At 50.6% G+C, this 112,953-nt stretch overlaps 5 protein-coding genes and 2 long non-coding RNA genes across 11 annotated transcripts; 4 read left to right on the forward strand and 3 right to left on the reverse strand.

Annotated features, from left to right (window-relative positions):
• Positions 1 to 10,248: 10,248 nt before the first annotated feature.
• Positions 10,249 to 17,172, forward strand: LOC116792352. 2 transcript variants are annotated; one of them, XR_004359090.1, is made up of 4 exons: positions 10,249 to 10,946; positions 11,575 to 11,835; positions 13,815 to 13,965; positions 14,649 to 17,172. It is a non-coding gene; the product is annotated as an uncharacterized LOC116792352 (long non-coding RNA). The 2 variants fall into 2 exon arrangements; XR_004359089.1 differs by having other exon boundaries at positions 10,250 to 11,835.
• GLYCTK (glycerate kinase) lies at positions 12,296 to 27,601 on the reverse strand. Of its 3 annotated transcripts, XM_032699252.1 has the most exons (6): positions 27,458 to 27,601; positions 21,002 to 21,115; positions 18,687 to 19,081; positions 18,193 to 18,344; positions 16,196 to 16,371; positions 12,296 to 15,563 (listed from the first exon to the last, which is right to left on the reverse strand). In XM_032699252.1, the coding sequence occupies exons 3-6, from the start codon at positions 18,971 to 18,973 to the stop codon at positions 14,658 to 14,660; spliced, it is 1,521 nt and encodes a 506-aa protein (XP_032555143.1). In that variant the 5' UTR covers positions 18,974 to 19,081; positions 21,002 to 21,115; positions 27,458 to 27,601; the 3' UTR covers positions 12,296 to 14,657. The 3 variants fall into 3 exon arrangements, with proteins under 3 accessions (XP_032555143.1, XP_032555142.1, XP_032555144.1); XM_032699251.1 differs by lacking the exon at positions 27,458 to 27,601 and having other exon boundaries at positions 21,002 to 21,424; XM_032699253.1 differs by lacking the exons at positions 21,002 to 21,115; positions 27,458 to 27,601 and adding an exon at positions 20,085 to 20,267.
• A 259-nt stretch (positions 27,602 to 27,860) lies between these two features.
• Positions 27,861 to 45,022, forward strand: WDR82 (WD repeat domain 82). The gene is made up of 9 exons (XM_032698976.1): positions 27,861 to 28,114; positions 33,002 to 33,099; positions 36,208 to 36,274; positions 36,471 to 36,570; positions 37,907 to 38,023; positions 38,779 to 38,934; positions 39,058 to 39,127; positions 40,917 to 41,059; positions 41,538 to 45,022. Exons 1-9 carry the CDS (start codon positions 27,954 to 27,956, stop codon positions 41,565 to 41,567), a joined length of 942 nt encoding a protein of 313 aa, XP_032554867.1. The 5' UTR covers positions 27,861 to 27,953; the 3' UTR covers positions 41,568 to 45,022.
• A 1,073-nt stretch (positions 45,023 to 46,095) lies between these two features.
• On the reverse strand, positions 46,096 to 53,740 carry PPM1M (protein phosphatase, Mg2+/Mn2+ dependent 1M). Of its 2 annotated transcripts, none has more exons than XM_032698974.1 (10): positions 53,520 to 53,740; positions 52,405 to 52,528; positions 51,508 to 51,762; positions 50,908 to 51,020; positions 49,784 to 49,868; positions 49,341 to 49,459; positions 48,854 to 48,917; positions 47,835 to 47,942; positions 47,393 to 47,541; positions 46,096 to 47,113 (listed from the first exon to the last, which is right to left on the reverse strand). In XM_032698974.1, exons 1-10 carry the CDS (start codon positions 53,738 to 53,740, stop codon positions 46,969 to 46,971), a joined length of 1,383 nt encoding a protein of 460 aa, XP_032554865.1. In that variant the 3' UTR covers positions 46,096 to 46,968. The 2 variants fall into 2 exon arrangements, with proteins under 2 accessions (XP_032554865.1, XP_032554866.1); XM_032698975.1 differs by lacking the exon at positions 53,520 to 53,740 and adding an exon at positions 51,081 to 51,115 and having other exon boundaries at positions 50,908 to 51,039; positions 52,405 to 52,513.
• A 65-nt stretch (positions 53,741 to 53,805) lies between these two features.
• Positions 53,806 to 77,881, forward strand: TWF2 (twinfilin actin binding protein 2). Its single transcript, XM_032698985.1, has 9 exons — positions 53,806 to 53,942; positions 63,545 to 63,622; positions 67,744 to 67,922; positions 69,409 to 69,504; positions 70,301 to 70,405; positions 75,473 to 75,598; positions 75,693 to 75,843; positions 76,171 to 76,292; positions 76,470 to 77,881. Exons 1-9 carry the CDS (start codon positions 53,918 to 53,920, stop codon positions 76,635 to 76,637), a joined length of 1,050 nt encoding a protein of 349 aa, XP_032554876.1. The 5' UTR covers positions 53,806 to 53,917; the 3' UTR covers positions 76,638 to 77,881.
• A 5,774-nt stretch (positions 77,882 to 83,655) lies between these two features.
• Positions 83,656 to 90,892, reverse strand: ALAS1 (5'-aminolevulinate synthase 1). The gene is made up of 10 exons (XM_032698984.1): positions 90,552 to 90,892; positions 89,635 to 89,841; positions 88,570 to 88,725; positions 88,262 to 88,484; positions 87,628 to 87,812; positions 86,887 to 87,066; positions 86,554 to 86,718; positions 85,190 to 85,458; positions 84,547 to 84,709; positions 83,656 to 83,941 (listed from the first exon to the last, which is right to left on the reverse strand). Exons 1-10 carry the CDS (start codon positions 90,748 to 90,750, stop codon positions 83,781 to 83,783), a joined length of 1,908 nt encoding a protein of 635 aa, XP_032554875.1. The 5' UTR covers positions 90,751 to 90,892; the 3' UTR covers positions 83,656 to 83,780.
• A 32-nt stretch (positions 90,893 to 90,924) lies between these two features.
• LOC116792121 lies at positions 90,925 to 110,711 on the forward strand. The gene is made up of 3 exons (XR_004359006.1): positions 90,925 to 94,087; positions 95,612 to 95,751; positions 110,474 to 110,711. It is a non-coding gene; the product is annotated as an uncharacterized LOC116792121 (long non-coding RNA).
• The last annotated feature ends 2,242 nt before the right edge of the window (positions 110,712 to 112,953 follow it).

The following is a 112,953-nucleotide window of genomic DNA, read 5'->3' on the forward strand; positions in this document are numbered from 1 at the left end:
CCCGCTCCGGCTTTTCTCCTGGGAAACCCAGCTCATCTATCGCGCTGTTTTTCTTTGTGGGCCTGTCCTCGGTCTGCATGGGGCTCCAGAAGCGACCTGGGGTGGAATTGCCTGTATTCAGCACTGGCCCTGGCATTAACTTATCTTCTGCCTCCTTTTGAACCTGCTTATCACTGTGATCTGAATTGCGGCACTTCCAGCTTGCTGGCAAAGTGGCATTTCTGAGCCATCTCTCCAATCTATTAATTAATGGCTTTATTAATGCTAGAGAAATGGCATGGGTAGTGCCTGGGGCTGTGGGCACTAGAGGCAGGGAAGCCTGGGTGAACCCAGGGTGGGAAGGTGTGAAGTCGGGCTGCGGGATTGACGCTGGTAACACACAGCTGCCACACGCTCCAGTCCCTATCCTCTTCCAGGGCAAGCTCCAGGGCTACTTCTGCCATCAAGGCTCAAAGCCTGGCACCTGTGCCATGCTCCAGCCAGCAGCACCATGGGGCTGGTAGTGAGCAGCACACCATGAACAGGACCAAGCCTGGGTGCCATCTGTGACCCTGATTTTTCCGTCACCTTGGGCTCAGTCGTCAGAGATGAAGGGGGAGGCAAATCGGTTGTGAGGCATCAAAGGGGGAGGTGTGTATGTGGATGGGGTGCAACACCAGCCCCAGTGTCCTTTCTGAGTTGGCATCACCTGGAAGGGTGGCAAACAGCCACCTTGCCTGGGAGCATCCAGCAGAGGTGGCAGTACCCAGCTGGGAGACATGGAGGGGAGTTCAGATGAGTGTGGTTTGGGGGACGTGAGTGCACCCCAGCGCCCAGGGCTGCCTCACCAGTGCGGGATGCATCTGCAGCACTCCTCTGCCATGTGTGTGGGGACAGTCGCAGCCCCCTCCCTGGCCCTGCCACTGCTCAGCTGGCAGTGAGCAGGAAAGAGGCTGGTGACGATGCCCCATCCTGGCTGAGATGCTTTGGTCCGTCTCCCAGGGCGGGCATCCCTGTCCCAGGCTGTGCTCCCCCTGTGTCCCTCCACACCGGGCTGTGCCCCCATCCCGGGCTGGGCTCCCCCTGTGCCTAGAGCAGCCTCGGGAGTGAGGGGTTCCGGGGGGGATGTCGGACTGTGCGGAGGGGGCGAGGGGGCCGGAGGGAGGCTGCGGAGGGGGCGGAGAGCCCCGGCCGGGCTGGGGGCCGGTGCCGGGCAGGGCCGGGGGCGGGGAGGGGGCGCTCGCCCCCCCCTTCCCGCTGCCCGCCCCCGCGGCAGCGCGAGTCGGCGGCGGCTGCAGACGGGGACGGCGGCGCCGCGCAGGTAGGACCGACACCGGCAGCGCGGCCGGTCGATGGGAGCTCGGTGTGGGGCAGGAGCGGGCGCCGGGGCGGGCGCGCCCGGCTCGGCTCGGCTGGACCGGCGCGGAGCGGGGCCGGGTCCTGCCCGGTTACCGGCCCCGGGGATGGGAGCGGCGGAGCCCGGCGCGGAGGTGGCCCCGCTCCCCGCCGCTGGCCGGTGGCGCTGGGCCGGAGCCGGGGTTGGATCCTGCCAGGAGTAGCGGGGAGAGAGGAGGCTGCCTGGCCGGCCCGGGTGGAATGGCTCCGAGATGGAGGATCGGTGGTCCTGGGGACGGCTCGGGGTGACGGGGTTTCTCGGGTGCCCCCGGAGAGCGAGGTCGGGGGATGCCGGGGGCTGGCGTGGGCGTGGGTCGGGCGCCGGGTGCCTGGCGGCAGGTGGATCCTGGGGAGCGAAACCTTGGGGGTCGCCTCGGCCGCTCGCTGTGGCCCCCCACGTCCCCAGCGATCACTGCTCTGGCCACCGTGATGGGGACGAGGGGACCTGGGGGAGATCCCACTCGAGTGGGAGACACCCTGGGAGGCAGGAGTCATGTCCTGGGGGACCGAGTCCTTGTCTTCCCTACACGCCCCTGTCCCCACACAGCCCCGGCCCACAAGAGATTGACTCTCTGTGGGGTCACTGCATCGTCCCGGGTGGCCTCGGAGGGCTGTCGGGGTGGCCGGTGGCTCCCCGGGGGTGCGATACATGTGACACGGCTGAGCTCCCCACTCCGCTCCCGGCTGCCGCCTCTTCCCTCTGCAATTTTTCACCCTCCCATCTCCACGTCTACCTCTGCAGCCTCCGGTTTCTTTTTTATCCTTCCCTCTTGTTTCAAGATCCGTGGGTTTGTGTGGGCTTTTTTTTCCAGCCCACTCTCCCCCCGCCCCCCCTCGCCTGTTTTCTCATCCGTGCTCTTGCTCGCTCGAGCCCTCGTCTTTGTTTCAGCTGGGAAAAAAAAAAAAAAAAAAAAAAAAAGAAAGAAATAATTGCTTCCCTTGTAAAGTTGGCCCTGGCAGAGCGAGCCCCTGGAGAGCGATGCTGCCCGGGTGGCGCGGGAGCCAATGGCAGCCCCAGCCGCCCTCCAGCCGCTGTCCCCAGCGCGGGGGGACAGCCGCGAGCCCCAATAAATACCTGTCACCTCCCAGGCAGGGCGGTGTTGGGATGGCCACGGTTGGGGTGCACTGGCGGTCTGGCACAGGTACCTCCCCGGCGCTGCTTTCCCCAGGGTGGGTTTTTCTCCTGGCACGGTTTTCATCACGGGCCCCGTGTCTCGGTTTGGGCATCTCTGTCACTCAAGTCTGTGCATGGCGCTGGTCCCCGGGGGTCCCATGGGGCCGGAGGGCCCTCAGCTGGCCTGGGGTCTCAGGGGGCTTGTGTTTCACGTGTGCACTGCTATGCCCAGGTTTGCCTTTGTTTGCAGCAGGGACGGGGACGAGGGACGGGGGGGGGGGGGGGGTCGGTCTTTTATTTTCCCTTTTGCATGTGCCTTTGATACTGGCCCCAGGAGGGGATCCCATTTCCCCGAGCCGCCTTTGCTCCGCGTCGCTCCTCCTGCGCTGCCGGGGTTCACACCGGCCCCAGGTAAAAGGAGAAGCCGGGGCTGATCTGTGCTCCCCGCTCCCCGTACCGCGGGCAGGCTGCCGGATCCCGGTGGCGATCGGAGCTGCTTTGTGGCTGCGTTTGGCCTCGCTGGCTCGGGTATCGCCTGCCGGATGCTGGCGGCAGAATCTGGCCCCTTGTTTATGAGCGAGGGAGTAGTTTTGTCCTTATCTCCATCTGCTACGGAGGCCGGAGCTAGAATTTCAGTGGGATGCTGTGGATCACCCCAGGCGGCAGCCGGCGTGGGTGCTGCCCCCAGGGGATGGGGTGCCCAGGGGAAGGTGTGGGCACCCCGGGGGTGGCAAAGCAGTGATGGGGTCTGCCGAGCCCAGAGCTGGGCTGTCGAGGACCATGGGTTTGGCCATGGATTTATTGTCTGGTGTCTCCATCTCCACTTTGCTCTGCCTGGTTCCTTCTCCATCTCTAGGTTGGCTCTAAAAGGCAGGACAGAGGTGATGCTCGGGGTGAGCGGCACGCAGAGGGCACACAGAGTGTTTTGGGAGGTGTGCACACACCGGGGTTTACAAAACACCCACACAGATGCCTTGTCCCCAGGAAGTTTTTTTTAGAGGATGCTGTTGTGGCTTCGAGCACCTGATGGTTTTGATCAACTAAACAAACCCGGGAGGAGCGGGAGCAGAATGTGAGGGCACCGAGCCCCCTGGGGTGCGCTGGCCGGGCCCCCCGGCTCACCGGCGTTGGCACCGGCGCGCCAGATCCATGGGCTGTGTTTGGAGGAATGACGTGTGCGGTGACGGGAGGGAGGGAGGGCGAGCAGGGGACCATCAGGAGCCAGAGCCTGGCCGCATCCTGGGGCTGGCGTGGGCATCCACAGCAGCGACAGAGCCGGGGAGGGGGATGCACAAGGGATGGCGTCCTCCTCTGCTCTGCCCTCCGCCTGCCTCTGCGCTGCTGAGCGTCAGCACAAGTGCTGCGAGCCCCTGCCTGCCCCTGCCTGCCCTCTCGAAGCTGTTTGAACTCGGCCACGGGGAAAGAAGGCCGAGCATAGGGTTTCCTCCCACCTCCCCTTTTCGTGTGTGTGTGTGTGTGTGTGTGTGTGTGTGTGTGTGTGTGTGTGTGTGTGTGTGTGTGTGTGTGTGTGATTTTAGACATACAGCATTCCCAAGCGGATATTCGTTGCCAGGCCTGGGACGCCTCCTGCTAGAAAAAACTCATGGGAAATGGGGGAATTGGTTTGGGATTTTTCCTCCCATGTCTTGACCCTGTGAGTTATTGAAAAGCCAGCTGCAGCTCAGCCCTGCACAGTGTTTCCACGTGTTTCCAGCCAGTCATTTCAGGTTTGTAGGTGGCTTGCAAAGAATTCATCGTGAGTACGGGAGCAGCAGCTCGCACCGTTGTGGTTACTGTGGTGGGTTACATGGTTTTGTCTCTATTTCCTCCCCTCCCTGCATCAGATGTGTAATTACCAGAATACTCAAAGTGTAAATTATCAAGCAAAAAGCTGGCATGATAGTCATCACTCTGCCCTCAGTGAGGTCAGCCTTTGGAGCTGGGAGGCAGAGAGGGAGCACTCTGCTACCATCCCATCTCCTGGCCACCATCCCATCACTGGCCTGTCCAGTGGCAGGGGAAGGAGAGGTGTAGTTAGGCAGGCAGGGACAGGGTGACCTTGTGAGGTCCCCTTTGTCCTGCTCTGCTCCACCACCTCTCGTTTTTGTCCAGGCACTCACTGTAGACATCTCTGAAAGCTGTAATCTGCAAAGCCCTGGGGGGCTCCACACTGCGCTGGCTGCTATTATCCCCGAGACAAAGAGGGACAGGCAGGCAGATTACCTTGGCCTTTATTTTTTCAGCTGGGAGCAAAGAAAAGCCTTAAATGAGCTTGCTGTGGGGAGGGATTGACTGGGCAGAGCCCCAAACGCCCTGTGCTCCTTCCCTTCCCCAGGAGCCACCGGACCCGCTCCTCACCCCTTGTGCTGCCCCGTCATTCCCTGCCCTGCTGCAAAGCCCTAGAGAGAGACAATGTTTTGCTTCGGGGCTGGATCTTCACCGGAGCTCCCCTGCAGCACCCTCACCTTCTCAGGACATATAGCACCTGGGGCTGGAGTGGCCAGGAACAACGTGACACTCGTACCCACCCTGTACCCATCACCTCTGTGCCTGGCAGTTACGTTTCCAGGCTGGAGTGGTGATGGGTTCGCATGGCCCCATCCCGCATGGCTCAGGGGCTCCTCTACATGCCAAGGGCTGCTTCTTCGTCCAGACTGGCCCCATGCCGAGACGGCACCGCTACAGCGAGGGGCAAGTCCCCTCCATATGGTGCTCCTGGCCGGCTCCCAGCGCCAGGGCAGGTGCTCTTGTCTGGTCTACACAAAACCCTATTGTCGGCACCCGCAGGATTTCCCTCCCTCGGCACGGACCCGCTCCAGCCCCCACCGCCCTCCTTGCTCCGGCACCACCGGGAAAATGGCTTAGCCCGGCTGGACATGGCCGCATCCTCCTCAGAGTGCAGGATGCTTTCCATGCAGCCGGTGTCCCCCCGCGGTCCCCTCCACCTCGAGCCCTCCCGCTGCTGACAGCCACACTGGGTGGGGTTTGTCACCTGGCCGCTAAAGCGCTGACGGTTTTATGCCCGGCACTTAATTATTTCCCCGATTGCCACCGCCGTGTGCTGGCGAGTGGCGCTGGCTGTGACCCCGCCGAGCCCGACGCCGCCGCTGCAGCCCGGGGAGCTGATGGCAGAAGCACGCCCCACGTGGAGTTTAATTATTGGCTTTCTTCCTTAACAGAGTACATTGGCTGACCTTAATGCAATTAATTAGGGCTTAATCAACTTCTGGTGGCTCAGCACAGCACACAGTGACTCCTGCCTTTCCAGGAGGGTTTATAAGAGGTTAAAGCGTCTAAGGGGAGGGTGTGGTGTGTAGTTTGTATGTTTGGTGGGTAAAGCTCAGTTAGTCAAGCATTAGGGGAAGACTTGCGTTGTCCTAGGCTGGGCATGTTGCTGGAGATGCTGGTAAAGGCAGGTGGGAAGTGAGCTGTACTCAAGAGCTGTGCCCCAGGTGATACCTCTGCACAGAATTGCTGGTGTTCCTTGGTTTTGGTATCACCCTGAGCTCTGACTTTCCACAGGGCTTTTCTTGTAGCTGTGCTGGGCCAGGGTTTTCCTGCTCTTTGTGTGCTCTCTGCTAGTGATGGGCTGTGTCTGGGTTGTGCATCCAGCAGCTGCTGGGCTCTGAGGGTGCTGGAGGTGATGTCTGGGGAGCCCCTTCACCCCCTTGAGCAGGCATTAGCCTTGGAGACAAGAAGTTGTTGGTCACTGGCTGTTCCTGGACAAGAGGGAAGCTCCTTCCCCTCTCTGCCTAGCAGCGTTTAATAACTAATAGTACTCACTAATACTGCAGAAAGTCCTCAGCACCCCTGACATGGAGCCCTGGCTCTGCACCTCTGTGGCTCCTCTGGGCTTGACTGCTGGGTGTAAGGGCTTATTTACACACCTTGTGTCTCCAGCTGCTGGATTTTAGGTCTTTAAGCCAGCAGACACCTGTTGGCGTAGCTGGTGATGCAGTGCCCCATCCCTGGGCTGCAGAGCATGAAGTGACTCAGCCTTGGCCTTGCAGACAGCCCTGGAGAGGTGAGTGGCCCTGTGCCGGTGGTGGCATCTCCTGGTGTCAGCTGTGGTGATGGTGACCAGAACTGTGACATGTCCTGCTGTGTGCCCTCACATCCTGGATGCTTTGCATCCTCCCAATGCCATTGTCCCTAGGCAGTTTCTGTCACCACCCCTCCTACCCCATTTCTTTGGGTCCCTGTGTCCCTGGCTGTTCCCCGCCCCAGGGGCTGTGCCACCAAGCCCCCTTGTGTGGATAGCCCGGTGCCAGGACTGGGAGGTGGCAGCAGGAGCTGTGCCAGCCACTGTTGCTGGCTTGTTTGCTTCAGTGCCAATTCATTAATATCAAAAAGCTAATTAGGATTCCACAGCCCTTCCCACCTGGCCCTCTCCTTTGGAGGCTGGAGGATACTTGTCTGCAAGATTTCCATGCAGCCCTGTCTTAAAAGGACTCAGCTCTGGTCTGTCCCAGCCCCGTGGTTTGTGTCCCTCTCTCTGCTCCCAGCTAATTCACGTGGCTAAAGCCCCTCGAAGCCTGGCAAATGGGAAGTGATATTTGCCAATAATCCCTCTGTTCTCCCAGGCAGGCTTCTCATATTACAGGTTATTAAAAAAACCAAAACCCAGGCAGCAATAACTGTGGCCCCTGGGAGAACCCGAGCACAGATTGTTCCTGGTCAAACCCCACCCAACAGGAGAGCCCCAGGTAGAGGCAGCACAGCCAGGCCCAGCTGGACCTCATGGAGCATCTCTAGGCAGAGCCCAGCCCCTCTTGCAAGCAGAAAAGGGACGAGCCATAACACTCTTTCCCCCCTGGGGAACAAGTGGGATTCCCACGAGTCACAGACTAAATCCAATTTCTCCCCACAGAGGCTGTGGAATAAACCCTGCTATTGCTCACCAGGGCTCCCCACCCTGATGCCAGCACCCCTTGGCCTCAGCATCTTCCTCACCACTGGGCTGGGCAGGAGCAGCTCCTGTGTTGGCATCTTGCAGGGACAGGACAGAGCCAGCACCACCTGGTAGGACAAACCCAGCCTCTACAGACAATTTTTTGCTTTGCGAGGCTTTTGAGAAAACTTGCCCAGAACTGGGGATGATGTTTCCTCTGAAACAGGGCAGTGATGCTGCTCCATCCTTTTCCTTGAGAGTGGATTTGTCCCATGGGCTATTCAATCCACTAAATATGTGTAGTTGTATTTTTCTTTCTGCAAAAAATACCGATTTCCCTGCAAGGAGTTTCACTGCAGCTTGAAACATTTCATTGCATGGTTTGGGGGTTTCCTTCTGGTTTTAAGTCAACATTTCCCCTTAAAATGTCACTCAGGGAATGATGCTTTTTTTTACAGCAAAAGTCTGTGATGACATTTTAAGTGGAGAAGAAAATTGCTCCTTAGTTTCAAAATGTCAACTTTGAGTGGGGTGGGTTTAGAGTATTTTTTTTTATTCCAGTGTTTCCCAGGAGAAAAGCGAAATGGTTTCATTAGACTCAAGTAATTCTTGCCCCCATGACCCCCAAAATAAATCTTTATTTTTTTTTTTTTAACCTCTTTGCATTTTTGTGGCAGGGAAACTTTTACCAAGAGAAGTCATGCTCTAGTGGGATGCTGCCTTGGGAAGGGACAACCCTGTCTCAGCCAAACCTGAGCCTTCTGGGGCAAATCCTCTGGCACCAAACTCCAGCGGGGACCTGTGGGAGAGACTCCATTGCTGCCAGCTGGTTTTGGTTGCCATGGGAGGGATTAACAGCAGGTTGAAACCAGGTTTTGTAGCTCTCCTCTTCCTGCTTTCCCTCTGCCTCTTGCTCCTGGTTTTCCTTCGCACAGCTCTCCTCGAAAATCGCTTGTTCTAGATTAGGCTACAGACTGGAGTTATCTTCCTTTTATTTATTAGGGTAATTATACCTAATGATTCACATGCTCGGGGAGAGTAATTGCTCCCAAATACAGCACCAGCAGTGTTCTTACCCAGCCGGGGTGCAGTGATTCACAAACGCATCTTTTCGTACCATTTATCAAGTGATGATCCTGTAATTGCTGACTTGATTTGGAGGCAGTTAAGGAGCGATTGAGGACCCGGCAGCACTGGCATTGTGTCCTTTTCCCTCTGGTGTGGTGGTCACTTGTGTGTGTCTCCTCCCTGCCACGCTGACAGTTGTCACCACTCGCCTCCTGTGTGGGTTTTGCTGGGGGTTTTGGTTGGGTTGAGCCCCTCGAGCTGCAGGGTTTGTGCTTTGTGAAGAGCCGTGGTGCCTGGTCTGGCAAATTCTGCGGCGTGGCCTCGCTGAGGGAGAGCCAGGGCTGTCCCCCTCCAGGGTGGGGAGGACCCCTCCATTCTCCCAAAATGTGGCATTTATATGGCTTGGCCCTCGCCTCTTCAGAGCTCTTGAAGCAGATGGGTGAGAGCTTGTGCTGCCCCAGCGAGGGGACATCTGGGGACCTTTCCCTGAGGACTCCTGCCCATCTACCATGCAGGGTGGGCAGGAACATCCCATGAGGGATGGATGATGTGCAGAGTACACCCTGCTGAGCTGCTCCAGCCCTGGGAGAAAGCTGGATGTTGGGGATGGAAGGTTTCTGGGAGTATTTTGAAGAGTGTTGATGTTCCCAGTGCTGCCATGAGGCTTGGAAAGGCAGCCTGAGGCTTGAAATTCCTCCTTGAAATTCTTAAGGGGAGCCCAGGGTGATGGCTCTGGAGTGACTTAGTCCCTCTGATGCTGCCCAAGACAACACTGTGGTGCTTGGCTGGAGGCTGCTGGTCAGCTGTGCTCTGCTGGGCCAGCAAAAACAGTTTTTTTGGTACTGGGTGGAGAGCAGAGAGTGTATTGCTACTTTGCTTTTTTCTCTTTTTTTTTTTTTTAAGCTTCCCTTCTCAGTGTGTGTCTGGGCTGTATTGCATGAGCTTACACCCACCACCCATCTCCTCCTGCCCCAAGTGCTGCTCCAGGTCTCCCATCCCGTGGATGCCAGAATTGCCGCTGGGATGTGTGCGGAAAGGCAGGAGGAGAGGAGGTGGCACAAACGGCCCTTTCTGCTGGCCACCACTTGGCTTTATCCCCAGCACTGCTTGGGTGGGCTCCTGAGGGAGCCTGCCCTGGTTGTCCCCCACCCCCCAAAATGTGGGGCTGTGCCAGTGCCTTTCAGTAGGTGTTCACTGGAGTAATAGCTCCCTGGTTTCATTCCACCCACATCCACCTCCTTAGTGGAGGATCTGGCCCCCTGTCAAGAGCTCCTGCAGGCAGCCAGGAGCTGCTCCTAATGGGCTGCCAGGGGATTTGGACTCTGACAGCTGGGTGCTGACAGCTCCCTGCAACTGCTCGCTTTACCCGCTGGGCTCTCCTCTCCACAGTCAGATGGAGAAGGATGCTCCAACCTCTGTGGGGAGGAGGCTGGCTCCTCTTTCTCCCCTCCCCGGGTGTTTGTGATGGTGCTGGAGGTTTGTGGTACCCATTGCCTTGGTGGGGATGATGGTGGTGCAAGCAGAAGGTCCCCAGGCTGGAGGAGTCCCTGCAGGGTGATGTTCCAGGTTGGGGACTGGGAGAGGGGAGGAGGTCTGGATATACCACAGGGCAAGTCTTGTCACAGCTCCCAGCAGGGAGTTGGGGTGGCAGGCCTTTGCTAGCTGGGAGCAAGTGCTGACACCTCCTGGGGCTGCCTCTCCAGCAGCTCTGGGACCTCCCATGCTTTCCCCTGGCTGACACATCGCCTCTCTTCTCTGTTTGATGCAGGGCTCCTCTGTGTCCCCACAGACCCTGTGCAGGGGCTGGTGGCTGCTTCTGGGGGCTCCCCAGGGCCCAGCTCCATTCCAGCGGGGGCCGTGGCAGCTACCGCAGAGGGACTGTCCCATCACCCTGCCAGCACGGAGCAACTCACAGCCTGCTGTCTTGTATGGCTTTTTATTCCTATGTGATTATACATCCCACTTCATATAGGGATTGAAGCCGTGCAATACGCCGGGGTCCTACGGCGGAGAGCAGCTCCTGTGCCGTGGGAGCCAGACTCGAAGGAGCCTCCAGAGCTGTCCCCTGGGGTGCTGGAGGAAGACTGCTGGCCTCAGCCTGGACTCTGTCCTTCTTCCCAGGCTACCCAACCCTCTTGGGCTGCAGGTGAGGGGTGCCAAGATGCTTGGGGTGAGGCCAGCACAAGCCCACTCCTCCTTGCACTGCACCCTCTTGCAAAGGTGGGCCTGGTTCTGCACCACGTGTGCTGTGGAGAGACCTGGTAACTGTCCTGATGGGCTCATCTCTGGGGAACCTGCTTCTTTGGTTTTGGCCCCCAGTATCCCAGGAGATGGGTGACAACCTCTGGGTGCAGCACTCAAGGAGGCACTGCTGGCAGGACAGGGGAGGAGGAAGAGGAAGAAGAGGAAAAATGAGCTGAGGAATGGCCACCAGAGAAGGGCTGCCCCAAGCACAACTCTCTTCAAAGTTTCTCATGAGGCTTCAGCCACTCTTTCAAGGTTTGCGTTAAATCTGTCACATTAGCGAAAATAGTGAAAATTGTGGCTTGTAGAGGAGATGAAAGGCAGCCCCTTCCCATGCCTCCATAAAGGAAGGGCCCCATTAACACCTAGTGAAATATTAGCCATTAATCAGGCTCTGTGCAAAATAAAACCATCCACATTTATCATTATTGGATCCCTAATGAAGTGATAATGGAAATGCTGGGGAGCTGTGATATTAATGTCTTCTAAGAGGCAAGAGCAGAGCCAAGGGCGGCAGCCAAGATTTTTAATTTACTGCCAAAAGCTCGTGCTGTTAATAACGCAGTTACTTCTCCTGGCCATTAGCACTGTTTGGCTACGAGCTGCCAGCTTAGGGGAGCAAATCGACCCTGAACGTACCTGGGCTTTGCTCACTCACTCCCCAGCCAGCATCTGGGGATGCTTCTCCCAGTGACTGTCCTAGTGTCCCCTGCCCATGTCCAGGGACATGGCCCAGGAGCTGTTGGCCATCTCCACCCAGATCTCTCCTGGAGGCTGGCTGGTATAGAAAGTTTTGCTTTTCTGATAGAAAAGAAAGGGACTGGGAGCATCAAACCCAAGTGGCTCTTACTGTCCTCATTCTCTCTGTGACTTGTTGCCTTAGGCAGAAGCACCCTGGAGCCAGGATGGCATGGAGCTGTTCCCAGCACAGCCTGCACACTGGGATCATGGGCTGTGACCATGGCTGGACTCTGGGTTTCTTCACTTGCCTGGGTTCACTCCCATGATGCCAATATCCCATCCAGGACAGCATGGGCAAGCTGCAAAGCCCTGCTCAGCTGTGGTGACTCACTCAAGCTCCCAATGGGAAAGTCATCGTTCCTGGCAGGCCCTGACAGCCCAGAGGCAAATCATTACTAGGCAGGTAAGCGATGCTCTTGTGTCTCAAGATGCAATTGTTAACTCACAAATCCTTCTAAACCCGACCACTGTGGCCCAAATGTATGCTGGCTTATGCGTGGGGCCTTTTGCTGTCTGTGAAGGGACTGCAGGTCAGAGAGAGCTGGCTTTGGGCTGGAGCAGGAACAGACAATTCCCTGCTGAGCACTGTCCAGAGGAATAAAATACTATTTTTTCTGTGAGGGGTGCCCAAACTCCAATGCTCCTTTTGTCCCTAGGTAGAAGGTCCACCCAAGCAACACTTTGGAAACACAGCTTTGAGCTGTCCAGGTAGAAGCATCAGAAAACTATTTCTGTAGCCTGGGTGTCCTTAGTGAACCTCTCCCTATCCTGTTATCTCTTCACTAGGAAAGAAAGGACAAGAACAAAACCCATATATGGTGGCCAAGCAAAGGCAGATGTGAAGTGTACTTCAAACAGCTCCATCCTTTCAACAAATCTTTTATTAGCCTTTTCTCCTCTCCAACACACATTCTTTAATTGCTAGTGAAAAGCCACTATTCAGAAAGCAAGGACACTGCTCAGGGTATCTGGGGTAGGCATTTCCCAGGAGAAGCCAGTCAGCACTAGCCCAAGGTCTTCTGAACTTGGCTGCAGCTCTAAGGGCCAGCGTGGTGCTCAGCAGTGTGGCAGACCTGTGAGCAGGGGGTTATTGTGGGCCTGTGGCACACTGGACCTGCTGCTGAAGGTGCCAGTGACCCTTCTGCCAGGCACCCCAGCCTGAAACCAGAGTCACTCTGCATTCCACTGGAGCAGAACTGGCCAGGAAGCATTCCCAGCACTGTGGAGCCAGCTTTAGCCAGTTATCCTGGCTGCAGCCCATACTTGTGGCTGTATCTCCGTGCGTTGGTGCCCCTGTGGAGCTGGCCTGCTGGGCATGGAGCAGGCGACCTGCCAGCGACCTCCGGAGGAAAGCACACGGCACAAAGCAGCTTCTCCTGCACAACCACCCCCTGACATTACAGGGGCACAGGGAGCTTTATAACGCTTGGCAGACTTCCCCCAGCAGATCTTGGAGCTGTTTGCCAGTGTGAGCAAGTTCAGGCATGTTACGGAAGACTTTCAGACTCTGAGGACAAGTGAGATGCGTGGATGGGTTTAAACCATCCCAGGCAAGACCAAGGTTTTGAAATCCCCAGGCTTGTGCCTTACACTGTGCCTGGGCTGTAGCCCAGACAGTCCAGCTGCCAGCCTGGCATCACTACTGGGCCCCGTGATGGTCCTGCTTGATATCCCTACTTGTTAGTTGTTGGCTTCAAAACCAAAATAGGAGGTGTTGTATCCTCCTCAAAAATCCACTCTCCGATCCAGGTGGGTGCAGGACTGCTCAGTGAGATACACCACGACTCACAGTGTTGGCACAACAGTGTGTTTATGTCACGAGATGAGATCAGCCACACGGAGTAGGTCGGTCTGTCTGGAAAGAGTCTGAGTCAAGCGTGTCCTATTACATTATAGCTGGATTTTCAAAGGAGCTCAGCTCCCACTTAGGCTCTGTAACAAACAGCCGGATATTCAAAAGGAGTCGGACGTGCTGGGTCATACTGGCTGCTGAGCTGAAGTCCTTTGAATATCCAGCCAAAACCATCAACGTGCCTGTTGCTACAGGCAAAGCCCTTCTGAAATCCAGCCTCACTGTGGGCTGCACATCCTGGGAAACCCGGCTCATCTCTGCTCTCCCGCATATCGCACTGCAGTAGGTGACAAAACCAAGATAAACCACTGTGTCCTTGTACATGTGGGGGAGCAGCTCCCTGTCAGAGCACAGCTCTGGCAGCTTTGCCCTTTGATCAGCTCAGCAGCATGGGTCAGGAGAGCTGAGCGTGAAGGTTTCCTTGCCTTTTGTTCTGTGGAATTAGCAGAGTTAATCAGAGTGACAGCGACTTCTGCCTCAGCGCAGAAGAAAGGTCAGTGGCTCAGGCTGGATGCATGACTGTTTTCTAGGCAGTTGGAAAACAACACCACGAAAGCTCATAGCGTACATGCTGCTGGCACGGAGGCTCTCCCATCAGGGATCAGCAGGGAAGATGTTCCTGTGGAGGGAAGGAGGCTGGAGGAGCCACTGCACTTTGTTCATCCCCTTCCTTAAGTGAAGGTATGGAACCCTCTATGTCACTGTGCACTGCCTGTGTCACCCGTCCAGTATCTCTGCCAATGTGCTCCTTAGCCACAGTCCCGGGTTTGCATCATGCTGGACTTGTGGTCTCTGTGTCACCTCATACACTGCTGTGGGAGGAACTGCAGGGCACTGTGCTGGTGCGTGGAGTGGGTGCTGGGTATTCCCACCATATCCCTCCAGCACCTTCACGCTTCAGGTGAGCAGGCCTTGCTGTCACTGCTTTTACATCCTTCAGTCACTGTAATGCACTTCTGTGAACCTGCAAAAGCTCCCTCCTGAGCTGCTCTTGAGCTGGGTTCACTGGAGGTGCAACAGTGCAGTGAGGGTTCTCCCTGGCAGCCCTGCCATGGCCTCAAGTTCCCCATATCTTTTAACTGTAGTTGCAGCATGTTAAGTCTTCAACTTCACTTGAAGTCACAAGCATGTTAAATCCAGCTTCCTTTTCTGCAATGTGACCTCTTACCTTTCTCTGATCCCCCCAGTTACAAGTGCTTGCTTTTGCTGTGGACATCCACTCATGTCTCTAATTAGTGGATTCTTTCTGTAAAGATACCACCACCCTCGACAGTGAGTCCTAATTTAAGTAGCTTGCATTTGTCTGCAGTATTGATGCTTTCATTTACTCCTGGTTCTAATTAAGTGCATCTGGATATCTGCAGAGGGACCTCTCATGATCTCTCCAAGGCTCTAATTAAAATGGCCTGGATGTCCATGACATTGGTGCCCGTCAAGCCTGTAACCAGGAGGTGATGCCCACCTTGGAACTGGCTGAAGAAGGTGTAGGAGTCGTTGTTCCTGAGAAAAGCCTCCACATCCAGGCCCTCCTGAAGCGCCTCAGCCACTAGCCCTGGGCTGCAGAAGGCTCCTGCTGCCTCCGTTGGCCCATCCTGCCCATCTGTTCCCCCGCTGAAGAAGATGATCTCACACCTCCCTTGGGGGCTGCTGCCTTCCATGGCCTGTGCCCTGTGCAGCCCCAGCCCCACGCGCAGGGCCAGCTCCTGGTTCCTCCCTCCCTTGCCGCTCCCTTGAAGCTGGACTGTGGTTTCTCCACCAGCCAGGATGCAGACTGGCCTTTCAGGCCCTAATCCTCGCAGAGCCTGTAGAAACTTGGCAAGGTCCAAACCTGGGATCTCCAGCTCTGCCGCCAGCTGCAGGACATTGCCCCTCACCTCATCACCGAGGGGTTCTTCTGTGCGGCCGGCGAGGCCCAGGCAGACCAGCCGGATCAGCTGGCAGTACAGCGTGGAGACAATGCCAACCTCCCCACGGATTGCTGCACTCAGAACCAGAGCTGCGTAGCCCAGGCTCTCAGCGTGGTGTTTGGCCTCGTCTAAAGCCAGAGTATTTGACCCAATGATGATGTTGGAAACGTGGGAGTAGTTTTCTGGAGCGGTGGGCTTGGTGGGAGAGCTGGAGAGAACCGTTTCCACTGACTTGGGCAGGTTGTGCAGCAGGTTGTATTTGGCAAGTACCTGAAGGCAGTCTTGGACACTGTGGGAGTTTGCAGCAGTGGGCCCACTTGCTATAATATCCAGGGGGTCACCAATCACATCAGACAGGATGAGACTCACCACCTACGGAAAGAAATGCTCATAGATTATTGCAGGAGGCAGAGACAGGTGACTACACAAGAGCCCTGGCATAAGTATTGCTCTGAGTTACACTTGCAGTACCCCCACATCAAAGCAGATGGAAACAGGGCAGGGAAATTTTGTTTTATGGTCCTGTGAGCGTCACCTTGCCCTTCTTGAACCCACAGATCTACAGTCTTCTTTGATGCTGGACCATCACTTTGGAAGATGTAACCTGTGACACTGCACTTGTCAGGCTCAGCATAGTGTGGGTTCAGTGATGGCACATGCTGAGAACAGCCCCCAGGGGAGCCAAGGGTCAGAGCAAGACTTGAAAGTGCTGTGGTGAAGCACCAGAACTTGGAGATGCCTGCAAAGTGTGGGCTGGGGTGTGCTGAGAGTGGTGTGATGATGGCTGATGATTGCCAAGCCTGAATTCCCCCTGTTCCACCTCTGTCTCCCTGAGAGTTTGGGTCCTCAGTGAAATCTCAGCTACAGAGTCCCAAAACAGCGTCCAATGGTTGTTCACTTAGTAAGGAAAAAACCCTGCAAGCATGCTTAGGTAAGTTGACTGAACCTCTGCTTTGGGGGTAGGTGGGTGATCTGTGGGCAAGCAGGGCCTTCCCCGTGGTTACCTGTGCGGGATACGCGAGCTGGGCCAGCCCTCCTCCCTTCAGCACGGACAGAGTCTTCCGGACAATGTTCAGCTCCTGTATGGCAGCTCCTCGGGAAGCCAGAATCTTTGTGAGCTTCTCCTTCTCTTCAAGGAGGATGGGAGGGATGGGAGCAGGCAGCAGGGCTGATCCACCCCCTAGGATGCAGAAGAGATGGCAAGGACATCAGGATAGTGGGAAAAGGAGGACAGAAGAGAGCAAGGCTTGAGCTTTTCCTCTTCCCTCACTAGTGTGTGGAGGGAAGGCAATTGGGGACCTAAGCTAACATCTCTGGAGAATTCAGTCTTCACCAATGGGTTTTAATAACTGTTGTCCTGCAGTCTCTGCAGTCTGCTATGCTTCATCTGGCAGTGTAAACCATGCCAGACTGGGATACCACATGCCTTCAATGTTGTGGGGATGACAGAAAAGGGACAGCAACTACTATCACCACTACTCTGGGCTACCAATGTGTCCTCACACTGATATTCACCTGGAGGCGTGAGCAGGGAGCACAGCATCCATAGCTCACACAGCAGTCTGTGCTATGCACATGGAGACACTGCCTGCTTTGGTGGCTCCATTTATTCAGGACACTGAGTAAAAAAAAACAAACAAAAACCCCCTATCAACTATGGATGCAGCAAGACTGGAAACCCCTGAACTGTGCTCATCTTGGTCTGGGAGGAAAGGAAGGGGAAGACAGTAATGCAAAGGACAAAGCACACCCTGAGTCCAGGGGTCCAGCCTCAACAATGGAAATCCTGTCTGATACAAGCAGGCATTGGAAACATGGAAAAGAAGGCAAGGTTCTAATGGAAAAGTGGATGGAAAATACAGAGGAGAAAAGAGCAAGATCTCAGCAGAGAGAACACGCACAGAAGTACAGCTGAAAGATACTGTCAAAAGGCAAAGCCTGCTCAGAGGTTTGAGACAAATCAGCATCAATAAAACATGATGAGCAAGAAAAACAAATGCAAATGCCTGTGTTTCAGTCAATAGCCAGGGATCTAGCTGAGAGGTAGGAGCAGTTGGGGACCGGCTGCTGTGTGGGAGTGCACATGCAAAGGGAGTCACAGCCACGGGGAGATCCTGCACAGGCTCCCTGAAGGGCTGAGGAGTCTCTTGGAGATCCCCATAGCCAAAAGACAGGAGGAAGCCCAGGGGAATCCCCAGCAAGCACAGCTAGATTCCAGTCACTTGGGTGTCTGCCTAATGGCATTACTGTCTCTGCACCAGATCAGGCTTCAGCATCCACAGAGGAATAAACACTGAGCAGAGGAGACCGAGGGGTTTCTGCAGAGCCCCTGTGTGCTTTTGTCCTTTGACACCCACAGCCAGCTGAGCTCAGGCTGGGGCAATGGCAGTGCATCCCTCTGATGCCCCATATACACTCTTCTCACACAGCCCTGGGTCTGGGGACAGCCTGGGGCCCCAGCAGCCAAGGCCTGGAGGTGTGCAGGACTGACCCCTGCAAGGCACTGTGGTGGTACCTGGAGGCTGCATTTCCACTGGCTGGGAAGCAGCCAAGCCCTGGGAAGGGTCAGTCATGAATCTCAGCTTACTGACTCCCACCCCTGCAAAAATTTAGAGTGTGCCAGTCCACTAAGTGCTTGCATCTCCAAGTCTGCATCCCCAAATGTAAGGAGGGGGCAGGAAGAAAGTGTCTCCTTGCCAAGAGGTGAGAACAGAGCCCAGGCTGTGCTCAGAGGTGCCATCTTACAGTGGTGGCACAACCACAGGACCCAGCCTGTGCAGCTCAGGCATCCACAGTGCTGGGAGGCAGCGTGTCCACCGCAGCAGTGGGAAGCCCCGTGCTCTCCCTTGCTGCATCCCTGGAGAAAGGATGGTGGAAGGGAGAGGAAAAATCACAGAGGTGCAAGGGTCCATGCTGAAAGGCCTGGCACAGCACAGCGTTCCCTTGCTTCATGGCCATGGATGGCCTCAGGATACCCCATTCTCTGGGGGCCCCACACTACCTGAGATAAGCACAAGGAGCAGGTCATCTGCAGTCAGACCCTCAGCCAGCTGCTGTATGGCAACAGCTCCCTTCAGAGCCTCTGCATCTGGGAGGTTGTTCTTGGCACCCTCGATGACCTGGATTTTGCTGTGTGGCTTCAGCAGCATCTCCCTGGTGAGATGAGAGAGGCAGTCACACCACTGACCTGTGCACCTACACAGGTAGCCAGGCTGTCACTCTGCCAGTGCCTGCTGCACCAGAGGCATACAGTGACTAGGACAGGGAGATGGCCTTTGCTGGAGAGGCAGCACATCCAGCACAAGAGGTGGGGTCTGTTACTGGTGCCACTGAGACATGATGGTGGTTGAAGATGAGAGCAGTGCGTTGGATGGGATGGGCAACAGAGCGAGGGCAGCTGGAAGGGACAGAAGGGGTTCACAGCAACATCCCACAGAGGACAAATCTGGTAGCCTACCCCCCCCCCTTAAACTGTCCAGAAACAGTCCTCCTTACTGCATTCCTGCTCGCTGCAGGCTCTCCTGGATGCCGAGTGGCACACTGATGACACCACGGACGAGGTGGTCTCCCAGGATCTCTTCTGCTGCTGCAGCCATCCCCAGCACAGCTTTTCCAAAACCCACCAGGTACAGGTCCCTCTTCACTGGAAAGGCCTGGCCCTTCACCAGCAGCTGAGGGCACCTATCCCCCTGGAGTTTCAGAGCCCTCTTCATCATCGGGGCCGGGCGGACGGTGCCCACCGCGCTGCGGAAGAGGGACAGCGCATGCTCTCGTAGGGACATTCTGCACAGGGTGGCCAGGCTGAGCCAGTCTGTGTTGTGGGGTGGGCTTGTACACACTCTGCCAGCACTGGCAAGGCCTCCAGAGCTGGGACAGCTGAAGCCTCCAACCTGCAAGGGAAAGTGAATATTTTTGCTAGCAGAAGAGACAGGGCTGTCACAGAGGGAGCAGGGAGGTCAAAACATGAACCGTGAAGCTCTAGCTCCTGTTTCCTCTAGATTAAGGTGCCATATGAACAGCATTTTCAAACTTCTCACCAGGCAGGAAGGAGGGAAGGACAGTGTCACATTCAAACTACCTGTCAGCTTGTGATTCCTCTGCAATCCCATCACCTCCCGCAGGGAAGGTGAGCTCTGCCAGCCAGCTTCTCCATCACTGTCGCTTTGCCACTGGCAAGCCATCATTTCTATTTGCTCAGCGTTTGACACCTTTCCAAACTGTGGAAGCTGCTCTCTGTCCTAGAGAGAGCAGGGCATCTGGGTGGAACAGCTTTTCACTACATTAACTCCCTTCCTTGTGCTGGCCAAATGCTGATCTCATTCTCTGGCTGTGCATTGCCCCATGTGTCCCTGCAGCATAAGACATGGACTCAGGAGAAACAACAGGCTTGCTGGCTGCCTGATCCCTTGCTGCTGGTGGCCACAGAGAGACCAGTAATGAGGTTTCCTCCCCAAACAGCAAATTAACACAAAGCTTCATTTGCCTTTATGTTTTAGTCCTCTCATTATCCATTAAAATCACATTTAGAGCCCAAATAATACTTCAGATCCAGGCGAAGTTGCCAGCCGTGTCTGTGAAAGCCCATTTGAGCTGGTCTCCACTGAGCATTAGCATTATATGCAACAGATTTGTGCATGGACCGAAAGATCTCAGCTGCTCAAGGGCAGATACTTGTCTTGACAGAGGAAAGGCAGCCCCTGCCAGCACACAGGCATCTATTCCCTCCCAGCGCTTCTCCTTCCTTCTGTTAACTGGCAGCAAGTTCACTGCCGGTTTCTCAGGATCAAAGATCCCTGTGATCTGCATCCCTCCCGCTCACGGCAATCAAGGCAAGGTGCCAGGAGGCTCAAGCAGCCCAGGCAACACACTCAATCACAGACTCAATCAAATTACCTGAGAGAGTTAATCCTCTCTCTGGTAAGTGGAGTGTTTCAGTGCAAGTGGCTGGATTCTTCTGTAAAAGCTCAGGAGTCCAGAGGTCTCTTTGTCCTGACACTCCCATAGCATTGCAAGGTGTTAATGATTAAGCCACACAAGCTTTTCAATAGCTCCTCTAGGCCTAACTCTGCCTTATTTTGCTGTAGGGACCCAAAGGCTCTACACAAAAAACCCTCTACACAAGCACCTTCTCAGGCACACTCTGAAATCTATTGGACAAGGGACTTGTAGGTAAAGGTATATGGAGAATCAAAGGTTTGTCAGGGAAAGAAACCTAAGAATCACTGATTTTGGAAAAGACCCTTAAGATCGAGCCTAACCATAAATTATTTAATACTTAGGAGAACAGATCTTAAAGCAAAAGCCAAGGCAGATTAACTACCTATCTGTATTCTCTTCAGATATTGGTCAGGACTGGCTTTTCAACCATGAGAGAGGAGAATAAAAGACAGGGCGTCCTGACCACTTTGTTACTAGACTCTTAAACTTCACGGCAGCTGATGCTGCGAGCAGCACAAACCACTGACCCCTCTTCAGTGAGAGCCACAGTGACTGTGCTGCTCGCAGTGAAGTCAGCTGTGCACCTCTCAGGAACTGAGATTAGCATCTCTGTTCCCAGCAGGTCTCTGATTCACCTGGCAGCACAGTGCAATCAGAAGAAGGTGTTACAAAGCAGAGGTGTATCATGCCCCAGATCAACTCCCCTAAGCTGCGACACAGGGTTTGCAGAAGTGGCTGGAGAAAAAGGCTTAAATGGAGCCAGGGGAATTGCAGAAAATAAAGCCCCAGAGTTTTTGAGAGGCTCTGTCTCTACCTTGATGTTTCTGTGCACGGCTGACCCTGAAGACTGGGGGAATTGAGCACAAGCAGACCTGCAACAGTGGCTCCTGTCACACGTGCCCTCCTGGCGGCTCCGTTCAGCTCCAGCTCCAGACACGACACAGCAGGCATGAGTTGTTTAAGAGAAATCCTCTCCTACACTGGAGCTGGAAAATAAATGCCAGTTTAATTCATCTGGCACTTGTGTACATACTGCTAATGCTTGCTCTGGAAAGCATTTCACTACAATAGCAGGCATGTAATCTGTTTTCTGCACTCTGAACTCAGATTATATTTTAACCATCAAGGCCTGATCCGGAGTCTGGTGAAGTCAGCAAGTGTCTTTGCTTCTCAGGATTTTAGGGCACACTGCCTGACACTGATCTCAGAGCCCAGGTATAAATGCAGAGTAAACATGGTGTGAAAACCCCCTTGCAATCAGAGGTTATCCAACTTCATACCAAAGCAACAGAGAGCTGAATTTGGCACAGATCCATTAGCTTTGGATGTCTCAGTGTGTAACTCTGCTCCTTGTCAGCTCTGATTAGACACACAGGCTCACTGGAGGCTCCCCTTGGAATGGGGGTGCTGCTAATGATGCCACAAATCCATTTTTATGTAATTTATTTATACAGTCTCAGGCACTGGGTACTAAATGTCATCAGGAAATAGCTATAAATTAAAAGTGCTATGAAATACAATACAGATATTAACAAAAAAAAAATAAAACTCCTACTCATTTTTCTGGGGATTTAAAAACAAGATCAAGAGGACTGAACATCACCCAAAACACAGGCAGTCATGGAAAGAAAAATAACCCAAATGGCAGCTTTTAGACTCCCTCCAGAGATGGTGGGTTTAGAAATGATGTAACTGCCCGTCAGCTGCTGCATATTGCATGTGGGGAAATTACACCCTCACATCCCTGCATTTCCTTCTTCCCACTGCTGGCTGGGAGGAATCTGGGCTGGGAGAAGGGGCTGATGATGTGACTCATATTGCTTCATGCACTGATCTTTGTTTCCTACTTTCTCAGGGAAATCACATAGGGATGAATGAGCCCTCTTCTATATGGATATAAGGTGATCTGTTATAGGATGAGTGGGGATCAGGTTTCACACCTTCCCTTTGTCCCTCTTTGGGATAATTTGGAGTTGGGATAGACTTTTGAAAAGTTTTCTAGAAAAGTTTTCTAGAAGTTTGCACTAAGCTTAGGAAGAAAATTATGCTAAGAATTACCTGTTCCAAAGACAGCTGGAGGATTGTAAGGGGTTTAGATTAATCCCCTTTAAATGAAAACTTCCTCAGCTTTCATTGATGAATAATCTACACACTTATAATAAATCTACACACACCATTAAAAGCTCTTTCTTCACAGGGCTCCTCCTAAGCCTGCAGAAATTTCCACTGTTAGCTCTCACACCGAAAAGCAGCAAAACCCCAGCTTCTTATTTTCACCTTCTCTGGGAAAGAGGGAGGGAGGGGAGCTGGACTGTGATAAAATACAGGCAAAACACTCGTTTGCATTACCTTTTATTAACTTTTTAATTAAGGCAATTCTGCAGGCAAGGAGCCAAAGTCAGAGGGAGACAGAAACAATCCAGCAGTAGGGGCAGAAATGTAGTAAAGCTGCCAAGTAAATTGGATGGTGGCAGGAGACCAAAAGCATGGACATAGCGGGGCAGAGCCTCAGCCATAAACTTGGAGTCACACTGGGGAGGAAAACAGTGAACAAATGAGCTGGCCATGCCCATGCAGCGAGAAAAATGAGCCAGCACCTCACTCCATGGCAGCTGCTTGAAAGCCAGAAAAATATTCCTTTCTAGGGGCCAGTCTGCCATCGCTGGGCAGAGCTGAGCTATTCCAGGTGCCGTGGCTGGGGGTTTGTTCAAGGATTTGCATCATGGGCTTGTGGTTTTCTTGAAGTTGGGGTAATTGAGCTTGTTGCAGGCCAACCCAACCACAGATGCATCCTGAGCATTTCAGGTGCTGAGAGATCAGAGGATGCTGTATATTCATGCACCAGAATGTCTAATTCAGCTGAGAGATTCGGGGGCCTAAGTTAGGTTAGTTCTAATGTCATTGGGATGTCTCTGGATTTCCCCCGGTGTGGCAGGGATTGGTGGCTGGCCCACCGTGTACGGGGCCAACTCCAAAATCCCTGAGGGGCTTGGAAAACATCTGAGGCGGCACTGGATCAACCCCCAATTGCCTGAGGATAATTTTGAGCTCAAGCTCTAAAAGACAGATTATAGCAGTAAACTCCCAGACACAGCAAGTTTTAGCAGCGTCTCTTGCTCCTCGTTTTTCTTGCTGCATGACTTTCTTCTGGCCCCTCGGTACGTAAATTAACATTACACTCACTGAGCCTCAGTGCTCCCATTTCTCCTGCATCACCAGGGGAGTTCACCTACGAAGTACAACAGAGCTGGGATTTTACTGCCTCAAACTCCCCTGCTCCCACTTACTGACACATCTCTTTTATCGTTTGATATATCAACTTTAATTTGCCTGGTGAGCCCCGCTTGAAACTCAAACTCGCTGCTCCACATGGTCCCAAAAGCATTACGAGAAAATTTTTCCAGGAGATGCACTGAACCCAGGAGGGAAACAAAGCGGGGAAGGCTTGTTCCAAGTGTCTATTCTGGGAGGATTAGATGGGGGATTTTTCAAGACTAATCTCTTTAAATGAAAATTTCAGAATTTGATTAATTTTTTAATCTGCACATGGATTTGCATAAAATTACTGCACTGCCTCATTCACATTTGGTAAGAGAGGAAACGTCTGCAGGAAGGATGGGCAGCTGTGAAGGGTCCAGTGCACAAGTGGGTGTGCAGGGACAGGGTGAAAGGCCCTGTGCCCCCACTCACTGCAGTGCTCCTGGGAAAAGCACTGGGAAAGAGGATGAAGGTGGACAGAAGCAGCATGATGAGACCAGAGGGCTTGCCAGGCAGGCAAGGGAGAAAGCAGGATGGAGCCTGAATACCTTTGTTTCAAGAATATGCTGAGCTCTGGAAAACCCAGGAGTCCCAGTTTCAGATACATGGCTTTCTATATGTTTGTTGGAGAAGAAATATGTTGCTCTCATGACTGATTTACTCACCAGGAAAGTGTCAGCAGGGTCTCTTTGCCTTTGATGGAGAACGTGGCTTAAGGCCAAGCACAGGGAAGATAAGTGTTCAGCATTTTATATATATAGATCAGTAAGATTAGTAAAAAAAATTAACTGGATTTGACACATGCATCTTACTAGTTTTTCTAGGTCACACTCCCTTCACTCCCTATATACCTTTTGGAAATGATTTTCCCATGCACTGGGGATTGCAAGGAAGAAAAAATTTTTCGCTAAAAATCCTTCTGTAGCTCAACACAGAACACTACTACCCTGGAGCCAAATCCATGCCAAGTCTACTTCCTTTCATGCTGTAATTTCTCAAACTCCCTATTCTGAGTCAACTTGCCATCAAAGTTGAGAGTCATTTAAAATACAGGGAAGGATCATAGTATTCTAGAGAAGATGAAAAGCTGCCAGCCTTGAGGACTGGAATAGTAGAAAGGGGTTGAAATTCAGTGCTGCGAAATACAAGGTCACGCTCTTTGGGATTAATAGCAGAAAATTATGAGCTCCTCAGTTGGAAATAACATAAGAGGAGAAAGAGCCAGGAATCTTAATCAGTCACAGGATGACAATTACAGCTGCCCTCTGGGCTGAGACAAGAGGCTGTGGGGAACGTGGAAAGCAGCAGATGTGAACTGCCTGTGAGGTTTTTGACATCACTCCTGTGAGCACACTGGAGTGAGGGCTGGGCAAACACAGTCAGACCCGCTGGAAACCAGCCTGACCACTGAGCTCAGAGGGTAGAAACAAGTGGCCTGGGGTCCAGCTGACAGCTGGTAATCAACAGGGAATCTGTTGGGGTTCATGTCACCCCATGGCTTCATTAGTGACCTGGAGGGTAGCACAAAGTGCTTAATTTGGGGAAGTGCTGATGGAGGCACCTTCCAGAGGAACCGTGATAAACTCAAGGTCAGGACCCACAGAAACCTCGGGACACTCAGCAAGGAGAAGTGTGAATTTTTGCTGCTGAGCAAGCACAGGTCCCTGTACTGTGCAGGTTCCAGTGGTATGGAACACAGAAATACACAGGTAGAATAACTGCATGTGATCGATATCACTCAAGCAGCAATTAAACATTTTTTCCATTAACTAATTTTGCAGGGTCATTATCCATGATTCCTACTTAATATGACATTGTGCTAGGAGATCCAATTATCCTGCCAGCTAAATTCCAGCTTGGTATAAACTGACAAACTAAGTTCCAACGATTAGGAAGGAACGGCAGGAGAATAAAAAGGAAGTGACAAAATATCAAATCAACAACCCACGGTGTTATACAACTCTAAAACTTAGCTAAGTACCGTAGGTGTTTTGAAGTAAATTGTCTTATGATGGTATTGGTGAGTCACCTCCGGGGCCCACAGGAGATAATCCAGGCTTTGATCCTGCAATTTACAGTGTGCAGGGCACGGCACCCCGAGCCTCTCTGAAACCTCTCATCACACGGAAATAAGTGGCAGGTTTTGAACTGAGCTGAACAAAGGGGCAGCTGAACCTGAGAGGCTCTGGAGTGATGAACACATTTTGTTGAGTCTCCCTGGACTCCAGTGTGAAAACCTTGTCTCTGGTTCAAAGGAAAAACAGGTGAATCATTCGGAGGAGCCAATCCCACCGCGGCGTGAGAGGAATGAGCGGGGTGAGATCTCTCATCCTGTGTTAAGGGTGAGCTCCAGCAAACAAACAGCGAGGGGAAAGAATCTGGGGAAAGACTTTTGTTTCACTAAATCCACAAGAAATAATTCAGCCTGTTTGAAGGGCGTGCAGACAGAGCTTTAAGAACAGCTCCCGGACTTGGTGAGGTTTGACCACAGGAGGGCAACAGGATACAAACGCAAAATCAAACCCTGTTCTGGGGACTGTGAAAGGAAAATGCAATTAACGTTTAGGAAAGTGTCTATGGCTTGGTGTTTTTTTTTTTTTCTTTTGATTCTGAGTTTCTGGGGGACTGAAATGCCAAGAAGATCTGGTGGTGTTCTGAATTTAAAATAGCAGGAATCTTTGAGGTGTGCGGGGGAGAATCTCATAGCTACTGTTATACTCCAGAAATAACTTTTTAAGGTAAGAAATATACAAAAAACACGAACACAGAGCCTGACATCAGGATTCACGACAGAAGAAGGTAGTTCCAAGGTGTGTGCATTGGAGCAGCAGCCTCAAAAGCTTTCTCCAAGGCTTGAATGTGTCCTGCACACCTTTACCCGATGTCTAATGTGGTTCAGGATCATGCTACTATAGATGTGGTGTTCCTGTAGTACTGCTTGGAAGTTTTTAGAGGAATAAAAGAATACTGGGAAATGAAAATGTGCATTAACTGGACTGAAAGTACCACAGGGGAAGGGTAAGAAAGTAATCAAGGTGTATTTCAAAGGAGGGTATGGACACAGGAGGTGCTCCCTGGCCAGTGAGGAAGGAGTCCAGCCCCAGGCTGTGCAAAGGTGGTTCCTGTCGGGCCCCATTGATGATTTCACAGAACCATAGAATTAGGTTGGAAAAGACCCTCAAGATCATCCAGTCCACCTATGACCTCATGTCAACTAGACCTTGGCACTGAGTGTCACATCCAGCCTTTTCTTAAACACCTCCAGGGACAGTGACTCCACTACCTCCCTGGGCAGCCCATACCAAATCACCCCTTCTATGAAGAAATTCTTCCTAATGTCCAACCTAAACCTCCCCTGGTGCAGCTTAAGATTGTGTCCTCTTGTCCTGTCGCTGGTTGCCTGGAGAAGAGTCCGACCCCCATCTGCCTCCCGCCTCCTCTCAGGGAGTTGTAGAGAGCAAGAAGGCCCCCTGTGAGCCTCCCTTTTCCCAGGCTCAGCCCCCCCAGCTCCCTCAGCTGCTCCCGGTCAGACTTGTGCTCCAGACCCTTCCCCATCTCTGCTGCCCTTCTCTGCACCCGCTCCAGCTCCTCAGTGTGTGTCTTGTCCTGAGGGGCCCTGAACTGGACACAGCCCTCGAGGTGCGGCCTCGCCAGCGCCCAGCGCAGAGAAACAGTCACTGCCCTGGTCCCGCTGGCCACACTATTGCTGATACAGGCCAGGATGCCACTGGCCTTCTTGGCCACACTGCTGGCTCACGCTCAGCCGCTGCAGAGCAGCACATTTCTTCCTAATTCCCACGGGAAACGCGGGAAAACATGATAACCCCAAGCGCGGATGTCCCGGCGGGGCGGGACTACCCCGGGCCCCTCACGGCCCCGCCCAGCGCCGGAAGTGACGCACCTCGCCGGCGCGAATCCATTGCCCGCTGTACGGGATGACGTCATGCCCTCACCCCGGCCCCCCAACCCCGCTGCCGGGCACGGCCGGGCGGGTGGGTCCTGAAAACCGCGGTGGTGAACTCCGGCTCCGCCACAGCCGCCCGGCCCCGCCCTGCGCCGCCCGTTCCCACCTGGTGCCCCGGGCGGGGCGGGGGCGCTGACAGACGCTGACAGTCCCCGCGGGCCGGGGAAACGCACAGGGCCTTCCCGCCGTTTCCCGCCACACTCAACATGGGGGCCGGGCCGGGACTCTCCCCCCGCCATTCCCCCGTCCCGGCGGGCCCCGCGCGCTCTCCCCCGCCCCTCCCCGTTCCCGGCGTGCCCCGCGCGGCCCCGCCGGAGCCGCAAGATGGCGGACACAATGAGGGGGAGCCGCCTCTCCGCGGCCTGAGCGCGCCGCGCCCGCCGCCCCTTACGGCCTCTCGCCGCCCCTCACGGCCCTCCGCCGCTCCCCGCCGTCCCTCACGGCCTCTCGCTGCTTCCCGCCGCCCCTCGGTGCCCCCCCGCCGCCTCTCACCGCCCCACCGGGCCCAGCCCGGCCCGCGCGCCCCCGCCGCCGCCCCGGCGCCCCGCCCGGCTCTCCCCTGAGCGCCGCCGCCCTCGGCGCGGCGCGGCCCGGCGGCCGGGATGAAGCTGACGGACAACGTGCTGCGGAGCTTCCGCGTGGCCAAGGTCTTCCGCGAGAACTCGGACAAGATCAACTGCTTCGACTTCAGCCCCAACGGCGAGACCGTCATCTCCAGCAGCGACGATGACTCCATCGTGCTCTACGACTGCCAGGAGGGCAAGTGAGTGCCGGGCCCGGCCGGGGGCGGGGGGTGCAGCCTTCGGGCTGGGGCTGGAGCAGTGCCCGGGGCCGGCGGGGCTGCCCGTGTGGCCTTCGGGGACAAGCTGTACCCAGCCCCGCAGGTCTAGCAGGTGAACTTTAGTTTTAGCTTCAGCTTGGGCTTCTCTCGGTTTTTTAGCGTAGGTTCGTGACAGAATCCCAACGGCACAAATAGGAGCAGCGTGGTTTTGTCTGCACCGCGGGTGTCCGCGCTTGTTATCTCGCTAGATAGGAGGCAGCGGTGGTAATTTGCCAAGTATGACAGAGGGTTCACTTCTGCGAGGGCTAAACTCAAGCTTAAGGGGCTGAGTCTGGCCATGTTTCCAGGCGTCGGGATTGTTGCAGATACGAAACTGACTTTTCGAGTGTCTCTGCGCTTCAGTGTCGCTAATTAAAGGAGAAACGATGGCTGTGAGCAATGTACGGCTTAAAACTACCGCTTTAAACTACCTCATTCGAGTGCAACTTCTTGGACATGTGTATTGCTGTAACTTCTAAAAAAACCTGATGGTGTTTTTCCTTAAAACCCAGTTCCCACGTGGTGCTTGGGAATGTCGAAGGTAGAGTGGTCCTTCGTGCTTTAAATCCTTTTCTCTGGTCGGGTTCTTACCTGTAAAGCACAGTTAAAATACATGTGTGATTTACACGTGCCTTCAAACCTTGTCTTAATTTACATTTAATCAATCAAGGATTTATTGCCTTCTGTTGCTTAAAAGCAATGAGTTAAGGGATGTGTGTTTCTCACTTCGTTGATCACATGATGCTTGTCCCGTTTTTTTGGGTAAACTCCCAGAAATTTGCAGGGCATTTGGGGTCTTGTGCTCCTGTTCAGAGGATGGAAACCTGCAAATGGTGACGCTGCAGTTGATGGCTTGGAAGGTACACTGAGGGCATTTGTATTCTGTGAGAGTTGGAACAAATTGAGCCAAATGGTGTCATTACTCCATTAAATTCTTCCTCAGTTGTCACGAGTGTGGGTCTGGCTGCTTTAAATTCTTTTGTATTTGAAGTTTTAACTTATGTTTGCTTCCTGGTGTAGAGGTGTAGTTCTGAGGTGATTTTTTTGTTGTTTTTTTTTTTTTTGTAAAGTCCAGGTGAGGGAGCATCACATCCACACAGAAAACGAAAGGAAAACAAGTATGTGTATTGTAGAAGAGGGTATAAAAAGGACAGGGTAAGGCAGGAATGAAGAAGAAATGGCTTGGGAGTATCAGGATGTAGATGTGTCAGTATTGTGTATATTTTCTAGTGAACCAAGTGTTCCTAATCCTCCTACTTCTCCAAGCAGGCCAAGACATCATACTTGCAGGGATTAAAGATTACATTCTGCAGATTCTCTTAATTTTATGGGCCACTTATGTTATTTTAGACTTATATTTGCTTACTTTACACATTAAAGTTGTTGGTGTTGCCCATCTGATAGAGTGAAGTCTTCTATGAAATTATTTAATTTTTATTTATGTAAGAACAGGTAACTCTATACATGTGGAGCCTGCCATGGATTGTATCCTAGATCCTAATGATATACAACAGTGGCAGGGCTGAGTGATGTTAATGCAGATGGTATTGATTGCTCTTCCCCTTCCAAACTTGTAAAGAATAGTTTGATGGGTTAGGAAGCATTTGGTCCTTTCATTCTGATCTACATCTAGTCCTGATGTGTGTTTTATAGTCAGAGGGTTGGCTTTAATTAAGTTAAATGTAGATCGATGGTCATCTGCTGCAGGGCAATGAAAGTAGTGTCATCAAGGTAACCCCCGTGCCAGGATGCAGTTCTCGAGTGTTATAAAACTATAAAAATCAATTTGAAAGTTTCTCATGTGCTATCAATTGAGTTAAAAGTGTAGCTGGGATTTTTAGAGGTACCCAGGGATGCAGGACATGCTGCTTCTCTCACCTGGAAAGGTTTAGCTGTGAATTACTTTGTCACCGGAGATTCACATGAAGATGAAACTTCAAATCTGTGAATGATTGTTGGTGTGGCAGTTTCAGGCCTAGATGTTTATATTTTCTCCTCCAAACCACCATTTCCAGGGCCCAGAACTCTCACCTGCTTGTGTATGTCATTGCTGATGGATATAACGACCAGGAGGACATGAAATGTCCTGCTTGCTGGGTTTCAGTGCAGGATACCTTGCTTCATCAAATGGCCTGAAAGTTAACACCTTTTTCCATGTAAAAGTGAGAAATTTGTGGTCCCCCATTAATGAGCAATTCTGCTGAGAGAATTAAAATGCAGCTGTTTGGTTATACTTTAGGTACGGCCTCACCTGGTTTGCTTTGTTTTGCAATGCTAAAATGAGCTGTACAGCTCTGAGAGTATAACCAACCCCATCTCTGTGAACTTCACTTTCTGACAGGGCAGTTGAAATGGTGCTGTGTAGCCAAGGGCTGACAGGACAAGATTGTCTCCTTATCATGTATGTCCTGGGCTAAAGCAACTGCTTATTCATGAGCATCCAATAATTTTGGTCCCGAGACACCACTTCTATTTCAAAATGTGAAAACAAGTAAATTGTTGTTACTATTTTTTTAGCCCATCCCTCCAAGAGGCTCACCTGTGTGCGTTTGGGCTTAAGGAGGGACTCTGAAAACTTGTAGGGCAGTTGTATGTTGTGATGTACAGCAGTCCCTGAGGCTGGGAACAGCCTGGCTGCACATTCATCACCCTGATTTGATAGATGGTGCTCTAGCAAAGGTTTAGCTTGTATTTTAATTTAAGCTTGTATATCAGTTGTGTATTATTTATGCAGATAAAGTGATGGATCTGGCTCCTGCTTGGCTGTGGTGTTTGCTTGGCATATCCATGATCCTGGTTGTGGAGGATGTTTTACCCACGGCAGCAGTGATTCAGACCAAGGCACAGATGATATTACAAACCTCACCTGTGTTCTGTTTCATCTTTGTAGCAGATTTGACTGAGATTATTGTAAAGTGTTTTTCTTTGGCAATACTGCTTAGTTTGCAGGTGGGCTGTGTATATTAACCTTGACCTTGGAATTAAGTTTAGTGATTGTGATTTGATTAAAAAGATACTCAGTTTCCTTGTTTGTGTTTAAAATAGTGGATTGGCAACAGGTGGTTGGTGTGTGCAGTGACACACTTCTGCTTGTCTCAGCTTACATGAAAACTTCACCTTTCCTAAAGCACAGAAGTCCTTTTTCCCTTCTTTTTGGTAAATATGCTTTTGCCCATCTGTTGATCTTTGTTGTCTCTGTGTGTATTCACTGATTCTGAATGGAGCAGCTTCTAAGCTTTAAATTTGTGATAGAAAAGGATGAGCCAAATTACGCGAGTCTTAATGTTTTGAGATTAGCTTTTTTTGCCATTGTTAGTTTGTTGTTGGGGGTTTTTTTCCCCAGTTTGGTCATAGGTGAGGTAACCAATGGTTACCTAGGTGGCAGCCTGAGTGAGGTAACTGCAGAAAGCGGTATGGGGAAGTATGTCAGGCGTAATGTTACAGAGTGTCAAAATTTAAATTTGGCGTGTTGATTTCAGTGTGTAGCGTGTTTGCATCTAAAAATTGATTTGAAAATCTACTGCAGTAACTGGGGAAGAATCATTTGAGATTTGGTCTGTGGTACAGGTGGTGTGTGGGTTTTCATTACACTTTCTGTATTGCCTTCCACTTAGTGGAAGCTTGTCCCCAGCAAGTTCATTTGAAGGTAAAGCCCCGTGGCTTCTGCTATTTAAAATTAATCTGTAAGAATGAATGTCTGTTTTCCTTCTGATATGAAAAGTGTCCCATTTGTGCTCTTGTTTGGTGTGTCAGTCTGAGGTGAATGAAAAGAAGGAAAAAGTCCAGCATATTAGAAATACCTTGTCTGAGGGTATAGTCTGATAAACCTTTCCCTTGGCAGCAGTATTGGTTTCGACCACTCCTGCTGTTTGTTTCCATTCTTGTGTTGTCCTCTTTGGTTGTGGTGGTAAAATACTTTGTGGGCCCGTGTAATAACCAGAGTTACGAATTTCTGGATTAAAAATAACTCCCAGAAGAGGTGATATTTCTGGTGTTGATCAGTACCCGCATTGGTTGGCTGCCCAGAAACCTCTGTGCTACCTCAGTTGAGGGTGAAAGGGGAAGGAGGGTGGTAGGGACCTTGTGCTGCTCAGACAGGCACTGGTGCTCTGAGATCCTCCAACTGCTTCTAGATTTACTCTGCACTTTAAATTTCTAGTAGTGCAGTGCATCACCTGCTTACCAGACCCCTAGAAATGCAGTGCTGTAGGTTGTGTCCACTCTCACTAGAATGTCTTTCATTCTGTTGCAAAATGTTTAATTTGAGTTTCATGCTTTAAGATTGGATTCAAATATAATTCTGCAGTCCTTTGGAAAAGTCCTTTGGAAAAGTGTTACCATGTCTTCTATAGATTATTGGTATATATGCATGTTTAGGTTAATGTCACAGGAATGAGACACCTTGTTCTAGGTTCTGAAGTAACAGAGGACAAAAAGACAAATTATTCTCAATCTAAAATAAGCAGCAGATGAATTGGAGATATGGATGGGCAAGGGCACAGTGAGGCAGTGCTGCTTGCTGTGCTTGTTATGTTAGCTCTTCCTTTTCTTTTTGCAGTAGACATCATGGGAAAAGGAATTTTTGGAGGAGACAAGTGCATTTTGCAGGTGTTACAGGGAACTCCTCAAGCCTAGGGTTGGTTGTGGAGAAACATCGAGGTCCTTTTTTGCAAATCAAATACAAAAGCTTTTGTTTCTTTGTATAAAAACATCGTACTGCTTGAAACCATGATGTAATAATACCTGAATGGAGAGAGGCCTTGTTAGTGTGAGTTTCGTTTTGAGCTTTTTGTTGCAGTGAGTGCAATTATTTCTGCTTCCTCCCGACAGACCAAAGAGAACGTTGTACAGTAAGAAGTATGGAGTGGACCTCATCAGGTACACACATGCTGCCAACACTGTCGTGTACAGCTCCAACAAAATAGATGGTAAGTGAGCCACTGGAGTGGAGCATATTGAATCTCTTTGCACTACATGTCTGGATAATTAGCTCTGAAGATCTGGGAAAAAGTTACAGCAACTCTGCAGTGGTGAGCACTCTGCCAGGGACAGAGGAATTACTGTCCAACACTAATGCACAACTTGGTGATAGTCCCTCGAGCATGCTGATGTGAGATTTGTTCTTTGCTGCCATAACTAAGGGATTGAACATTGTTAGTGAAATAAAAGTTGGGTTCTTAGTTCTGCTGTTCACTTGGTTTTTGGTACCAGTGCTGTCAATCAGCCTCTGCACCTTAACTTCCTACATGTGAACGAGGTGGAAGGAGCAGGTGGGCTGAATGCCGTAGCTCTGTCTGGTACACACACAGCTCAGCTGCACAGGAGGGCAGGGTGGGAGGTTCAGGTAACTCAGCAGATCACCAGCCAAGCCTGGAGGAGGTCACAGAGCTCTTCAGAGATGAGCTTTGCTTCTCATTGCCTGTTTCTGTCCATATACTAGACAGAAGACCCATTTTTATGCTGTTTCTCCACAGTCTGTGATAGCTACACTCTAAATCACTGACACTGAAGGGCTTCTAGGTCTTTGTGACAGGCTCTCTATTAATTGAGTTTGATTTAAAATTCAAATGTAACAACTGGCACAGATAGGTACCTTAATGCTTCCTGAGGTTGGAAACAGCTCATGTTTATTTCAAAATATGTTTCAGTTTTGTTTGCTGTAGTCAGTGTCTGAGAGTTTTGCAGTGAACAAGTGTCTTAGCACAGCACTTTATAAATGGGTTTTAACATTATATTTGTAAACTCATAATCATTTCTGGAATAGAGGTTTTCGTTGGGTTTTCCCTTTGCAGAGATGGAGCTTGACAGTAGATCTACTGGTGCCTTGTGATGTGTGCTAGATTACTAAAGGAATTTCAAAGACTGGGAATTTAGAGCAGGTGGAAGTTAAGAGTTAGGAAGTCAGGTTAAGGCCTGAAACCAGAGGAACAAGGAGGTATTCAATGGAATTGGATTTAATAGTGTAAAAGGATTAAAAGTGTGACAGGAAGCACTTGCCTTTTTAGTCTGTTTCAGAGCCTACTTAATTTTTTGATTATGTTGTTACTTTGTCACATTTTTTTATTTGCCTTTTATTTAATTTACAATAATTAATAACTAACAATTTAATGAAGCACTTTTAATGCCATTTTGAATTGTGAGTTTATAAGCACTGGTAAGCCTTAAGATTAAAGAGTCTTCATCCTGCAGGCTAGCATTATGATAAATACTTAATTAGAAGAAAAAAGACCCATAGAATGTGAGAATGTTTATTGCTGTTATGATCTGTAAGCCTAATAAAACTGACAGTGTGTTCTGTAGGAGTCCAGATACTCTCTAGTCCCTGCTGAATGTGGTCTTGGGCAAGGTGCATTGTATTTAACCCGTTATGCAGGTATCAGGAGGTAAAATTAACTCAGAAACATGCTATAGGAATGCTGGTGCTTGTTTCCAAGCATTTTCTCTGTTGGAGTTGCTACCCATGTACTTGTGAAGATTTCCTGAAGATCCCTGGACCTGGTCCCTCTTGCCTGATGCCAGGCTGAGGTAGTAGTTTGTACAGTTTGAGGGTCTATGATACCACCCGGTACAGGAGATAACTGTACAGGCCACTGCCTTGCCTGGGACAGAGCACTGCCAGCAACCAGGATCACAAGGGAGCACAGTCCCACAGTGCTTCCTCTTTAGCAAAGAAGATGGGATTCTGCATGGATACTTTGGGAATCAGGTAACGACAGTTCTTGCAGGAAATGATGTGTCTTAACAGAACGTCTGAAGCGTGTTCCCAGGGTGGGATGTGACGCCAGCAGTGGGGATTTATGTTTTGGATAATCACCTCAGGTCACTTAGAGCCTTTCAGAGTGGTGTGTCACCCACAGCACGTTTCCAGCTTGGTCAGTCTGCAATGTGCTGTTCAGTTTTCTGGTCAAATACTGGAGGGTGGTGTCTCAGCTTGGTGAGAAATCTTAGGCAAAAATTGGAACTTGATAATTTTATCACAGATACGAAATTTTTCTGAATGAGCCTTTCAAAACACCCTGAACACAGTAGACCTTCTGAATGTTAAAACACCCAGTGCTTGTTGCCTCCTCTTGGCTCTCGTTCTTCCGAGTCAAAAGTAAAAATGCCCTTTTCCCTCATTTTCTCTTTGGAGCCTCACCAGGACTTGTTCCAGCACTACAGAGTCTGCACATAAAGATTAAAAACTGGCTTATGTGCTTTAGTAATGGTTTCCTCTTACAAGGATTTCTTGTAATTTTGGAAGAAAGTCTCAACAGCATCTTCCAAAAGTGTTGGCCACTCTTGGTATATTAATCTGTACTCAGGATAATATTGGCACTTGAGAAATGTTGTGGTGCTGCTCTTATTTATTCCATTTATTTTTAATGTTACATTACGTGGACTAAGCTTTAGATTACTCCTCTGTCCTCTTCTTAAAGCGTAGCTGCTCTAAGTGCAGGGAAAGTGTGAGGCTGTTCATTGTCAGATTAAACAAAAATCAGAGAGATTTGCTAGTTTTTAATGGTCTTGTCCTGGCTTTCATGTTTTTATCTTTAGCCGAATGGCAGAATTTGCACATTTCCTGTATGTACTGCTTAGCTGGAGATTTGTTTACTGAATTTCTGTGCAGGAAAGACAGCAAGATTTGTGCTGCAAAGCAATAAAAAGCAGTAGCATCACCTTTATAAATTTGATATTCTTCATTTTGTGAGAATGATGGAATAAAACCTGCTGCTACTTAAATTTTAGTGCCTTTGAAATTATCTTGCATAAATCACATGACACTTTGTCTTTAAGATGTAATGTGACTTCAGACTGCGGGAAGTACCTTTTCCTGTTGCCTGATTTTCACTTCTACCTTGAGAAGAACCGAGTTGCTTTATGTCTGTTTCTAATTTGATTCTTTTTGAAAGGGTGACTTGAAATCAAATGACCAGACTTACCCACTTTGGTGAGATTGCTGCTGCTTTGGGGAGCACGTTACTGTGTGATCAGTAACTTTTAGATACCGTTGGGTTCATGGTATAATAAAGCTTATGGTTTGTTTATGTTTTCAGATACAATCCGATACCTCTCCCTGCATGACAACAAATACATTCGGTATTTCCCGGGGCACACAAAAAGGTAAGGTGTGGCCTGGAGACAGGACAGCAGAAGTTGAAACAACAGTTGTAATGAGCCTGAGTTCTGTTACACTTGGTTCACGCTGTTTTTCGCTCTGTTCTTGGCAATTTTGAGGTTGGGCACAGCTGTTGGGGTGGGTGTTGCTCTGTTCACTTCTTTTATGTATCTCTGATGCATGTGGGCTTCTGTGTTGCAGGGTGGTTGCTCTTTCAATGTCTCCAGTGGATGATACTTTTATTTCTGGATCCCTCGATAAAACCATTCGACTTTGGGATCTCCGCTCTCCCAATTGCCAGGTAGATCATAAAATTCACGCTCACAGAGTGAGCATGAAAAATGGATGCGTGTGTGTTACAAAGCAAAAGTACTGCCAGAAGCATGTGCTGCTGATTTATTGTTGGTCCCTTCCTGGAATGCTGAAGCAGCCTGGATGAGGAATCTCTGTGCAGTTTGTGTGTCACATCGTGTGACACCACTCGCTCTCACCTGTGTCTCTGCTGGAGAGGCACTGCGGAGGGCAAGAAAGAACACCCACAGCTGATGAAACAAGAGAAGGGCTGGGTGTCATCAGCTTGTTCATCAGGCTGCTACTCTCTTAGCTGGCATCCCTCCTGGGCTGGAAATGCATCTTATCTGAGTGTTTGTAGTGTGTGTCTAAAATTGGTGCCTCGGTGCAATTAAATTTGATGAAGAAACTGATGATCTAAAGTAACACGGCAGCCATATGGTCCTGCCATCGCCTTGCATCACCTCTGTGGTTCATCAGAACCGTTTGTAAGCAGATTTAACTTTCTAGCAAGGCAGAACCCTGTTTGTTTTTATTTATTCTGCTGGAATGCTTCACTTTTTTTTAGTGGAAGCAGGCTTGTGTGGGCTGGGAAAAGTACCAGAGCTGGCAGCAGTGGCAGGAATGAAAGACTGGGAGTAGAATCTCCACCTTTAGTGGTGGTGAGCTGTTTTATCCCTATATCTGGACACATAGTATTGTGCTCTTATATTTTCCCGTCTCATTTGGACTATTTTGCTTATGAGAAAGGGCTGTTTGCTTATTCCAGATGATGTATCTGTAAATACAAAAGGAAGACAAAGTTACATTTCTTGCTAAATGGTTCTATCTGTCTTAAAACTGAACTTTTTCTGACAAGAAGTCTTTATTTTGCCTTTCTATGGAAGTGTGCCTTTAATGCCAGCCTGTAAGTTTCCCTTGGGATGAATCTCAGTCTCTGAGTTGCTACAGATGAGATGGGGTTGTAAATTCAGCAGCGGTTCTGCGATTTATCCTAATGCTTGAAGTTGTAAGAATGGTAAAACTAGGACTTGTAACGGGACTCTGCATCCTGCCAAGTTTGGGAAACAGGTTGAGGAAGTGTTACTTGTAGTTTTCAGTTGGCCCATGAGATGGCAGCCACATTGCCTGGAACACTCCCAGGAAACCAGAGCTGGCCCACTCACCAGCCCCTGAGCATTGGCTTGCTCACTGAGTTCTGAACCTTTGTAAAACCTCAGTATTTACAATTGAAATGTTGTTGTTCCACCCCGGTCTGCTGTCCTGCTCACAGTGGGCTCAAAAGGTGATGGTAGAAAAGCGAGCATCAGTTTTGCAAAATAACGTTGACTATTTCTATTTTCTAGGGCTTAATGCATCTCCAGGGGAAACCTGTGTGTTCTTTTGACCCAGAAGGGTTGATTTTTGCTGCTGGAGTCAACTCTGAAATGGTGAAGCTCTATGACCTCCGTTCTTTTGACAAGGTGATCTACCTTAGAGTTTTTAGCTTGCAAGAAATAGTCTAAACTCAGTGCTCAGAGGCTGGATTTCTGTGCTCCAGCTTACTGTCTGGGGTGCCTCCTTGGCATCCAGGGAGTTCTCAGTAAGCACACACATCACAGACAGAAAGAGATCCGTGCTGTCACCGAATCCTGAAGTACGCTCTTGAACCAATGTTCTGCTAACACTTTAACCTGTTCCAAACCCCCATTTCGGCTTTTTGTTAGGGAATTTTTGGTTTGGTTTTTTTTCCCTTGCTGCTGATTCTGGAAGAAGACTGGCAAAGATGGAACCAGGACTGTCAGAAAGGATGGAAATTTCAAAGGAAACTATAATTGGATGGACAGCTGAACTAAACACTGAGAGTAGTGATTTCCGTGGTTTCCAAAAATCATATGATGGTTACACTGGCTCAAACTCTTAACTTCATTTAGCAGCCTTGTTTCAAAACTTCATCCTATCTTAAATTAATTTCTGCTGTCGAATGTGGTGGAGTATGAAACTATTGGATTGAAACACCTCACTTTGGGTCTCTTTTGTTTTGGAAGCTGTGGATTCAATATGTTGAAACGTGCAAATGCAGTGACATGTTTGCCATGACGCTCTTGGTATCTTAGGGCTAAGGATTTCCCTTTAAAAAAAAAAATCTTATTTTTCCTCAGCTGAGGTTAAAACCAGACTCTTGTTAGCAGCAATGCACAAAGAGTCTGCATCCTGTTTCCCATTTCTCTCTCTGCAGGGGCCGTTTGCCACGTTTAAGATGCAATATGAGCGGACGTGCGAGTGGACAGGCCTGAAGTTCAGCAATGACGGGAAACTCATCCTCATATCGACCAACGGCGGGTTCATCCGGCTCATCGACGCCTTCAAAGGGGCTGTCCTGCACACCTTTGGGGTGAGCCTGCTGCCTCTGATCCTTGCTTGGAGCTTGGTGTTAGTTTTGGGAGCAGGTGCCCTTTGGCTGTGAGATTGCTGTGGACACACTCTCTACTATGTGTTCTCCTGTTTTGTGCCATAGGGTTATAACAATAGTAAGGCTGTCACGCTGGAGGCATCATTCACACCAGACTCTCAGTTCATCATGATAGGTAAGATAATTCTTGGAAAGAATTCCAGTGCTCTGAAATTAGGTGTGTTATGTAGGGCTAAAGCTGTGTCTGTTGGGAAGCAGAATGTATTTAAATAATACAATGCAGCTGTAAGCTTTCTTTGCACTGACAGTGTTCTGTTAGATTACTCAGCGTTGTCTAGACTGAAATGTAAACAAACCTGCATGAAGACTTTTTTCCTTTAAATATGAGTGCTGTTTCAATATAGAGAAGAAACCAGCAAAGTGTTGTAATGTGGGAAGGCCTGTCACATAGATTATGTCAGTGTTTCTCACCCAGTGGCTAGGGTGCTCCCACAGGCCACCTCAAAGCATGTTGGGGCTGTGTTGGGACCTGTCCCCCATTGCTTATTGCCAAGACACCTGTCTGTGCCTGGCAGTTGGTCTTGTAGCCTGGTGTGTTTGTGCACCTCTGAGGATGTTCCTGCACTGGTGACATGCTGGGGCAGCTGCATTTTGTTCATGTGGCTCTTGTAAACCCCCATGTCTCTGGAACAAGCTCTGCTTATCCCTTAATAGAGGTTGTAGTCATCAGCCTGATGGCTCTCAGCATGTGATTCCCTTGGCCCAGGTCCTTTTTCTCACCCTCTGTGGGATGGACTCCTGAGGGAAGCAGATGGCAAAAGGCAGTTTGCAACTCCTGTACAGCCTGGTGCTGCAGGTTGGGCATCTCAAGATAAGCACTTCAGTCACTCTGCTGCCTGTGGACACAAGTCAGACGAGTCTGTATGGTGCTGCCCCTCCCAGCACTTTTTCTTTTTGTTCCCGTTTATTTGGCTGGTACCAAATATGTTTAACTTTGTGGTAATTGGTATCTGGATCCTCATTTTTCCTGGATGAGTGACGGTCTTGGCAAAGCTGCTTTTCTTGGGTTCTGGCTGAGAACTTCCTGATTGCAGAGAAGAGGGGTGGGGCTCTTTGTTTAGTCTGTCTCTGGAGAGCACTTTATTGCACATATTTACCTTCCTGTTGTGACCTTCCACATGAAAGTTGTAGTACAAGTAGTTCTAAACACCTTACTTCTGTTTGGTTTTTACATATGGTTAAGTTGCAACTTTTGCTTCTTAATTTTTCTGTCCTGAAAGGTTATAGGCATAAATACAGAAGCAGAAGAAAATTCCTTGCATTTTTGTTAGGAATTGTATTTAAAACGAGATTAAAGCAGAACAGAATTATAAAAATTTAGAGTTCTCAACCTCAGAGTCTGAAAAATGCCATTTTAAAGTGCAAAACCTGTTCCGTTGTAGCCATGTGGAGAGTTGACATCTCCGGGGAAGCTTCTGATATTTGGCATAGTGCACTGAAATCTGGTGCCTCCCATGGTAAAGCTTTGGTTTGATTCTCTGCTCACCAAGTGAAATATTTATCTGTGTCTGAACTGAGAACTTGTGTGAACAATGACTCTTTCCCCAGTGCTTGGCCTCTCTCATGTTGGTGCAGGTTGGCCGTGGTCTCTCCTCATGGCTGGAGGGTGTCAGCTCTCCTTTTCTCCTGGGTGACAGTAGTTGCTAACATCTTTACCTGAATAGTGTTGCACCCTGTTTGTGTAGTTGAGTCTCTGCAGTACAAAGGTACAAACCTGCTGTCTGGGTGCAGGTGTGCAAACGGTAGAGATGTTTTATAAGTGCCCTTTGAGAACTCTTAAAGTTAGACTGTGAAGTCGAGACCTGCCTGTTCTACAGTTCTGACAGGAAAGATTATGTTCTTCTTTTTCTCTGCTGACTTCTCCAGTGTATCTTGCATATCTTGTTTTCCACTCCTGCCTGCAGGCTCAGAGGATGGGAAGATCCATGTTTGGAATGGAGAAAGTGGGATGAAGGTGGCTGTCCTGGATGGGAAACACACAGGTCCCATAACCTGTCTGCAGTTCAATCCAAAATTCATGACTTTTGCCAGCGCATGTTCCAATATGGTGAGGAAATGCTTTTATGTTCCTCTGAGCTCTGTGAGGTGCTGACCCTTCTGGAGATGAATCTGAGAAGGCTCAGTGCTTCTGCTGGGTATTGCCTCAGGCTTTGGTGAGAGCCAGGCCTGTCTGTTACACCCTGACTGTGCCATACCTGGCAGGTAGATGTGTGGGGCAGCACACCTGGCCAGCCAGCATGTGAACATGCACATGAGAGCAGAGCAGTGAGTGAGTGTGCACACAGGAGGAGTTCTTTAGATCCCTGCACGCTGCTGGTATTTTCAGTTTGTGTAAGCCTGGCTTGCTCTGGAGAACGTGCAGTGCAAGCCAAAGCAAGGATTGTAACCTTAAACTGCTGAGAGGGTGTTACTGCCTCTTTGGTAGTCTCTGCCTAACAGAAAGTAGCAATGATCAGCTCCTGCAGTGTGTTGTAGGAGAAATTTGTGTTCTGCTCTGAGTAGATGTTTTCCTTCCTCCTCTTTAGGCCTTCTGGTTGCCAACTATTGACGACTAATTCCTCTGCTGCAGCTGCTGTCGGATGACTTCCACACTGTAACAGCAGCACATCATTGCGAGCATAGCATTGGAATTGCCTACGTCTCCTAGACTGTGTTCCTGTTCCTGCATATTTTCCATGTCTTACCTTTGTTTGCAGCATTCCTTTGTGAGGACTGCTCCACACGTTCAGAAGCAGCATGCTACATGTTCTTAACCTTCCAGTCGGTGTCCAGCACGGCTTCAGCCCAAGTTGGAACTGACACAGTATTATTTCTAAGGGCGGTGAAGTCTGTTTTATTTACAAAATGTTTGTGGGATTTTTTTAAAGCTGTAATTGTGTGTTTTCCTGCTGTAAGTGCACAAGGCTATTGATGTTCCAAGGTGGAACATGCAGTTCCTTCCCATAAGTGCATGTTTTTAACATCTGGGATCTCTCTGGTTTCACTGCGGTCCACAAATGCAAATTCTTCTGTGCCAAACGTGAACACTGACAGTTTTCAACTTCAGCAGCAGATGCTGAATTCTCTTGCACTGGAACTTGCAGGAGAAGCGTGGGTGACTGTGAATGTACCTGATATATCTCGTCATCCTTTTTTTGGAGATTTAGAGTGCAACTGTACAGGTTTTGTCTGCTGCCAGAGGTTGCCAAAGCCTCCCTGCTGTTTGCTGTGCCAGCATCCTGGAGGCACAGACAGCACTGGTGAGGTCCAGCCAGTGTCCCAAGCAATAAAGGAGTCTGTCAGCAGGAAGACGGAGAAACCAAACTGAGACTGAAAGCACAGTCTGCCTGTGTATCTTCCTTATGTACCATCTTGGCTGATCTTACTTGTAAATATCGTGGGGTGGGTGGGCAGTGGGAATGGGCCATATTTTTTTACTTTTAGATATAAAAGAATATGATGTGGGCCAGTATTGTGGAGTGTCTAGGCTGTTTACCTTCACTGATGCAGTTTTTCACCCCATGGTTTGTAAATATGCTCCCTGAAACTCTTCTCACGTCAGGCTTAGACCTGTATCCCTTTGTTGGTAAAACTGACATGCAGTTAGTCCATCATGCAGTTTGTTACAGGTCTGCAGGTTTCTGGTGGTAGCCCCTCAAGAATGATGCATCCTTTGTCAGATGGTGTCTTCAAGAAATTAATTTTAAAAATCTTAGGCATGATTGTGCTGACCCTGGCTTTGCTGTGGTCTTGCTCCAAGGAATGTCTCTGCAAAGAGATGGGAGGAACCTGCTCTCTGCCTCAGAGGAGCTTGTGGGTGAGTGGCACAGAAAGGCTGGCAAGCTGGTGTTAGGTTGGTTCCGGTGTCTTTTTCCTGAAATGCTGCAATGGTGGAATGCATCCGCAAGCAGTCTGGGACAGGCTTGGCAAAAATGTGGTGTTCACTGTATTCTTGCCTTTCCAAACACACTTGGTTTTATGTGCTGGATCACAGCTTGGGAAGTCAGTTCTTCTCCTTGCCTGGTCAGTGTGCAGCCCTGCTCATAAATATGAAATGCTGGCAAGGTGGCCAGACAGTAATGGGTGTGTTCTCTCTGCTCTCGAGTGCTGGTCCATGCTGTGAACTGTGCTCTAGTGTTTTCCTTAGGTCAGTTGTCCTCATGTTCCCCCGTTACAGCAAAGTTCGTTGTTTCGGCTGTGGGGCCCTGTCTGTCATTCACATCATGTCTCCCTGGAAAAGTAAATCTGCTTGTGTTTTGCATTTTCTTGCCTTTTGTCCTTGTCAGTGCTAAGAGCTGGCGATGGGCACTGAGCATTTCTGCACTGCTGGTTCTGTTCACGGAGCAGCAGTTTGTGCAGAGCCTGTGACAGTGGCAGGAGCAGCCCCTCAGGAGGCTCAGAACGTGGGGCTTGGATCCCTGCTGTGGCTGAACCTTCTCTGTGGCGCTGTGGCTTGTCCCTCCTGATGCTGCCACAGGAGGCATTTCTAACCACAAATCTGTGATGTGAGTTTGATGTCCTCTGGCAAACTGATGGATGCTTTCCCTCTTGCCCCACAGGCCTGCTGCTGGAGGTGCAGACAAGAGGTTCATGCTGTCCCTCTTCCCATACTGTCCCTCTGCTGCCTATAAATGCAACTGCCCAGTGCAAAGGGAGATGGTTGTCTCAGGCTTCAGCCACTCCAACTCAGTAGTAATGCATTTCAGGCTGCTTGGTGCTGTTTTACCTTTGTTGGTATTTTGCAGTGGTTTGTAATATGCAGGTATTTGGGGTTTGTAGTGCATCTTAACAGTTAAACTTCATTGTTCAGTAGTAAATGATCTTGGAGGATTTTATCAAGTGTGTTGCCTGAGGAAGTGAACAGATAGCCTCCAGCCATATTCCTTGTTCCTTTTCACAGGGAAGCTTTTGAAAGTCTTTTATTTTACAAATGTTCTTTGCTAAGGTGGTTTGAGCATTTGTCTAAAGCCTGTTGTTCAGCTCTCTTCTGCTTGCAATGTTGTGAAAGATAGTGAGTGGTGGCATGAAATGTTTAAGGAAAAGGGGACCAGAGGAGTGGTTTAGGAGAACATACAAGCACATCAGTGGTTTTCTGGAGTGAAGAGAGGGATGTACAGGCTTGTGGACAACAGCACTAGTGCTCAGTTCAGGATTACAGCTGAGCCTTCCCAGGACCCATTGCCACCCACACAGGCAGAGACATCTCTGTTGATGTAGCACCGAGTGTTTTCCATCTGCCTTTAAAAATAGGAAATGTGCCAAGTATTGTCAAGGAACTTAGGATTATGTGTTTCTAGACGGTTAGACAGGAAAGGTGAATAAAGCTTTTAGCTTCCAGCTTCTATGTGCTTCTCTAGGAGTCTCAGGGCTGCAATTCCTGTGTCCCTCAGGGCTACCAGCTAATGAGAAATAGACCTCAAGAAAAACAGCCCTTCCAGGTCTAATGGAGTGGCCAACTAAGACAAGCAGGAAACAGCATTCCCCCTCCCAGTTTGACATTTAAAAGGTGAATGCCTCCTTATTTCTTTGGGATGAAATAAAGACCTTTCTTCAAAACAAGGGGGAAGTGATACTCAACAGCCCACCTCTGAATAAGCAGTGGTGGTGGCTGAGCACGTTTGCCTTTGGGAGATTTCACATGTAATTCTCCAAGTCAGTCTTGAGAGATTTTTATGATTTTTATTGAAGCGCCCAGGTCCTTGGTTAATGTCCCAACACCTGCTCTGGGGAACACAGGAGTGATTCAGTGACAAATTTGGAAACAGCAGCATATCTTTTCCAATGCCTCTTGACTGTATTAGCACTTTAAGAGACTTCACCTTGGTTTTGGGTCAGGGGCTGGGAACCTGGTGAGCCTTTTGGAAACTTGGTCTCTGTGGTCGTGAGCTGCTATGGGGAGTTGGACTCCTCAGTGGTATCTCCCAGATGAGTGTAAATACATAAAGTCAAATTATGCTTTGTCACAAAATACTACATACATGGAGAATTCGGTGTTGTGGCTGTGACCAATAAATATTTTGTAGAGACATCACTTGAGTGCTGTAAATTCTGCATTTGTCCAGTGTGATACAACTTGCTGGTTTCTTAGAGGGGGATTGGGAAAATCGTCTATTGTTTGAAAAGCCCCTTTGTTTTGTAAAGTCAAAAACTCTGCAGTGGAAATTGTGATTCTCTGAAGTTATCCTTACATAAATTGCTCGTTTAAAGAGGTTTTTCTTGCCTAGGAACGTATCAGGATAGGGAAGCAGCCTTGTGACAGCTACTTCTGGAGGTATGGTGCCCTAGGGAGAGGGATGCTTGCAGCAACCTGTGGTCTGGATGGAAGAGCTGAGCCTTTCTCAGCACGAAGGTGAAAAAATAACTTGTTGGATTTGAGTAACAGGAATCTTGGATCGTTACAGTCAGTGCATGTTAATGTAGCATTACAGCTGCTGAAGGGAGGACAGCAGCCAATGTCATTAACGTGGGCAAACCCCCATGTGCATTATTGTCAGGTTAAACTTAAGAGGGTGGGGGGAAAGTGAAGCCGGAGAGAAATGTTTTTTGTCCTTGCTTAAGCCATGAGCAGGTAGCTGAGAAGGCTGTCCCTTTCCTGGGGGGAATTTCCTCCCACTGCAGGAAATCATCTTTTGGCACCAAGCCCTTGGGTCAGTACTGGTAAGGGATAGCCCCTAGTGACAAACTGCTTCTTGGCAAAGAGAAATAAATACAAAGCAAAAACTCCCCTGTGATTTTCTAAGGCTGTGTTTCTCCAGCCCAGGTCTGTGTAAAACCCCCAACAGGAATAACACCACAGTTAAGATGCGTGGGAAAAAAAAAAAAAACAAAGTACTTTTATTTGGACTTTAATCACTGTGGAACTTAAACACACACTGGGGTTTGGCTGGTGCTCCAGGGAATCTTGGAACCTGTGTAATGAATAATGGAAACTAAAGTGGGGAGTCGCGGAGATGGGGAAGCTTGTCCAGACCTGAATTTGCCTGGCTAATGAATGGGTTGAGAAGCAGATCCTCTGAGTTTAAGGCACAACTCTGGCATGTCTGCTGTGCTGCAGCTCCTGTTGGAATGAGTGTTAGGTGCTTGAGATTGAGCACTGCAGACAAATTGCAACAAACCGGTTTTATTTTACTTGGAGCTCTTTTACTAAATCACCTGATATACGTAGACACTATAGTTCTCATCAGTGCTCCTGCTACAAAACCAGCTTTGCTGTCAGAAATGACCTGAATAGAAAAAGTGTCAACAATGTGGACTAAGATTTGTTAGAAATCTGTACATGGTGTTACCAATACAATATTCCTCAATAACAGTAAGGCACGTATGTCTCTTTGCACAGGAGGCTCCTGTACACCAGTGTGTAGCTTCACCAGCCAACATTGTCTGGTTTGAGGTGGTGCTGCCTTACAAATGGCAACTGTCTCCAGGTCTGGGCTCCTGCTCCAGTGTTCCCATGTCACAGGCACTGCTGTGCCCAGTGCTGGCTTGGCAGCAGCTCCCGGGTTTTTAGCACATCTCACATTACAGCAAATGCATATGAGAGATGCTTTAGCTTATGCATCCAGTTCAAGTCTGATTAAAAGCCAGCTTTTCGCACTGGGTGGATCTCAACTGATCCTTACTGTTCAGTATTTAAAAGGGAGAGGGTTCAGTAGAAATATGGATTTGAGTGTTGCCGTACCGCAGAGATATTGGAAATAGTACCCTTCAGCTTGCATGGCCCCCTTTGCAATTTATCCTTGGCCCAACAACGAGAAAGGGGAATGATTTGTTGCCCAGTGTTGCTCTCTTGCAGGTTTTTAAGGAGCTAATCTTCTTGTTCATCCTCTGCTAAGTGCTGGCTGTGCATTTTCAGGTTCCACTGCAAATGGTTTTGCTGGAACAGAGTGTACACACACAGCAGAAATCCCTCAGTCTCAGTTTGATGCTGAATGGCACCACAGTGGGGGAACACAGAGGTTCTGCATGTCATTCTAACAGTCAGTCCTCCTCCTTGTTGTGTAGTGGAATGACAAATACAGAGATGTCATCATAGGATGCCTCATGGCTGTCATCCAGCATCCACTGGTGGCCTCTCTTCATTCCCCTTGCTCTGCACACCAAATATTTGGCCAGTTCTGAAAATCTGAGGGTGGAAAAATGCAGGGTTTGGGTTAACATGGTGCTATTCCCCTTAAGAACAATGTTGAGATGTGGCTTTATGTTGTCAAAATAGCAGGGTTTTTTAAGACACTACCTTTATCATTGTTTCTTTGGGATGGGGAAAGATTAGGAGGCAGTTTTCAGAGTCACAGAAAAGAGTGATTGGTCGTGCCAGAGCTGACTGGGAAGTAGAGTGACCTCAGCCTGCTTTAGGTCTGACCAAGCTCTTTGGAAGGGAAAACAATGACAAAGCTGGTGTTACCTTTGAGGATCTGTCCTGTTTTCTGCAAGGAAGCTCCTGACCACGTGGGCCACCTCGCTGTTGCACAGAACATCCCAAAGGCCATCAGTTGCCATGATGAGGACATCATCTTCCTTAATGTCATGCAGAGCAAAGTCAAACACATTTACCTGGAAAACAGGAGTGAATCTGTGACAATTCCTGCAATGTACCACAGGGGTTAGGGAGATGAGACTTCTCCTGAGGGATGACACAGTGGGACCGGGGTGCTTTGAATCTTTTATGTCCCCTTGCTGCTGTGCTTCTAGATTCCTCTGTCTTGGGGATTCTCTGGGCAGCATGGCCAGAGAGAAGCAGGATGGAGAAAGGATACAGCTAAGACCTGCCAAGTCTGTAAAAGGTGCTACAGAGGAGGAGCACCATTTTTAATTCCATCCTACGATTACCATGTGCTGCAACTGACCTTGGGAATGCAGGAGAGGAAAGGTTTGACTTCAATGTTGGTGTCGATGACTTTGAGCTGATGATCCCCCAGGCCTCGAGAGACAGCCAGAGTCCCCAGCAAGCGAGCCTGGCCCCAAACAAAGCAAAACAGGATTGAAACATAAGGATGTGGCACCTTTAAAGGCTGATGTGTGGTTTGTCCTGATTGATCTATGTGCTGCCTTTAAGACCTTTCTCCAAGCATCACCCAAAACAGCCTTTGGAGACTTTGGAGATGGAGGAGTGACCAGAAGCAATGGCATGATGTGAGTGTGGAGACAGCCTGCATATGTGGATGGCTCCTGCTGGCCCATGGTGCTCTGGAGTTAGTACATGTGCTCTGGGCAATGCTACAGACCTCACGAAGCCCATAGTGGCATCTGCTCTTGATCTGAGGTGGCAAGGAAGAAAACTGGGTTGGTTTGGAGCAGGGGAGGGGTGTCCCTTTCTCCTGGCAAAGGAGGTTCTGCACTGACTCTGCATAGGGGGTGGCATGTGGCTTGTCTTGCTGGGGAGGTGATGGGGCTTTCTGCTTGTGCCCAGCAGGCAGACACTGGGATGTGTGCAGTTATTGCTTCTCCTGCCTCCTTCCCTCTCCAGGCTCCTTTTCTCAGCCTCTCCTTGAGGAAGACAGTTTGTGGGAAATGCACTAGTTAGAGCTAGAGGAGACAATCCCAAGTGGGAGCTGATGAAGTAAGTTCTCATCTGAAATATGTTCTTGTGTGCAAAGGAAGAAGAGGAAAGGGCAGGCTGGCTCAGGGCTGCTGTCTGCTCTGGAGGAGGGTGCAGACTCCGCTCCAGAGGGCTCTGGTTTACACCAACCAGGCAGCAAAGGGAGCTGCTGTATTGGGGCTGTACCATGCTGGAGAGCCCCAGAGTGCTGGGTGCTTTGCAGCCCATCTGCCATAGTGCCCTGGAGTGTGACCGTGAGTGACAGGGACACTGAGGGCCCCCAGCAGACTCGCCTCTGCCTTCCCAGTGTGTAAAGCATTAAGCTACCTGCTTCCCATGACCATGGACAAGAGGATACTTGAGATCAGCTTTCTCCACCGTCTTGTATCCCCTGGAACAGAGAATTCACTGTTAATTTGTTTGACTTGATGGTACAACCCAGCCAGAGCATTTCAACCCTTGTGGCATCCCCATGCACAGGCAGCTCACTGAGGTAGGGGCAGTGTGACTTGCTGCAGCAGATGCAGTGAAGGTGACCTCTTGCTGAATGCCCAGGTGTTTTTCACTCTGCCCTATCTCCCCAATCTGCACCAGCCCCACCTCAGTGGATCCCAGAAGGACCATCTCAACTGTTTTCTCACCACCCTGCCAAGGCCCTGGTCCTTCAGTTGGAGGGAGCTGCTCACAGTGTCCTTCACCATCAAGCCCAGCTCTCAGCAGGAGGAGACACCCCTTCTCCCTTCACCTCCCCACTCCTGTGAGCAGGTAAAGGTGCCCTGAGGCACAGCCTTATGCTCAGGCAGAAAGGACTCACCAGCCCTCCATGAAGTAATCCCGGTACAGGACTTTCTGGCCCACGTCATCTCCCTTCAACCTCCGTGGAAACTCGAAGCGTGTGAACTCTCCATCCAGGAGCTTTGGGAAAAGAAAAGCCTGGAGGAGGGAAAGAAGGTGTGAGGATGGACAGATTCTGCTTCAGCACAGTAGGGCACCAAAGCTGCTTCTGCCTCGGAGCTGGCACTCCCAGCAGCAGAATAGAGAACAGAATTGGGAAAGCACATTCCAATGAGGGCATAAGCATCTCCCATACTGAAGACTGTTGGCTGAATCTCACCCCCAGCCCTCTGGCTAGTGCCAGCTGACATTCTGGCCACACAGTGGCCTTCAAGGAAAGCTGGTGATCCTCTTGCCACAAGTACCTCCTGTTACCCAGTGGGTTGCTTGCTGGATTGTCTGAGGCATGGAAGGGTCACTCACCAAGTGCTGGATTCGCTGCCTCTCTGTCTCAGGTGTGAACTCGCTGCTCATGGGCACAACATTGTCTTTCAGGACAAGAATGGCCCTACGAGGGGAGAAAAGGCAAAGCTGAGTTGGGCCAGAGAATAGCTCTGCACCCAAAACTCATTTTAAAAATACCACTATTTTAATTAACTCCATTGCAATTGCACTGTTGCAGCAGAGAACTGTGCTTGCCTGGTTTGACAGCGGTCGAGCTCACTGCTAGAGGAACAGGGGGCCAAGGCCAGGTGAGGAAGCTCTTGGGGATACCCTGAAATCACCTTACACTTTTAAACACCTGACAGACTGAGCGTACTGCTGCACTACCACCCCAGTGCTGCCCTGTGGCTGGGCAGACTCAGTCTCTTAAAATCCTGAAACCATTCCAGAAGGTATGAAATTGCTTTTCTTCCAACAGGTCCTGTGCCAGGCAGGAGGGAAATGGCTGGGCTGCCACATTTACTGTCTGCTGGATTAAATAAGTGTCATGGTTTAACCCAGCAGGCAGCTAAACACTACACAGCTGCTTGCTCACTCCCCCCACAGTGGGATAGGGGAGACAATTTGAGAGGAAAAAAAAAAAAAGTAAAATCTGTGGGTTAAGATAAAGGCAGTTTAATAGAACAGAAATGAAAGGGAAAGTAATAATAAAAGAATTAGAATATACAAAACAATTGATGCGCAGTGCAGTTGCTCAGTACCCACTGACTGATGCCAGTTCCCAAGCAGTGGCCCCATCCAGCTTTCCCACAGTTCATACATTGAGCATGGTGCCACATGGTCTGGAATATCCCTTGAGCTATTTGGGGTCAGTTGTCCTGGCTGTGACCTCTCCCAGTTTTTTGTGCCCCTAAACCTCCTCACTGGTGGGGTGAGGAGCTGAAAAGTCCCTGACTCTGCAAGCAACAACTCTCAGCAACAACTGAAACATCAGTGGGTTATCAATGCTGTTCTCATCCTAAATCCAAAACACAGCACTGTACCAGCTACTAGGAAGGAAATTAACACTATCCCAGCTGAAAGCAGGACGGTAAGATGCTGGAAACCTTGCTCATGTCCCAGGTCCTGCCCTGCAGCAACTTCCCCCTTTTATTATGACTCACCTGCTGTCCCCAGCATTAGCCACATACAGCTTTCCTTGGAAATAAAAAGCAGCCAGAGCAGTGCAGCCTCCTGTCTGGTTCATAGCTTCCATCTCCTGGCCGATGACTTCATCCTGTTGGTTTAAAGTTTGAAGACTGACGTGATCTGAGCTGCTGCTTTCCACACTCTGCCTCGTGTCTCCCAGCAGAAATCCAGAACCAAAACTGACTGTGGATAGGCCACAGGAAACCAGCAAGGTGACCGACGACATTGCTTTGGTACAGCCACCACAGCTGTTGCCACTGGACTACAGCCTGCTTTAGGAGGGTGAGGGGGAGATCTCAAACTTGTACTCACTGTATGAGTGTCACAATAGCCCTAAAAATAGTAAAGAGATGCTGTAGCTTTCCTCTGGGTCAGCACTGCCAACGTGCAATAAATCTGAGGTAGGTTTTGGGGTCTGAACCAGCCTGATCTCAGCACCCTTACATGTTTGGATGAATATTCCTGCCTGCTCCATGAGCTGCAGAACTGCATACCCTGCCCTTCAGGGTGGTGAGGGGGGACAGACTGACTGCCTGGGACAGCAGGACTGGTGCCCTGCACAGGGGGGTACTCACACATTCCTGGAAGGCATTTTCCAGCGCTCCCACCACCAGGTCTGCTGCGTGGATGTGCTTCTCCTCCACGAACTGGGGGTCACTGTCGCAAACGCAGCGCCCGCTGAGGTGCATGGGGGGCTGGGCCTCTGTGATGCCTCCCACCACCTCTTCCAGCTTCTGCTTGATGCAGTAGTGCAGGTAGTTGGAGGCAATGATGGCAGCGTCGGGGCCACCGTGGCCATCAAACAGCGCCCAGTAGTAACCGGTTAGAAACTGCCGTGAGGAAGAGGGACAAGACAGCAAGGGAGGGAGAAGACAAGGGCTGAAGAGGTCGTACAGGTGGCAGGCTCACAGCCAGAATATCACAGAGTGTGTTTTGCCTGGCTTTTCCACCCCGACTACCCTTCCCTGCCACCAGTTAATCTCCTGTGCAACTCAAACTCGTGATGCCCACGTGCTGCTCTGGCAGACCCGTCATCTCAGTGTCTGGATTTGCACCACCCACCCTCATGTGCTGTTCCTCTGTGTTTTAGGGGAGATGGGGCCATTTCACAAGAGGTAAGGCAGGGTCTGCTCCCAGGTGAAGGCATCTTGGTGCCTGGTTCATGCTGCTGTCCCCAGGTGATGACCACACACACTGGCCCTTGGAAGCAGAGCGAGGACAGTAAAGGAAAGTTGATGGCACCGAGTGAGACTTCAAATGCTGCAAGTCCCATGGAAGTAGAAATGGCATTTACAGGCAGAGCTGGGTGTTTGTTGCCCATAAGGTACACAGGTCCCCCTAACAAGTCCAAGGAAGGGTTTCAGTGCGTGGGTATGTAGGACTGATGGAGTAATCGTATTTCCTGACCCTGGGCCCTTGAGTGGCAGCAAAAGGCCGGCAGCAGGGTGAGCACAGCCTGCCTGGGGCCATACCTGCATGGAGCACAGGATCAGCCATTCCTCGTCCTCCTCCAGGCCTGGCTCTCTCCTCCGGACAGAGATCTGACAGCAGGCTGCCTGGTCCTCATTGAACTCCGACTTCTCAGCATTGATAACCCTGGGGGTGCAAATGCTACGGGTAAGGTGTGGTCACACATTGCACCTCTCCTGCTCTCAGCCAGCTGTGCGACCACAGTGAACAGCTGCACCTTGCCACTTCCTTCCAGCCCCATGGTCCCTGCTCCCTTTTCAAACTCGAGGATCTCTTTGCTGGTGACCGAAACAATAAGCCCTTTATGTACAGCAGGGAAAAGCCTGGCCAGGGACACAGGGACAAATGAGTAGTTTTGGAGCACCCTGGCCTCAGTAAGCCCTTGTCAGCAACCCACACTATGCTATTTCCTTGTTGACACAGTGAATTGCAAAACCACCACCACTGCTTTTCCCTCCAGCCTTGCTAATGGTTTGTCCCTGGATGGGAGTTTGCTCTCCTTGCATTTCACACTGTGCCATCCCACAGCCGCGGGGCCATGACAAGGTCTGGCCACGATGTGGGGACAGCTCCTTGCTGGAGTTGTTCTGCCTGATCCATCCCCTCTGCCCTTTAAAACAGCAAAACAAGAGATTTCTAAAAATGTGATCTTCCCCTTCGTTTTACAAGACACTTAGTTAAGAGCAAGGGGACAGACACCCGGTGGTGCTCTCGGGGCTGCCCCGGCCACTTCTCACTGCACTGGTACCTGTCCTGCGGCTGGCAGGGGGTGGGCAGGGGTGTCCCCAGCAGGGATAGAGAGGGGTTGGGGGACACGCTGCCACGTCAAACCTCTTCTGGAGCAGGAAGCCGCTCCCTCTTCGCCCGCAAACGGGGTGGGAGGGCGAGCTCTGCCCGTGGGCAGGCGGCTCCGAGCAGTGGGGGGGCTGCACCCGCGGGGCGCGGGGCGGAGTGCGATCACCCCCCGGCACCTGCCCAGGAGTGCCCTTCGCCCCCCAAGCACCCTCTACACCCCCAAGAGCCCCCAAACCTGCGCTACTCCCCTCCCCAAACCCTCTCAGCAGCCCGGGACAGACCCCCTAACCCCGCCGCCCCGAGGCTCTCCCGCCGCACTCACTCGGCGTATCCCGCGCCCCAGGGCAGGCGCCGCTCGCTGCCGGCGCCCCGCACGACCCGCCCGCCCCGCGGGCTCTCCTCGGCCCCGCCGGGCACGAACTTGGGCCGGCGGTAGCGGAGGGCGGGGGGCGGCGGCCCCGGCCCCGGCCCCGCTGCCGGGTCTGGGCCGGGGCGCTCCGCGGGGCCGCCCCGCCGCCAGCGCCGCAGCCACTCTGCCGACATGGCGGGGCAGCGGCGGCTCCTCCGGCGGCTCCTCCCGGGGCCGGCCCCGGTCCCGCCCCGGGGCGGTGCGGAGCGGAGCGGCCCCGCGCTCCGGAACGGGCGGTGCTGCCTTGCCCAGCCGTTTCCTGCCCGGGACGCGGCGGAGCGGAGCCGAGCGGAGCGGAGCCGAGCGGAGCCATGACTCACCAGACCGGCATCCACGGTGAGCGGCGCCCGCCGAGCGCGGGTCCCCCCCCGGCCCTTCCCGCGGGACCCCCGCAGCACCCGGACCCCCCCCGGGCCGGGCTGCGCCCCCCGCGGGAGGCACCGCCGGGGCCGCGCCCCGCACATCCCCGGCCCCGCCGCGGGCGGGATGCGGGCGGTGTCGCGACAGCGGGGGTGATGGGGGCGATAAGATGAAGCTTCCCGAAGGAACCGGCAGGTTTCCTGCGAGTAGCGGGGGAGGGGGACACTGAGTCAGGCTCGGAGCGTTTGGGTACCGGGAGGAGCTGCGGGAGGGGGGTCTGGCTCCGGGGTGCCGCGGGTGCGGGGCTCTCCCGCATCCTTTGTCTGGGCTGATGCTCAACAGCCGCTGTAACACGCTCGGGCAGAAGTGTCACGCACATCTGCCTGGCCGCAGCCCCGGCCACCCCGCCCCTCCCGGCGCGGATGCTTGTCCCCGGCTGCCCCCAGCCCAGGGGAGGTGCGGAGAGCCCGAGTGTTTTCCTGCTCCCCGGCTTCTCCGCCCGCTCCCCCCAGGACTCAGCCAGCGCCCCGAGACGACGGCTTTTGCATTTGTGGGTGCGCTTGGTGCATGACTGACTGTGTGTCCTCACGGTATTTCCCTCCTGCCCCCCACCTCCCAGCTCAATTAGCAATATTAATCAGGTGTAGAGGTGCTGCATAATTTATGTAACCGAATCAATATGCGAGCAGGGATGTGAGAGCAGCCACCCCTGGAGCCCTGCTCCGCGTGGTCGGGTGTGAATCCAGCCCCGCAGCGTGTCCCGGGAGGAGAGCAGGGACATTGTCACAGTTCCCTTCCTCAGGGCTGGCACCTGTGCACCAGGGTGCGAGTTCGTGCCTGCTCTTCCTTCGTGCCATGACCATCCTTGTTCCTTGAGCATGGCCAAAAGCATCCTTCCCCTCCAGATGCTCCCAAGGGGGGCTGTAGCTCAGAAGTGGCCAGCGATGGTGCTTGGATGTTTCCCCTGCTTTGCCCAGGAGAGCAGGTGGTTGACAGCGTTTGGGTTCAGATTTCTTTGTTTCTGGTTTAAACTTAGATCCTAGAGTTCAGGCTCTAATTAAATGATCCCTGTGTTGTAAAAATGTAATAATAATTAAAAAAGAAAAAAGAAAAAAATCGGCAGGATGGACCCCAGCGCCCACCTGAACTCTGAGTGTGCCGGTCCCGCTCTGCAGAGCTCCCTGTGGGGTTTGGGCAGGCAGGGCCTCTTGTGCTGTGTGCCCCAAGAGGCTGCTGCCTGTTGCTCACCAGCTGCGCCCGGCTGCTCCTATGCCACCAATGCCATCTTCCCTGGCTCCCTGTGGCTGTTGGGGAGAGAGATGTGCCAGGTTTGCTCCCTCTGAGAGCACTGACCTTCCCTGACCTTGGTTGCCCACCGCTTGGCAAACCCTCTGTGACCAGTGCTGGGAGTCACCCTGAGGCACCGTTGCCTGTAGGATGTGACGTGCCCAGTCAGCAGCACTCTGAGGGAAAGGGGAAGGGACTCAGACTTCCCCTGAGGAGCTGCAGCAGTGCAGGGTGGGGATTGACCCAACTGCTCTGGCCCAGCAGTAGATCCCCGAGCTGGCAGTGGCATAAAAACCTCCCCGTGGTTATGGAAAATAACTTGTGTTGGGCAGCCTTGCTGTCGCAGCATCTTGGGCGTCTCTGGGTCCTCTCTCCATCCCCTCCTCCGTGGTCCCTCTTCCGGGAAGCTTCTGTTTCCTCTCTGAGTGCAAATCTGCCCCTCCAACACCTGCAGTGCTCAAATGGGGCACTCCAGGCTCTAAAGGAATCCCCCAAGGGGGATTTGGGGTCTTTCAGTCCTCCCCACCCTGGCACGGTGATCAAATTAATCTGTTTGCTCAGCAAGGAGCAGATTCCATATCGAATGAGGAACAGCAATCCCACTGCTGCTTTCATCCCCTCTGCTGAGGCGCTGAGGTCTGTTGTTTGCTGAGGAGGAGGGATTTTCTGCATCTTCCTGTTCCTGGGGCCTTGTTATCTTTGTGTGCACCCATTGCTTTGTATTTTTTCATTGCCGTTTCTTCCCTGTTTGCAGGAAGGCATCTGCTCCCAGGGGAATTACGATCAGATCCAACGGCTGGCTTAGGGGAGGTTGTGGACAAGCTGGTGAGGGATTTTGCTCCACACTGTGCTAGATCCATGTGAGAACAGGGTGATGTGGTCATAGGGAACCCCTGGAGGAGCCCCCTGCTACAAGGCTACCATGTCATCCCAGCTTTTGGGGAGACGTAGGTGGTCCCCAGGGAGGGGAAGCAGTGGCAGTGAGAGCTGCAGGTTCAGGGTGTGTAATCAGGGCTGAGCCTTTCATACAGGGGCAAGAGGCTAATTATGATTTTTTTTGTGTATCCCTGGCAGCTCCCTTGAAGGTGCCAGCAAGAAAACCAGGCTGCCATGGAGACTGCCAGGCTGGGGAGGCGGTTGGAAGCTATCAAGGGGTGCTGCGGGCTTTTTGGGGCTGGAAACCTACTTTTTAGCTGCAGCTGGGAGGATTCATTGAGTATTTTTGCAGTCCATGTTCTGCCCTCAGCAGCGTTAGATGGGGACAGCATTCACTGCTTGAGTTTAAAACCTTAGGAAGGCAATGCTGAACTAGGGCTTTGATGCTGGTGGGAGGTCATCAGCTTTCAGTTGCTTCTGGGATCTCTTTCAAGACCTCTGGGTAGAGAAAAAAAGTCTCTTAGAGGGTATTTTTTTCATCTAGAAGGAGAAGAAATCAAATGCATGTTGTTTCTTCAACCCAAAAATAGAGTTTGGTGACTGCTCTTTCTGAGGGAGGTGGCAAGACCTGGGGATGGGGGAGGATTTTCACTCCCATCCACAGCTGAGCTACCACTTTGCCCCAGGTCTGGATCTTGCATTGGGAAAACATCTGGTAGGAATGGAGAAGCATAAGCACACAGGCAGGAATACTGTAAGATGGGAAAAAAGGAGGGAAAAGAGGGACACAGGAGCTGCTGAGTCTGCAAAGGTCTCCTTGGAAGATAGTTGGCTTCTTGGCTCTTCAGTGGGAGGAAAGAAGGACCTTCACTCCCCATCCACCACATCCTCAGCCCCTCTCTTCTTCCTGTCCTGGGAGGCAGCATTGGCTCCTGAGGCACCTGGACACCTGAATCTGGGGCAGCTTTGTGGCTGGAATGCTGGGATAACCCCCTAACCAGGGACATGTCACACCATGCCATCAGCGGAGGAGGAGAATGGATGGCTGGTTCCTGGCCCCTGCTATCCATGGGGGACAGAGGGCACCAGACTGCTGCAAGGATGGTTTTGAGGAGCCAGTCTCTGCTTGTGAGCTCCTTTCTTGGGCCAACACCCAACTCAGAGGTTGATGCCCACTTTGGGGAGTGGCCCATATCCAAGTGGATGGCACGGCAGGATGACCAGGATGGCAAGTGTGGGTGGAAGATCAGACAAACGTCCTGAGATGTCAAACCCCTTAAATTTAAACACCTAAAATGGTGGGGGAGAGGAAATCCTTTAGAAAGTGTACAGTGAGAGACTGTAAATGCAATGAGATCACTGCCAGGGTCTGTTCCTGGCTCTCTGTTCCCCTCAGTACCCAAACCAGTGCTCCCACTGGTGGCTTTACTTGGGCAGAGAAAAGCAACAGCAACCAGCCACTTCTGCAGGCACCACTGCTTTGCTCTGGGATCTGACTGATGCTGCCTGCAGGGTGGGTGCTGCCCACCCTGGAGCAAGGGAAGGGCCAAATAACTCCGGTCTGAGGTGGCAAAATGGAGACAGGACAGGTCATGGGCACCCATGTGGAAAATCGGGTGTTGAGAAGCAAATGGCTGGTGTTGGCTCAAAGTCTCTGGGCAGGATTTGCACTACAGACCAGGAGCCATCCGTGTGAAATCCTGCAGGAATACAGCCTAGCCCCACAGAAAATCGGGAGAAAAGCTTTGCTTGTCTCCTTCCTCTCTTGCCCTCTTTTTCCCCTCCCTTCCTTCTTTCTATTTTCTTCTGACATCTGTAGCTTTTTCCCCACAGAAAAGATTCCATGCAAGGACATATTTATTTTTTTTCCACGGTGAGGAATAAAATCCTCTTAGTGCCTAAACTGGCCGTGCGTGTCCGTCAGCAGCAAAGCTCCCTGCAGCAAGCGGGTTGAGCAGGCACTGCGTGACGGAGTTACACCGGGATAGACTGAAAAGAAGGAATTTTAGCAGCAGCAGAAGCTGTTCTGTGCCTGTTGCAGTTGTGTCCTTTCCTGGGCGCCCAGACAGGAGCTGGGCAGAGGCAGCTGGGCAGGGAAGGCGTGGGTAGTGCAGGTATAATGAATGTTTTATTCATCAGCATCTCGACTTCTGTCTGGCCAAGCCTCCCTGGAGCTTGGACAAGTTTTGCCCGGGTTTGTGGCTGGTTTTCTGGCAGGAGTTTCCCTGTTGCATCCCAGGCATGCTTGTGCCCTGGACAGTGAAAGGGAAGCAGCCACTTAGAGCGGCATCGTCTTGAAGATTATGTCCAGGGAATGAAAGATTGATGGCTGGGGGCTCGGGTTTCCCATCGGGGAGGACAAGGTGACTCGATGTTATTGAGAGAGGCATCTGTTTCAGGGAGCATGTATTATTGATCTGGGAGCTGGGTGCTGGCACCGGGATGAGGGGGGATTGGGAAGGGTCAAATAAGCAAAATCCTGTTGCTGCCCAGACGAGCGAACAGGATGGAGGAGGGGGAGGCGCGGGGGAGGCGGCGTGGCTGTCGCCTCCGTCCCCATCCCCGCGGTGCTTCCCTGGGGATTGCGCGGGCGGCTCCGCTGGCACCCTGGCATCCCCAGGGACAGAGTGGCCGTTGCTGTGGCTACGGCTGTCATCACTGCCGGGTGCCTCTCTCCCCCTCCGGCCTCCTCACAGCCCGGCTCTGCTCAGATAAGCTAATTGAGGCTGTAAACATCGGAAAAAGGCTCCGTTTGGGATTGGCGTTTGATGGAGTGGTACCTGCAAGCACCGTCTTTCAGCAGTTTAGGCAAGCACGATGCCTCAAGCCCAGCATTGAAATCTCCTGGGGACTGATACAAAGGGGCACATCCCCATCCCAGGGCAGGGCAGTGTCTGCTCTGGCTGCCAACAGCACGTCTGAGCAGTAGGTGCAAGGATCTGGCTGCCCTGCTGCTTCCCCAGCTCAGGGGTTCAGGCTTTGGGCTGTGCCTGCTCGGTGCTGCCAGAGGGGAGGCACCGCTGTGCCTTCCCACCACAAGCTCCAATTGTCCTCTGGCAGTTTGCCTGCAGGATCAGGGCCACTTGAAGGCCAGCACTGCCCAAACCATCACCTTCCTGCCGCGCCGTGAGCTGCCCAGCCTCGGTGCTCTGGTGCTGAGGGCTCTGCTCAACCCTCCATCCCAAATGGGTGGCAGAGGTCACTGGGTAGAGAGGTTGTGTGGTGCAAGGGGACCTGGGACACGCTGTTAGCAGGCTGCTAAGTGCAGGTGGCTCATGAGTAGGGGACAACTCATCTGCAGCCTATGAACAAGTGGGAGAGGGAGGTGCTGCACGACTCAGTGGCTGGAGGAGATTTTGGGCTGGGTGGGTGGCTGAGGAGGCAGAGGTGCTTGTGCTCACCATGTCAGCCAGGAGGGTGGACAGTAGGGCTGCCTTGTAGAAAGGCCAGAAGGTTCCCCAGATGCCACCAAAGCTCACCCTGCCTCAAAGCAGCAATATCCCAGGAGCATTTCTGGCAGTTTTTCAGGGCAGGAATGGATACTTGGTGTCTGTCTTTCCCGGGGTTTGATCACCCTCATCACGAGATTTCCCAAATGCCAAGATGGGACCTGATGTTTCTGGCTGTAAAACCAGTACAAACTGTTCATGATTTTTCTTCTCTGCTCTGGGCTGACCAGCCCCAGTTCCTTTGGTTTCTCCCACACGCTGTGCCTTCTGGCACAGGTGCTGTCTGTGCTGTGCCTTGCTCCTTGCACGATGCTGAGCCTGGATGTGCTGTTCCTGCTGTGCCTGCAGCCTTGTCAGCACCAAATAACATGGTCATGCTCTTGTTCGTGCCTTCACGAATGACTTTGCCTGCCACAACGTGAAGCAACTAACCTGAACTTGGCTTGTGACCCAGCTCTCTTCTCTGGAGCTGCTGGACCCTGCCCTGCATCATTGTAGCTGGGCCTTCCCCTAGTTACAGTTCTTGGCTTCCTGTTGAGTTTTATCCTATTTCTTTTTTTCCCAGCCCATTTCTCCAGTCTCCTGAAAGAACAGTGAATTTTTCTCCAGCGTGTGCTTGCATCTCCTCTAGCTTCCCACCTTACAGCTGCAGGAAGCACTATTGCAGCTGCCAGAAGTGTTCATGGAAATGTGGATAAACCTGGACCCACCACAGGTCCCCAGGAGACCTTGCTGGATCCAACCTCTGATACCTCCCTGAGTGAGTTATCCATGCGGTTTTGTGTCCATGCCATAGAGGTTCACCACCCCGATGTTTCCCAAGCTGGCTTGAGACATTTAGAACCAGAGCTGAGACCCCGAAGCCCACAGGTCTGTGGCTCTGCTGGAAGAAGCGTGAGGGATCTCATGCAGTTTGGTCTCAGTAGATCAACACAGGCTGTAGCCCAGCTTGGGTTTGTTTCTGGATTATTTGTTCCAGGATTTTCCAGGAACCCATGTCTAGAGGGTGAGTTGGATGTGCGGGTCCCCTCCAGTCCTCTGCTCTGTTGCACCTTCCTTTCCCTGGTTTTTATGGTTTCCCCACGTGTGGGTTTTTCAGCCCTTGAGTTGTGTCCTGGAGACTTCTGGGCAGGGAGATGCCATGTGGCAGAGGTACCATCTCCAGGGTGAAGTCTCCTCCCTGCCTTTCTTCCAGAGCCAGCTGTGGACTTCTGTATTGATATTTCAAGCACGTGAGCCATCTCGTCAAGTCTGCTGTGCCAATTAAATCATAATCTTGCCATAATGAAACACTTGCCAAGCTCATGCTCAAATCTTCGCTGGTTTATTCCTCTCCCTCCTCACTCTCTTGGATCTGCGTCATGAGAGGCAAAAGGGGACGTTGAAGACACCCTGGTGATTTTTTTTTATTTAAATGAAAATTGCTTTTTTTTTTTTTTTTTTTATTTTAGCAGATTTAAAGCTTGGAAGCCCCCTCTGAGATTTCTTTTTTTTTTTTTTTTGCTGCTGTCTCCTCTGGAAATAGTCTTCCTCCTTGGCAGACCTTGTGGTATTTCCCATGGTGCGCTGGGCTTGTCTGGCAGCATCCAAGCTTTTCCTCATCCCCTTCAACCCTTCTGTACTTACACAGGTCCCAGCTCTTGGTCATCACTTGTCAATCACTTAACTGTCAATCATTCCAGCCATTGATCCTACACTTCAGGACACTCCTAGCGTTTCCAAGTGGGCTAGCAGGTTGCATTTGCCCAGACTCCTGATTTTCCACACCCCCCAAATGCCCTTGGGTTCTGGGAAGGATGAGGTCAGGCTGGAGGGATTTGCAAGCTGGTTAGTGCTGCACAGCTTTTCCTGTTTCTTCCCCAAAGTTGATCCCAGATGGATGTTATTCTCTCCCATTTTGGCAGTTTAACAGGAATTGGTGAAACTTAATGCTTGTTAGGAGCTTTTGTCTCCAGCCCGAGGTTTCCTGGGTGTATAAATGTCTCCCTTTCTCTTCCTCTTCCGCCCCGTGTGTTTGCTGTAACCACAGATGCTGCCAGAAGGAAACAGCCACTCTCAACAGAGAAAGGGGCTAAAAATATCAGAGTATCCTTGGTTGGGCACAGCAGGAGCAGGCTGAGCTCCCAGCTGGCACTGGGAAAGGGTGAAGGTCTGCTCTAGGAACTGGGAGGACTACATGCCTTGATGCTGATGGAGGGAGAAGGGTGGTTTGCTTGTGGTGGGATTACACCAGCAAACCACCTGAGTGGCCCCTAAAATGCCATTAAGGAGTGATGTGCCTTCACTGGGGTGTCTGTGTGCTTGTTCCCACAGGGTCCTGTTGGAATGGCTTCTCTGGGTTTGTATGGTAGCACTACTGCCTGCAGGGAACCAGCCTGGAAACTCTTCCTCATGTGTGCCTCTTCTCTCCATGGGAAGGGAAGCCACCTGGTCCTCTGACCATGGCTGGCTTTGAGCTGGTGGGGCAAATGCATCACAGAAGTGTCACTTGTGGGGGACAGGCAGGAGTTTCCTGGGGGCACCCCAGAAATTCTTTCTTCCTCGTGGCTGGGACAGCTGCAGGCAGTGCCTCAGCCCAGGGTGTGGCTCCAGAGGACAGAGGGCACTGCTGTGTGACAGTACTTGGCCACCATGTCCCTTGGGTGGGTGCTGGGTAATGTCAAGGCTTCTCCTGTGGTGATGCTGGGGCTGTGCCAACCTGCTGGAGGGACTGAACCAGAATGGACTGTGCTGTGGCACGTCCTACCACTGCACCTTTCCAGCTGATGTAGGGATGGCTTCCTTTGCAAAGTGCCTTGACCAAGGATGCTCTCAGGCTCCAGGGACCCAAGCAGGGTTCCCTCCTGCTGCTGGCTGCTTTGGCACAGCCGTCAGTAATAGGCAGGTGGCACAGCAAGGCACCAGGAGCAGGGGGCTGCTGATGGGAACTGAGCACGGATCCTGGTGTGGACTGAGGGGCATCTGCCCAGGTCTCTAATCTTTGCAGTGCCACTTTCTTTAGTATTTCTAACAAGTGCAGCAGCTTTGAACTCACAGGACCCCCTTGGCTGCATGGCTGCATCCAGCAAAGGGCTTGGGTGTGTAACTGAAGGGATTTCAGGGGGAGCTGGCCTGGGAGATGTTCCTTATTGGGGGGTCGGCCCCTCCAGACCTGTGGCCTGGGCATCACCTTCACACGCAGCATGTCCTGGGTGGGATAGGGAGCTCTGTGCCAGTAATGCTTTCAGGGTGGGGAGATGAAGCCTCCCATGCTGGCTGTGGGCTGCTCCTTCAATATCCACTGCCTCCAATTGCCTCCTGGAAGGATGCTGAAGACCGGTTGCCATTGCCCGGTCTCAGGTATGGGGGATGAGCAAGAAGGTGGCTCCCCTAAATGCTTCCCAAAAGCCTTGTGCAATCAAAGCCCTGCTGGCTCTGGAGCAAAACCCTGGGGCTATTGCCTTTCCCTTCCCCAGGGCTCAGCTTCAAACCAGTGTCTCCAGTTTGGAGCCGTGCTGGTTCCCAGCCGCTCGGGAGCAGCATCCTGCCGCGTGTCACGAGCCCGGGATGTCACAGCCTGTCGGGACATCTTCCAACCACCCCTAGTATGCAAACCCCGCCGCTCTGAAAAGCGAATCAACTTGTCACTTGAGCTCTCTCTCCCTGCCTGCATTGGCCAAGCCATCGTCTAAATTTGGGTGATTATGTTCACCCAGGCCAAGTATCAGGTTCTCTGGATCACATGTGCTCCCAGCTGCTATTTAACTGTGACACCTCAGGGAGACGCAGCACTTTACTCCCAGCTTTTTGGGCTTTTTACTATTATTTTTTTATTATAATTATTTTTTGGCACCAGAGATTTAATTTTTTCACAAAAAGTTTTTAAATTTCTATCCTGCCAAGTCGATCCCCTCCCTGGTCAGTCACCGAGAGCCCAGCACCTCCTTTGATTGCGAAATCTGATCACGATGTTTCTGGTTCTTTCAGCCACCACAGAATTAAGGGACTTTTTTGCCAAAGCCCGGAACGGTTCAGTTCGGCTCATCAAGGTCATCATCGAGGATGGTAAGTCCTGTTTTTAAGTGCTTTGATTTACACCATGTCTGTTCTCTGTTTCCTCTCCTCCTCTCCTATTCACCACTGTGGTGCCAGCTTGTGTTTTTGGAAACCTCAAGGAAAATGCTGCTGGGGTTTCCTGGCACGTGGCAGCCCAGACCTGAAATACAAGCCCAAAATCTGGTGAGCAGCTATTGGAGCCCTGGGGCAGCTCCCATGGGGAGCAGCGACTTTGCCAGCAGAGCAGGACTGGTGTCCGGGATCTGTGCTGGGCTCTGGGGGGATTTTGCTGCTCTTGTGTGGAATTGTGATGGGAACCCTGTGACAAACTGCTGCAGGGACCATGGGACCTTTGTTGGGGGTGATGCACAGGCATCTTCCTCCTTGGATGTGGCATCCCACACCAGGTAAGGAGGTGTTTGGGGCAGGGGTGGGCAAGGGGGTGCTCTGTGGCACAGGGCCGCAGTTTCCTCCCACAAGGGATGCTACACTCAGAAAGCCATCCCATCTCATGCAACTGCCCCTAGCCCAGGATGCAGGTGGCACCAACCTGGCTGTGTTTGTCCCATGGGAAGGTGCCTTTGGGTGGCCTCTGCATCTGTCTCGTGAGTGGAGCAAAGCACTGATTGAACATCCCAGCGGGGAGCCACTGTGGTGTAGGTTTTCCATCACCTCAGCCTCATACAATTGCATATGAATGACTTGTTTCTCCAGCAGCAGGGACATTAATGCCCTGCCAAGCTGCTGTCACCACCTCCCTTGGTGGGCCACCAGGACCATGCCACAAATACTGAGGTGGATGTGGTTGTAAGGAGCCCACAGTGACCTTTGGAGTGGCTGCAAAACCCTGTTTGGAAGAGCAGCAAGACTTAAAATGCCACTTGAAGGGACACATCACTGGGGCAGGTTCAGCTGTGTTGGCTTTGTCCTCGGCCAGGTCCCTGTGTGGTGGGATGAGACATCCACATTGTTTCTTGGGAGCATCTTTGACAACAATTTTGTGCTCTCACCTTCTTTTGCTTTTAAAAAGTGGGAGTCAGGTTTGTGTCAGGATAACGCAATTCATGGATGTCCCCAAGCCTGATCTTAGGCTTTGGGTTGTGGCTGGTGACACCAGCGAGTGAGACGTTTTATCATCAATGGAAAATGTGTCCTACCATCTCTGCTGAGGATAAATAGGGTATATTTTTATGTCCAATGTGGCAGTGGCAGCTTCATGGACCATCCTCACCTGGCAGTGTTTTGTGCTTCACAGTCCAGCTCTCCCACTCTGCCAGCTACTTTTCCCTGGCCTGGACCAGCCATGGGCAGCTCTGGAGGCACTTGGGTGCCTGCAGAAGCTTCTGAGGTGCAGCAGAGCCTGAGGCTCCTGTGGGTAGGCAGGAGGAAGGAGAGTTGGTGGGAGCACCTCTGCCAAAGGGCTTGAACTGTTGTGGGCAAGGTGGTGGTGGTCCCACCAGCCTGACTCAGGGACACCTCTAGGCCACCACTCTTCTGTAACACAGGGAAGATCAGCCTGCTGGTACCCACTGGAGATGGACCTCTGGGCGGTAATGAGAGTCCAGGCAGATGTCACAGCCAGATAGAGGGACTCCAGCATGCTGGTCCTGAAAGGGATGTGTCCCAGGCTGGCTGGGGAGGACGTGCCAGCTGCCCTGCCTGAACAGGGGATGAGGAAGAGGAGCCTCCATCTTTGTTTGATGGCTTGCAGACACCTTGTGCCCTGCTGGGCATTTGTCTCGGTGCATTTCAGAGCAGGCAACAGCGGGTAGAAGGAGAGGAAGATGGTGCAAGGAGCCTTATGACAGATGCTCTGTGTCTAGGCATCCCCAAAGCCCCATCTATGGCTGAGCAGCCCTTTGGAGCAATTTGAGCTGATGCTGCCTTTGGAGACCTACTGGGAAAAGCTAAGGCTGGATGGAGGAGGACTGGGAGAGCAGGATGTGCACCAAGGCTCAGCAGCAGTTTGCTGGCATGAGAGCAGCTTGTGGTTCAACGTGTTTTTAGATGATACTCTGCTTCTCACTGTCAGCAGGATTCTGGACAAGGTCGACTTTGTGGACTTCCCTGTTGGGTGCCAATCTTTACACTTGAGTGCTGTTGTGCACTGAGCTTTGCAGATTGGAGCTCCTGTGCTGTCCCCCCATGGCACCCACCAGAGCTGAAGGCAGAGCTTCCTTTTTAGGCATTTCAGAGCTAGGCAGCCTGTGTGCAGTGAGAGCTGGGGGCACCTTGAGGGCCAGAAACACTCCCAGCTCTGCTTTTCTAGCAGCAGCTCCCAGCAGAAACGGTGCCTGAAAGAGCCAGTGCCGACGATGATGCTTTGCTGAAGGGCGGTTGCTTCGAGTTTCCTGACTCTTCCCAAGGAGAAAAATTTGGCCCTGAGTGGATTGAGCAGAACTGCAAAGAGCCTAGGGGAAAGTTGGAGGCTGCCAGCTCACAGCAGCACAGCCGGGGTCCGGCTTAGTCACATCCCGGGAATAGCCTGGAGTGACTCAGCACCGATTGTGAGGTGTTGGTATGTGGTGCAGACAGAGATACCCACAAGCTGCCAGTGGGTTTGTCCAGGTGAAATTCCTGCAGTCTCTTTGGGATCCCAGGCCTTTGTGATGCACAAATCGATTTGCAGAGCTTTGTGCTTATTTTAGGGGTACATGGAAGTTTTTATGCTTCTTTCTTCAAACAGGTAGTTTTGTTGAAGGTAAAGTATTTCCAGCACCTTGTTCTCTGCTGTCCTTGTTACTGAACTGGTAACTTGTGCTACCCATGCTCAAATAACTGGATTCAGTGTGTGATGGCAGATGCCAGGGTGGCGCTGGGCAGGGAAGGGCTGCACTGCTGTCTTCAGGAATGTCCTGCTTGGGGTGGGAAGGAGGGATGAGAGTAATTCCTTCAAAACCCTTTATTCCTCAACTATTTTCTTTAAAAACTTCCCTGCCATGGGATTTAGAGCTGCTGGCCTGAATGGGTTGGGAGAGGGCTGTGCCCCAGCCAAGGGGCTCCCTGGCTCCCAGTGGGCAGCAGGGCTGTGGGCAGAGGTCCAGGCAGGGCATGTGCCAGGCCAAGCATCCTCTCAAGTGCCAATTGTTCAAGGCCCTAGTTCATTTGCTTTGGCACCTCCAGATTTTCCTAGATCTTGTTCTGAGTCCCATAATCTCCCCCCAGACCTTTCTGCATCTACAAATGGAATAAAAATACAGGCTGTTTTCCAGCAACCTACACTAATCATCTCCAGTGCCAACACTTTTCCATTCAGCCATCCCAAAGCTTGGTTTGACCCTCACCAGGGGGTGGGTTTTATGTTTGTAGGATGCCTGCTCCAGTATTTAAATCTCAGCTGAGCAGTGCCCAGCTCCCAGCCCCACTGCCACTTGTATAGCAGCTGAAAAAATACCCTCCAGATACCTGAGATGCTGCCACGTGTGTGAAACACTTAGGTCACTTCCAGAGGCTGGGGCTCTCCTGGCAGAGACCCCAGGCTGGGGTCTCTGGGACACCCCTGATTTCCACAGACATAGGCTTTGGCTGTCAGCTCTCATTTCGTCCCCTCTGTGGTTAAGGGAATCTGATGTGAGCAGCTTTGGCTCATGGTAGTGGATTTTGCAATGAGACCCTTATTTTTCTCAGCACGTCAAATGCTGGTGGTTCCTCGTGTCCCTGGTGAGTTATTATAGTGCCCCTAGAGCTTCCCAGGTGGGATTGGAGAAGTCTCATGTTCCACTGTGAGCAAGAAGGGATGGTTGAGAACTACACAACTGGAGGGAGCAGAGGGGAAGGAGGCCACAGGTGATCACCAGAGAGGAGACCTCGGCAGTGAGGAACACTGGAGGGGAGGAGATGGTTGACAGGAGGCAATGGGATGCTGGCAGAAAACCAGCCCCTCCAAAGCATCTCCTGGGGGGTCACACCAGGTGTACCAGCATCTCCTCTCCACAGCCCCAGTGGCATCTCCTGGGGGGTCACACCTGGGGGTGTACACTGCTTCATGTGGCTCCAGGTCACAGTGTTTTTCTGCAAGATGGCATCGTTGGTGCTGGAGCTGCAGTGAACCCTTGGGTGAGCCACTGTCTGATCCTGTAAAGTGAGCCTTGCCTTCATCTAACACCCCCTTCCCTGTCTTTTCCTTCCAGAACAGCTTGTGCTGGGAGCCCACAAGGAGCTGTCCCGGCGCTGGGACGCTGACTACGATCCCTTCGTGCTGCCCCTGCTGGACGAGCAGCAGCCGTGCTATGTGCTGTACCGCCTGGACAGCCAGAACGCCCAGGGATACGAGTGGCTCTTCATCTCCTGGTCCCCCGACAGCTCCCCGGTGAGCTCCGTGCTGGGCTGTGACACCCCAGCAGGGGGACACGGACGTGCCCTGGCAGGTGCAGGGGGGAGGAGATGGTGGCCAAGGTGACTTTTGCTCTGGGGACGAGGAGGAGCATTCACACCCTCCATCACTGTGCCTGGGTTAAGAAGTGGAGACTGCTTTGAGGATGGGGGAGTTTTTTAAGACAGCATGAGATGCACTGGGACTGTGTCTCTGTCCTCTTTGCCTGAGGAGATGGCAGGGCTGGGATGTGGAGGGGGGAGCAATATGGACCACAGCGCCAGGATGGAGACATCCCACCATGGCTCTGGCCAAAGGCATTGCTGGGAAGAGCCGGCACTGGCACTGAGTTGCCTCCAGCCTGGCCCTGCTCTGCTGAAGGAGTGGCTGCCAGCCCTTCTCCAGGACTGGCTCCAAAATCTGGGCTGGGAGACTGGGCAAAAAAGGGCTGCTGGATGAGAGGCAGGTTTAGAGGATGTCAGCAGTATGGCTTGGAAAATGCCATCCTGTTGAGCACATCTCTGGAACGGGCTTTTGGTGGGCCTGACATTTACTACTGTGTTAACATGTGTGCTTGCCATCTGTGTACATATGTATGTGTGCATGTATATATATATATACACATATATATATACACACATATGTGCATATAATAATACACACATATATACATATATATACTTATTATATAAATTATATAATCTTTATGCTATATAGATTTACTGCCATGTTAATACATGCACTTGTCATATATATAAATATATATATATACACACAAATATATGTAATATATATTATTTTATATATTATAACATGCATATATAAAAATACCCACTGCAGTTCCTATCTAACAATTAAGTATTATTATATATGCACATGTATACGTATACACACATGTATATACAATTATAATAAAATGATATAATATCTAATTTTATATGTGTGTATATGTGTACATGTATATATACATGTGTCTATATAATAATATATATTTTAAATATATATCTTTCAACAAACCACAGAGGGTCTTATTGCAAAAGCACAGTGTGCCCAGGAGCACCTGCCAAACCTCTTCCCTGTGTGTTGCAGAACGAGGCAATAGAAGTGTCAAAGGCAAAAGTCACTTTTAAGTGGCTCTAGTGGTATTTGCACCTCCTCCAACCCAGGTGTGGGTGAGAAATGGCACACTGGAGCTCGGGGATTGGAAAGCAAAGCATGGAATAAACTGTGGGATTGTGGGCTGTGCTTGGCAAGGCTGCGCCAGGCGCCGGCAGCCCTGGAAATAGTGCTGATGGGTTTTCCCGCCCGCTCCCCGCTCAGGGATGCTGCCATTAGAAATCAGACTGAGCTGGAAACTGGGTGGTTGCTCCCAGGAGGGCTGATGTTTGTGGAGCTGATGGTGGGATGGTGGCTGTGAGCGCTGGGCACCTCCCTGGTGCCCCGTGCCCCTCTGTGACGGCGCTGCCGCCCCTCTCCCCGGCAGGTCCGGCTGAAGATGCTCTACGCTGCCACCAGAGCCACGGTGAAGAAGGAGTTTGGAGGGGGGCACATAAAGGACGAGATGTTTGGCACAGTGAAGGTATGGTGGTGGTTCCTGGTAAAGCCTTTTGGGTCCTTTTGAAACTTTTGAGTGTCAGCAGCCTACCCTGGGCTCAGTGGCTGGGTGGTGGGATGTGGGATGCTGGAACAGCACAGAGGTTGGTCTCTCACACTGCTTTAGTCTCCTGGGTGACCACTGCCACCTTCTCCTGCCTACATGGCTGTGGTCTGTGATAGAGACCGTGGAAGAGGTGGGAGGAAGGTTCCAAGATGTGGAGCTTTACACTGAGTGGGAGAAGCACCAGCTGGTGGCAGTGTCACTCCAGCAGCTGCCTGTGTGCCAGGGTTATCCCTCCTCCTTGGATGGAGGTTTCTCCTTCTCTTCTATGGGCAGAAGGAGCTGCACAGCTAGGGCCTCCTAGGCATCAGTCCTGCTGGGGCTTCTGGTGCTGGTGGGAGCCAGGGAGATCCCTACTCTGCTCCAGAAGATTCCCCCTCTGCTCTGGGGCCCCACTCTGCTGCTCCCGGGCTGTGGGCTCTTCCTTTCCTTCTCACTTCCATACTCATGAACTCCATTAATCAGCTGAAAGAGTCACACTGCCACAGCCACAGGTGCCTGGGGAAGAGCAGGGTGGTCTGAACAGGCACAAGCAGTCATGGGCACTGTTTAAAACCAAGTGTGGGATTTGCTTGGAGCCATCCAAGAGCACTACTCAGGTTGATCCTCCTGGTAAGGAGGGAGCCCAAGACCCACTGGGTTGCTCAGACTTACCTCAAGGCTAGGGGTGCATCCTGATAACCACCCCTGATGTGTCTCCCTGTCCCTGTGTCTGCAGGAGGACGTGTCCCTGAGTGGTTACCAAAAGCACGTGTCCTCCAGCTCTGCCCCGGCCCCGCTGACCGCAGCCGAGCAGGAGCTCCAGCAGATCCGCATCAACGAGGTGGGTGTCCAGCAGCCCCAGGAGAGGAACTTGAGACCCTCTGAGCATGAAGGGATGTGGGATGCAGGGAATGAGCATTCAGCTAGAAGGGATGGCTCATTTTTACTTTGCTCCCTTGTACCTCTGCTGTTTAACCCTTGCTGGGGTGACCAAGCCTCCTCCTCACAGTCAAACTGTGGTGGCATAAAGAGGAATTTACACTTTTTTTTTTCCTTGAACATGAGCTCAGGACTGCATTTTGCTGGCAGTCAGAAGATGGTTTAGGGCTAAAAACAGACAGCAGTGTCTAACCTCTGGATGTTGGGGCAAAAGCCAGCACTGAGTTTGAAGTCATGGAGGAAGCAGTAAGAATTCAGGCTTATCTTTGGGCTGCAGCAGCATCCTCTCCCATGCTCTTCCTCTATGGCTATAAATATGAGGGATACTGTCCCAAGAAATACAGATCTTAGCTTAAATTTGGGGGCGTACATGCTGGAGAGTATGTGAAAGTGTCACAGGGTGGGGCTGGGGCAGACAAGGCTGTAACACCATCGTCTCCCTGCTGACATCTCACGGCATCTGACATCTCACGGCATTCATGCCAACCTCTGGGTGGAACACTGAGGCAGGGAGGGGGGTTGGCTCACCAGGTGGGAAGACCTCCTGGAAGCAGTATTTTTTGGGGGATGAGGGGATTTCCCTTAGATGGAAAGCCTTCCTCTCTAGAGTAGCATCTGTCTCTTCCACCTGCACCGAGGCTTTGGGGCTCACAAGCGGATCAGGAAATGCCTGGGAGACACGAAGCCAATCAGCCTGATAGTACTAATTAATGGCAAAGATGAGGCAGGAGGTTTCCACCTGCCAAAGCAGGTCTGGGGGTGGTGAAGTTGAGGGATGTCTGGGAGATGCCACTAAGGAGTGGTCTCCACCATGAGTCTCAGTGGAGTTATCCCAGCTCCCAGCCTGGAGGGGTTGGGCAGGATTTGTGCTGGGGGATCCAAGGTGATTCCCATGCTTGGAGAACAGAGAAGTGCTGATGGTGGCTCTGAAGCTCATTTAGCACCTCGGGATGTCTGTGCCATCACCTTGTCTGGCCAGTGCTGCAGGATTAAGTAGTTTTGGGGGGGTGTTGAGCTGTGTCTTACAGAGTCATGTGACCCAGGTAAGTAGTGCTTGTGGTGCTCATTTTCCGGGTGACCTGCTGTTCCTGCCCTCGCCTTTGTGAGACGCAGCTCTTGGAGGGAGGTGCTGCTGCTGTTTAGTTTGTTTGGGGTTATTTTAAAGGTACATGGTCTCCTGTGTCAGACTGGACCATGGGGAGCAATCACCAACATTTAGAAAGAGATGAAGATGGATGTGTTTTTACCTGTGGATTTAAAGGTGGGAAGTGGCCGATGCTGGGTGAAGAGTCTCCGTGTTGGTGTTGCGCCCACTCGGCCCTGCATGTGGAGCAGGAGGTGGTGCGAGCTGTGGTTTGAGTGCTCGGTGCCACACTGATGTCCCCAGGATGGGGAAACCCAGGACTCTCAGTAAATGCAGCTTGGAGCAAGTTTCTGGAGCCCTGCAAAGCAGAGGGCTGTGATCGAGGGGGTTGTATGGGAGCAGCTCACAACCTGCAACCCCTGCTCGGTACAGCGATGCCTCCAGCTTTGCCTGCAGCGTGCAGGGTCCCTGCACACGTGTGCACCTTGTGCACAGGGTCCTTCCACGTGCTTCCATGTTGCAGTTGCCTTTGGGGGAGCAGATCCAGTGTGTGGGAGCGAGTGTTCAGGGCCAGCAGTGCCCTGGGACTTGGGCCCAGGGCAATCCCAGAGCTCAGCACTGACCTCACACTGTGTCTTCCCAAGCCCTGCTAGCAGTCCAGGACCCTGCACATCCCCCTGTGTTCAACCTATCTGTCAGGATTTTGGAAGCAACACAAGGGACATGGTTTCTTTAAAAGCCACCAGCTCACAAGTGCTTTGCTGTGCCCCTTGCCTGGAGCTGCTGCTGGAGGCTCTGCTCCCCTCTTCTTTTGCATTGTTGATGCACAACCTTCTGAGACACTGGACAGGTTGGCAGTCTTCACCCTGAACATGGCTGTGCTTCTCATCAGGCAGGAGCTCTCTGGGATCCTCCTCAGCCACTGGGAAAGTGCAGAGAGGGGGTGGGAGGGGAAGGTCAGCAGCAAAGCAGGAAGGGGCAGCCCATGGCTGCAGGGCAGCAGCTTCAGGACAGGCACAGCGGCCTTTGACCCTGAGCAAGGAAGGACTCAGGGTTGCACGTCCCCCAGGGAGGTGCCCAGCCTTTGGGAAAGCAGGTTTTAGGCTGGATGAGCCAACCTTTCCCTGTGGTTTGAGGGCTGCATGGACAGAGGTGATGTCGTGAAATAGTCTCTTTCTTGACAGCTGCTTGGGAGCTTAGGGAAATTTACCATTTGCTTTATATCTATATATATTTTTAAATAGCTGGAAAATGCGAGCTTTGCTGAGCTGAGAGTTGTCAGCAGACCGTGGGCTAAGAAACAGCTTTGAATTTTGCATTGAGCTTAACACCCACGAGTGGGGAGTCTTTCTAGAGGTGTAGCAGGTTCAGAAACACAGCATGGAGCCAGGCATATCCCACTGATGGGCTGGGGGAGGGGGCAGGAGAATTAAAAGGAACTAAAGGTGGGGGGGCCATCGCAGTGTGGAAGGGGGTGTCATTATTGGCTGTGTTGGAGGGTGGGTAGAGCAGAGGCTTTACCAGAGACCTCCCATGAGGATTTCACCATAAGACAGAAAAGTGCTCGTTAACCAAGGTCAGCACCGTGCTAGGAGTGAGGAAGGAGGTGGGGAAAATCTAACCTAAAGGATATAAAATGACCCCGCAGGCAAGCCTGCTGCCAGCAAGGCTGGGCAGCCAGGATGTGGCATATGCTCAGCAGTCCCATGCTTGGCTCTCAGGCTGTGCCCTGGGGAGTGTTTCAGGGAGCCAGTTTTTAGTGTTTTTGAAAAGGGAAGGAGTAGAAAATACAGAGGGGTATGGAGAAATTGGTGTTGCTAGGACAAAGTTCCATCTCGTGGTGTTTTTGGACCTCAGTGTGCTTTGTGTTGGAGCTTGAGTTCTCTCCAGTCCTGCTATAATCCTCCCAAGCTCCTTGCATTTACAGGAGAGAAAGCTGAGGGTCTGGGGGTGTTGGCAGTGGTGATGTCCTTGCGCTGCACCTCTCCACAGGGTGGGACCAGGCAAGCTTATGTGCTTCCTGAATCCCTGTGTGCTTTCCCTTCCGCCCTTGCTGGTGCCATGGCATCCCAGGGGATGGCAGGACAGCAGAGCTGGAGGTCAGCTAGACTTTCTGCCCACCTAAGCAATTATTTCCCTTTCCCAAGAGCTGTGCATTCATACTCTGCTCATCCTCCAGGATGCTTGGTGTTGATAGAGCTTTGGGCATTTTTTTCCTCCTAAACCTTTGGCATAGCCCAAAATCTATTGCTGCAAATGCTGGAACTCCTCCAAACCCTGGACTGGGGCCACCCCAGCTGGGGAGCCAGCAGGAGATGGGGCAGGGACAGGCTTTGCACAGAGACATTGGCAGAGACACTGCATGCAGGGCTGCCCAGGCTCAGAGCTGGGGGTCTCCCTCCCACTCCTCCCCAGCTCTGACGTCTCCTGTGTCATGCTTTGCTGCTCTCCCTGCCCACATTGCCAGGACTGGCCTTCCCTGGCCTCCAGCAGGGATGTGGTACAGCTTCATCCTCCCGGCATGTCCGTGTGTCCCCCACCCCTTCTTGTTTCACACGAGACACCCCCCCATCCCTGTGCAGGGTGCTGTTGACAGTGTGTCTCCTCTCCCCACGCTCGCAGGATTCCTGTTCCCAAGACTCGAGCACCGAGATGGTAGGCTGCTCTGCCTGCTTGATGCCCGGTTTTCCTTCTCCTGGCATTGTTTTTCTGCATGCTCTGCTCCGGGCACCCGAGCCCATCGTTCCCCAGGGGTGTGGGTGCCATGTGAGGCTCCTGTAACAAAGGGCAGCCCTGTAAAGAGACCCACTTCGGTGCTGCCGAGTGGTTTTGAGATGTCGGCTCAAACTCCTGCGTTTCTCTTGGCATGCTTTGACTTTTCTTCCTTCTCTCTGTCAGGGGGAGGGCAATGAAGAAAGAAAAAACCGTAAAGGTTGGACTCTCTATCCGTAATCTCCGAAACAGATCCCAAAGGAAAGGGACCCACGCTCGCTGCAGAGCAGCTGGGTTAGAGTTGCTGGGCTGTTTCCCTGGGAGGGGGTCTTGAGGTGGGAAGGGCTCCTCCGCCGTCGGGGTGACACCATCTCCCTGTATTCTGTGGCAGATGGTGGGGGGCTGTTGCTGCTGCCCATCGCTGGTAGAGTACCCCGACCCCGAGGAGGTATGGTGTGCCCGCCGCGCCCTGATCCCCCTTCCCCTCCAGTCCCCGTGAGGGACCCCCGTTGTGGCTGGATGGAGGCACCCGGGGCGATGCCGTGTCTCTGCAATCTCTTTCTCTTCCCTCTTTGAAGTGGGGTTTGATCTCCTGGACTAGGGGTTACAGGCAGCAGCCTCAGGGGTTGTGGGGAAAACAGCGTCTGGGATCTTTCCCAACTGTGGGATCTCCAGTTCCCCAGCTCCAGTGTTGGAGGGAATGCCTGTGTGCTGCAGTTAAACTCACTGAGGAGGGTGGGTTGTCCTCCCTGCTGGTGGGGACCTGTGCAACTGGTCATTTCAGCACTGTCATTTCAGGGCTCCTCCTGTCACACGGGTAGCAGTTGGAGATGATTGGAGATGGAAGTGTACCAGCACTGGTCGCAGTATCGCTGTCAGGGACTCGCTGGGAAACGTTGGTTTTGAGCTGGTCTTTGCTGGGAGTGCAGTGTGGGGTGCAGGGGTGCATGGCTGGGCCCAGGTGATCTCCCAGAGCAGTGCTACAGTGACAAGCATCACCATCCTGAGCCTGGCTGACTTTTGGCAGTTTAATGCTGTAGTCCCTGTGAGCTGGGTGTCAGGAAGCTCCTTGGATGAGAAGCTTTCAGCTGCAGCACTGGCTGGTTTTCTTTTCTCTCCCTTCCCCACCCTTTGCCACTGTGCCCTGACACTCAAGGTGGTTTCCATCCCCAGGTGAAGACGGAGATCAGTGTGGAGAGCAAGCACCAGACACTGCAGGGCCTGGCCTTCCCCCTGCAGCTGGATGCCCAGCAAGCCATCCAGGCACTCAAGCAGAAGAAAATCAACTACATTCAGCTGGTAGGTCCCTCACATGGCTCCTCTGTGCCCCACTCCCCTCCCTCTTGCTGCCATCTCTCACTCTCATCTGCTTCCCCATCCCTCTGTCCATCAGAAGCTGGATCTGGAGCGGGAGACCATCGACCTGGTGCACACAAGCCCCACAGAGATCGCTGACCTGCCCAAGAGGATCCCCCAGGACTCAGCTCGCTACCATTTCTTCCTGTACAAGCACTCACATGAGGGAGACTACCTGGAGTCTGTTGGTGAGAGCCTTGGCACTGGGGATGGCTGGTTCAAACCTGTGTGGGTCCCCATTTTCCCTGGACCATTGCTCACATGGGGAGCAAGCAAGGATGGGGATAGGGATGGGGACCTTGAGTGCTGCCACTGAGGGTTTGTGGGGGCGGTTTGGTGGCCAGTGCATGACAGGCAAACCAGGGGAGATTTGGGAGGGATGACGGATGGGACCTTCTGTCACTGAATAAACTGGGATTCTCGGGGCTGGAAGAGATGTGACCAGGGTAGGATGCAGCTGGTGTACCCTGGCCATAGGCCTGGGCAGCACCCCAAGCCCTACTCTCTTCTTGCAGTCTTTATCTACTCCATGCCCGGGTACAAGTGCAGCATCAAGGAGCGCATGCTCTACTCCAGCTGCAAGAGCCGGTTGCTGGACACTGTGGAGCAGGAATTTTGCCTGGAGATAGCCAAGAAGGTAAGTGTGAGGCCACCCAGAGATGAGGGAGCAGAGACCCGTGCTGGGCATCAGCAAGGGACTGTGCTGCAGCGTTTCTCCAGCCCCTCTGGAGGGCTTGGGGACGAGTCGTGTGCCCCAAAGGCGCGTGTCAACACCCAAGGGAGCTGCTAATTCCCTTTGCCGCTGCGGGTGCAGATCGAGATCGACGACGGAGCGGAGCTGACGGCGGAGTTCCTGTACGAGGAGGTGCACCCCAAGCAGCACGCCTTCAAGCAGGCCTTCGCCAAGCCCAAGGGGCCCGTGGGCAAGCGGGGACAGAAGCGGCTGATCAAGGGGCCGGGCGAGAACGGCGAGGACAGTTAGATCCCGCAGGGCCGGGCGGTGAACGGACAGCATCCCCGCGGCGCTGCCCACCTTCCTCTGCGCTGACCTGGGGAGCTTTCCCTCCATCTCAGCCATTTTTTTTTTTTTTCCCCCCCTCCCTTTTTTTTTTTTTCCTTATTTCATTCCTTTTTTAAACATCAGGATGGCTTGTTGCACCTGGGGGCAGAGCGATGGGGAGGGTTCAGGGCTGTCGGTGTTTCCTTTCCCCGCGTCCTCCTGCGAGCCCCGGGGCTGCCGGGGGAGGATGGGAGCAGCAGGGCCACGTCCCCAGCCTTGCCTCTGTCCCCCCTGGGGTCACAGCCGCTGCTCTCCCTGGGGAGTTCAGTCCCTGGGGGACTGAAGGGCATGCTCACCTGAAAGCTGCTCTATGCAAAGGGAAGGGGGTGGCGTTGGGGATTCCTGTTTGAAGAGAGAAAAGGCTTATTTCCCTGCTCCCCCAGACTTTGTTCCCCTGTCCTGCTCTTGGTGTGCACAGCCCCCCTGCCCCAGGCCTGGAGTGATCCTGCACCCCCTTGGGGTGTGGGCAGGACCCCTTCCTGTAGGGTGGGCTTTGCTTCCGACGGGGTGGGAGTTTCTCCCTGCAGAGAGCCAGGCAGCGGGAGGTGGAAGTTCCCCACTGAGTCCCAAGCTCAGCCTGGACCTGTAGAAAGGTCACTCTGCCTTTGGGTGATGTTTGCATCCCCTTTTTGAACCGCCCCAGTAAGGCTTTTCCCCTCAGAAGGATCTGTTACAGCCCTGACTCAGCCCCATCTCTGTTTAGGATGGGAGCTAAGGGGCTCCTGAGCCCTGGTCCCCAGCCCCCACTGTTACCCCCCGGGTTTTCAGCTGGCTCTCTGGGCTGGGGCAGCCCCATGTCTTAATAATCACATGGGCTACCCCAAATCCTTGTGTGGGGAAGCATGGCAGCCCCTGTGTGCCCCCCGCAGACGTCCCCAGCCACCAAGGACTCCACGGGCCGAGCTTGGCACTGTGATTTGGGCTGCACTGGGGGTCTGGGGGAGAGCACCTTGCTGCTGGGTTCCAGTGAGGGCTTGAGAGCCGCCTTCCTCCCTGGGAGGATGGAAAGGGGGTCGGTGAAACCTGCCCTCTGCTTTCCAGTTGTGGGGTGAACGTGCCGATGTTGCCTTGACTTCGGCCGAGTCAGGGGGTTGAAGCTGGGGGGAGCAGAGCACACTGTACTGAACGCTGTATTTTCTAAAGAATAAAGTATTTTTAAAACAGTCCGATGCTCTTTGGAAGTCCCCTGGGTTCCCCAGCTTTGGGCATTTAGTAGCAGTGGGCTCTGGAGCTGCAAAGAAAACTCCTCGGACATTGGGAACCAGCAGCTCTCACAGCCTGCCTGCCACGGCTGCATCCAGCCCTCACCACCCCCAAGGACACTGACACTTAAATGCAGGGGTCTGGGACAACTCTTCAATGTCTGGCAGGAGTTTTGATGCTCGACCACTCCAGTAATGCCCAGAGCCAGAGGTGGCTGCAGGAGGCAGCATCCCTGCTCAGCCAGCTTTCCATTTTTCATGGCCGGTGAGGATTTTGCAAGGCTGTTCTCTTGCCTGGGATAAACTCCTGCCTGGCCATAGGGAGAGAAAGCAGGAGGATGCAGAGCCAAGAGAAGAGTTGGGAGGGCAATGGGGTCTGCCCACATCCCAGGCTCCCAGCTGTCCCACTCCTCAGCCAGGGCAAGGCAGAGGTTCCCAGGCTCCTGGGAGGGGAATTGGACCCCACATCTTCCTTAGTGGCAAGCAGCCACCCTGCCAGAGATCTTCAGCATCTGAAAAAACCCAACAGCCCAAATCTTGGAACTCCAGCTGGGCTGTGTGTCCTAAATTTCTGAACAGTGGGTCCTGATGGAGAAGCAAGGAAGCATGCCCTGGTTTGTGACACAGCCTCCCCTCTCCTTGCCCAGAGGATCTCGGCTGCAATTTAGATACCTGTTTTGGTTTTTTATTTATTATGGTGTCCTGAGCAGTTCTCCCAGGGGAAAGATTCCCTGTGTGCTGTGCTGGCACAGCCCTGGCCCTGAATGTGCTCTTCAGCCAGCCTAGTGGAGTTTGCACCAGGCCAGGGCTGTGCTGTGTCTCAGCTTTACTCTCCGTGCCCAGGATGAGATGGATGATTTGAGAAGCTGGCTAGAAAACATAAAAAAAAAAAAAAAGTTTCATGCAAAAAAAAAAAAAAGAACCAACCTTACGTCATTTTCCCTTTGGCATGGAGGAGCAGAAGGAGGAGGAGGAGGAGGGAAGATGCTTCTATGCAGGGAGCAGCCTTGGTGCAGGAGAGCTCCCTCTGCATATAAACACTAATAATCCCGGGCTGACGCCACCAGAGTCGTTTGACAAGCTGATTCACCCTCCTCCTTTGGATCCTGCTCCTCTTCTGTGCTTGGTAATTTTTAAACTTGCCCAAATACTGAGGGGGAGTGAGGGCTGTCCCCCATTTCCCACCTGCCCCTCTTGCTGCCCCTGTCCCCCTACCAGTGCAGCCATCCCAGGTGACAGCCTCCCTGTGCTAAAGGATGATGGTGCATGGCCAGGGAGAGATGGCCAGGAGCAGTCCAAAGGCTGCAGATATCCATCTGAGCACCCTTCCCATCCTATCTCCTCACATCCCATCCTGTTCCATCCTGTCCCCTATCCTATCCAGCAGCCCATTCTCCATCTTCCATTCCATCCCATCCTGTCCTCTCCTGTCCCCTCACATCCTCTCTCATCATGTCACCCCAGCCCTTTCCTCATATCCCCTCCCTTCCTGCTGCCCCCCCAACCATATCCAATCACACCCTGCTGTGCATCCTCACCTGGCACAGGTGGCATCAAGCCAGACACAGGCAGGCAGGCAGCACTGTGCTGCCCACACACAGCCTGGCTCTGCAGCCCTCCTCCCCCTTGTGCCAGGAGGGTTCAAGCCCCTTCATCCTCCTGCGTGCCTGTTAGCTTTTGGAAGGCTTGCTAGGGTTCAGACCAATTCACAGCTCACCCTCTGATAATTTTGGTTAAAAATTAGTAGGATAGAATAGACAAAGTGGGACAGGAGGGGGCTGAAGCAGTGCAGGAGAAGAGGAGCTGAACAACTTGCAGGCAGAGCACCAACATCACATGTGCTGGGTTCCCTCTGGAATGTGGGTTACAAAGCCAGTGCCAGCTCCACACCAAGCAATTCCTGAGGGCAATTAAAGCACTCACAGACCTGGCTGCTGCCTCCTGCCCACGTGTCCCTACACCCAGCACACACACAGGGGTTCACATGAGCATCAGCCTCTCTTGTTTTAAGGTTTGAGTTAGAAGGTTTGCTGCATCGCAAAAGCTCTGGGGTTTGAGGTGAGGGAAATCCTCATTTGGTCAGCAGTGACTTGTGCCACTTGTGCCAGGGGACAAGGCCACCCCATGGTGGAATTTGCCTGTCTGGTCATGGAGCAGCAGGGCACAGCCAGCTTCAAAAAGAGGGGGGAGCTGCAGGGGGTTGTGGCTGAGCACCCCCACAGTGCTCAGGGTTTTTAGGGCTCACAGACCTAAATAAATGGGCTCCACAGCAAGTGAGCTGCAGAGTAAATGATAGGACCTCGATGCTTTTCTGTATGGGATTCCCAGGTGCGAAAGAAGAAAATCTCAGAGGAGATAACTCCTTTGTCTTCTGCTCCCCTGAGAGAGGAAGCAGAGGAGTTGCAAAGGAGTTACACCTGGTTGGAAGCTGAATGTGTGAACTCAAAGAGCTGACTGGCACCTGGGCCATGAAACCACAGGTGCCCAAGGGAAAGGGAGATGAGCCCTTGCCCTCTCAAGAGCTCCATGTCCTGCCCACAGTCCTTCCCATTCCTCAGGGAATGGCAGGGGGCAGGGAGGAGGGTGTAGGAGCAGCAGGGACTGCAAGGCTCTTTACATGAGGAGGTAAGTATATCTGGTATCAACCACCCCAGGGCTGTGCAAGACTGGGGGTGGGGGTGCTTAGCCTAACCTGGGAATGCTAAGAGTTTGGGATCAGCCTGGAGGGTGGCTGAGGCACAGAGCATCCTAAATAACTGGAAGCCCAGCTATGGTGGTGGTGGGCTAGCAGTTCTGGGCTGCCTTGGATTAGGCTTTTGGTGCCTTGTGCCAGCGTCTGCCCAGACTACAGTGGTTGGCAGCAAGTCCTCACATGCATCCCCCATCCCAGCCACCAACAGCAGGGCATGGGACCCATTTGCAATTCCCTCTGTAAGGAGCTCCCTGCTGCTCTTCCCTGGGGAACCACAAGTGTGGGGGGGTATTGCCCCTCTCTTCCCTCTGCACACCTCACCCTGTGCCTGTCAAGAAGTGGGATTTTCTGTGTGCTGAAGTGACCAAAACCAGGCAGCCAAGGCAGGGTCCAGCCACCAGGATGGGCTCCAAAATATCCATTACCAGGCAGGAGCTGCAGGGATCATGGAGCCCGTGGGGCTTTTAAAGCCCTGGTCTGGGGGGGCAGAGATGGGCTGGGAGAAAAACCCTGGTAAACGTGAGTGCTGCCAGACCAAGCAGGGGTTGAGGGGTGATGTGCTGCAGAACAAATGGGTGCAAGGCACCAGGGATAGTGGAGTTGCTGATTTGGTGGTGTTAATAATGCTCTGGGCTGTGGTAGGAAGAGCACCCCCCTGCTGCCTCCTCCCAGCAATGGGGAACACGTGCTCCTGTGTGCACTTGGGATGTTTTTGCTGCCCCTGTACCACCTGGGGTTTCTCCTTTGTGTAAACGGGCTGAGAAATGGAGGAGCGTTGGAGTTAAGGGCTATGCAATGTTCAACTAGATGGATTATTTATGCCCCAGACAAATATTAGCCATGGCTTTATGGCTGCATTCTTGCTTCCTCACTCTGCCGCTGCCATTGTCCGACTTTAAACATGTTTTACCGATTACTTCCTCTATTATTTTTCCAGGAACTAAACTAAAGCTTACATAACTTATGCCTACTTCTACAACCCACAATTCAAGTTTTATTTGCTGGGAAACAATACGTGTTTATTTTTTCATTCTTTGTCCTTTTCACGGGGGGGAAAATTTATCCTTTCTGCGTGTCATTAAGTTTGTCCTTCTTTTGCAGTTCGGTGATGGACTTCAGCTGGCCTCTTGCTGAGCCCTGGTTCTGCTTTCATACTCCTGCTTGCCAGCACCAGTGCCAAAGGTAACTTGTCACAGCTGATGTTAAGGGGTGTGGAGGTACCAGCTGCCATGTGCCAAGGTTAGTCGTGCTCCTGTCGTTTCAAAGGTTGCCAGCTTTGAATTCTTGGGATTCTCTCCTGTGATTAATTTGGAGTAACTTCTGAGATTTCTGGTAGTTGGTGCCTTTCTGTGTCTTATTTCTTCTCCTCGGTGGTACGAAGTGTTGAGTAGCGGTTGTAAAAACTAGGAGTTAAAACTGGGCTTATTAAGTGGTTTGTAAAATGCACTGGGCCAGTCCTGAAAGCTTCCAGTTAAGAAACTGGAAATGCAAGTCACTTGGTACTGTCAGAGCTTTATGTGAGTCAACATGTCGTGTTATCTCCAGCACACACATTGATTGCTTACAGCTGTTCACTGATTGTTGCCAGAGTTTGGAATGGCATTGTAGGCATGTTATGGTGCTGGGGACACTGTCCTAGCAGAGGTTGATGTAGAATCTGTGGCTTTTTAACTCATATCTCAAGTTAGTCTAGTAATATAACCTAATAGATAATGAGATCTGTAAGAGAGGTGCATGTTCATTGAGTCTTAGGCCACAAAATGCTCGTGACAACGCAAAGTCAGGTGGGTCACATCCTCCTTCCTCCAGAACCTGCACATGGCAGAAGCAGTAATCCCTTGGCTGGCTGGCAAAGGGCTTTTTGAACGTAGCTTGTCTGTTTGGGAAGTCAAATGTTTTATAAGAACTCTTCTGAGAACAGCAGTGTGCTTCAGTACATGCTTAAACAACTGGTGACTTCCAGTTCATAGAACTGATGATCTGCTGTAATTTGGGCTTCTCTCTCTCCACCACTTGGCTGTTTGTGATATTATAATGGATCCCTAAAGGGAGGGAGCTTCAGAGCACACCTGTGAGTGTGCCAGCAGCAGGCAGTGCCAGGTTGGCTTGTTACATCCAGAAAACAAGAATATCTGGATGGAGTAACTGGTCAGGGACTTGTGACAGCCACTGTAGCAGTTACTGGACATGCCTGTACATGAAGGAAGCAGTTTAATGCTCTGCTCTGACTTCATGCCAATATTGACCCCGAGTACATGTGTACACACAAAGAAATACTTCTTCCTGTTCAAAGCCTGCCCTTGCTACTCATGGAAGCATGAAATAGGGTGGCAATTAGGCATAACAGGCCTAAGTTTTCAGAGAGGTTGCAAAGGCAGGACTGATGTTTTCTTAAAATTACTTCTGTCAAGAGATCTGAATTATTAATTATTTGCTGGTAGTTTTTACATCAAAGTCTACCTCTGAGGGCCCTGGAGAGCAGCCCATGCAGATTTGCAGAGACACAGGAGGCCAGAGACCCACCCCACCACCTTGGTTTTGTAACTGTCAGGGTGTCAGAAAATATCACTTATTAAATCCTACCAGCATCTTTTTCTTCTTAGTAGTGGACATCAGAGGGGGAATACTTGTGCACAAAACTTCAAAGGAAGAATATGGCAGTAGAGGGAGACAGCATCTAACAGAACCCATTCTAAATGCCTGCCTGTTTCCCCAAAAATAAGGGCAAGCTGCTTATACAGCGTTTCTGAAGTGATACAGTCTTAGTTTTAGTGTGTATATAGTACTATATCTGCACGTTTTCAAAAGCCTTCGGGGCTTTCAATAGCTCATGAGGAGCTATTTTCTCTTTTCATAATAAATAAACCCATGCCAGGAAGCACTAGTGAAGTTCTTTGGGCACAGCCAGTGAAAAGGCAGTAAGTTCATTTGAGGGGCATTAAGCTGTAGAGTATTGTTTTATTCCATCAAATGCCTTCCCACCCACTGGCACTTCAGTTCCATTATGGAAGGTACACAGAGAAGCACACAAAAACACAACTGGGCATCAGGGCTCTAGAAATTTATTTTCAGAGCTTAGTGCTTCAACTACAATTAAAATAATTGAGCAATTAAAAAATGCTACTGACTTGATACTAGAACTAGACAAGAATACAACTAACACTGTTACTTTCATGCACTGACAGATACTAGTTTGCTCATGCCACTGAAGTAGGCTCTTTCCCGTTCACTCATCACTTCAAAGTGTAGGGGTCTTCTACAGAAGTTGCATTCAGCTGATGAGTGTGGTTTCAGCTCCAGACCAACATCCTTCCACGTAGCCAGCAGTTTTTCTGTTAAGAAAAGTTCACCAGAATCAAAGCTTAAAAGAGTGGATCGCTTTAGAGAAGCAGCAGAAGAGAAGTGTCAGCATACTTATTCTCCTAGCAAGTGAGGAGAGATAATAGGATTTCACTCTGACACAATTTACCTCTTGAGACAAATGGGCTGCAACTAAGTCTCAGCTATCCTCACACCACCTTGCCTGACAGGATCAAGGAGGAGCTACTTTCCCTGGACAGATCCATGTTTAAGACAAGCTAACAGCTCAGCAGAGAACAGCAGACTTCTCTGGGCTCCACATAACGTGTGAAGAATAGTTTGGACAATGCCTGAGCAGAGCCCTGGCAGGAGTGGCTGTGACAGAACCAGCTGGGTACAGGTCTGCACTGGCCTTGCACATTCTGTTCTAGGGCACAGTGCACTACCCTTCACATGTCATGCTCAATGCAGTTTAAGTTCAGAAGTACCTGCTCCTATGCTGCAGTGGAAAGACATCCAGATTTAGATGTCCAGGTGGTGACATCTAAAACTTAGGTGCTTTCCACTCTCACCTACAGTACAAAGACTGCACAGACAGGCCAGTATCTTCCCTGCACTGATGCAAGAACCCACTCACCGATAAAGTAACTCATCATCTGAGGGGTGTGGTGAGGCGTAGGGGCGATACGGAGCAGCTCCTCCCCACGGGGCACCGTCGGGTAGTTGATGGCTTGGACGTAGATGCTGTGCTGGCTCATCAGCTTGTCACAGATCTCTGTATTTTTAGCAGCATCTGCAACCTAAAGTTCAAAATTTTAAGTTACAAGATCAACCAAGAGATGCAAGGTGGCAGAGCCGTCAGACCAACTTAGGTAGCTACAAGAATCCAATAGGGCTGGTCTCCCCTTTGCTACTGTAAATAACATGTATGAGAGAGAAGGGCTAAAGTTTGTGCTGTAGAGCTCTCTGGGCATAAGCACATCACTGCAGCCCAGGCATGTAGCTGTTTATACCCCATATCTTGTTTTAACTAGCTTGTTATCGATTTCCCTGTGTTCTGTGTACTGTTAGTTTGTGGGTTTCACACACTTTCTCACTCTGCTTTACAACATTTACAGCAGGTTGAGCTCAGCTTAGGCCAGACTGCTGGCACTTCACTTTGAATAATAAGCTGAGTCTGAGCTTTGTGAAGGTAGTAACTAATACCTGAACATGCAGTGTGATCATGGAGGGCAAAATGGGTGCCACAGTCCTGTGTCAACGGTGTCCTAAGCACTCACCCTTATGGGAATGATGTGACTGGGGCAGTGCACCACGGGGAGCCCTGCATCCATCAGCATCTGTCTCATGAGCTTCACGTTCCGTTGGTGCTGGCGCCTCAGAACTTGCCCTTCTGGGCTCTTCAGGGTCCGGACAGACTCCAGGGCACCAGCCAAGAGCATGGGTGGCAGGGATGTTGTGAAAATGAAGCCAGCGGCGTACGAACGAACAGTGTCTATCAGAGAACTTGTACTGGAGATGTATCCTCCTACACATCCAAATGCTTTGCCTGAAGATTAAAAAAAAAAAGGGCAACCAAACTTATTCCTTCCATCCATTAGAATGGCTTGAAGTTTACAAGATTACAGCCTTTCACTTGAAAGAATGAGTTATTTTGACTGGGTGCAGTCACACAGTCACGGCAGGCAACAATTCCAGCCCCCTCTGCTAATCTTGTATTTACTCAGCACATGGTACAGCTTTGTTTTTAAGCCAATCTTGATAACCTGGATCTAGTTACTGCACACCAAGGACAGTTCAAGACTCTCTCAAATACTCAAATTTTGATTTTGGGAAAGACTTTATAAGTCCAGTCATCAAGCAGATACTTCAATAGTGACCCCAAGTGATCAACACTAAGTCTCTCAGCAGATTTAAAATAATCTGTTCCAGGGATGCTACAAATAGCCCATGCTCCTAAGGAGCACAGAAGGCTGTTACTGTGATTGTGTAGTTGATACCAGGCCCCCTTTCCAAATGTTCAGAGAGCAGAACACAGACAGAACTAGGGTGTCTGGTGAATGCTTCTGTTCCTATTAGGCTGTAACCCAAGTTTAAGTTCCAAAGCCATGAACTTTCCTAGTAAATTTCGTTGATGTTTTGAAAGCTGTTTAAACAACCTTCCAATTTGCAGCAGTAAACTAACTCCTGAGCCTGCATTCTACTTAGATAATAGCAGTTGCTTCTTTTCTTGCCAAACCTCTTTACATAACTTCCCATCTCAGATTTCTAGATTAGGAGTACTCCATTTCACATAAAGGAACTAAGTACTACTAAATATAGAGAAACTACTCTACTAGCATTCTCACCTGAATTTATTCTTGAGTTGTATAACATGGCACTGGAGGACTTTTTGCTAGCTTGCTTAAGATACCATTGTTTGGGGTTTTTCTTTGACTGATTTGTAAGACAGTCTAAGTAGCTTAACAGAAGCTTTTCAAACTGTGGGCCAAACTTAAATCCTTTGGGCTTTTTGAAAAAATCCAACCCCCAAGAGCCCTCAACAAGTTCATTTGAGTAGAAAGATTTTGAGTTAACCCACTTAATTTGGCTACTCAGAAGCTTTGGTGCCTCAGCTCCCGTGGAAGTGCCAGGCCATGCATACCAAGCGTTCCAGAGATGATGTCCATCTTGTGCATGACTCCATCCCGGTCTCCTATGCCACCACCTCGAGCTCCATACAGCCCCACAGCGTGCACTTCATCCACAAAAGTGATGGCCCCGTGCTCGTGGGCCACGTCACACAGCTCTTCCAGAGGACAGACTGCACCTAGGAACCAAAGCAGCAACTGGCAGTTTAGGATTCCCTGTATGCAGCTTGGATAAACACCAAAACTAGCCCTAAACAGCCCTTACAGCACTGTGCGCTTTTAGACCTAAAATACAGATGATTAGAGGACTAAATGGAAGGAGAGAGGAGGCTTTCATGTCAGCTTACCATCCATCGAGTGAACAGTTTCAAATGCAACAATTTTAGGGGTGGATGGATCAGACTTCTTCAGCAGTTCTCGAAGATGGTTGACATCGTTATGGCGAAATATATGTTTCGGCACCCTGCTGTTACGGATCCCCTGGATCATGGAGGCATGGTTTCCAGAATCAGAGTAGATCTCACAACCTGAGGAAACAGCCCAGTTACACTTCTCAGTATACAGAAAACAGTAACCAATTCCCAGCATTGTTTTATGTATGTGAAGTGTTGAGGAAACAAGGGTAGCCATGTTCTTGGAAGTAATGCTCTTGATCAAAAGAGCAAGTTACAGATCATGAAGCAAGAATAATATTTAAGGTTTATTTTAGGTGTTCAAACTAAGGCAAATTGGAGCTTAAGGAAATACAGAAGATTTTAAAGTCCTCAGTACTTTTATGTAACTCTTATAACTTCTAAATTCCCTGCTGTCTCATTTTCAGGTAGAGTTTAACTGCAAGAGCAGAAGACTCTCTGCTTGTCTAATTCCTCCAGCAGTTCCCAGCTCCTAGATCTCAATCTCAGCAGGCTGATACTATGATTTGTGTTGTACATAACTTGAACATGGTATTAGAAGTGGCGCCCAACCATACTTTGCTGATGGATTAGGATGAAGCCTCACTTTGGACAGCTATTTGTAAAATATACTCCCAACAGCTTAGGGCAAGGCTATGTCTTTTGTGGTAACAGGGGTGCAGTTTGAGATCTCACCTGGCAGCATTTTAGCCAGAGTGAAGAGAGTTGAGTCATTGGCTACAAAGCAAGATGAGAACAACAGTGCTGCATCTTTTCCATGCAGGTCAGCTAGTTCTTTTTCCAAGTCGACATGAAATTTGCTTGTTCCTGAAATGTTTCTTGTGCCTCCTGCTCCAGCACCATGTTGTTTCAGTGTATCCCTAAAGAGGGCCCAAAGAGAGGCATTAGCATTGCTCTGTAACACAGAGAGGAATGAAGGATCATTGCTGAAAACATTCTAGTACATAATCAGGATTATACTAAAAAGGAACTGTTAGGTCTTTGAGCAACTTGCATAACTCAGGAACCCAGTAAGGTAAGAAATCAGTGCCCAAGTACAGCTGCAATATACCATCCAGTTTATCTGGTAACATTTGGGGGCTTCTAAGGAAAATCCAAGGAGCAGAATCAGTGACCAAGGGGTACAGTGCGGCCCTGGACTAAACACTGAGTTACCTACCCCAGCTCAAGGGAAGAGTGCACGCTTAACTGCATAGCAAGAATCATATCAGAAGCAGCTTATGTAGCACAGTACAGAAATCAATTCCTCAGAAGCTTCTGCAGGGCCACACAGCTTGAAACTGCCTGTTAGGAACACAGCACTACTCACATAACTGCTGCACAGACACGAGGGTGACGGCTCATGCCCAGGTAATCATTGCTGCACCAGACAGACACCTCTTTCTTGGTGATCAGGGAGTCAGTGTAGTCATCTGCCATGGGGAAGATCTGCGCCTTCCGGTTCACGGTTTTGAACACTCGGTAGGTGTGATCCTTCTTCTTCTCATCTATCTTCTTCTCAAAGAACTGGTCGTACTGGAAGGTGGATACAGCTGAAACGAGACAGAGACTTCTTAAGCACACAGGAAATAATCACAACAGACCAGGCCCCGTGGGGGTTTTGCCCGACACTCTTACATTTTGGCAAGTTATCCTGAAGCAGGTGAGAGACACTTTCTGGTTTTTGCTTCAGCATAATATCCTTAAACTTCTTGAGCAAGCCACTCTGCTCTTCTCCCTCAGTCTCGATGCTCCTCACTGCAGAAGTAGTTGGTATTTTGGCAAATTCTGTACCTACAGGCATTGTAATAAATTCCAGTGAGCTTAATTGTTTTGAATCAAAATGAAATAAGTTGAGTTCAGCAAAGCAAACGTTTTAAGTAAGCCTAACTCTTCAATCTTTAGGAAGCACATGCCCCAAACTCAGGCCCCTGTTAGGATCAACTACTTTATTTGCTTACAAATTTGCATTGGACGAGAAAAAAGGATGAGCCTTGCTAACCAATCAAAAGACAACATGTAACTTCCTTACAACACATTTGGTTCATCATGACTCAGAAAAACGCTGTATACAGCTATAACATTTATCTGAAAGGTTTGGTACACACCTAACTGAAGGAAGAGTTCTAGTCAGCTCCTTCTTTTCTGTTAGCAGAGATTATTTTTTTTTAACTACGTCATAGAAAGCAAAAAGAAAAGTAAAACAAGCTTCCTGAGACAGGCAGCAAGGCTTTACTGATACTGCTGAAAAGTTCCTTCCTTTGAAGGACAGCCCTTCCGCATCAAGACTGCAAGCCAGCCAACACCCTTTAGTTCCACAAACACAAAAAACCCACCCCAAAACCATCTGCTTGGATTTGTGCTGGTACTTGTCTGATGTCTCAACACAGTTTCTTCTATCTTTGGATATAAAAACCTTTGTGTATACCAGCTCTCTTCAGATCTAAGCATCTGCTTTGGGTGCGAGTGCATCAGCTTGATTCACACATCCAGAGCCAGCCAGCACATCAAAATACGTCACACAGTATTCCCACACCAAAATCACCCAGGGAAACCCTGCACACAAGCTCTTTCTCCTTCAGTCTCCCATGATCCCACCTGCATCATGCCAGTGGTGACTGTCAGACCTGGCACACTCCAGAGCCAAGTCAGGTACCAGAAGCTCTCAGAAGGTATCACCACTTCAGCACACGGAGTACGTACCTTTCCTGTCTGCCTGCATTTCCTGCACATCCTCCTGGAGTTCCAGGCTGGCTTTGCAGAAAACGTTGCTGTTCTTGTGATTCATCTGAGCTGCCAGGAATGGGCATTTGGTAGCAGAGCTCTGGCTAGCACCAGCAGGGGGGTGGCCAGTAGGAGGCTGGGCTCCATCTCTATTCTGCTGGGCCATCTCTTTGGCATTTTTGGCCTCTGAGGTGGGGGCAGAGAAGAGAAAACACTTCAGCTTCATCATTTTAATACACCCCAACTTAAGCTTTTCTATCCATCACCTTTGCAATTAATTTGGCACGACCCATTCACAACTATTTAACCAAGCAAGCACATTTTATTTATACAAGCACAAATTCCCAGGAACACCCAAGGGACATCTGATTTCAGACACTAGATTTAGCACTATTCCCTTTGAGAGAAAAAGAAATAAATCTCTTTCACTGCCGGTGGGAAGATTTAAGGAAAAGACTTAAGGGAAGACTGGAGATGGCACCTAGTGCCCTGGTAGCATTCAGTCATAGGTTAGATACGATCTCAGAGGGCTTTTCCAGCCGATCTGATTGTGATTTTACTTTCGAGGAGTTCAGATCCGCGCAGCTCCCTCTGCCGCAAGCCCCAATTCCTCCCCCGGAGCGCCAGGGAAAGAATCCCCCAAGGAACGTTCCCGGGTGGGATGAAGCACCACCGAAGCGCGAAAAACACCGCTCCGAGGTCGAGGATCCCAGATCCCCAAGCGGGACGCCCGAACAGGTCTGATTTATGCCATAAATTCAATTAACGGCGGGCATTTAAAGGATTAAGCAACCCCTGCCTCAGCGCTGCCTATTCCAGAAGTTTCCCCCTGTGACACACCACGCCTGGGTTATTTTTTTTTCCCCTCGAGGGGGGCCCCTCGGGCCAGTACTCACCGCGGCGGCCCGCGGGGGTCTCCTCCTCCGCCTGCTGCCCGCGGGCGGAGGACGTGGCGAGGGCGCGGGCGGCCGGCGGGGCCGCCTCCATCATGCGCGGGCAGTGCTGGGCGTACAGCAGCAGCGACGGCCCGGCCTTCTGCAGGAACGCCTGCGAGACGCGGGCCAGGAACGGGCAGCGCCGCACCACCGCCTCCATGCTCACTCGCTACTGCCGGCCGGGACACGCCGGAGGTGACGGCGACAGGGACACGGCGGGACGGGGAGGTGACACCGGGCGGTGCTCCCGCAACGCCGCCTTTTATAGCCCCGGCGGCGCGGCGCAGGCGCGCTGGGGCTCCGCCGGCGCAGGCGCGGGGAAGGAGCGGGGGCGGCTCCGCGGGAGTTGTGGGGTGTTCGCGGGCGGCTCTTGAGGGGGACTCCTGGTTCCATGGGGGGCTGGAGGCGTCCTGTGGTCGTGGAGGGAACCCCGGGCTCCGTGAGGGGCTGGGGGCGTCCTGAGGACATGGAGGGGCACTCGGAGGTCGGGAGGGGCTGAGGGCGTCCTGAGGACATGGAGGGGCACTCGGGGGTCGGGAGGAGCTGGGGGCGCCCCTGAGGACGTTGAGGGAGCCCCGGAGGGGCGTGAGGGGCTGGAGGCGTCCTGAGGACATGGAGGGAACCCGGGGCTTTGTGAGGGGCTGGGGGCGTCCTGAGGACATGGAGGGGCTTTCGGGGGTTGTGAGGGACTGGAGTCGTCCTGAGGACATGGGGGGACCCCCGGCGGTCGTAAGCGGCTGGGGTGGGCGCCATGAGGGGGTAGAAGCGCTGTGAGGGTATAGAGGAGACTGAGCCGCTCCCTCGGAGTCATGAGGGCACGGAGGGGGCTTGAGTAGCTGCCAGTAGCTGCTAGGGGTCTGTGAGGGCTGTGCGTGCGTGGTCCACGGGGGAAACGCTGCTCTGGGTTTTCCTGTCAGCCTCGGGCTATGCAAATACTGCTTTCCCAGAAGTTCTGGAGTCCCTCGCCCCACAGTCGGTGGGTTGAGGGGTGCGCCTGTTCACTGGAAAACACGAGCTCTGAGTCAGCTGCGTGGGGAAATCCAGCGCTGCTCAGACCATCCCGGTGTTTTCTTCCTAAATGTGCCTCTGACTCCCCGTGGAGTCCGTGCTCGGAGGCTCGGGATGCAGCCCTTGGTCTCGCTGGTGGTGGTGGGATCCCGAGCCCCTCTCACTTTGCCTACAGCCGGTGTGAATAACAGCTTCTCTGACAGGGATGCTTAGACTTCCATCACTGTGGTTTTGCCGTGTTTCGAAGGAAAAAGAACAGCAAGAAGTAAAATTGAACCCTTCATCCTCTGATTTGCATTAAAGTTTAGTTGCTTAAAAGAATTATTTGCAGGTAGGTAATGGTAAAAGGAGCTCTCCTTATGTGTCTGGTCATTCAAACCACAGCACATACTGACTGCTGAAGTGTGGAAAGAACGGAGGAAGAAAAATGATGATGCGTTTTTTTCCTTCATCTTATGAAACAATTTCACGGAAGACAGGATTTGGGTAAAGAGCTGGGGGCTGTCTCAAGCACTTTGAGGCAAGAGTGGATTTTGTAACAGGTATGGAGTTTGAAGGAGAGCTTTTTTAAAGCCTGCTCTTTCTCGACTCTTGCCTTGCATGTAATCATGTTGTGTAGTTACTAGAAGGTGCTCGTATAAAGTGATTAGAGAAATACAAAGTCTGTGTGGGACTGTGGCTACTGAACACAAGTTTGGATATAAAAGGCACTCGGAAAATATTGGTCAGTATTTACATATTGCAAACTAGTCTTTAGACAACTCCTCTGTCAGAGGATAGGGGAATGACCAGCAGGGTATTTATCTGACCCTCCTCTCTTCATCATTGATTCATTTAGAGGATGCTGGCTGCAGTACATTAACTTTGGGGTCTAAGCAAGCTGGTCAGGAGGAAGGCCCCCTCAAACATAGTCAAATGTCAGACTCACTGTGAGCTCCAGCATGTTACCAAGCTCTGAGGTAGAAAGTGGGACAGAGTTCTGCCCTCACATACTCCTCACAGAGCCCTGAAAAAAGTAGCTGAGACTTTACAAGGCAGGGCGTGGGATTCGGTTTTTAGTAAGGCTTTAGCAGGCGTGTTTTAAGCGCAGTTCTCTCTTGCTTATTAGAAATTTAAGACAGTGTTGTTTAACAAGTGCTGATGCTCGGATCTTAAGCAGCTCATTATTTGTCAGTGTAATGCAGAAACAGCCTCCCATCAGTGGGCATCATTAAATTAGATACATACTAGTTTTTATTTGTTATGTAAATAAATTATTAAAGTAAGGCTGTGGCATTTGACCTGAGCCTGTACAGCAGTTAAGATAGCAGGAGTCTGGGTCATTCAGTAATAGCGGGATAGTGTTTCAAATTATTCGTTCAGTCACTCATGAGGAGGTTTGTTTTCCTCCCCATAACTGGCTTTTGGTTAGTGTTACACGCCTCAAGTATTTTGCAAAATAATAATTAGTGCTTGAAGATTAAAGACATCTGATCTGTGTTTCAGATTACTGCTGTCCCTGCTCCCTCAAACAGCAATATTTGAGTCCCTACCCTGAAGCTTTGTATCATATCGGTTACTTTAAAATTGAGGAAACATCGTGACATTTTACCACATAGATAGCTGTCAAGCTTCCTTTGCACACAGAGTTAATTATATGTCTGGACCTAAGGGATCACTCCTGTGCTCCTTGGATTAATTGCAGTTTTAACAACAGAAATCAACACCCATATGCTTGATTTATAGTATGTTGAGAGTATTTTTCCTTCTCCTCCCATTTTTCCCTTATTGTTTGTCCATGGTACTTAACTCAGAGGGACACAGGGAACGTGTGTTTTGTCCTAAGAGGCGCCAGGGAAAGGTGTTGGGCAAATGTGCTGGCAGAGTCCTGCAACAGGCTGCAGAGCTCATCCGCCTGGACACCTGCCACAGCGGGTTTGATCCCACAAAAATCTGATAATCCTCCTTTATCCAGGTAATCTTAACAGCAGCATCTTGCCCTTTTGCAGGGCTGAGGGGTGAAGTACATTACTCTGCTGTGTTGCTGGAATCCAGGAAGTTGTGGGTTTGTGTTCAGGAGTGCGTGTGAAGCCTGAAACCCAAAGAGCATCTGCTTTTTACACAAACATCACTCAAGGTTGGGAGCTGAGACACGGCGACCTTGGCTGCGACACAGGAATCTCCAAATGGAGCAGAACTCTCGGCTTTCCTGTCAGACTTCCCTACAATCTCTGCTGTTAATCAAACGCTGCAATAGCACCTCTTTAAAGCTTGATTTTGGTGAATTTATTTAACCTTGTGCACGACAGGAATTGCGCAGAGCCAAGGAATGACATTTACTTGACCCTCATCTTGGAGGTTTGCCGGAGGAACGTGTCCTTGTCAGTGCAGAGCTGGCTGGGAGCTCTGGGAGCAAGAGAGCAGGGAAAAGCCAGGGGAAGGGGGTGTCTTGTCAGCTGCTCTGCCAGTGCCCTCCCTTTGGAAATACTGCCGGAGCTTACGTGTTGAAGGTGAAGTAAATACTAATAAAGCTGCCGTTAATTAAAATTTCTTAGGGCTTCAGTGGATTAATTAAATGGTGTTTAAGGATGTTAATTGTGGCGATGTATTACTGCCATCCTACAGGGCTCAGGGAGAACTGGCATGAAGTGCCACGCAAATGCAGGTTGAAGATCTCCTGGCAAACAGCAACAGGGCCAGCGGCAGCCAAGGGGGAAGAGGGACCCTATCCTGAGGGAGAGAGCAGGCTTAGGCAGCCTGTCTGGAGAGGTGGCAGGTGCAGTGTGTGGGGGAGAGGCAGCGGCTACCTGGGAATACGGGAAGGGCAGAGTAGCATGGAATAAAGGAGGCAAATGGTTTAAGCTGGGGGGGAGCATTGGTGTGAGGACAAATTTATTCCGTTGTCCGCGACAAAGTTTCAGTCAGAAGTTGGGTGCTTCCTTGCTATGCCTGTGTTCTGGAGCTGGTTCCTGAGGTATGTACCAGATGGATTCAGCAGAGGAAGCTTGACTACCTGAAAGGCTCATGTGCTGCAGGGAAAGGGAAGGGAAGATTCTCAGCTACCCTGAGAGCCTCTGTGATTTTGGTTTTCTAAAGCTGTGATTTGTCCATTTCTTTGCTAAATAAAGTTGCAAGGAGGGGGGAGAAAAAGGTTAATTTCCAATAGTTTGGGAGGGGAGTGAGAAGCCATAGAAAGTGCTTCCCCTACAGAAATTGAAATGGGGGGAAAAAAAATCCCCTGCCACAGGGTCAAGTTGATTTCTGCAGATGTCTGTGAAGAATTGCTGGTGAAGATGGTCTCCTTCCACGTTACTGGTTTACCATGTAGGCTCAGGTGTAAGTTACCTTCAATACTTCCCTCCCATCCCTCTTCTCTCAATCATGTTTTGCCTCGTATTCTTAGAAATAGAACTTGATTCACAGGTTTGTCATGTTCATCTGGCCTTGCATCTGTCCACAGGTAGGTCCTTTCATAGGATTTTAGTGAATTTTATGCTTTGAAGAGTTCATTTAGATACTCAAGCAGAAAACCAAGAGTGCTGACTCTTGGTTCTGACTCTGCCCCTCTGCACTCAGCCTGTCTGAATGAAAACCTGTAACTGTACTGTAATTAGCAACATCTAATCCCTTTTGCCCACTTCTGAAGTCAGAGCTGTGCATACTCCTAATTTTTTCCCATCCAGTCAGTGTCAAAGAGGGCAAGCCAGAAAAACAATTCCCCCTCCCCATGCACAAGCCACTGTCTATATTGAGATCTGAATTTTCTAAGGGAGTGGGTGTGATCCTGACATCTGGATTTAATCCAGACTCAAATTCCAGGCTTAGATCTGAGAACTTCCACCTCCGGTCCTGAGACCAGCAGTTAGTTCTTAGAGAGGACTTCGCTTATTTGCCTTTTAAGGCAAAATTCGAGGGTTGCAGTAGTAGCTGCATAGTGACAATTCTTCCCACACTGAATTCCTGCAACACGTTTTCCTGACTTGGAGCCAGTGTCTTCTTCACATGACAGAACAGGAAATCTCATTTCTTTCTAGGACCCTCTACTCAGTAGAGAATTTGACCAAGCTGGAGAAGCTGCTGGATGCTGAGGCTCATGTTGCAGAGAGGCTGAGCAGCACCCTTGTGTCACCACCATGGGCCAGGCAAGATTTGTACCTGTCTCGTACAAACAAGTGTAAGTGGTTTTGTTCCCCAGTGTAATGGATGTCTTTTAAAATCCATGAACAGCCAGTGGGTCCTCACAAGGCTGTTGGGTCGGGACGCTTTTCCTGTCTGCCAGGCCCCAGGAGCTGCCCATTGATGCAGAGGAGTTTGGTCTCTTGGCAAAGGCCCATTGCAGGGGCATGACTCAGGCTCAATCTAGACAGCAGAAGTTGTTGCCACCCTCATACAAGGTACCCTGCCCTCCTCCTGAAGGGCACCACCCCACACCAAGGCTGATGCAGTCTACAGCCCAGCTGATTAACACATCCAGCAGTGGCTTATCTTAATCCCAGAGTACCTCCCTGACATCTCTCCAGTTGCTTCAGATGTTGAAAATCACACAATAGCCTTTTTTTCAATCTTGCATCCTTGGGTTTGTCTTGCTTTGTACAGTATATTTTTAGTTATGGTTATTTCAGGTATTCAGCCTGTCATTTTTTTTGCTTATCTCAGATCTCATTTCTCCCCATTAGGTACTCAGGCAGAAACACCACCTTCTATGTCCAGTTCAGGAGCTTGAACTGCCTATATAGTCAGGAGAGAAAAAATACCTTAGAAAATGTGAATCCAAGTGCTTCCTCTGTAGCAGTGTGAGAAGATGGGGAAAGGACTTGGATTTTTAGTGAGAGCTCTATAGGTATCTGTAACTGAGGTTTCCAGAAAGTATTTAAGTAGGTAGCCTGCTCCTTTTTGTATAGCAAGGACAGCTAACAGAGGAGAGAAGTGGGTGTCTCCTCTTTGTCTGAATTTAAACACTTAAGGCCCAGAGAGACACTTTAAGTCTTGCTTACATAGTAAAGCATCTTTACTAGACCAGGTATCTCTAGTGAGCCTCTGCTGCTGCTCATATCTGTGTTACTGTGGGCATTGGCAGGAAGGTGGAAGTTAAAGCAGAGGTGGGATTGTCAAAGTCCTTGAGAACAAGAAATCAACTCACAGCAGTGAAAAATGCTGTGCTGGAGCCCATGTACATCTCTCTTAGAGCAATGGCAATGTCAGGAGTTTTCTGTTGAGCAGCTGGAAGTCAAGGGCATACCTTGTTCTCTGATGGTTTTGGCTGGGATAGAGTTAGTTCCCTTCATAGCAGCTTGTATGGGGCTGTGCTTTGGATTTGTGATGAAAACAGTGATGAGAGCACAGGGATGTTTTCATCATTGCTGAACAGTGCTTGTGCAGTGTCAAGGGCTTTTCTGTTTCTCACACTGCCCTGCCAGTGAGTGGGCTGGGGGTGCACAAGAAGTTGGAAGGGGTTGACCCCAACTGAGCAAAGGCATATTCCACACCATATGACATCAAGCTCAGCAATAAAACTGTGAGGGTGGAGGTTGGCTGGGGCTTCCATAGCTCAGGGACTGGCTGGGCATTGGTCAGTTCATGGTGAGCAATTGTGGGTTTTTACATCATTTGTTTTTCTGGGGTTTGGTTTGGTTTTGGTTGGTTTTTTTTTTTTTTTTTTAATGTTCTCTGTCTGTTGTTTTCGTCCTCTTTTTTGGTTATTAAACCATCTTTATCTCAAACTACAGATTTTTACACTTTCACTCTTGTGATTATCTCTCCCATCCTACAGCAGAGGAGTGAGTGAGGGGCTGTGTGGGGATTTGCTGCCTGCTGGAACTAAACCATGACTAGAAAATCATCTAACTTGTCTACCTGTCACATGGGCCCACTATGGACACCTGATGAGGCAGTAGCATATTAAAAGTGCCCTCACTCCTCCCCAGTTACCCCAGACTCAGTTTGAACAGTAAGTTAAATCCTTTGTATAAGTTGATGTAGTTTTGTTTGCCAAAATGGAGGTTCTCTGACTAGGTAGTTTTTAATCAGTGCTATTTCCTGCAGCTGAACACGCTGCCTTTCTGTTCCCAAGTGTAGCAGTACAGGTAAGATTGCCTTTTCAGCCTGGAGATAGGGATAAAAGCATCCAGTGAAGTCCTAATAGTCTCTGATCTCTTTTAGGTGAGTGAAATGATGTGATTTTAAGGCTGTCACCTTAAAATGTCTATTGTAGGCACAGTACACCTACTGGTAAGGCTGGTTACTGTGGTTTGTTTCAGCAGAGGCTTCTTCTTCTTTTATTCATCTGGTAATGTAATTTCTTCAGCAAGGATCCGTAATTCAGTTAAGTGAGGAGAAGGAGAAGCATTTCATAGTGAAATACCTGCTGGTGACGTGAGAAAGTGGGGAAAATCTCCTTCCTGACTAGACTCAAGCTGGGAATTATCCCACGTGGGCATTATCCTGTGAATGAGCAGCCAGTGAGGCAACAGAACTCTCTTACCTGAGTGGCTTCCCTTCTCATCCAGCTATTCCATAGCATTAGATATTGCTGGTCTTGAGACAGTTTTAAGAATTGTCTTGGAGAAAGCAAGCAATAAACAGAGGAAAGTGTAAAGCAGTTTTGATCTTTCATTGTTTCCCTCAATGGTCAGGGAAACTTTATACATTTAGAATTAGTTGTTATAGTTAGTATTAGTTGCTTTATTTGTATAATCAGAATTAGCTCTGTGAAAGAAACAATCCAAAGGGATGGAAGTGGCCAAGCAGTGGAGCAGAAGGATGCCTGACATTTAAGTGGAGATGTTCCAGACATGAAAATAGCATGAAAGTGTGTGGTAACAGAGTATGAAACATCACGGGGCCAAACCCACTCCTGTGAGTGGGAGAGTCTGTGTAACACCACAGCCTGTGTGCACAGCAGAAAACTGGAAGGATGAGCATACAGCCTTCTTGGGGTCCAGCTCCAAATGTTTCCACCTCCCAATGCAAGTGTTGGTGCATTCTGCCCACGGGGTTTGCTGTGCTGTTTTGCAATAGCTCTCATTGCTTAACCTTTAGGGTGCAAGACATACTATCCCTCCTTGTGCTCCAAAGATTATAGATAAAGTTAGAGGGTGTGATAAGGTATGAAGATGAGAAGAGCGTCAGCAATAGGGAAGAAGGGGCCTGTGCTGAAATATTAAGGGAGGGCAATCATATCTCCAAATCTGAACTTGGGAGCTGCAGATCAGAGGAACTTTGTGACGTATTGAGATTGTTGGAGTAGATGACGTTTCCGTTCCTTGTTTGCCTTTTGTACTGAGCTCTTCAAAAGCTGGCAAGTGCTCTGTGTGCACTGTCTTACAAACAGCCTCAGTCATGGAAAGCTCTGGGCTCTACTTCCAAGGCTCCCAGGCTGCTCTGCCTGCCAAGCAGCACAGGCAGTACCAGGAGGAGTGTGAGTGAGGATGCCAGGACAGCTGGAATGGGAGGTTACTTGGGGCACTTGTGACCCTGCTGGCAGCCTTGTCTGCATGTGGTTTATTTGACCTGATGGTTCTGCAGCTGCTTTGAACACCATTCCAGCTGAAGCTGTGCAAGCAGACCTAGTCATGTTGTGTTGGCTTGGGGGAGAGGTAATGGTTGGAAAATGTTTTGCTCTTGTATCTTCAGAGAACCTGGAGCCTCTGAGGTCTTCTTTTCAGGAATCCCTCTGCTTAATCAACAGAGATGCACGTGCTTTCTCTTGGAAATGCATATTGTCCCAGCCCCGGGCAAGGAAGATAAAAACTGATTCTAGGGAATGTCCTAGAAAGAGATGGAAGTGCAAATGTTGCATATTTAAAAAGTCGAAAGGGATCTGCTGAGAAATTAAGACCGAAATGGCAAAAATACAAACCTGGAGTTAAGTAATTTTCTTCTGTGCCCAGTTTCTCATGTCAAAAGGACTGTAAGAGCAACCCAAGGGAGAGTGGAGGGTTGTTGCTGGCTTAGCACTAGTGATGGATCATGTGATTGACCTGTGGTTTGTGGTTTTATAGAGAAGTCTGCTCATCTTATGGAGCTTTTATAAATATTAGAAAATCTTGTCTCTTCAGACTTGCAAATTGCAGCCCAAAAATTCCTGCAGCCATCCCACACGCTTTTAGGAAACCTAGAGTGTAGTTGTGATGATTTAGTTTTGTACTTCCTTATCTTTATTTTTAAAGACTTCTAGTCTTGACAAGTCTCTGCTTCAAAGTTTAACTTGAAAAAGCAATTCAGAATTCATGTTCTCAAAGAGATGCATCTTGTTTCCACCGTGAAACTTGACAATGCATTAATTAATAAAAAATAATTCAGTGTTAGGCCATTGAATTGAGACACTCCCTCTAGGCATTGATAAGGGTGATTGACCACATAGGGAGGAAGTACCCTGTGAGAGTGAGGTGTGGTGGCTGTGTGGAGAGGTGATTTGGGGTGAGGGGTAGCTGATTCTCTCCAGCCATCAGTGTCACCAGCAAACTTTCAGATTAGCTCCATTGCACAAGGCTATTACTGGCAGTGGCTGAACTGTTTCCTCAAAAGCCCTGATGACAGTTCTGTGTTTCTGTTGTTTGGCACTTTGAAGCCTGCAAATACAGCAGAGATGACGTATTATTTGTGTTTAACAAGTAGGGGGGTGGCTGGGTTGCCTTGCAAGTTTATCCTCAGCCCCTTCACTACTTAAAGGTTAATTTTTCTGCCTCTGATGGAGTGTGCTGAGCAATCTCTGTGTCCAGGTGTGTATGAGGTAGGAGTTTTTTTTGCCAAGCTGAATTTTGTGAGGCAACAATTGGAAGAAATAGTTTTGGGGAGAGATGCCATGCTGGGCAACACACACTAACTAGGCCAGGCCCTGTGATACAGAGCAGTTGTTAACCCTGTCCAACCTGCAGCAGGAATGAGACCTTGTAGTGGAGGGTGGGGTACCTGGGAAGGGGGCAGCCACCATTTCAGCTACAAACGGGAGCCAACAACTGTAATATGTGAAGGTGTGCAAACCCTCTGGATCCTTGTGGTGAAATCCAGGAGGGTCTTCAGGGCTTGCATGGCACCTGGTCTTGCACTTAAGTTGGAGGAGGGAGAGAGGAGGCTGGTGCTTGGCACAACAAACAGCTGAGCTGTTCTTTGGTGGGTGAGTGATGGGGGCAAGCTCTGGGTTCCCTTGTGAGCCTTTGGCACCACAGGTTGCTCTGTCCTGCCTGAACTCTCTGTACTTCTGTCTTGAAAAGGTAGTAACCTTTCCTGTGTTTACTTCAGCTTCATTTACCCTGAAGGACAATGAGATTTTGAGCAAGTAATTGAGATTTAAAGCTCCAATTACAAGAGCAAATAAACTAGAGATGCTTCCTAAGCTCATGTTTTAATTGGAAGAAGTGATTCCAGTACGTCCTTCCCGAAGTCCTTGCACTATCTTTTGTGTTTGATAGCCAGTGACCTAGTTTTCATGGAGTGATCTCACAGTAGTCCCTCACACATCTGCACTTGGATGAGGAAGAATAGTGTGTGTGTGTGTGTATGGTGATGGTGCATATACTGTGAATTTGATCGCTCTGCTACTCAGTTTCCTTGGGTAAAAATACTGGTTTATGTTTACTTGGCAGCTTTTCTCCTTTCTACTTGTCCTGGTTTAATTGTGTGGAGTTGTGTCTGTTCCCTGGTGTGCTGTCAGTTGTGCATGTTGTGGAATACAATGCCTTTGAGGGTGTTAGTGAGCACAAGTGACACCAGAGACATGGTTTTAGTACTAAGCTGCCCCCATATCCCAACAGTTGTCAGTTTAGGGCTTATTAGTCACCCATCCCTCCTTTGAAACAACTATTTTTAATGCTCTGTGCTGAGTCCTCAGAAACCCTGTTAGGTTTTGCCATCTTTGCTGACAGTGGCTGCTTTTTAATTGCTCATGTAACAGAAGCAGGGCTTGAAAACTCAATCAACATTATCTCAGCTTATCTCCCTGTCACCAGTGGATTTAAGCAGATCAAGACATTCATAGGCATCATGTGTAGGTGCAAAACACAGCCAGCTGCAGAGGCCAGGGCAGATGACATGCCCCTGCTCTGCCCTCCCAGGTGTCAGCCCGTGGCCTTGCCCACGGTCAGTCTCTGCCTCCCTGCTGGCAGATGGGCTCTGCACTGTCATGGTCAGGGCCAAGTGAACAACCTGGCTCTGCCAGCACGTGACTGCTCCTAACTTCAGCTGCAGTGTCAGGCCCTTTTCCCCACTGGCCTTTGCAGCACTTTGTCTCAGGGCTGTGACTGCCTCTGTGCAAGCTGAGGCAGCACCAGTGTAGAAGTTGATACCCCTTAGCTTCTCCCAGAGGAGTCAGGGGAAGAAGTGACTTGTGATAGCACAGCCCAGCACAGGGAGGTGTGGAGGAGAAGGGCAGGGTTGCAGGTGAAGCACAGCGTGGGGAGCCAGGGTTCAGCTGTCTGTCAGGATTTGGTACAGCTCCTTGGCTGGAGCCTCATATCTGCCTGCCCTGGTCTGTTTGCAATCTCATCTCTCTCCTGTGTCGTGGATTATGTCAGTGTGGTTTGGGCAGTGGTTTGTGAACAGGCTCCAGGCTGCTGTTGCTTCCTCGGGGGAGATGGGAAGAGCCTGATGTGTCTGCTGGCTAAAAGCTTGGCAGAGAGCAGGCTGGGCAAAGCAGCTGCTGCTGGGCTGGGGTCTGGCATTACCCATGGCCTGCTTCTGTGCTTAATGAGCTACCTTATCTGTCATGTTCCCCATGGCAGATGGGGTCTCCTCAGGATTAATTAAGGATCATAACTGTGACCTAGTTACCAGACTTGCACTATTGTTACTGGAGCTCTTTACTGTTTCAGAGCGCTTCTTACCCTTGCCTGCTCTGGTTACTCGCTCCATATATCCTCCTGGGACTGACTCTGAGCCCCAGGCAGGATCACATTACATTAATTTCTCTAATAGATCCCTGCTTTACCTGTGGGTAGGTAACTGGCTGCTTCCTGCTTGCAGTGCACCACTTGGTGTGGGGATGAGAAATGCTGGCACACATCTGTCACAGGGTTGTCTCCTGTTTGGGAGCAAGGGGAAAGATCAGCTGCAAGATTAGGGATGATGGTGCTGGAGACAACATCTTGATAGCTCAGTTCCATGCTGCCATGCCTTAAACCATAAGAATGCTGAAAGGGTATCCCAGGGTCTCTCTTCTTTTGACTGCTCAAATCTTTCTCATTTCCAGTTTGTGCTTTATTGTAGTAAGCCTTTAGGGATGCTTCCCATAAAGAAGCAGAAGTGACTAGAGCTCAAGAAGTAAATTGAGTTCAAGCTCTTCTAACCCTGCTCCTTGCCTGCCAAATTTTCAGACAGAGCACTGTTCTAGCTGGGAACAGTGTCAGTCTCAGTCCTGTATTCCTGTGGTCTGCAGACCTGCTACAACCCAATCCTTGCTTCAGCTGGGGATGGGATGCACCACAGGGATCATGGTGGGGACTTGTCCCCCTGCATCTTCCTGCTCTCTCCTTCCCTCCCTTTGCTGCTGGTTTAATGGGAGCTTGCCTTGCCCACTGTATGGAGTCCTGTGCAGCTGGGCCATTGCACGAGCTCACAGCCTCGTGCACCAGGGCTGCACGTGGCACATTTACTGTTCACATGAGAAAGGTTTATGTTCCTGAAGCTCCTCTCAGTGCCCCATGGATCTGTTCCTTAACTAACCTGATGCTCTGCTCAGAGTCTCATCACGTCCCCAGTGGGATCCCAGCAGTTCCTGCTGATTTTGGATGGAGGAGGACAAAGGAGGCTGTTCAGTGGGACCCCTGGGAAACAGCACTTCATTTTGTCCTCAGAAGCCCGTGTGGAGGGAGAACTGCTCGGCTTTTCTCCTCTGCCTTGAAAAACATCTCTTTTGTTCCAGTGACCTGCTTATTATGTAGGTCAGCATCAACTGGAAAAGAAAAACAATTTCAAAAGTAGGAGAAATATAGCAGGGTTCCTCCACTGAGCAGTTCTTTCTGGAAAAGCAGGGAGATTTGTCCTGGGGGAGGTGGCAGGTAGCATGGCCTGTTCCTCTTCCACCCACCCTGGGCAGGGCAGTTGTAAGCTTGGTTTTGTAAAAGAGGAAGTGGTTTCTGCTGGTCTTTACCTGTGTCTGCACAGCAGAGACCAGTGCCATGTTGCTGGAGCAGCAGTCCCTGCTGGAGACAGCTGTCCTGCCAGGGTGAAAAGGGGACACAGAACAAGCAAATGCCTCTGAATGCCAGAAGTAAAACTGGGACCTGAACCAAAATTCATTTCAGTGTCGTGCCAGTGCCATTACCCTGGGGCTGCTTCACTGTGCTTGTAGCAGAGCTGACACCTTGTGATACCCACTGAGCAAAAAGAAAGCACTTAGCATAAACTCTTGACTCCTGTAACCTAAGCAGGGGACAAATTGCTCTGTGCACAAGAGGTTTGGTGAAGTCCAGCTTCACACATACTTGCCTCTGATGCAGTGACTCTTAATATCCCTTAGTATCCTCACTTCTCTCCCAAATCCTCTAATAAATAGCAGCTGGGCAGGAGATATCCTGTGCCCTGGCTACTTCCCAGTTGGGAAAGTGTATGTGTGTGTGCCTGCTGCCCAGCCAGCAGGCAGGTAGAGAGCTGCAGCCCTTCCTTGGCAGAAGCAGGAATGTAGCTCCCCTCTCTGCCTACTCACTGAGGGATTTCTCTTTTCCTTCAAAATGTGTAGAAGTGCTCATTTTGAGACAGCCAGTCTTGACAGGAGAAGCAAAAATCACTCACAAACTTCACTAGTATCTAAATGAGGCAACACAATCTCATAATTGTTACCTTAGAAAATGAGATTTCAGTATGCTGATTTTTGGCAATGAAAAGGTGTATGGGGAGGTGGGTTGTGCAGTGAGCAGAGGGCTCTGCCTGCCTCTGCTGTTTACTGGGTCCACTGCCCATTCACCCAGGCTAAAGCTGAGTGCTTGAAGCCTCTCCAGTTGCTGGAGGCTCCTGACACAGACTCTTGTGCTTGAAGGTGCACTGACCTTTTCCCATAACACAGGTTCTTGTAGAGCTGCTTGCTCTATTTCATGTGCAGCCTCCTGCAGCCATTGCTCCTCACTTTATACCAGCACGTGCTGTGCTGACTAGATAAAGCATATTTGTCTGTGACTGGACTGTCCTTCCTCTTTAGCATCTTGATCTTGGTGGTTTCTGTTTAATATCTGCAGAGCTCTCTGTGGATCCCAGTTCTGCTCTCTAACCCAAGGGCAGGCATTCCTTGTCTCATCACAGCACAGTTGTCTGGAGAGAAGTCAATGCAGGAAGCAACACAGTAATGAAATTTTGAACAGAATGACACTTTTTCACCTACAGTAAAAGGACTTCTCCCATGCTTTGTGCACTCACACAGAGCAGACCATTAAGGAAGCAGGCAAGCAGGCATGTGTCTTAGCTGGAGGCACTGCCGTGTGACCTGCCACAGCTTGGAAGTCTTAGTCAAGATGTAGGATTAGGGTACATTGCTAGCACAAGGTTTTCTGAGCTAGCAGGGGATGGTTCCCTGAGGCTGGGATTGTCACATTGGCTTGGTGGGTCCTTGCACAATGAGGCTGCTGTGTGCTGGAGACAGCAGAGTGCTGGAGCTGTCATGTCCTTGTGGTGAGAGTGTGGAGGATGGCCTGTTATCTGTGCTTGGAGGAAGGGTTTGATTAGAAACTGTCTCATAAATGTGTGCATGAGCCATCTCCACGTATGTGACAAGTGCATCTGTCCTGGGCAGGCAGGCAGCTGCTCTAAAGGAAAGCAGATGAGCTTTCCTCATCACAAACTTTTCCTCATCAAGCTTTTTCTAAATTGCTCCCTGCATGGAGCAATTCTCCAACAATATTAAATACAGCAGAAAGGATGAGTCAAGCAGATCTTGTCAAGGCTGACCTATTTTTTCCTCTTTTTTGGTTTTGTTATAAATTGAATCCACTGTGTCACAGGGCACAGTGCTGTTCTCAGCATGACTGGTGGCAACAAGTAGCTACCCAGGAATTATATGTATTGTGCGGTAGCTGAGGAGAACCTCTTGTTCCCAGCATCTCTGACCTATCCGTGACTTGTCATGAAATTGTGGAACTTAAGTAATGGATGATTAGGCTGTGAGAAAATAATTTTAGCCACTAGTTAACTGAGTTTGCTTATGTGTGTCTCATTGTCTGTAGAAGCTGGTGAGGTAATAAATTTAGTAAGATGAAGTGTCCAGCTCAGGTTCTTAAATGGGAAGCAAGGCAACCTGGTGTTGCAATGAATGTTGATGCTTTCCTGAGGGAATAATGGGTGTTACTGTCCAGACATGAACCAGTCCTGAGGTATTAGAAGGCAGGTTGAGTCCTGTGCAAGCAGTCTGGGATTCTCACACCTCTTTGGGAAGTGTCTGGTGTTGTTTTGGATAAGACATGAGGTCAGGTGGCCTTGGGCTTGACCTCCTGGCATGGAGGCATCAGCAACACTCTGCCCAGCCTGAGGCTCTGCACAGCTTTCTGTTGTGACAGCACATCTCCCATTTGCTCAGCTTTGCTTAGCTCATATCAAGATAAGTCTTGATATTGTTTAACACAGGTTTGCACCCAAACCACGAACAACAGTTTAACGGTTACTGTAGCTTTAGATGTTGCCAAACTTGTGGGCAGTGGGAGAGCTGTATTGGAACGTGGAGGGTCTTTAAAACACCAGCCTGGGTCTTAAAAAATTATTTGGGATGCTGGTGAGTAGTTGTCCCACTAGTTACTTGTCTTGCAAACTTCAATTGTCCGATGAACGAATCAAGTTTTATTTGAATTAATCTTGAAGCAAAGGGTGCCTGAAGAAGCAAAACAACTTGGCTGTTTGTGCTGCAGTGAGCTCGCTGCAACCTGGAGTTACTCTTTCCCACACATCCCCCACCCTGCCAGTGCTCAGGTCTTGGCTCCCACCTCTGGATTGGTGCAGTGGTCCCAGCCCCAACCTGGACTGCCCAGGGTGGGAGTGAGGAGCACAGATGGGCCCTGCTGGGCAAGAGAGGAAGAACCTGGAGATGACTGTGCACCTCTGGATGCATGTTGAGGGACATGAAGAGGCAGCCTCTGTCCCCATCCCTGCACAGTTGTCTTGCCCAGACACTGCTGAGTAAAGTGGGCAGGACACCCTCCCTAGGGGGTGGCTTAATTACAGCCAGACAAAGCCTTGGTGATCACAGCCTCCAGTAAAGCTTCTGACGTCCGTGGTTGCTCATCCCAGTGGAGTGGGACCACACAGGGCACTGTCTTCACAGCTCTCTTGTGCTGGGTGAAATCGTGTTGGGGGGGACAAGAAAATAGCCCAGTGTCCCAGCATGAATCAGCCATCCATTTATATACAGCTCCTGCTTCTCCAGTGGTGCCAGGCAGTCCTGCATGGTGATGGGCTGCACAGATAAAGGAGTGACTCTCCTCTTGTGACAGGAGGGTTTATGCCAGGCAGTTGTGTCTGGCTACTGTTGGTGACAGGAGAACAAGATTGGGACTGAAGAGCTTCCCTACTCTCTGGGCATTCAGGGCTGAAGATCTGATTGCTAGGTCATGACTGTTCAAATGTTTTGGGTTGGAGGTTCAGTCTATATCCCTAGGAGTTGAGGAGATGAGCCTAAAAACAAGAATTTTCTGATTTGGTGTCTTTTCAGATTTGGTTTTGCAATTCTCTCGTGTTTTAAAGGATTTTTGCTGGGTCATTATATAATTTGCTACTGACTTCCTTTTCCATCTGTTCAAAGCTCAATTTCATGGTGGCACACAGTTGTGCTGTGGTTGTGCTGGCCAACTGCCAGCAGCTTTGAAGGTGGTGGCCATTCCTCAGTTCAGTGAAAAGCTCAAAGAACAGTAAAGCTTTTAAAGGTTCCTAAGGGATCTCTGAAACCACAAAGCCAGTGGATAGAGACCTTGCTGTACACTGCCCAAGAAACAGGATGTAGCAGGCTCAAACCATATAGTAGCCATGAGGAAAAAAACCCCACAGTCATGCAGAAACTAATTATCCAAATACTAAATCCACGAGGGACCTGGTTTCCTTAGGTCTGCTGTTGATGGAGCTCTTTGCATGGCAGAGGAAATGAAATTGCTTACAAAGTAGAAACTAAATGAGTGGAAAAAATTTCTGGATGGCCTGCAACTATTTGTCAGTAGTGTAAGGCAGAGAAAGGTTAAACATTAATTTCTATCTATCTCTTCTGGACTTTTTTTCACTTGTCTGGTGCTAATTCAGCGTAGCAGTCTGGAGGGTGGGATGGCACACACGGTGCTGAGGGCAAGAGGTGCTTTTGGGTGAGGATACAGCATGGAGCATCCACCTTTGTGGGATACCCTGCCAGGCCAGGGCTGCTGGTGCCAGGTAGGCCAAGTGCCACTGAGCTGCTGGAGGGGGTGTGTGCCCTGCCTCAGGCAAGATGCTGCTCACAGCAGGAGGGTTTGGCCTTGGCAGCCAGGGCTGCTGCCTCGGTGAGATCCCCTGGTGCAGCCAGGCCCCTTCTGTACTGTGGTGTCTGGACAGATGAGGAGGTGATGACTGAGCCTGTGCTATAACCCCTGCCCTGGGTTTCTCCAAGCCCGTCACTTATGAGTCACTGTTTGTTTATTTACTGAGCACACGCAAATCATATCAATACAGAGTGAGGCTGTTACAGACACTGCTGTTTGGACATCAGGCTGTTTGCAGAGCAGAGGCAGAGTAGTTGCACAACCTCTGTAAGTAGTCGCCCATTCCTGAGAAAACCAGTCAGATAACTCAGTTTGCCCACCTGACCAATTGCTTTAGCCCAACGACCTGACTCTCTGCTTGCTTTTACTGTGTAAGGGGTTTGATTTTCCTGCTGCAAATGTGTGAGCTTTGTATCGTCTTTCCACCTCCCCTACTGCATAAAAGCATTAAGTCAAAAGCTGTAAGAGCATCACATCCTTATGGCTGCATTTCACTTGGGAAGGGGCTGTATAAAAGGTATGAGTAACTTAAAACAATTTAATGTGGTTACTTGTGATTTTAATTTTTCATGCTAGAGCTTCCTCTCCACAGTCTAAGCCCCATTAGGAGTGCTGGTATCACCAGCAGAGCAGTGACCAAGGCTCAGCTTTGGGTGCAGTGTTTAGTGCTGAACTACACTGCACACGGATATATTCACCTGTGTAAGAGCTTATGGTGGGGTTGTCACCAGGAACCTTTATAAATATGACATCTGGTGGTAAGATGCAGGTGTGTCTTTATAGCAGCAAGGAATTGTTCCTGTAACCACGCAAGAAATATATATATATAGAGCAGTTAGAGTAAAATGAGGCTTTGCTGTTTGGCTGAAGTTGTAGGATCATGGGAACCCACTTCAGATGTTGAAGAAAATCTGCTTTAGCACAGTCCTCAGCTTAGATAACAGGTCATGGGTAGGTGCTAGCTGTTGAGCTAGCTTAAGAGAGCTGGGAATCTCTGTTTATAATTAATGTAAATAAGTCATGATGGAAAATTGTCATCCTCCTCTTCTTTGAGTCGTTTTTGTCCATGACACCAGTGATTGCAACATCAGCGTGAGTAATCCCATGCATGGGATTTATCTAAGGCTCTGTTTCATCCAAGGTTTGACTGTTTGTTTGCAGTGTTGTAATACTTTACAAACAGGGAGCAGAGCAGCCCTGTGCGGAGGTGTCTGCCCTCTTTGGGGATGGTGGCCTGTCTTCTTCTCACGCTCACAAGAGGCAGGAGGAGGAACTAAACACATGAGACACTTTAAGAAACGAGCCTGCAAAATCCCACACCACCAGGCAAGGCTTTGTTTCGCTCAGACATTGAGCCCTGAATACTTCAGTCTTGGCTGACTACATGTGACAAGCGAGTCAGACCAAATGTCCATCCAGCTAGCAGCAGACACTAAGGAAGAGGCTGGTTTGCACTGTGCTCTTGGCAATGCCCTGAGCCAGAGGATACAGCCCAGGAGTAAAAAAAAATAGTAGTGTTAAGTGTTAAAAGAATAAAAGTGCTGGTGAAGCCATTCTGTCTTGATCTAACCCTTTTATGAACTTGACTAGTTCGGATCCAGAACCTGGCAATGAGTTACACAGCTCTGTGTCTTTTGGAAATTAACTTCCTTCTAAGAAAACAGATTTTGTGTTCAATGTCAGCTGCTCTCTCCTGCCTTCTAGAATAGCATATCACCCTCTCATAAAACTTGCTGGTCTTTACTCTCAGGGTTTGAAAGGCACACGGTTTCGCTTTGGCCAAGTATCCCGTAATGTCAACAGCTTGCATTTCTGACATCTTTTGTCATGGTGTGAGTGTTTATGGCAACTGTGTTGTGCTAGAGGGTTTTTTCCTTGAAGGTCAGGGTAGTTGCAGATGAAATAGCCTGTCCCTCCCTGTGCCAGCCCTGTGCTGTACCTCTGCAGTTTCTAATAAATGTTTGCTGATTAGAATAATTACCCTTGGAGTAATTTGACAGAACTAAATGCTGCCAACCCCAATTGTTCAAAAAGTTACTTACCAAGTCAGGTCCTGCCCCTCTGCCTTATAGTTAGGAGCCCTTTTGGTGGATCTAGGTTTGCAAGGAGGACCATTTTGCATAACTAGGAAAACAAAACTGTACACTCTAGGCGTGAAGTTTTCCTACCCCCTGAAATCAGACACCGTCTCTCTTCAGGTGAATACAAAATACTGAAAAAATAACAGGAGTTGGAAGCAACTGGCCTGACACCTCAGCTCTAATTATAACAGTGTTCAGCCACTGCCTGCACTTGGCAGAGGTACTGGCTTCTGTGAACAAGTCACCCAGCTTGAACCATGCTTGGCCATTCTCCAGGTTTAGTGTGGCATTTTTCTGGGCAGGCAGCACCTTTATCATGCTGGTTCTCCAGGGAAGTCCCTCACAGAGAACAAATTTCAGTGGATCACTTCCTCATTCAGCTCTTCTCCTTCTACTTTCTCAGGCTAAAAGTTACCAGGAGCTTGACAGCTGGGCAGTAGCCATATGGCCCCTGAACTGGCATAAGCACGAATGCAGCTGTGGCAGAGGCTGTGGAGCTTGCTCACATCAGTGGAAGGTTTGGTCCTTCTGTGCAGTGGTGGTTACTCAAGGAACCAGGCAACCCCTGAGGAACAGCTGACTGTGACATTCCCTCTGTTCTCCTCCTGGCTGCTTGGAGCATCCCGAAGCCCAGCAGGTATTTTCCACTCAGCTGTGGTAGCAGGCTGTGTAGATAAATAGCTACATATTCAGCAGGCTGAGCAGAAGGGTCTGTGTGTGTCTCCATTTAGACTGGTCTGGACTTTGTCATGTTTTGCCTCCCCTTCCCAGATGTTTCCTTCTGCACTTCAATAAGGCGGGGTATGGCATCACTTTTGGTTTCGTCTTTGGAAGAGTAAACAAAACAGAAGGCCAAAAGCTAGCTACTTAAAACACATTCCTCTGCTGTGACTGGGGAAAAATCTCAACTTCAGATACAGGCATCCACTGTTTGCATTGCTCATTCTCCTGGCAGGGGTTATGGCTTTGTCTGCCTCACTTGGTTGAAGCCTAGCCTTTCTGATGTTTCCATTTTTGAAATGCCTGATATGCTGTTTGTTCTTCCCATGGATCCTGGGTTTCAGCTGCTTCCCACAACTCTGGGAGATGATAAAAAGAGATCTCATACAATGGGTCAAGGTACAGTTCTAGACAGGAATGTGCTTGGTCTTGACAGGGCTTGGTTTATCTGTCAGGCTCATTGCAGGCCTGGCATTGAGCTGAAAGGCAGAGGCAGAGGAATGTGTCTGCAAGAGGGAGTAAACCTGACCAAGAAATGCAGGGCTGGGTGACTTGCAGTGGAACATAAATTCTTCTGAGAATGCCTAAGGTGCTGCAGGAGACAGTGCTTTCTCCTACATCTCAGGATGACTCCAAGCAGCACATCTGAAACTCATTGAAGCTGTAGCACCTCCCTTTTTTTTTTACTTGTCCATCTTCCTGTGACAACCAGCTGCTTTCTTCCCCTTTCTGTTTTCACAGGAGAAAAAACAGAACAAGTTGCTTCCTGAAGGTGGAGTTGGGAGAGATGGCTGTGATCACTGGGTCCTGCCTCTTCACTCCAAAGGGTTTGTCCTGCTACCAACAACTGCGTGTTGCTGTTCCTTGGTGTCTGTGAGTGCTTGCTGAGCTTCACCCTTGGAGCAAGCCTGAATTGCTGAGGATATTAAGGAGATAAAGTGAAATCCAGAAGCTGAATATAGGCACTTTTTAAGGGTCAGGACATGTTAGGAACTAGCCTGTTGAATCTGTGTTCGGAGTGGAGAATTCACATCCATTTGCAGAAGACTGAAGCTAGTCAGTGAGATATCCTCTGCTCCTCCCATTTCCCAGCACTTAATACAGTATTAAAGTCTGTTGCAGCAGACTTGAAGGACTCACACTTTCCTCTGTACAATGGTTTATATCTCATACAGTAATGTTTATGCTCTTCCCTTGTGCTGGTGGTGAATCTCCCTGTGTGACAAGCTCTTCACTCATTGGCATGACCATGGCAACCCTGATTTTAGCACTGTTTCCAAACTTAGCCAGTGCTTAGAACAGATTGTTAGAGAACAGCAAGCTGGCACTGCTAACAAGGTGAGCTCAGGGGTTGTTCTGGGCTCTCAGCTGTCTGCCGGGTCTCTGTCACCTCAGAAATAGCCTTTCCTGTTACAGAGATCCCAAAATGCTGCAGCCAACCTGCCTCACACTGGGCTGTAAGAGAGAGACAAGCAGGAGCTTGGACACAGGGTACCAAGTCGGGTCATTTGCACTGATTCTTCTGGCATGAAGAGGGTTTACTCCACACAAAGAATTGTTGCAATGTGTTTCAACAAGGGAAACACTTTTTCCTTGCTTGGCAGAAGTATTTATAGCCACACTGAAAGGCTAGTTTGTTACCAGGGAGCTTGTAAAATGTTTGTCCACTTAATCACAAAAAACTATCCACTTAATCACAAAAAACAGTAAGGATGTTTCTGCAGGTGTCAGAGGAGCCAGCTGGAAGGGAAAAGCAACAAGAATTCCTCCCCGTGCTGCTCCCATCTGCCAAGTCATGAGTGCCACCCCGCAATGTCATCACTGTGGGACATGGGCACCACGGTGGTGTTTGAGAATGTCCCACGGGAACCCACAGTCAGCACCACTTGGTACTGGTCGGCCTTTGGTTGGTATCTGGCAGGACAGAGCCTGGCTGGCCAGAGCAATGGCTGCAGAAGAAAGGTTGAGCCCAAATGAGAGAGGATGATTTTAAAGGGAGGCATCAACTGCTAAAATCTCCTCCTCTTCCTCAAACAAGCTGGGAGAGTCCTCAGGTTCAGCTTCTCTGGCCTCTACTAAGTGGGATACTCAAGCAGCTGTGGATGTTGCTGTAGGAGCAATGACAGCACTGACTGAGACATTCCTCCTTCTTCCAAGGGGAGC

This window comes from Chiroxiphia lanceolata, chromosome 11 (genome assembly GCF_009829145.1).
Source record: "Chiroxiphia lanceolata isolate bChiLan1 chromosome 11, bChiLan1.pri, whole genome shotgun sequence".
NCBI classification, from domain to species: Eukaryota; Metazoa; Chordata; class Aves; order Passeriformes; family Pipridae; genus Chiroxiphia; species Chiroxiphia lanceolata.

Bases quoted from the DNA above. Each gene is read 5' to 3' on its own strand.
- ALAS1 (XM_032698984.1), bottom strand. From the start codon at position 90,750: ATGGAGGCGGTGGTGCGGCGCTGCCCGTTCCTGGCCCGCGTCTCGCAG. The intron at 88,726-89,634 runs GTACGTACTCCG...CAATGCCTGTAG, and splicing joins AATGCAGGCAGACAGGAAAG to GTACAGAATTTGCCAAAATA. The intron at 85,459-86,553 runs GTATGCATGGCC...TTTAATCTTCAG, and splicing joins CATCATCTCTGGAACGCTTG to GCAAAGCATTTGGATGTGTA.
- TWF2 (XM_032698985.1), top strand. From the start codon at position 53,918: ATGACTCACCAGACCGGCATCCACG. The intron at 70,406-75,472 runs GTGGGTGTCCAG...TTCCATCCCCAG, and splicing joins AGCAGATCCGCATCAACGAG to GTGAAGACGGAGATCAGTGT. The intron at 75,599-75,692 runs GTAGGTCCCTCA...TCTGTCCATCAG, and splicing joins AAATCAACTACATTCAGCTG to AAGCTGGATCTGGAGCGGGA.
- PPM1M (XM_032698974.1), bottom strand. From the start codon at position 53,740: ATGTCGGCAGAGTGGCTGCGGCGCTGGCGGCGGGGCGGCCCCGCGGAG. The intron at 51,021-51,507 runs GTGAGTACCCCC...TTAAACCAACAG, and splicing joins AAAATGCCTTCCAGGAATGT to GATGAAGTCATCGGCCAGGA. The intron at 47,114-47,392 runs GTAACACCAGCT...TTCCACCCTCAG, and splicing joins AACAGGACAGATCCTCAAAG to ATTTTCAGAACTGGCCAAAT.
- WDR82 (XM_032698976.1), top strand. From the start codon at position 27,954: ATGAAGCTGACGGACAACGTGCTGCGGAGCTTCCGCGTGGCCAAGGTC. The intron at 33,100-36,207 runs GTAAGTGAGCCA...TTATGTTTTCAG, and splicing joins CAGCTCCAACAAAATAGATG to ATACAATCCGATACCTCTCC. The intron at 38,935-39,057 runs GTGAGCCTGCTG...TTTGTGCCATAG, and splicing joins CTGTCCTGCACACCTTTGGG to GGTTATAACAATAGTAAGGC.
- GLYCTK (XM_032699252.1), bottom strand. From the start codon at position 18,973: ATGTCCCTACGAGAGCATGCGCTGTCCCTCTTCCGCAGCGCGGTGGGC. The intron at 18,345-18,686 runs GTAAGGAGGACT...TCATCTCACCAG, and splicing joins CTGCAGCGAGCAGGAATGCA to GGAGATGCTGCTGAAGCCAC. The intron at 16,372-18,192 runs GTAGTGTGGGGC...TCTGCATCCTAG, and splicing joins GCTCCTTGTGCTTATCTCAG to GGGGTGGATCAGCCCTGCTG.